This window comes from Gordionus sp. m RMFG-2023, chromosome 1 (assembly GCF_954871325.1).
Source record: "Gordionus sp. m RMFG-2023 chromosome 1, tfGorSpeb1-WG-v2, whole genome shotgun sequence".
Classification (NCBI taxonomy): domain Eukaryota; kingdom Metazoa; phylum Nematomorpha; class Gordioida; order Chordodea; family Parachordodidae; genus Gordionus; species Gordionus sp. m RMFG-2023.
The window spans coordinates 69,634,055-69,778,233 of NC_088775.1; the positions used below are offsets into that span (position 1 = coordinate 69,634,055).

General features: G+C 27.5%; 2 protein-coding genes and 1 long non-coding RNA gene across 7 annotated transcripts; 2 read left to right on the forward strand and 1 right to left on the reverse strand.

The window, feature by feature from the left end:
* Positions 1-489: 489 nt before the first annotated feature.
* On the forward strand, positions 490-79,505 carry LOC135931120 (uncharacterized). 5 transcript variants are annotated; one of them, XM_065468005.1, is made up of 7 exons: positions 490-645; positions 15,096-15,243; positions 41,177-42,045; positions 76,102-77,595; positions 77,785-77,917; positions 78,279-78,372; positions 79,217-79,505. In XM_065468005.1, exons 3-7 carry the CDS (start codon positions 41,515-41,517, stop codon positions 79,284-79,286), a joined length of 2,322 nt encoding a protein of 773 aa, XP_065324077.1. In that variant the 5' UTR covers positions 490-645; positions 15,096-15,243; positions 41,177-41,514; the 3' UTR covers positions 79,287-79,505. The 5 variants fall into 5 exon arrangements, with proteins under 5 accessions (XP_065324077.1, XP_065324076.1, XP_065324080.1 ...); XM_065468004.1 differs by having other exon boundaries at positions 15,099-15,243; XM_065468008.1 differs by lacking the exon at positions 79,217-79,505 and adding an exon at positions 78,907-78,978 and having other exon boundaries at positions 15,099-15,243.
* A 4,813-nt stretch (positions 79,506-84,318) lies between these two features.
* LOC135929200 (uncharacterized) lies at positions 84,319-94,843 on the reverse strand. The gene is made up of 8 exons (XM_065465752.1): positions 94,665-94,843; positions 94,242-94,417; positions 93,915-94,066; positions 87,213-87,445; positions 86,997-87,067; positions 86,122-86,498; positions 85,238-85,942; positions 84,319-85,190 (listed from the first exon to the last, which is right to left on the reverse strand). The coding sequence occupies exons 2-8, from the start codon at positions 94,415-94,417 to the stop codon at positions 84,319-84,321; spliced, it is 2,586 nt and encodes an 861-aa protein (XP_065321824.1). The 5' UTR covers positions 94,665-94,843.
* Positions 94,844-115,424: 20,581 nt separating this feature from the next.
* On the forward strand, positions 115,425-116,075 carry LOC135931315 (uncharacterized). The gene is made up of 3 exons (XR_010573011.1): positions 115,425-115,534; positions 115,899-115,945; positions 115,997-116,075. It is a non-coding gene; the product is annotated as an uncharacterized LOC135931315 (long non-coding RNA).
* The last annotated feature ends 28,104 nt before the right edge of the window (positions 116,076-144,179 follow it).

The window sequence follows — 144,179 nt, forward strand, 5'->3', positions numbered from 1 at the left end:
ATTTAGATCCCAAATAATATAAATGTAGTAAAAATTTGAAATTATAAGTCAAGTATCATATTTTTATTAGAATAATATCAGCTAACCTGACACACTTTTAGGTATGTATCTATCTTAAAAATAAAATAAAGAATCTACTGAAGATTTGATATAAGGAAGAATTTAGATCCCAAATAATATAAATGTAGGAAAAATTTGAAATCATAAGTGAAGGATCATATTTTTGTTAGAATAATATCAGCTATTTATTTTAAACCCTGAAACACTTAGGTATGTATCTATTATTTAAGGATAAAAAGTAATTAGAAGATTTGATATTATATGGAATTCATAAAAGAATTTTAGTTAGATCCCAATTCATAAGGTGTTATATATTATTAATTTTTATTATTTATTTTAAAATTTTATTAAATTTTCCCACATTAAAAATTAGCATATTTTTTGTCATTATCTTTATTTATATTTGAAATTAGGATGCAACTATCCGTGATTATATTTGCCATCTAAAAGATTGTCAATAGCATCAAATATTTTTGCAACTGGGTTACACCTATCCATCATTATATTTGCCATCTAAAAGATTGTCAATAGCATCAAATATATTTGCAACTGGGTTACACCTATCCTCGGCCAATTTGTTTTGAGGTAAAAAAAAAGAACATAATTTTAATGAATTTATATTTATCGGCTTTAATTACATATATATTATATTGATTTTTTAGCCATATTTTAAATTATATTTGTTTAAAATTTATTAATTATTTATAAGGATATTTTTAAGATTTATTAAATTAAAATTATTTTAAGTTAGTTTATTACAATGGGTTTGATATTTTTATATATTCCTAATCAATTCTTAACATTGTATAATTTACACATATAAAACAGTACATTATAATAAAATCAGTAATATGGGTTTCACAAACAATAAATTATATATTTTAATATTAATCTTTTTCCTATATGTCTCTAGCTAAAAATTAAAAGTAAGATGTATCATGACATAATGGTTTAATTCTGTCTCCATAAATTAATATTTTCCATTTTATTATTTTTCATTAAATATAATTAGTAAAAAATTTGATAATTAAATAATAATTATGAATTTGTATTTTCATTTATGAATTTATATTATCTTTTATGAAATCTATGGTATATTTCTCATGGGAAAACAATAAGAAAATTTTATTATTTGTCAGGATATTGAATGATCACATTTTAACCTAGCTGATAATGATGTCCTTAAATGAGCCCAAATCATACACCATTTCAATAAAAATACATTATTTAAAATATAAATCTATAATCCTTATTTTTATACTAATAAAATTTAAATTCTCAGTCACTTAATTTTTATATGATCATTACAACCTAAATTTAATTAATGATTTAGGATCATGACAGTTTTTTAAATGATGCCACATTTTATTTTAAAATAGAGTGATGTTTTTTTGTATTTGAATATCTTTCCGTATTCACAAAGACATACAACAAAAAATCTAGAAGTTCCTACAAAGATAAAAATTCTTATAGACCCACCCCCCATAATTTGAGGCTCCTATAAAAATTTCCCTATACAGTAAATCAGTGGAATAGACAGGATATTCTTGTAAGAAATGGGAGGGGGGAGGTTAAAAAAATTTTGAGGGACTTTGCCACCAAACCCTATTTTACCCGGCTTTTGGCCTACTATAAAAAAATTCTTATATATCATTGATTTTATGCTAATACCCATTAAAGTTGGCTGATAATTCTAAAATATGTCAATGTTTAATACTTATTGACCAGTATAAAGGAAAAATTATTATTAACAAGATCTTGGCCAAGCTTAATATTAAAAACGAATAAAAGCATTTATTCAGTAAATTTTATCAATGTTCATAAGATAATTGTATATAAATTTAATTAATCCATTTGGTAGACAGTTTATAGAAAAAAGAATATGCCAAAATAAATATCGTGCTAAAATGGAAAATATAAAAACTATATATCTGGCTTGCCCTAAAATAATGCCTGACTAGTACTTTCAATTCCTCACTCAAATATGAGAAACACGAATAGAAACTGAGTTATAAATAAAATATTAAATACTTTGACATCATGCTCAAGGTTGCCATGTTTCTCCCATAAGCGGGAAACTCCTGCATTTTATTAATTTACACGCAGACACCTCACTCCCTCTAAACTACCGCAATTGGAAATCTACCGCAATTTTTAAATTTCTTCTGCACAATTTTTTTAAGCATTTTAACGTTTTTTATATATAAATAATAATTTTGAGAAAGAGTAATTGATTATTTTTATATTTTTAAAATAAATTTTTAATATTTATTAGAAAACATGTCTAGTTTTTAAATTTCTTTCTATCCTTATCTTAATCATATGTTTATTTTTATTCAATAATAAATCAACATCATTCATTCATATTTTATCATTTTCATGTGTATTGTGTATAACATTATAGGGCTAGACACTTAATTATCACGTATCACTTTTAAATACATAATATTTCAATGATAATTATTTTATTTATTATAGTTCAATCACATTATTATTATAATCAGTACAGGGGAGTGTATCTATATCTATTGCAATACAAAAATATGCTCCAAAAATAAGAAATAATACAGGTGCAACTACAATTGCGGAAATGGTATTATGTAGTTTAACATTCACAGAGCTACTTATCATCACAATGTGAGTCAAATCTTTTCCCCATAATATTTAACCACTCCAATATAGTGAAAACTTTACTTGTGTTGGAACAAAAATGAGCAAGGCTATCACCAATGTTTTAGGACCTAAATCCAGGAGGTCAATTTTTGATGATTTGAAAGATAGACATTCATATGCAATTCTAACAGATGCATCTAATAAGAGAAATATTAAAACATTTCCCTTGATACTCCGCTATCTCAACAAAAATAAGGGCGTTTCAATATAATAAATTTTTTCCCTCAGATGTTGAAAAATCCAATGGCATAGCTAACCATATAATGGTAAATATAGCAGATTCGAGATTATCAATGAGTTCTTTCTGCACTGATAAGGCCTCAGTGAATTTTGGCAAAATTCAGAGTGTATTTACAGAATTGAGGCAGCACAATGTAGACCTTATACCAATTGGCTGTCAGTGGTGTATCCAGGATTTTCCTATAGGGGGGAAATTTTTTTTGGGGGCTTTGCTTCCAACCCCCCTTTGGCCAGCTTTTTCCTCACCTTCGGCCGGGTCATATCTTTGATCTATTCTTTTAAATTATTCATAATTCAATAATAATTATATTAATATTTTTAATTTTTATTTGAATTTTGGTTCCTTTTATAAATAAATTATTTAAGAAATTTTTTTTTTAATTTTTAAATTTAACATTTATTAATAAAGACAAATTAAATCTGACAAAATGATAGTATAAAAATAAAATCATATCCAAAACATAATTCTAGAAAATTCAAGAAATTTAACAAACAAGGACTTCATAATACAAAGTATAATAATAGATATAATAGAAATATAATAAATGCAAATGATTATATGAAGAAGAAGGGGGGGGGTTTAAATAATTTAGGGAAGAAGAAGAAAATCTAGATTAATCGGCTCCTCGGGGAATGAACCTATGGCGTGTAAAATTAGATTTTATAATCTGAATTCCTATGCGTTGACGTAAGTAGTCGCTTTCTTTTGGGTCTCCTGATTACTAATTCGCGCTTATGAATATAAGAATAAATAAAAGTTATAACCCAATTTTTATTTTAAGTTAGGTATATTATAGATAAATTTTTTTTTAAAAATATAAAATTTAAATAAAGTTTAGTGTCAATTTTTTTTTTATAAAATTTGCTTTAAAAACTAGCCTCAGTTTAAATTCTCATATAATATAAATATAAAATTTTTTTGATTGAAAATTCTAATTGTAGTGAGTATAAAATATTGACTAGAAAATTTTTTAAAGAACAAGTTTTTATAACTTATTAAATACAATATTATATAAAAAATTTATTATATACTAGAATTATAATACGATTTTTAATTTTCGTGGGAATTTTTCCAATTCATCAAGAATTTTCTTTGTCGTTGGAAATAAATCTCTGTGGATATTTAACATAGCTAACCTATTTAGCCGAGAAGTAGTATTTTGTAAATAAGTTTTCAACCTTCTCAATTTGAAAAAGGTCCTTTCATTCATATATGTTGTAATAGGCAAACATCCAAGAACTTTCAAAATAAATTAAGCCTCCTTATACCGATTGAGCGCATCAATAGCATGCTCAGGTAAAATAATAAACGTAGTAAATATTTATACCACAATTCGAATTCACTGATTAAATTGATTTCAGTATCAACATCATAGGAATAAAATTTTGCTAAATATTTAATTATACCAATAATGGCATCAGAAAACGAAGAAGGGTCTTTAGGTAATAAAATTTGAAGATTACCAAAGACTTGTTTTTTATCTAAAAACCGTACTTTAATTTGCGATAAAAAAGTATCTAAGAATGGAATGAAATTGGATATTTTATAAGATTTAATTCAACGTCTATATAAATATTATGAAATATTCAACTACATTCATTCTTCCTGTCCACATTTTCCTCCAAATCAATAACTTGAACCAAATTGAAATTTGGTTTTTGTAAATTTCTACATAGTAGTGAGCTATAGGAAAATAATTTATTAATGCAACTAGCAGTAAGGATAAACTCTGCTTGATATTGAAAAATTTTGATGGGGCAGGGGGAGGGGGTCCTGGGGTCGGGGTAAAATTTTTTATTATCTTAAAATAATATTTAGAAAAACAGTCAAATTTGCTATGGGGGGTGAAATTTCCCCCTTTCCCCCCCCCCTCCCCCATTGGTTACGCGCCTGTTGGCTGTATATGCCATACACTACATAATTCTTGCAAGAAGACAATGAATATATTATCTGTGGATGTCGAAATAATTGTAATGAAATGTTTTAATGAATTTAGTTCATCAACTAAAAGAGCTAATGGATTAAATAAGTTGTCGAGTGGTCTGACTTGGAATGGTGTGAGTTGTTGCGACATGTCCCTATCAGATGGTTATAATACCCGCCATCGATAGAATTTTAAAATTTTACAAACCTTTAAAATATATTTCTTAAATAAAAATTATAAAAGCAATATTTTGAAAAATTTTTTGAGAATTAAATGGCAGAGTCATATTTAAGAATGATTTCACATGCAGGAAATCTACTACATACTGTTAATATGCAGTTGCGATCAGAAGAATCTTTTTTAATAAAATTCACAAAATTATGCTGCAGCTGTGTTCATCTTTAAAGTTAAAAATGGACATTAAATTTTATGGCGCTATTGCTAAAAATATCATATTAAAATGTTCAAATATTACTCTAATGTATTTTTAAATGAAGCAAATATTTTAATTAAGACAATTTAAGAATATTTGCAATCAAAATTTGATTTCAATAACTCGATTTACAAATGTATAGATATCATGATCTTGGAACAGAAACCATCAATTGATGGTTTTTGTAATTTAATTAATATATTAAAAATACCGAGAGACATTGATGTATTGTTTGAGTAAATTCAAATTATTTTCTTTTATATATATAATATAAATAAAGTAACTCCACTACAAAGAAGTTATTTTGAAAAATATTACCTATTTTAAAATTAAAAAACGTTACCGACTTTGTTAATAGTTATATAAAGTAATTATAAAAATTAATAGGGGGGATGCTAATTCGGGCCTTCGGCCCGCAAAAATATTTTTTTTAGAAATTTTTATATTTCCAACGCAATTTTCATATTTTACCTGCAAAATAGCAAATTTTTCGGCAATTTTAAAATTTTAACCTTGCAACCCTGATCACGCTCTAGGAGTGTGAACCATGATTACTAAACTATTAAGTAGGGCTTTATTAGTATACTTTATTGCATTATTCTTTTTGGTAGTTGGCTTAAATTGGAAAAGAGGTATTGGTGAAAAAATGAAAAATTGTTAAAATTAGCATCATGCCAGAACAAAGAATGTAGAAGTTCTAACTCTGGTTTGTTAATATTTATTATCTTATTAGTTCTTTCAATTTCGCCAGCCATTAAAAAATAACCGAATTATGAACCAAAAATCGATGATATCACATCTTAATGCATAAAGTTAGCCAAACATCTGGAAGCATTATCTCGGAAATTTATGTCAATAATTAGTACGTATTTCATATTTCTTTACTGCTTCAACCCTTTTGGTAGATAGATTAAAGAAAAACATTTTTGGTAAAATAAAAAAATCGGCAAAATGGTAACATGCTAGAAGGAAAATTATAGAAGCAATCAACAAAATATAATTCATGATTAGTGCTTACTAGTTTATAGATCAGTTTTTTCAGCCAATAAAATAACCGTAATAAAAATTACGACATGTATTAGGCTGAATCTTAAATTTCGAATTTTAAATAATCAAGAATCAATTTTGTCTGTTCTCTTTCCCCGATTCAATATATTTTTGAATCTTATGATTCTATTATCTTCATAGATGTTATTTTTTCTTTTCAGTGTCTTTAATTATAGAAATAATTTAATTTCATTAAACAAGATAGAACGAAGATTTTAGAAGCAAAAAAGCAATTTAAAAAATTAAGTAAATGAAATTTCTAAAAGAGGTTTTACTATTATTATCATTACAAAAAATTCTATTATTATTATAAAATATGAGATTTGATGTGGTTTTTGCATTGATACTTTTATATAGTGTCGTTAAAGGACTCGATTTGAGCATATTTTAAAAAAACGGCTAATTCAATATTTTATCCAAAAATTTATCACGAATGCCTGAAGATTTTGGTCATAGATGGCATAAAGGCTTGGATATCTATTACCAAAATCTCGAGATTTAGGTAACATTTTTCTGCCTAAAATATTGAGTTCGCCGTTTTTAAAAAATTGGCTTATATCGAGCCGTTTAAAGACACTACTTTTATATTTAATAGCTACATAAAAAGGTAGCCAAGATTTGTGGCATATCTGTGATTAACATTTGTTAAAATAGGAATAAATTAATGATTGTTTCTTCATAATGAAATTGACAAAGTTGATTTTTTAAAAAAAAGAATATGGCAAACTAGACAAGTTTTTTGCAATCATTTAAAATTTATTTAAAAAATATATAAATATTCAAAATTATTATTTATAAATTAAAAACATAAAAATAGTTGTTTTTTAATTTTTAAGTATTTATATCAGTGACCTGCAGGCCCGGCCTAAATTTTTTAAATATATCCGGGCCGGGCCTAAAAAATTTTTTTAAAAATATATCCGGGCCGGGCCTAAGATTGTTAAACCCGGGCCGGGCCGGGCCTTAATATTTTTTATAAAAATTTTTACATTATGAGTTAATGGTTATAAGATTATATTATATTATAGTTATGATTAATATAATATTGGGTGATGGTTAACACACCTAACACCCACAGATCGATCTAATTATTAATTTCCTGCAAATTTATTCAAAGTATTAATATATTTTTATGGTTAACACACCTAACACCCACAGATCGATCTAATTATTAATTTCCTGCAAATTTATTCAAAGTATTAATATATTTTTTTATAATTCATATCTAAATTTTTACAACATATTTTACCAAAACAATCAAATAAAAGAATATCTTAAATAAGCCCCAATATTCAAGTATTAATAATATATTTTTTATAATTCATATCTAAATTTTTAGAATATTTACCAAAACAATCAAATAAAGGAATATCATGGCACAAAATACTAATGATATAATTAATAAAATTAAAAATAATATTTATTCTTTTAGAAATACAAATAATAATTTAAAATCTGAAATATGGGCTAAATTTAACATCATCATAGATGAAAATAAAAAAAACATTGGCTACGTACAATGTAAGAATTGTTCAAGTATATTATCTTATAATTATAAACATGGTACATCACATCTAAAAAGACATAAATGTGATGGTAAATCCATGAAAATTAATAATTTTTTTTACACCTGAAAAACCAACCTAAAAATGTAATATAAAATATTTAAAAATTATTAAATAAATTATATTAATATTGTGCAATTAGATTATATTTTCAAAATACTATTTATTATACATGCATTTTTTTAAAAAGCGATTTATTTTTATTTTATAAATTAAATAGTAAATTAAATACAATATATTATATTCTCAAAATATTTTCCATTTTTATAAATTAAATATTAGTTTTATTTTTTTTAAATGCAATATAAAATATAGTATATGCTCAAAATATTATTACCATTTTTATGAATATTAGTTTTATTTTTAAAAATGCAAAAAATATAGTATATGCTCAAAATATCCATTTTTATAAATAACAGTTTTATAATTTTTATAAATTCAATATAATATTCTCAAAATATTAGCTTTTTTCATGTATTTTTTAAATAATAAGCGATAATACTCGCTGAAAAATATGGTAAAATACCTCATAGGTGAATTTTTGTATATACCAGAATATAATTTTAAAAAATTCCGAGCCGGGCCTGAAATTTTTTTTTAAAAAAATATCCGGGCCGGGCCTTAAATCTTTAAATAAAAAAATTTTTCAAAAAATATCCGGGCCGGGCCGTGCAAATGGTGCCTCTGCAGGTCTCTGATTTATATTATCAATTTAGTAAATTAAAATAATTTAAAAAAATGTTTAAATTTTTAATGAGGGGGGGGGCATACCCACTGCAGTAAATTTAGTATACATGCTTAATCCAAAGTTGAAATTATTCTATTTATTATAGAAATGAATGTGATAACTATTGATATTGCAATCTTGAATTTTGGGATTAAATTTGATCAATGTGAATTTTATATGCATTTAAAAGTATTGGCGTCAGAATGGGTGGGGGGGGCAAAAGGTGCCTTGGCAACTTTAAATTGGATTTAGTAACTCTAAATTTTTCCAATTTGAGCAATCAATAATTAAAAAAATTTTATGTGGTATGGTATTTTTTTTTGTACAACTTTATTTATTAAAAATTTTGTTGCCTTTTGAACAGCCCTTAATTTAAAATTTTTTTTTATCAGGAATGTGAACCTGAGCCCTCTGAACCCTCATGTTTTTATTTACCCCTAACCAAAACCCGAACCCTTTTTAGGGGTCAAATATCAAAAAAAAAATTAATAATTTTTTAAATTAAAATAAAAAAAAATTCATGAAGAATAAATAAAGTGAATTTTTCGCATTTTTTTTTAGTATTTTTCAAAATTTTTAATTTTTTGCCTCCATTTTGTAAGTAAAATGTATTATATAAATGATAATTTTATACGCTATAAATAATCATATTATTAGCAGGACTGTGAACCCTCCTTCTAAAAAAAATAGGTTCCTGTTTGATTTGGGTTCAGTGAAAAATCTCATAATCTGGTTCGCGTTCAGGTGTGATCAGGGTTCGGAGATCAGAAAAATAATAACTTGTAAAAATAAGTTAAAATAACAGAAACATCATTTTTTAAAAAAATATTTATTTTTAGTATTGCCATAAAAATAATTTATAATCATAATTATAATATATTTGTTAGCGGCAATGTGTTTTTTCCTGCTGTGTTATTTTTTCAAGTGCGTATTTTTAAATTTAAAAATCTGATTTTACAGGAATAGTATTCCATCATGCTTGGAATAGCTACCCTGTGATATAAGAATATTTTGTCATGAAATTTCGAACTTATAATTTATATTCGTTTTATCATAGATTTTTCATATAAATCTCAAAATTTAACGTCAAAATTGTCTAAAATTCATAAAATAGGTATTTTAAACATGCCGGAATACATTTCCGGCAAAATCACATCTTTAAATTTAAAAAAACGCGCTCAAAAAATGAATTAAAGTTGAATAAAAAACACATTGACGCTTATTTAAAAAGTAATATTATATTTCTATTTTAAAATTTTTATTTAGGCGAATCAACATATCATCATTAAAATTTCCACGATTTAAAAAAAAAAGAATTTTTTTTAAAAACATGGACCCTGAACCCTAAATTTTTATTAATGGGTTCGGGTTTGTTCAACGAAATATCGAGGGTTTGAATTTGGGTTCTCAGCCATGATAATTAGAATACGTTGCTTATCTTGTTTTTATATCCATTTTAGAAATTTTAATATTGATAACAAAACATGCAATCAAGTAAAATAAGATCCAATTTTTCTAGATATTCATTGAATTAAAATTAAAATACGAGCAATTATCTAAATATAAAGTATGTCGATAGTTAATTAAGGGTAAGCATAGAACATTCCTTTTCTTCCTTGTAATACACATACCAGATTTGCGCTGAATCTTAAATGATTGTTTGATTAAAAGAAAACATTTAAATTAAGATATAAATTAATTTTTTGCTAGTAAATTATGTTTATGAAAATATATGGAGTAGAATAAAATAAATAAAAAAAATTGTTATTTTATTAATATTGAGTTAAATATTACTTTATGCTCTTCGAACCCATTTTATTTTATGAATCTCTGCCCACACCCGAACCCATTGACTTCAATATTTGTACACTTTTAATAAATGAATCGTCAATGTACTAATGCATTGCTTTCTACTATATCAAAATTTTCATATAAATATGAATAACGATTCGCATTTACCGAAATGAGTAAATGAATCTAAACTTCTATATCTCTCGATGCTAATCAAATGCTATACTCTAACTAATTAAATATAAAACTTTATTTTATAGCACTTCTCCCTTTTTTTTTAGAAAAACATATTAAAGAATTAATATTTTATATAAACCATCATTATTAACTTTGAATGCTTTTAGTCTTATTCTTATTACACCTCTTTCAAACAATTTTATGTTGTGACAATTGATTTTCTAATTTTTTAAAAAAATTATATTTCTTAGAGCGATTTTTCTATTCTATAAATATTATTTATTAGTTAAAAAAAAACACTAAAATATAATTAAAAGAAAAAAAGTCATCATTTATATTTAATATTATGAATATATAAATAAGTCATGATTGCATTGCGCAAAGTTCAATCAATTTTCTATTTTTTTAAAAAAATAAAAAATTGAAAGCTTAATTATGTAAACTTATTAACTTTTTAAATGAAAATAGCATATACTTTTTTTCCTAATAAATATGATAAAATATTCATAATTCAAAAGATATTAATGGATTCCATTAAAGCATCTTGTATTAGCTTAATACATAGGCATATCAAGGATTTTCCTATAGAAGGGGGGAGCACTATTATCTGGGTTTTCTCTCTATAAATTTTATTTGGAAGTCTTTCTTTGGCTAAAATTTTTATAAAAATAATTTTGGGTTTTCACTTCTTTTTTATAAATATTTTAAATTATAGTCATTATTATAAAAATTTATTTGTATATTTTTAGAGGGATGGGGGGTGTGTAGGGGAAAATTTTTATTAGCTCAGATACTTGCGATAACAGGCAAATTTCCCATTTTCCCAACCCTTGGTTACGCCCTTGGCTTAATATATAGATTTATCATATATTAACATAAATGCATTATGAAATGAATGATATGATTATGTATGCTAATAGAATACTAACTTTAAAAATAGCATTTATTTACTAAAAATGTGTTACATATTTTCATTAACCCATCGTTCGCTACTCTCGCTCACTCAAACCCTATTTCACAGAGATTAACATTGACAACCTGTTAGCATGAACAACAAAGTTTGTCATTATTTTGGTTATGGAATATAAAAAATACACAAACGTATTTTTTGTGTGATGTTATGAGATTATCAGAATATTAATTGAATTTTTTTTTAAATATAATATTTAGTAATATGATATAAATTCTTAAAAATTGGTGTTTTCTCTTTTATTATACAATACTAGTTATAGGAAAAATTAGCTAACAAGTTTCGAGAATGATCTGAAAAAAAACCTTGAGGTGCGAGCTAATTGTTATCTCAAAACTGGGCTGAGCCACTTTGAGGTCGGCTAGTATTAGATGATACACTTAAATGTATTGTGCATGTTTGATATTAGAGGATATTTCCTTGATATTTTATAGTCATATAAAATAAAATATTTTAAATATTAATCATTTGATTTGCAATATTTTTTAAGTTTTAACCAATTATATTTAAATTAATACTGACAAAAAAAAATTTTAAATAAAATATTAAAAAAAATCCCTTGTTGGCGTCATATATTTATTTTTTTTAATTCATTTTATTAATAATATTTTTAAAATATTTTTTTTAACAAATTCTTTAAAAAATTAAATAGTATAAAATTAAGAATTATTACGCCAACTTTCAAGTGCCACCCTTCATCTTCAATATCTATTTTCAACTATTTATATCAAAATATTAATATAGTTTTAAAAATGACGATTATGAAAATATCATATTTCTAAATTATATTTTAATTAGTTGAAAAATGATGATTAGGAGATGATGGGTATATGTTCTAATTAACCAAAATTTTCACTAAAAAATTTTTATAAATTTCAAAAAGAAAATAATGCTTAAACTTGTTCTACCTCTTTAATATAGTCCAACAAGTTATTCAAAATTCATAAACCGGATACTCAGATTCATTACAAAAAAGATATATTTAGTTTTTATCAATTTTTTTCCCCGATAAAAGTGAAAAATATTTATAAACATATTAAAATATCACATGAAAGTTAATCTTTTTATAAATTTATAAATTCAAAATTTTTTAAATCTTTAAATGTCTGAAATAGATAAATTTAGGGATTTAATTAAAGTAAAAAATTAGTTGTTTTATAAGAATAGTATAATTGTTAAATCTATCTATATGAGAGATAAATTCTACTTCTTTCTCTATTGAAAACATTTCAGGTATATATGTAAAAATGTTCTCTTACCCGTAATATTGAAGAAAAATGAACATGGAACTATAATCCTCAGCCGTGGTAGGGATTCTCGCCGTCAGGCAGCGTTTTTTTATTTATGCATTTCTATTTTCATAAAATATTTAAATTCGTCGTTTATTTATATTATAAAAATAAAAAACATCGTTCTTTTTGAAGTGTAGTGATGGCCTAGTTAGTGATGAGCTATACCATATAGATTTGGGGTCGAATCCGGGAAAATTTTGGGTTTTTTATCTATAGTTAAAATAGGAAGTTATGTGCTACGAGGTAAGATATATAGTAGATAGGAAGTGACCGCCTGATTCTATCAATGGGTATTATTGCATTTTAATAAAATTGGTTGTTTTTTAGCAAATAGTCTGACGGGTAGTATTTAAATTTTTATTTTTTCAAAGTGGCGTAAAAAATAGCAGCTTTCAGCGCGTTACATTTAAAAAAAAATAGCTATAGCATCGATTGCCAATGAAATAATAAGATACCGCTGCTAGATAGTAAAATAAACTTCTAAAAAGATATCAGTATCTCTTAAAATTAAAAATTAGCCTATCTAAATTTGTTTTGTTTTATTTTAATTATATAAATTATTGATTTTAGATTAATAAAATGCTTTTATATTGAATTTGATTCAATTTAAATTTTCACCGATCGTAAAATTTTTTTTCTAAACTTCTCATCCATTTGATAAAACTAATAAAATGACTACTTTCAGTCATCTCCATAACTTTTAAACAATTTCTAAAAATATCCTTCATCTAGAGAAAACGATTTCCCCGTTATTGATTATTATAGATCTATCTAGGCGCTCAAAATTTTTACATTTTTTTAAAGGTCATTTCATGATTATATTTATTTTTCCAAAACTGCAAATCTTTTTTAAAAAAGATCAATTCAATTTGTTTATACAATTTTATCTAATACAAAGTGATTCTTTTTATAATCCAATCAATACCTGCATCGGTTCATTAAGGTGACTAAAATATTTTATCCTATGTTTAATTTTTTTGAATACCTAGTGTTCTGTTCGATTTTTATAATAATAATAGCCTCTTAGAAAAGGTTATCACACATTCATTTTTATTACATTAAGCATTTTTTTTATGTTAAATATTTATGAATTAACTATTGAAGATATATTAGATTGACTAAAAAAATATTTTAAGCAAATATAATTATCAATATTTTCCCAATTTATTTTAATTTTAATACATTATAATTAAAAAAAAATTATGAAAATATTTGTTTGGTTTAATTTAAATTTAACTAATATGTTTTTATATAAATCTAAAATTAAAATAAAATTTTTAAACTAGAATTAAAATTATTATTTTTATTATTAGCATCAAAATATTTTTATCAAGATAATTTTTAATTAAATTTAGCATTAATTATAATTTATATGCAAAATATACTAAAATAGATATAAGAAAATATTTGTATCAAAAAATAAAAAACTAATAATTATTTACATTGCAATTATGGGAAAAAAATCGTTTTAAATCATGATTTTTTTATTGATTTAAATCATGATTTAAGTCACGATCTAAATCAATTTGATTAAATCATGCCAACCCTAAACATACGTAGTCAGTATCCATTTTATAGTTGAATCAGTTTATATTTTAACCATCCTGGCGTATCAAAGTCAGTATCTTAGAGGGCTCTTTTCCCTGATGCTGTCAGTGATTTATAGTTGCTCAAGCCTTAAAATTAGATTTTGAATATAATTAAATCTATATTGTAGTTTTGATATGGCAATTAACCCATTTAAATATAATATGTTTAACAATTTATAAACCAATATAAACAAATCAATATTTTAAAAAAATAATGTGATGTTTACATTGATTTTATGTTTTATTAACCAATTGAAATAAGGAAATGTAAAGAGGGGAAAAAATCGATTTTATATAATAATAATATAATATATTATAAATTAAGTAATTATTAAATATTGGACACTGATGATAAGTAAAATGATATAAAAAGTGGTGTCGCTGGCTCATATCATTTAAGCTTATAAGAAAGAAAACATAGAGATAGGAAAATAAAATAAATTCCCAATATTTATATTTTGATAGTGCATGTAATTTAAATCAGGGATTGAACCCTAATCGCCCCGAACCTGGTTACATATTTTGGCCAATCGAACCTCAATCGCGTATAATACTATCTAGACTGTAGAGTTTCATTTTTTTTATAAAAATTGTTATATGACAAAGCAGAATGGAGTGTCACCAGCTGATTTGTTCACTGACGCCTCAGAATCAATTTTACTGAAGGAATCATCAGTCTAGATAAATATATGGCATTGCGAGCTTAAAGCGGAACCCTTTTAACTATCTGGCTTAAATGAACCCGAACCTAAAAGTATATAAGAATTTTTATTTTACAGGGTTTCCCATCCAAAAAAGGAAAAGTCCCAATCAAAAAAGGAAAAGGTTCAATCAAAAAAGGAAAAGTGTCAAACAAAAAAGGAAAAAGTACAATCAAAAAAGGAAAAGGTCCGATCAAAAAAGGAAAATTGTCAATCAAAAAAGGAAAAGTCCCAAAGGTTAAGGAAAAAGTCCAATAAAGGAAAAGTGTCAAACAAAAAAGGAAAAGGTCCAATCAAATCAAAAAAGGAAAAGTGTCAATTGAAAAAGGAAAATTCCCAAAAGAAAAGGAAAAGGGTCAATCAAAAAAGGAAAATTCCCATTCAAAAAAGGAAAATCGTAATTTTTTAAAAAAAATATATAAACTTTTCAATTTTTCTTAAATTTATTTATTTTTGTCATTCCTTCTTATTTTATTTCTAACTTTTTGCGATTTCTTTATTTTATTTGTATCTTTTCTCAATTTTTTTTCTTCTCATTTTTGATAATTCTTTTAAGTATATTTAATTTTCACTAAATTTTTGGCAGACAACTTTTTTATTATAATTTTTTACATATGAAATTATTTAATTACAATTACGATATATATATAATATAGTACGAAACAAAAATTTATATTAATCATTAATAATTTCCCCCCTTCTACATTTTGGGATATAGGTCTCCATATTTCTAAAATAATTTTTTGCATTTTCTTCAGATATTCCTCTTTCTCCATGTTCTATATAACGAATTAATACTTCCTCGTTACTATGATTTTTATTTCTGACAAAATCCTTCCATTGAAAAAACACATTCTCAATAGGATTAAGATACGGACTGTAGGGTGGTAAATATTTCAATGTATGTCCTTTTCTTTCGATCGATTCCCTAATTGAATGATTGTGATGAAATGGAACATTATCCATCACAAAAATCATATTAGATTCTTCAAAATGATTTAATATTTCATTTATAAAGTTGCTAAAATATATAGCATTGCAAGGGCCATCAAGAACTTCGAATCGAAATATTCCTGCAATTGTGAGAGCCGCAATGATAGTGTAATTTATTGTCTTTATTCCTTGAACATTTTTAATTGCCTTTTTATTTATTTGGGAATATCCATATAATAGCCTCATTGATATTGAAAACCCGCTCTCATCGATAAATATAAATTTTTCCTTCATATATGCTACATCTACAAACCAATTTGCGTATTCTTTGCGAATCTCTATATTTGATTCGTTATTTTCTCTAACTGAACGTAATGATACTCTTTTAAAGCTGTACCTAAATCCTGAGAGTAACCTTGATACCGTATTTTTTGATATTTCCACATCATATCTTTCTTTAATGATTTCACATAACCTTTTTAAGGATAAAGTGCAATCCAAATTTATACAATTTAATATATATTCTTCCTGCTCTTTATTTAATTTCTTGCGTGCGCGTGAACCTCCTTTGGGTAAGCTATATTTTATTCCATTTTTGAGATAAGAGTATTTAATATTTGTCACTCTCTTATAGCTTACTTTAAAACATGATGCTATATTTTTGATACTATCTTTTTTTAACGCGTCAATTATTAGAGCTTTTGTTTCACTGTTAATATTTTTCCCCTTTTTACCATATTTTCATAATTTTATTTTTTAAAACAAAAAAATTTATTTTTAAAGTATATAATTTACCTCATTTGCGTTTAATTTTTCATAAATCAAAATAGTTTAAAAGATAATTAAATTACAAAATAATTATTTACTTGCTAAAAAGAATAAATGCGTTTTGAATATATTAAAATTTTAAAAATATAAGAATTTTAAAAATGATTATATTTTATTAATTTACATATCGTTTGGTATTACAGTTCAAACTTATTTATTATAACCAAACGATTAATTTAATATTTGTAATTATAAATATGTATGTAAAAAATAGTCTGACAAAAAAAATAATATAATTTTAAAAAAGAATTATCAAAAATGAGAAGAAAAGAAATAGAGAAAAGATATAGTAAGAAAAATAAATTGAGAAAAGATACAAATAAAGTAAAGAAATAGCAAAAAGTTAGGAGTAAAATAAGAAGGAATGACAAAAAATAAATAAAACTTAGAAAAATTGAAAAATTATAAAAAAAATTACGATTTTGCTTTTTGAATGGGAATTTTCCTTTTAAGATTGAAACTTTCCCTTTTTTGATTGGACCTTTTCCTTTTTTGAATGGGAAACCCTGTATGTTGAGGGCATGACAGTCATACCCATCAAGACAAAAAATGAATAATTTAAATCTAAAGATATTTAAATTAGATTTTATTTGATACCCATATCGATATTTTGTGGTGATAAAAATATTCCTGACCCCCCATACCTAGACCCGCCCTCTATGCGTGATTATTATTATTACAATAAAAAAATATTTTTATTAGCTTTTATTTGATACCCATATCAAAAATTTTTATTTTTTAATCCCCCCCTCTATACACCCCTCCCCCCAACCACCCTCAGACCATACCCATCCAGACCAAGAATGAAGATTCAGTCAAACCACAAAAATGAGAAGAAAAAAAATTGAGAAAAGATACAAATAAAATAAAGAAATCGCAAAAAGTTAGAAATAAAATAAGAAGGAATGACAAAAATAAATAAATTTAAGAAAAATTGAAAAGTTTATATATTTTTTTAAAAAAATTACAATTTTCCTTTTTTGAATGGGAGTTTTCCTTTTTTGATTGACCCTTTTCCTTTTTTGATTGACCCTTTTCCTTTTCTTTTAGGAATTTTCCTTTTTCGATTGACACTTTTCCTTTTTTGATTTGATTGGACCTTTTCCTTTTTTGTTTGACACTTTTCCTTTTTTGATTGGACTTTTTCCTTAACCTTTGAGACTTTTCCTTTTTTGATTGACAATTTTCCTTTTTTGATCGGACCTTTTCCTTTTTTGATTGAACTTTTTCCTTTTTTGTTTGACACTTTTCCTTTTTTGATTGAACCTTTTCCTTTTTTGATTGGGACTTTTCCTTTTTTGGATGGGAAACCCTGTATTATTTATAATGTGTTTAAATTTCTTTTTAATTTAAAATCCTTAAAATTTATATTAAAAATTTTTTTTTACATATCTTCTGCAATTCAAATATCAAAAACGCTCATTTAAATGTAAAAATTTATAATAACACTGTTAATTCTGGTTTATCACATTAAACTTTCCAATTTGCTTTGAAAGATGCCTGGAATTACATCAATGACAATTTGTCATTACAAAATCCGGACTATAACTTAGAAAAAGAACTCCTACACTTCTAAAAAATTATAAAGAGTTATAATTTAAAATAGATCTCATATTGTTATAGGCGCCATTCTTCCTATGACGTGCTGGATAGGCTTGTGCTATCTTAAGATTTTTGTCGATATTCATCAAATTCGAATGAATTTTTTTTGCAATCAATAAATTGGAATAAAAAATTGATATGTTAAATATGCTGAGATACCTTGGAAGGTAACACAAATATTATGCAGGGTGAACTCTAAACAATGAACACATTTTTTTAACACCTGGTTAAAATTTCTATTGGAGAAAAAAACTATCAATGTTTATCTTGCCAAAAATTTGTTATCAAATGAAAATAAAGGAATTTGTCCATCCCAAAAATAAAATAATGTATACTTTTTGGATGTTAGATTAGAGGTGTGCATGGTGGGAATGAGCCGTTAAAAGATTTAAACATTGGAATGGCTGGTTAATAATATTTTTAAAACAATGGGCATTGTTTAAATATTTTTGGCTCCAAATGAGTAGAATGGGCTGACATTTATTAAAAATTATTTTTTTATTTCATAATATTGCATATTTTAGTTTAAATAAAATATATTAGAATAAATAAAGAGCTTAACCTAACCAATCAAATAATTTTAAAACATTGAGCGGGCGAGTTAAACAAAAATTTTAGATAAATGGGCAGGCGGGTTAATTTTTTTAAAAAAAAATAGGCGGGGGCAAGCATGTTAAATATTTTTCAAATAATGCACGGGAAGGTTTTCAGGTTAAAAACCCGCCCAATGCAAACCTCTATGTTAAATACAAAATTTAGTGGCAAACACCAAAAGATATATGAAATTAACATGAATTTGGAAAAACTTTAGAACTTTACTGACATGTTTCTTAGAATAGATTATTTATTATTTATCTAATTTTAAAACCTTTCAATGATAATCTAATTTTAATTATATGCGCTTAAATAAACTTTTTAAAATGTAAGTATCTAAAATTAGATTAATATTCAAAGTAAATTTCCAGGTTTAAATAAAAGAATAAATAAACCCAGATCATAACGAACCCTTTTAAAATCCATTTATTATTTTTTTTTATATTTAAGAATTCTAAGAAACAAGCATTGTAATTTATAATAATATGGTATTCAGTTCTATATTATGTGACATAAAAAAACAATAATTCATTCTTTCATTCATATTCATTTATAATATGGAATAATATAATATAAAAATCTTCTCCCAGAATTTTAATCTTTAAATTTTAATTTTAAAATAATTTAACACGAATTAAATAAAAAAAATTTAATTACATAAAAATAAAAATAGCAACGATCGAAAATGATATAATATTATTATATATTTATATTATATAAAATCGAAACTTGATTAATTAAGGATTTAGGTTTATAGGTGAATCACTTATATCATATTATTTTTTTATGTCTCATAATTTATGCAATGCAAGAAAGAAGCATTCCTTGTAAATTTCTATTTCCCCATTTCCCAAAATTTAAAATTTTATTTGTTTTTAATTATCCTTCATCATTTAAAAAAAGATACATTTAAAAAAAAATTGATTGTATTTGTCACTTTATCGTTGCCAGACAATTTTATAGTATGTCGTCTCCTTAGAATTGGAGTTCACCAATAGTTTTAATATCAGATACTTGCAGGCCCAGAGCATATTGGCCAGGATTAAAAATTTATTAAATGGCCAATCTAAAAATTAAAATTATATGAAGAATATTCCATTTAATGCTCATACCTTCAATTTACCTTTCAAACAATTACAACCATATTATTCAAATTCTGGACTGGGATAAAATTATTAGATAAAAAAAAATCTAGGCCGATCCAAAAGATTTCTAAAAAAAGTACCAGACCGGGTTTGAAAATGATTTTTTTTTCAAATCCGAGCAGGACCACGTAATAGGCAGTGGTTTCAGCCTTAACAATCTTAGGGGGTTATAAAGAAATTTTTTCTCTAATTTTCAAAATAATCTTTTTTTTAGTAAAAATTTTTAAAATGATATTTTTTTAAATAGGAATTTTTTAAAAATAATTTAAAATTTTCGGGGGCTTTTCAAATTTTTTGACGATATTGACAATAGATATCTCTGCATATTTGTCTTTAATATATATATTATTGAATTTTATACAACAAACGAATGATTTTAAGAATTTTCATTTAAGAAAAAAAGAAAATAAATTGAGAATCTAATCTACCTAATTTAAAAAATTAAGTATAGTTGTATATCATAAAACGCAATGCATAATATAATATTTATAATTTTGAAAGCAACATTAAAATTTAATGGATAACTAATCATTTTTATCAAAAATAATTTAGGTTGTTTATTTAATTATATTTAATTTAAAAATCGACCCGTTAAGATTTTTTAACCCATCCCATAAAATATTCCCGTAAAATTCTTTGCTCGGCCCATGATATTTTTATAAAAGTTGCCCGGCCCAGTTCGTAATAATTTTTTATGATGCAAAAAAATATCCCAATATTTTCTAAAGTCTTGATATTATGTTGTAAAAAATATTTATAATAATAACTAACTAAGATTCAAACATGAAATTTGCTTTTTAACGGTAGAGAAGTTGACATGTTAATATTCAACGATTGATTTTGTTTTTATCGAAATCTAATATTGGAATAATTACACCACACCAATACTTATAGATAACGATAACATCGATGTTTTAATAAATATTATAATTATTTCAATTACTTCCACTCTCCATCTTTTTCTATTGACATGATCATAAATAAAAGATGGGAAGGGGGGGGGGGGTTGGATTCCCATTTGAAAAAATATTAAACAACTAAAAATAGCTAATTAACAATTATTCAATATAGTTTTCTCACATCAAATATAAAATAAAATAAAACAATATTATATAAAAACGCAGGTGGGACTACAAGTTCCCAAAAAACATGCGTAATTATATTTTAAAATTGTGATTTGAAGGTTTTGTTTTAAAAAATAAAATTCTTTAGGTTCTGATGTAAGGGCTCTTGTCTTATCCCCAATATTTTTTAAAAACTTTAAAGTTGCTTGGCATATGTCCAAGGGAAGAGATAACAATCGGTGTAAAAATATAATTTGTGAATTTGGAATATTTCATTGTTTTTTTTTCTTGGCTATATCAACCGGATTGGCTTGCAAATTCAATTTTTTTCGGCACAAATCCGACTAATTTTTATTAATTTTTTGGCTCCCCCCGAATTTTTATTTTAAGTCCAGCCCGGTCCGAAATTTTTAATTAAAAAATATAAATGTTTTTGTAAACTCGAATAATAGAAAAATCACTTATTTGTCCTTATTCTAAATATTTTTTTATGGATTTTTTTTTAGAATATTTTGATATTTTTTAAGACTGCCTAATTTTAGAAAAAAAATTTAAGTCCACCGGAGGCTTCTAATTTCAGGACGGGTTTGATTCGGGCCTTAGGTCGACTTGCAAATCTCTAATCCTCACATTCTAGGCAGGGTTGGGCAGTATCGTGAAGACTTGAAGTATTACAGACAATTTGGGTATTTGATATTTATTTGAATAATTTAGGGTATTTTGTATTTGTATTTAAAATCGTAAATATAAATACAAATATCTTTATTTTTTATTATTTATATTCCTTTAAAATAATTGTGTGATAGAAAAGCATCAAAATCTTATATGTTTCATGAGCCACATAAATTTTTTTTGCAGAAGATGTTAGAGAAGTAGAAGATTCCGATTTCAGTTCCACCGACTTAAAGATTAAGATGTTTGTAGCAGAATGTCTGTAAGAACCTCCCTCCACCCTACTTGAACAAAGAAAGATAAAATATGCAATATTATGAAATAAAATAAATAATCATAATAAATATAAACCCGCTCTGCTCATTTAGCTTTAAAAATGTGTTTTAAAAATATTTTCAACGCGCTCTCTCAATGGTTTGAATTTTTTAACCTTAAAACCCATTCTTTGCAGATTTTTACCCTACACTCCCTATCTCAAAGAAATAAAATATAAATATACGTTAAAGTATAAATTTAAGTTGGAAAAACACATTTCATTTGATTGCACCGAGACCGAGCTAATACAATATAAGCCAATTGAAACAAATTTATTCTTAAGTTATTCATTTCTTTTTTTGTGTTGATAAAATTATTTGCCAGCCACCCCTTTCAGCAAAGTGAGCGTAGACAAGGTTATCTAGTCTCGATCTTTATCACATTAATTATTTGGTATTTTAATACATAAAGATATAGATTATGATCAATGAATGCTTAGTATTTGTGATAGAATAGAAATAAAATGAGAATTATATACCTTTTATATATTTTAAAGAACGTTCCTAATTTTGCGTTCCAAAACATATCGTTCCTTTTCTATCAATATACTTAAATTTCCTTTTCCTTCCCGGATGGATTAACCGAATATTCCTTTATTCATATATATTAAAATTGAACTAACTTTTAAGAGTTAGTCAATCACAAGGGGGGGGGAGGTAACGTGTAGTCGTCATCGAAATTGAAAAGGGTAGAGAATTGTGAAGAGGCTATTGTCATTAGGATATAATGGAAGAGGGGGGAGAGTAAATTAATGGAGAGAGGATGGGGTATGCTAATTTTGATCGGATTTATTTTTTTTGTCAATTTTAATTAAAGTAAAAAAAATTTTCTCTAGCCAGACTAACAATTCCTTAAAAGGTATTTTTTTTACGGAATAGATATGATCTCCTTTTCATTTTTTCGTAAAGTTTATAAAAATTATTTAAACATTATTTTAAATATAATTTTAATAATTTTGATTTTATTACACAAATTAGCGATGTTTTTATTTTATTTTTTTTAAAAATTCTATAATTTACCAATAATTTTATGCGCTTTTATTAAAAAAAATGGTTATTTAAAAAAGATCACAAAAAAAAAAAAAGATGGTTTTTTCATAGACTTTTTTTCTTTTCTTTTTAACAATCAATATTTAATATAAATTTGAACTATAAAAAAATATGTATAATGTGAATACTAGAACTAAAGTTCTACTTCAACTTTTCTCCAGTTATTGTGTTTAATCAAGCTCAGATGTAAATGATAAAACACGATTTACGAAATCTAATTTATTTTGGGAATTTGTGTAAATCATTTCTTTATCACAGTGTTACAAATATAACCAAAACAAAAGTCATCTCTTCGTTTCTTTTTTAAAGGTTCGGAAATATATAAATCATAAAAAGAATATGTAATATTTAGTTATGGTTTTTTTCCTAAGAAAAATATCGATATTTTGTGCAAAAGCAAAATATCACGGCAATAATAAAAGACCATTTAAAAAACGATGAACAAAAATTAATTATATATTGAATTCTATATTAATATTTTGTCATTTTCTTATTAATTAGTAATAAGACAAAAAGAATATATAAAAAGAATGTATTTTACGAAAAGATATGAATGATAATTTATGGTTTTAGATTATATCACGACCATCATTACGATTTAGTTTATAGTTGTTATTATAAACAATAATGAGGTGAGAGCAATGACCATTTGTGGTGAATTTGCTATATTATGAAGGAGGAGACTCGTTCATTCATCCTAGAGAAAAAAATTAATATTTAATCTTTATGCCAATTTATAATGTTTGACTAAATACGAATATAATATGATATAAGGAAGAAAATGCAACAATGTATCACTGTATTTATAGTTATAAAATATTATTTTTAGTGTCTCAGATGGAGCCAAACTTGCTCATAACATTTATACATGACATCGAACCGAATCGCCAAAACCTCTATAATCTCGAACCGTTATAATTGTAATTTTTTTTAGAAAGAGGGTAAATCTTTAGAAATGCAAAAATATATTGCAAAAAATACGTTGAGAGAAGATGCATTGTAAAGACTAAGTTTCTCTAATAAGACTGATAGAGCGCGATAATCAACCCACAATTTATTACAAGTATTATATCTCTCATTTTGTCAAATTAAGTTAATTTTTTAAAGAATATTAACTTTGCCATTTTTTTATAAGAAAATTAATTATATAAATTTAATTTTTATATCCCTAGTCCAGCTGTATTCGAATCACATTATTATCGCTGTTCGGCCTGTCGCTTTTTTACTTCCACTCAATGGGTTTCATCTTTCTAATGCTAGTCAGGGGGGGGGGACCTTGGTATTGTTATTACCCGCCATTTGCTGACCAGAGGTTCCATATCGTTGCTAATAACTTTGTTGTATACCAAATGTGCACTTAAATCCATATGTCAAAAACTTCCTTAAAAACAAAGTAACCAAAAAATATATATCCTAATCCACTAACCCAAATTCGCCACTCAACTCAAAATGTACAAAAATAATTTCTTAATACAACTGCAACTAAAATTTACAAAAGCTATTCTATAATAAAACGTTTGTTTTGCCTGTTTTTGGCATCCTTCACGAATGGGAACAACATTTTTTTTATAATTATTCACCACATTATGGGTAATATAGATATCTTAGGGTAAAATGTTTGAGTCTTAGATAATATGGATTTAGGGACTCTTCTCCACTATTATTAGCATCGATATAAAACTCCTGGAGCGAATGTTGGCTATAGCGAGAAACGACGATGCAAACGCCTTCAAGCAGGCAGACACGAGACTCTTTGAGGAGAAGTGAGAACGCGATAGACGGGACAGCGATACTAACGTGTTTCGGTGTGGTGGAGCATATTTATTGGTGATGGCCATAACGGACATATAGTTCTATCCTCAAAGCAAAGGACCGTGGAATCAAGGGTCCGGATCCTCCTCAGAAATCCAATGTCGCCATCACTGTGGCCGGAGTAGATCGAAGCGCCTTATCAACACGGGGTAGGAAGGGGGGATTTCTAGACCTGGGAGTGAATACCCATGTTCGACGATTATCTATTCAGAGAATAAATTTTATAGCAACCCTCCCCCACCTGTTTATCTTAGTACTCGATGCGGCGGGGATATTATATAACACCTATATATGTTTTTATATTTTAACCATGAGACAGAGTTATATATATATATAATTAATTTAATAGATAGTAGTTGATTCCTTGCTTTCTTACACATCGGAACGGATCAGAACTGATAATAGTCACTTTCAAGAAGAATTCGATCGGTCCAATATCATTTAGAAACCTATCCGATTATTAAAATAATATAATAATCGCTTAATAAATTATAACTTATCCCCGGAACACCCCCATTTTTATAAAAAAGTTATTTTATATAATTTAAATAAGAATATTTATGAATCATGATTATAATTATGGGTTAATCCTAATTTAATTCGATTATACATTGTTTGCTGTATCATTGTGATTGAGATTAATATTATCCGGAATGAATTCTGAAAATGATTATTTACTTTTTTTAAACATAAACACAGACCTTTACACTAGAATGTATGTAAGAAGATAACATTTTAAATTAAAATAGGAAAAAGCTTTGAAATACTTATTATATAAGGAAAGATAGTAGGAGAGATTGGGATAAAACGTTTAGTATTTTACATTTTTACCATAAAAATTTAAAACAGAGAAATTTATAAATCAACGTTAACCCAATCTCCCAATAAAATTGAATACAGCTTTGTTTTTTTTGAACAAAATATTGTCTGACAATTACTTTTAACTATAAAAAAAATTAAAATTAGCATATTTTGAGTGCACTCTAAGGCACATCGTACATTTCATTATTTTTACTTTACTCATAGCTGCTTTACCCCAAGTTGAGGTGCATTATATAAATCGTTATTGCCTGACTTTTAACTAAACTATAAACTTCCAATCACTTTTATTTTATAGCTAAAATTTTAAGGAACCTAGGTAAAAATTTATAAATCCAAATTTTGTTAAAAACAAAAAAAATGCTAGAAGGTAAATTTTATAATTTATATGTATAAAACAGTTTTTTGGTAAAATATATCGAACCAGAAATATTTATCAAAAGATGAACATAGGTGAGAAATTATATATAAAACTCAATCTTCACATTTAAGGCCTTATGTTCCTAAAAAGGTATTTGCTTTAACATTGTTGCCCCATCAATCACTTTATCTCGATCTCCACTAAAAGAATTTCCTGATTACATTTTTAATATAAAATCCAAAAGCCTATAAATAAAAAAATAATTTTTTTAATTAAAAATGATGGGTAAAAAAAATTGAGAATTGGACAGCCCAAGTAACACAATATAATATTCAAGTGATGAATTCCTTAACCAATTAGTAAATGGCAAATATTATAAAACATCATTATTAATCCGTCAAATAAATTCTAAAGTCTTCGAAAAAAACTCCCAAGTTATATTTATTGTTTGTGTTTTTACAATAATACATAGTGATAGTATTATATCACACGAAAATGATATGAAAATAAGCATCTTTATTATCTATTTCATAAAAAAAAATTAATGAGAAATATATAAAAGTAAAATAGAGGCCTGCAAAATAGAGAGCGGGCTGTTAAATAGCAAATTTTAAAAATCCGGGCCCGACTTAAATATACAAACCCGGGCCGGGCCTAAAAGTAGTCATTTTTTGGAAAACCAGGGCCGGGTTTATCTTTGAAGATAATTTTTAATTATATCAATGAGTTGGAAAATAAAATAATGAATCGTTTAACATCCTATTTTCGTTTGAAATAGTTTAAAAAATATAGCTAAAATTATTTAAAATAAATATAAAATTTATCTAAGCCCTGGGGTTTAGGAGATATATTTTACCATTTAAATATTTAATTAAGACCCTACAACAGAAATCATTGATTATATTAGATTAGATATAAAGTCCTCTTTTTTAAAATTAATGTTGATCGTTTTACTGAGAATATAATTTTCAAAATGATTTTATTTCCCCAACCTGTCTAAAAAATTTATTTTTTATATTTATATCTTGAAGGATAGATTGGATTTTCTCAAAATTTATATATTATGCCATTTTTTTCTATTAGATAAATGTTACATTTTTATTAATCTATCACCACAACAGAAACATTAAGTTTTTTTTTGAATGATTAAATTTTTTTAACTGAATTACATTTCGTAATTATCCGAAAATCCCTGTTATCTAAGGTTAACCACGTTAAAATAATTTATTGGTTTTTATATAGTAAAAAAAATGATTTAGGGGGATGATTTTAGGTAAAAATTAAGAAAAAGGCAAAGAAATTATGGGTAATGATGTATAGTGCTGCACTTTATTAATTTTTTATCAGTTTTATTAAAATATTAGATAGAGTCGTAATTTTAACATTAATACAAAAAATTGTTTTCAAGTACCGACTGTCCTATTTGGTTAGAGCGTGTATCACTACCATAGTTCTGGGTTCGAATTCAGAAAGGTTCTGATTTTTTTCATAAGCCAACTAATTGGTTCCGTGCTATGGCGGGGGATTTATAGTATGTCGGAGGCGGTGTAATTCCATTAATATAAATTAAAAAATAGCGAATTGCTATATTATGAAGACCAATAGTATATATCATTACCCATTAATTATATGAATAATTATTATATATAATGAACTGGTTTTACCACATTAAAATTAGAGCCCTGAATCGGAGATATTTTTTCAAATCAGATCTGAGAAAACAATAAACAGTTCAAAAAATGTTGTCCGACCGATTCAATCCAAGTTTTTTTTTTCAAAATTGGAGTCCAATTCTATGCTAAATTTATCTTAGAATTAGGTCTTATCCAATCTTATTTTTTTTGGACAGTTGAAATGATAGGATACGAAAGCGGAAATTATTAGGAAGGAAAATAAAAGTTAATTAATCATTTAAAATTTTCTATAGGTCCGGTCTAGCAAAAAATAGATTTTAAATTCATGGTTCAAATCTGATCTATTACATGATATATGTTTGAGTTCGACCGACCCGAGTTAGATCAGATTGGATTAGGATCAGTCTGTGCAAGTCTCCGTTAAAACTTTCTCTTATTTCCATATGATTTTCTATAGAAAAATTTATAAAAAGTTAGATACCCGACAAAAATTGGACAATCCACAAATTTATTCATTTCAAAAGTAAACGTTAAAATCCCCTTTTGAAACATCTTTCTTAAATAATTTGTTAAAATTAAAATATATTTAATATCCCGAAAATTTATTTTCCGGCTTTTCTTCAATTACCAAAAATATAATGTATCATTTAACCCTGGTCTTTTTTCACCGTAAAATAAATTGCAATTATTTTTAAAAAATTTTATTTTGACGGATAATGAACGGAATTTTAAGTTTTATGATTTTAAATTTATAAGATTATATAACTGAATAAATAAGATTTAAAATATATACCTCTTGGTGTTAAAATTTATTCCCCTTTACCAAATAAATGCATTAAAATTATTAATGGCTTTTATTATTTTAAGTAAATAATTAGTTTTATATTATAATTAAATGCACATGGAAATTTTAATAAAAATGTTTTGAGAATTTCAATTAATCCTGAAATGTAAATATTTATAGGTTATAATAATTTTAATGCAGATGCTATCTATTATGTTTCAACTTCCATAAACCGTGTAACCCACCCATTCTAGTTCTAGCCTAATATAATTTTGTAATGATCTAATAAAATCATATTTAAAAAAAAATTGAAAAATATTTTTATATAGTGAGATATAACTATTTTTTTATTAATTTTGATAATTTGCCTTCGAAGATGACCACCGTAAGTTTCATTCTTATTGTAATTATTACTTTATAGTTTTTAATATTATACATGGATTTAAAATGTTTTAATATTATACATTCTTTGGATTTGAAATATTTTAATATTATACATTCTTTGGATTTAAAATGTTTTAATTGTTTATAAATATCCCTACAAAAAGTGCCATGATAACTACCAATCATTTATTTTTATCGTTGATGGGCTATTATTACAGTGTTCACCAGATTTGATGAAAAACATTTCAATTTTTAATTATTTGAAAATAAAATTATTTGACTTGCAAAAATTGTTTATATATAACATTTATATATTCTTATTAATTTAAATAATTTTATTTACAAACGAATTAAGAAATATGGAAATGTTTTGAATTAAATCTGCACAACATTGTATATTCATAACACTCCTCCCCCCCCCCTTCATATTAATTTCTCTAAATTGTTTTGACTTTTATGAATATTATTTGCTGTAGTACATAAACATTTATAATTGAAGTGATCTCAACTTTCCTTCATAAATAATTTATTAATATTAAGCAGTGGATGAATCCTCATGAATGTTATTTTTTTCTCCATTTTCCGTTGCCTATTTGATAAATATTTTGTTATAGTTAACTATTAATTATTTTCCCCTCTAAATATTTATGGAATATATTTAAAAAATCCTCCAAGAGTGTCCAAACAAATTACATATACCAAACTCTCTTTATTTGAACTAGAGTAAACAAAATTACAAATTATTCTGAGTACGTCGTGTTCTAATTAAAAAAGCAGTCGTATAAAAAGACCCATATCGACGAGGGGAGGGTTGTCTACAAAATATTAATATTTTACAATGTAAATTAATAGATAAATGTTCTTATGTAGGGAAGGGGAGAAATTTTCAAATTTGTTTGATTTTTTAATTATAAAAAAATGTATGACGCTCAGCCGCTACCAGAGTTGTTAAAGTAGCACGCTATCTTTTTTGGTAGCTATAGCTCATAGCCGCTACTTTTTTTAAAATTATTTAATTTTTTAGCGCGCTACTTTTTTTAAAAGTAGCGAAGTAAAAAAATATAATGAATGTAAGTATAAACATGAAAATTTAAATATAATATCATAATTAATTATAATTTTTATTATTTAATTTTGAAATTTAAATATATTTTCAATTTTTAATTTATATTTTCAATCTGTGTTTATAATCTAAAATGGCATCGCCCATGGATATCCAAATCCTTGAAAGTGATTCAAACATGGAAGATTTAATGGAAGAAAATGTACTTAATAGCTCTAATAACGATTTCCCATTCCCTAGACTTGAAAAATTTTTTAAAATAAATATTAAAACAAAATCTGGATTCAAATTCCTGTGCTTAAAATGTAAAAAAAATATATCATCAAATCAATCGAGTAGCTATAACCTGAAGAAACACCTAAAGGTAAATTGTTATTTTTACATTATAATATTATTTATTTTATTAGACTGTTCACGCCAATTGCTATAAGGAAATAGAGAAACATATAAAAAATTTTGGTATAGGAGAATCTTCATTCAAAAAGACAAATACTATCCAAACCAAATTAACTGATAATAAACATGCCAATATTTCACAAAAATTGGCTGATAAAGTAATTGTTGATTTTATTATTGACACATTTCAGCCATTGTCCTTGGTTGATAATCCATCATTTACTATGATGATTAAAACTTTATCCCCTGGCACAACAGTTTTATGTCCGCAGACTTTTATGAATAAAATAGCCGACAACTTCAAAGTGATGAAAGATGCTCTAATAGTAGAGTTATCAGATATATCTTATGTATGTACACTGGCAGATAGTTGGACACATAACAGAAGGTAAAAACTTATTTATATTTATAAATTGATCTGATTAAATATTTTTAGAGCTTCCTTGCCCTCAAGTGCTAGTGTCGAGAAATTATTTAGCAAAGCAAAGCTTATACTTTCTGATCGTCGCTCTAGACTTGGGGATGATAATATTGAAATGATATTATTATTAAAATGCAACAAATTAAAATAAATATTTATTTATATTGCTTATTTTTTTATAATTTAAACTAACTATATTTTTATATTTATAAATGTTGATTTTTATATATTATTTATTATTCATTTACATTATAAGCAAAAAAAAAATAAAAAAAAATTGTTTCTAAAATTGTTTTTATAAAAAGTAGCTAATAGCGCGCTACTTTTTTTGACAAATAGCTATAGCGGTAGCGCACTACTTTTAAAAATAGCGTTTAACAACTCTGGCCGCTACTCACTAAGTATAATGAAGCATGTTTCAACATAACAGTAACAAAAACTCTTCTAACTGCCCCCTTCCTCTCCCATAATCACGCTACTATACCATTGAAGCGAATATAATATTTAATGTCAGCAATTTAATTTCTACACCTAAATATACTCTCAAATATTTAAAGTAAAGTCCTTACACCGACCTGTCAGTAGAAATTCTCTCTTACACGGTCGTACCTTGATTATAAATTTTTATTTTGGGCTAGACTCAGACCTCGGCTAAATTTTAAACTATTTTGTTTCTTCTATATTTTTACAAAGTTTTTTTTATAGAATAACAGTAGAAAAATTTATTTTCCTATGACACTTTTCCGTTTTCCTTAAAATATCGTACTTTTTTTAGTGGTCTAATAATGTTCTATTTTTCTGATTCGGATCGACTTAAACTAATTTCTAAAATAAAATTTTAGCTCCTCGGATATTTGAGAAAAAAATACTCGATGGATCGGCTTAAAATTTTTATCTGGACCTAAAAAAAAGGTTGGATATGGGGCTAATCTAACTTTTCAAAGATATTTATATTTATTGATATATTTATCCGTATGCGTATAGGTTATGAATATGTCAACCAATAGTCCAAGTGTCTCTTTATGATATTATATATTTTTTTATTTGATGCAACTAAATAAATATAACATCGTTTTTTTGCATAAATTTTTATTTATTTTAGAATATCAATTTTCCTAAATATGACCAAATAAAAACGTAATTACCATAACCAAAAGGTCCCATGGGTCTTATTTAAAAAAAATTTATTTTATTTTATTATGTATAATATATATACATAAAAATGTGGTGTGCATAAAAAAAGGATTTTATATAATAACTTTTTCTTTTTTTGAAAAAAATATATATATTAAGCTATCAATAAAAAAACACTTTATAAAGGTCCAAAGAAATTATTGAGAAAATTGAGGTTTATTATACACGTGGACAATCTCTCATATACTATATTTTGTTCAAAAACTATGCTTAGTCGGGGAAAGAGCATTGACGTTTTTAGATAACGCCATTGGGTGTATATAAATGAGAACGGCTTTGCATTTCAATTTTAAGTTACACCAATGGCGTCTTTATCTCATTTTTTTACATTCATCGATTTATTTAAACTCCGTTTATAATAAAATTATACTTAAAAAAACTCACCATGGAATAGTGTTTACATTTTTTAAACATTCGCCAGACGGATTCAGTAAAATTTTATTAAACCTCATCAATAAATCAAGAATAAAATATGATATTCAATCGTATTAAATCTATTATGTAGATATTAATATTTAATTTATGAAATGAAATGAATTTATTATTTGCATTCTTATATTATTCTTATTTAATGTTTATATTTAATTTTATTAAAATTTATGACTTAAAAGTAAAATATTTGTTGGATCTCTAATTTATTATAGGTAATAATAAAATAACCGTTATTTTAATATTCCTTTTTACGAATGTAATAAAACTAAGTCTTAAATTTAAAGTCGAACTCAAGTATGACATTTTTAATAGATTATATTTTTCAAATTATTCAGTTTTTCTTGTCGTTTTGAAAACAAGTGATGTTTCTGGCGATTAAATTTAATTTTTTTAAATATCTATTTGATCAAAACGTTTCAAAATAATATATAGATGATAATAAACTAAGTTTAATCAATTTTTATTGGCTTAGCCGATTAATTAGTAGATAAAATGGCTAATTAGCCTTAGCTATAACCCATAAAGTTGTTAGGACTAATTAATCGTAGTCATTTTAATTGACCAGGCTTAGAGACGTTTTCAAAACGGCTCATATAGCATAAAGTTCTTAATCCATTAATGGTCAAGATTTTTATAGTGGATAAAAATGCCCAAAGGTAATAGAAAAAAATTATGTATAATATTATAAGATCAAAAAACAATAGAAATCTTTATTCTTTTTTTGTAATTTATAATAAAAACGAGAGAATGTTTTTATATTATGAAAATCCTTGAAACATTTAATATGAAGTGCGATTTGACATGTTTGGCACATATATCTTGAGTGCGTATGGCAATATCTGCTTTCCATCTATAATTTTGGATAAATAATGTCCAGATCAATCAGTAGGGTTTTCACTCTGTAATGCAAACTAACTTGCGTGCTCTCTACTTAAATTTTTAATGGTGTTCGAAGGAGGTAGTTAGTAACTTATCGCCTAAATGCAAGCAAAATCTTCTTGTCATCTCGATTCACGAATTTTCAGATTTCCCACGATTTACCAAAGCTACATCTATAAAAATGGTAAATATTGGCCACCACCATTTCCCTCTTATTTTAATGCTATATGTATGTATGAGATTATTGCACAGATCAACACCACCCATGTGTTTGTTATAAGCAGTAATCATATTTGGTTGAGGAATTTTTATTTTAGATGGAATACCTTGAAACATTGAAGAGCAATGAGATGGTGTGGCATTCGATGCAACGGTCATCACCGAATTATTATTTCAGCGAACTATAAATATTTCGTTTAATTTTTCGAACTTATAATCATAACATCCGCTTTCTTTTTTTGCTACGCCTTTATAGATTCAACTGGGCAATGCTCTATTCTATTATCCCCACAGTTCCAGTTGTAAAATATCTAATTTGTTTTAAGTATGACAAGCTTAAATGAGGTAAAGAAATTATCAAAATATATTTTATGATAATTTGGTTTTTGTAATACATTTGATAATTTTATGATTACATTTCCACCTAATCCATATTCTTTATCGCTTTTTACTTAATATATATGAAATGAAAATACGTAACCGTTGGAAGAAGCCAATATCCAAGATTTGTATTTTAATCTAATTGGTTTTCTTTTTACGAACATTTTGCCAGAATATCTTCCTTATTATGGTATCATCTGTTCATCTATTGATAAATTATGTTTGAAAACTCCGAATTGTTGAAATTTATTATTCACCTAACTTTATAAAATCTATCTGTGTATCTATTTTAGTATTGTCTGCCAAATGAATATTATATTTCGAAATTGTAATTGCATTGTATTCTGGATTATTGGAGTAGAAATATCACTATCATTAGACCAATATATCCTTTCTTGTGGAAGCGAATGATATCCAGTAAATAATAGAATTCCAATAAATCTCTTAATATATGGGATGGTCACATATATTAGGCCTATTCATTTGTTTTGCATAAATATTACTTTGATTTACAATTAGGGAATATAAGTCTTCATTGAAAATGAAAGAAAATATATCTGATGGACTTTAACCATGAAAATCGTCTTCAAGTTTTATTATATCTTACCCCTTGAAAGGGCTTATAGAATATAATGCATCAGTTTTTCTCCATTTTAAATGGCGAGAAATTACAGAATACCCTCATGTAGAAAATGGTTCTGGAATGTCGTCATCAATTGAATTATGAATCTCCAATTCACCAGCAGTATCTGAAAGTAAAACTCCGTCATTTGTTAAGTCATTTTCGTCAAAATCTTCATCACTAATTGCAGATGGGTTTGGTGGAATTATAACTATATCTCTTTCTTCAATTGGCTCCTCTTCACAAAGTTGAGCAAGCCCTTGTTCAATTGTTAGAAAACGATTCATTTTAAAATTTTAATTAAAAATTAAATATTTATTTCTTAGAATTATGATTTTATTTTGATTGAATTGACAAAACAGGTGCATAATAAGAAAAAATTAAAAATTTAAAGATAAAATAAAATGTTCAGCAAGAAATGAACCGAATATTTGCGAATGATTTTATAACATTTGATCGAGATAAAAAATTATAAAAGGAACATATTATTTGATCTTATGGGGCTTAAAAAAAATTTTAAAATAATTTTTAAAAGACCTAAAATTTTGAAAATATTCAGAATGCTCGAGCCACCCCCCCCCCCTTTAGTGAGGGTATTCGTTTTAAGTATAATTTAAAAAATTATAATTCATTATGTTTAAATTTTCTAAAATAATTTATACTGCTTGATTGTTATCGGTGCATATATGCACCAGTCAACTTTATATGGTTACCTATTAAAATTTTAATTATTTATAAATTCAAAAATGATTGATAAATAAAATATAGATATATCTATAAAAAAAATATGCACACTAGTTTTCATCGAAATAATTTCATAATATGCTCGTGAGATCACTTAGAAGACTTTGCATTTTAGACCTCATAAATTCGCCATGGTTGATTACAGTATTACGAATTGTTCAGTATTTTTTTTGTACAAATAATAGAGTGTCAGTATTAAATAAGAAATTGGTTAAATATAATTTGATCAATAAAACAAAATAATTTGGCCATTAAAAATTTTTTTTTAACTAATAAATTCGCGCCATATGAAACGAAACATTTACTTATTAAATTAATTTAATTAATTGCAAATTTTCAATGTAAAATATTTCATTCATGCTTAAACAGGTGTCGGCTATCTTTGGCCTTCTTTTAACATGTTTTTTCCATAGCTTTTGGGTGGTTGATATCATATAATTCTTGGAAAATATTTTAGAATTTAAACTGTCAGTATTTTATTTAAAAACTGAACATTCTTAAAACTGAGATTTTAATATAAAACTGTGGATATTTAAATTTAAAACTTCTCATTCATTTCACCTTTTTTAAAATATTATTTTTCCTATTTGACTTTTAAAATGAATCCTATCTCTTATTTTTACAAGATAACCCAAATAGAAAAAAGAAAAAAAAAGAAGAGAAATAGATAAAAAAATAATTTTAGAATGATAAATTATTTAGTAAGCTTATAAGGTGTTTATTGTATACCGTATAAGATACATCAAAATTAACATACAAATCGAATTCCATATTCAAGAAGATAAGCTTCATATTTTAGTATCAAAATATTAATTTGATTATATGCTTAAAAATTTTGGTATTAAATTTGTACATTATTCAATTCTAGCGTCACAATATCACTTCGTGATATAATGTAATTTAATTCTCATCTTATATATTTGACTTATGAAACAAATATGACAAATCAAGTATATGCAAAAAATGTATATAATTAAATTATATTTTTTGGGTGAGGAGAGGAGTATAAATTTCTTCATACTGATTTATGCTGTTCTCTCATTATAAAAGAGAGAAAGAAAATACAAAAAAGGAAATAAATATGAGCTTTCAACAAGTTTATCAGTATAGAATGTTTCTTAATAATTTTAACTTAATATTTTTTTATACCTTTATAAACTGCCTCGACCACATAATTTAGAAGAAACAAATATTTAAATATAATCATTTATGTGAACAAATTCTTTTTTTTATAAGCATGACAATTGTTTGAAATATTTCATCTAATCGTAAAAAAACTGCATATATGCACTTTAAATATCTAACATTTTAATAAACTATAAATGGCTAATATATTATTGGAAGCATGCATAGTAATAAATTATATTAGACAAATACAATAATGAAAACTCTTCATTTGAAAATATTTCTGAAATGGTAGCCCTGGGGTTTGGTAATCACGTGCAATGTCCGTTTTTATGAAAATTGGGTTTAAGACTATCATGGTCTTGACACAATTTCGAACCTTCAAGTGCAAGGCTCAAAAATGCTATATTAAATCGGTTATTATAATACTTTATCAATCAACATTGCACAATATTAGCCAATCTCAAGGATAAAATAAATATCAGGGTTGATATACAGGTCTGGCCTCAACTTATTTGATAAACCTGCAGAGATATCTATAATAGGGTTTTCTATTAATAAATAATAATTTCAATTTTAGGATTTTAATTTTAATCCAATAAATACCTTGGTACATCTTTAGTACTTTCGCTGTAGGGCTTCCAAAAAAAAACGGTATGATTTTAAAAATCTTGACCAGACACGGTCTATTTTAAAATATGATAAAATTATATCCATTATTTAGTTAGAAAATCATAATGAAACGTATTAATATTCATTATTTAAATTTTTGAAACAATTTGTAAAATATAGCAAAAATTATTCAAATTAAAAATTTAAGACCGGGCCGTAAAATGATCAAAAATAAAAATCCGAGCAGGGCCAAAAGATTAAATAAATTCCGGGCTGGATTTGAATATGAAATTTTTTTTCCAAATCTGGGCAGGGCAGGTCTCTGATAAATATACAAACAAGACTATACCATAAAAATAAAAACAATCTTAAAATGAATTACAAAATAATATTTATAAATTCTTTTGTAGCACTCCCTAAATATTCACACCTAAATTATAAGTGAGCCACTCCATGCTTGTATTCAATTATTCCATCAGCGTTGTTAACTATACTTAACTGATACCTATACAAATGCCAAGATACTGATTCTATAAAATTTAATATTTTGTTTTATTTTAATAGTTTTAATATACGTTAAAATAATTAGATATTTTTTAAATTTGAATTAAAGAGATATTTATCTTGTCTCGATACTAACCCGTAAATTTATGATAAGAAATGATACATATCGATGCTAAAAGTGTACAATAAAAAGTATCATATATAGCTATAAATTAGTGATCTACAATTCCCGACCGGGCAAGAGGTCGGTGCGTTGAATTTTTAAAATATAATATTATTCAATTTTGTGAAATATTTTAAAATTCTTGTATGAAACAAGGCGCTAATATTTTTTATTTGTAGAATATTTTCTTTTACACTTGAAAAAATAATAAATATTTCAATAAATTCGGGCCGGCGGACGAATAATTTTTATATTTGGTTGGGCGTTTTGGGAGAAATAAAAAAAATTTGCCTTTAGACAAATTTTTGGACTGCATCAAGCTTGAAAAATTAGCCCCTCACTGCTATTAAATAAAAAATATACGTTAAATTAAGTATATTCTAAATGCTAATAAAAAAAAGAAAGTTAATCTTTGATAGCAGCTATTAAAGAAACATCTCCAAAAATTTTACATTATGCAGTATTATGAATTATAATAAGAGACTTTTATTTTTAATAAAACAATTAAATTTATTTTTAAAAAAAATAACGCAATCTTAAATTATCTATTTTATTAATTCATATCTTTTATTACTATAATCGATTATTTTAAAAAATTTACAAAATCAATTATATAAAATTTATAATTTAATTAATAACTATGCTGAGTACTTGAGGCCGTCTAGGGTCTAAAAATATTATTTAGGCCCGATTATTTTTTAAAAAACGGACCTAAAAAAATCTAAAAATAGAAAATGCTATATAACTCGAATTTTTCATGGATTATTACAGAAAATTTAGTGTTTATTTAATATAAAAATGTGTTTAAATAAAATTTTAGAGCCGAGCTCTAGACTAAAAATAAATAAAAAATTAGGGCCGGCCTCAGATTTAAGAGTTAATATAAATTTCGGGCCGAAAAATTTAATTTGTCGAGCTTTACTGAGTGCTACGGAATTATTAAATTATTATAATTCCTACCCAGGTGGGTGGAAAACCATTTTAATTTAAAAAAACGATGGTGTAAACGCCTAAATTTTAATTTGAACTATATAGAACATAACTTGACAAAAAACCAATCTAAGTCCTCAAATAAAAAAAACTAACCAGAAAATTTTACGAATTATATAATTTTCGTGAGTTTTAAGAGATACGAAATATGTCCCGAATCTTCCATTAAATTTTCAAGTTAAATTTTCCATTTAAAATATTCAAAATGTCTGATGTGAATTTTTTTAATATTATTTGATATTTGTCTCGCAAAAATTTCACAAATGATAAAATGATTTAATTTTTACAATTCATAAAACTTTTAGAAATCACAAAACATTCGCTAATTAGAAAAAATCATTTGGGCCAATATTTTATTACATTGAAAATGGCTTTGTTTTTTCCCTTTGAATTAGCTTATCGAGATTTAATTTTTTATATTTAGACATAGCCTTATAAATATATTGCTAAATCATTTTTATTCAATTACAAAAAAAGACAATCTAGCACTTATAAAATTTTTTTTTTAATTTATCCCTAAATGGACAAATTTTTAAGATTTATTTAATTTTTAAATGAGGTAAAAGATAATCTAATCTATATCTATAAGTCGTTTTAGAAGACATCGGAGTGTGAAAAAAATGATAATTACAATTAACAATAATAATTTTCATATTCAGAAAAATTTTTGCAAGAGAAAAAGGAATTTTAATTTTATTGAATAAGGTAAAGTATCTTTTTGAAATAATAAAGGTAGTGTCCGGTTAAATTCTTGAATCCCATCTCCGACATTTAATGAATGCCATTCTTCTTAGCATAGGAAAAGGTTTAAACTGAAATTTGGCCTTTATCAAATATCTTAAGGCCATCTTCTTATGACAATTACTTTCTGTAATAGCAAATATATTGGTATATATTTTTTTAGCTTATTATTTTTGAAAAGCGATGAATATGCATGCATTTGTAAACCTAGTCGGAGGGGGGGGGTGCTTTTTTAAAAATAATATTGCACACTTTTTTACATAATTTTTTTCTGGAAAATTAATATAAGTGTCATTGTTTGGAAGATCATTTATTAGCCTAATGATATTTACAAAAACTTGCAAAATCTTCCAAGTCTTCCCCTAGCTACGCCTATGCTATTTAAATTAAACCATCATTTTTTATTCATATTTTTTAAATGCTCGCACGCATATGCTTGTTAAACATTATCGCGTCGGTGTAGCAAGATACAAGTAATGCTATGAACTCTATTATTTTTCACAATATTACTCCATTAATGATTTTATTTATTTATATAAGTATTTATGACTAGGATGGACAGGAATGAACACCTGACAAATCAAGATCTTTAAATAAAAGACGCAATGGTTGTTGATCTTCATTTTAATAATCAAAATTAACTTGAAATTCCTCAACAAGATTTCATTAGATTTTGAACCATAAATATTTAAAAAAATGAATCAGATTATAATCTAATGAACACCTAATCGGCTCGGCCCGAACAATTTGTGCAAAATATTTATTACTGGGCTATTATTTTAATTAATTTTTTAAAAGGTTAGATTAGAGTTTATGGCCTTTTTCCTTACAAAAAAATTATAAAGGGCCCGATCAAAAATTTATGTGGGGCGGTTCGGGCCAGGCCGTGTCGACCTTAACTTAATTCATGCATATAAATTTGACACATGGACCTTGGGAAAATGTTAAAATCAATAACAATAACATCCATCCTTAATTCATCGATTATTGAAAATAATTAAAGTTACAATGCTATACAGCTGTTAATTATCATCAATCAATAGCTTTATAAAATTAAAGTTTTTTTAAATTTATTTTCAATTGTGTTTAATAAAAATAGAGTAGTTAACGATTAAAAGTTGGGAGTTTTTAAAAAAAAATATTATAAGATAGAGAAAGGTTCAATACATAACATAATATGATCTTTAATTGTAAGCCCTTCATTCATAAATTGTTACTCCACTAGGAATAATAAATATTATATTTTTTTAAAATAATCTTGATTGTTGATTCTCGTTGCAAAATCAGAAAACGGATTATTTTTTCAATATTATATTAAAAAAATATTAGCATTTGTGTTATTTCGAGAAATTCAAATAATTTTTTCATATCATATGAAAAATTTAAATAAATATATCTCATTTGATATATAAAAAGATCTAATCAAATTAAAACCGATAATTGAATTTAAATTTCTCTAAAAGTGTTAATTTTACAAATTTTTTATTTAAAAAAAAATATATAGTCATATGAAATGAAGAAGAAAAGGATAATCCCATTTAAATTCAACCTATTATAATATGAATCACTGCCCATTTCAAGCATGATAATGGCATAGTTTTAATCTAATTAATATGTCTTTCGTTGGCTGCAATTAAAAAAAAGAGATTATTCTCCAAACGAATAAAATAAATATAAATTAGATAAAAAAATTCAACACATTTACCGTAAAAATTATCTTATATGGAAAGAAGCATAACAAAAGACTAAGGGCAGTATTCCCAATCTCAACAGTATTATCAAAAGATAAATTGAATCACTTATAAATAATATGATTTAAATTTTTTTTAACTTGCTTCTAAAATGGAGAATGTGGTTGAAGCCGAATCTCACCTCAATATAGGAAATTCGCCTCGCCTAAAAACTATACTCGATAGTGGATTTTATGACGATAGTCCACCCGACCAGCTTTCTCTGCGTTCTTCGACATCTTCTTCGAAAGAAATACCCGCCAAAAATGTTCATAATTGCGCGAACGTTGACTTTTCCAATCGGTACCTTGGAGGTTCATATATCACCAATAATCAAGACAATTACCTAAATTATAGTAACGATATCGAGAATAGTCGAATCACCGATTCATTCTCCTCTACTAGTTCTCGGGACACTACTAGTCTTAGTTCCGGCCCTATTCTGAGCTGTAATCTTAGCGCTGATAGTACAGATGGAAGCGGAAAATATCTTAAAATTTCCGAAAAATATGGTAATGATTATTCGTCGAAATCGGTTTACGGAGGTGATCCTTCTTGCTACACGACTTTACCCCATATTAATTGGAAACGGATCGAAGATGAGCTTAATCTGTCTCGTGCCAAGCTTCATTCTTCTTATATGGTATTTTCTTCTTAATATATAATTTAATATCTCTAAAATTGAAAGGGGGGGGGGATCAAAAAAAACAATGGAATTACTTTGTTTTTTAAAGTCTCATTTAAAGTTACATTATTTTTAAATGTACCTAAATTAATTATTTATTTTTTTTCAGTTTTCTTTAAAGATTGAACTAATTTTATTTAAATGTAAACTTTTGACACTATCCTTTATTTGCATTTATTGAAGCAAGATGCCCAATATACGTTAAATTTTTTTAGCACTGTTTAATTCTTTCTAGTATATAGTTTTTTAATAAAGCCTATATTCAAGTTTTCATCTTTTTATGGTTATATATATCATCGACTGCACTGCAAATCCTTGTATCTGGCATTTTTAGTAAAGTCGATTTTTTTGCATAAATAATTTTATCATATAATTGCACCATCCATTGAAATTTCCAAATTTCAGGATAGTAACTTCTGGGGGGGGGGAGGTACGTTATAGTCAGTATCAATATTATATTTCATCAGTAGATCACATATTATTGATCTAAAAAATTTTTAACACGTTTCATTGTAGTTTCGGTTGTCCAAGAAGTAGAAATTGGTAGAGATGAAGCAATTAACGTTTTAGAAATTAATGAATTAAAAACTTGCCCTCTTTTTCAATATTAAAAAACATTATTATTAATATTTTTACCTGATTTATTATTTCTTGTTCAGAAAGTTTATGGAAACAATTCTGGAAAGGAGTTCACAATTATCATTTTATTTTATTATTCAATTAAAATTCAATATTTTTTAAATATTATCATTTTCAGTCTAATTCTGGTTTGAGGATAATTATCTTTGATTGGTTTTATTTTATACATTTCTTATTTTTTTTTGTCGATTTCAAAAATATATAAGTTTTATTATTTTTACCAATTCGAGTTTCAGAATTATCATTTATATGCGATTTTTTTACATAAACAATCTAATACCCTTAAGGTAATAATCAAAGGAAATGATGTGAATTAAGAAAAATAATAAGAATTTCCCACGAGGAAAATATGTATATAAATTGCCCAGTCAACGAATAACCAAATACTGATACTGAAAAATTATTCAAATTTGGTTAAATATCTGGAATCATTTTAATTATTAGTCTAACCAGTAATGATCTACATCGGGTCTAATTTTATAAGCCCAACCTGTCCGATCCCGAAAGAAATTATTTATTTGTTCCGAATAACCCTACCCGAAATAAAAATTATTTACCCACCCGGCTCTCAGAATTTATTTAAATATGGATATTAATTTTTTTTTCTAATATAGTTTTATATTTCTACACTTTGCATAATCGAGTTTTTGATCATTCTAAAAAAATATAGCCGTTTTGTTTCTTGAAAAAATTCTAAAAATATATCAATTTTATTTAACATATATCAATTTTATTTTAAAATATAAGCTCGGCCTGGTCCTAATTTTTTTTTTAAATATTGGGAGAAACCTACTTTTGCAGATCTCTGCTAACCAGCTTATCCTGATATTTTAAAAATATATTTGTAAAAAAACATTTTGCATCCTACTATGGGCATCCAGAGAAAGAAATTCTATGTTGGGATTAATTAATTAATTTAAGAGCAATATATAATAAATCCAATGAATGTGAATTTAGTTACAAAAAAAATGATAGTGAGTATAATTTTGTATATCAATACTTTATATCTCCTTTTTTTATCCCACAAATATTCAAATTTTTTAATAATTCCTTTAACATCCAATTCATCTTTAAATTAAAAAAATAAAGTACAATTTCGTTTCTAAAATCTGAATATTACAAAAATTACTTTCTTATACTAGATTGTTTGTTAAAAAATATAATATAACTATTAACTTGAAAACGAATATTACAAAAATATAATTTAACCCAAAAAAAACAAAACGATTTGCATAACCAAACACAATTTTACATAATTTACAACACTTTCAAGGTGACCAACCTTTGCATAGCTATACATCACCTAAGTGATCAATAAAATCCATTTTTGGCTTGACCATCTCATTGAATATTGTAGGATAAGATGTCAAATATGTTTGATTAATGATCATTACTATAACCTGATTTTACGTCAAAGTTATATCATTTTTTGGACAATAACATTTAAAAAAAATAATTGGCTATTATGTTTAATGTTAAATTTCAGAACTCCCATTATTGCCTTGTATTATATACATTATGTTGAAAAGACATTCATTATAATTTATAACCTCGTAGCAATATATTTTAAGTTTTTATTTTAATGATTCACGGAAGATTTAAATGTTAACGAAACATATGATATTAATGAGGTTGGTTTGATAATTTTGATCTTTTGATGTACACCTTAAAGAAAAGTTTAGCTATCAGAATGGCCTATAATTCAAATTGCACAATTGTGTAATATTTTTTTAGCTTATCACAAATCAATAATTATTTATAAAAATTATAAATGGACAGTTTGTCTCTGCTTATATTTTGTATGGCCTTGTTGGTTTGACAAGTTTTTGCAGTATATATTATGTATAAATACATTTTATATACCTTGATATTTTAGATTTTTAAGCGAAAACTTTACACCTTCTATATTTTTAAGTTACAAAAATTTTTTTTAGTAGATTTATTCTCATTAGTGATTTGCATCGGGCCTGATTTTTCAAACACAGCCCGGCGCGATTTAAAAAGTTTTCCGGCCGGGCCCGAACTCGATTTTTTTTTAAAAAAAATATACCGATCTGACCCGGCACGAATTTATTTAAATATAGAAATTAATTTTTAAAATTACTCAAAATAAAAGACATATGTTATATGGCATCTAGTTTCCATCTAGTTTCTATAAATAAAATCAAATATTTTTATTTTACATAAAAAATTCAATATTTAAAAAATTTCCAAGGCCCAACCCGGCCAGAACCCGATTTTTTAAAAAAAATTAGACCCGGGTACGGGCCGGGTCTACTTTTGCACATCTCTAATTCTCATATTTTTTAAATTGATGATTTCTCAACGATAATTTTATAAAAACAATCCGTTATCTCAATATAAATAGAAAACTATTGAATTTTCCAGGCTCGGTCCACAATTATTATATATTCAAAAGATCCAGATCACCAATTTTATCATATTTATATCATTTCATCTATCTATCCCCTGATTCTTTTTTAAAGAGGGCCATACGGTATGATGCGCTTTGGCTCTAATTTAGGATGGAAAATATAATTGATTTATATGGAGTTTAGGTTCAATAAAAAGTTCACCAAGTTTTTAACGCTGTAGCTTCAAGAGAGGGTCATAAGCGTATAACCCATATATGTTCTATTTGAGCACTAAACAGTTTTCTATCATTTAATACTTATAGGGGACCATGCGTTTTTGATTGAATTTATTTTACCTAGGTATTTGTTATTTTTAAGTTTAAAGTTTATATAAAAATGCCCTAAAGAAATACAGGATTTGTAAAGCCCACTGCGAACAGACTTAATTTTTTTTATTGATCACTGCGTACCTGATTTAAAATATAAATTTTAGCTCCTAAAGTTACCTCCATTGATTTTTAGAAATAAGCTTGGGTCGGGTAGACTCGGGCCTAATTTTTCAAAAATAAATTCTGGCAGGATGGACTAAGATCTAATTTTTAAATCGGAATATCTTGGCATTTTGGGTGCGGTCCGCCAAAAATGGGTTCTATACACGGCTCTAATTTTTATCCTAAAAATTATTTTTAAAATTGCATTATATTATTATATTGTTATATTAATAAAAGAAATATTTAGTATATATTTGTCTCTTGTAGAAAATCTATATTTTTAATTTTATGAATATCTATTTTTTAAACTGAAAATGATATCTAGCCTTAAGTTATTTATGGAGAACTTAGAGCATGGTGTTTAAGGTTGATAAATAAGCAATTAATTCTATAAAGAGCTCAAAAATTTTATAATTAGAGCCTATATAACATTTTATCCTCCGAAGCCAGTTCTCCCTCATTCTAAAAAAAAATTAAAGAGAAAATAAGCAAAAATGAATTCAAAAAAATCGGTATTTACGGTTAAGAAAAATTAAAAATAAATATAAATGTGTTAAAAATAGTCTCAAAAAATGGTTCATATTGCTCCGAGATGGCTTGAATTACTCTAAAGTTAGAGGTCTGCAAAGTCCGTCCCGATTTGGCTCGTTAATAATTTTTGCACAAGTTGCCCAGCCCGGCCAAAGTTTTACGAAAAGTCGACTCCGGTCTTTTAAATCTTTTTGTAAATTTCAGACAATTACATTTTTAATTTATATATCTAAATTTTTCCAAGGTTCTTATATCTCTCCTCTATGGATAGCTATCTAGTTCTATAACAACCGTTTTATAAATCAATTATGGTTTATATCTGTATTTGTAATTGGATCATATCCAAGCGTTTAGCCATGTAAATTTTTTTGATAAAATATAAAAGGGCTCAGGCGCATAGCCAGTTTGGGGGAGGGGGTATATCAAAAATTTTTGAAAAATATAAAAGGCTTCATAAATCGTGAATTGGAAGTCTTTATTTCAAATATATTCTATTCTAAATATTAGCAAAAAGTTAAAATTAATTAAATATTAATTTCTTGTATATTAATATTTTATCTAACGAAAATTTACCTTAAACATTGATTGATATAAGAAAATTTTATAAACCAAAAAAAAATCTATTTATAAAAACTGATTAGAAAATTTATAGAGTGTATGAAAGACTTCTTGTGTTACAGGAAAAAAGAATCTGCAAAAAACCTGCACGACAAAATGGAACCATCGGCATAAAGCAGGCATTTTTGAATCTAGAAGAGCCTGTTGTATGCCTTCAGAGAAATATCAGAATCACCTGAAAGTGAAATTTCATCTAAAACTGATACATAATTAGATTTAATATGGCTGCAAATTTTTCTAATTGGGATGTTTTAATATATGCAATCAATGCAAACATTGAAACAATAGACTCCTCACAAGTCATTGAAAAAATGTGGACAGACCTTTCATCCAGATTAATAAACAATGCCTAATCGACACTAGGCTTGACTAGGGGAGGTAACAAATCATACAAAGAACTATGGTGGTGGAATGAAGAGGTACAAACCACTATACAGGAGAAAAAAGCCCTTTATAAAATATGGTACAAATCCAAAAACCCAGATGACAAGACAAGATACAAAAAATCCAAGAGATTAGCTACAAAGGCGGTGGCTAGGGCCAAATCTATGGCATACAATGACATGTATAAAGAACTACATACCAAAGAAGGGCAAAATAAAATATACAGATTAGCCAAACAGGGTGAATATAATTTTAGGGATATAAATAGAGCTCCGAAAGTAATCAAGAATAAAGATGGGAAATTGATAATAAAGGAAAAAGAAATAATGAATAGATGGAAAGAATATTTTCAGGAGCTTCTCAACTTTAATCCCCACATACTACATCTAGGCGAACACTCCCCATATCAAAACCTTGTACAACCTATAACAGAACAAGAAATAATCACAAGCCTCAAGCATATGAAAAACAACAAAGCTATGGGTCAAACGATATTCCAATAAAAAGCCTTAAAGCACTAGGAGATGATGGAATACATCTCCTCACAAATTTGTTAAAATACTTGGAAATGAAGAGGTTCCCCAAAAATGGAGGCAAGGCTATCTAGTATCTTCAAAAATAACGGGGATCCACACAATTGCCAAAATTACAGGGGCATAAAACTAATGTTACACTGTCTAAAACTATACGAAAAAATAATAGAAAAAAGATTAAGAGACATAATCGAAATAGGATAGACTCAGTTTGGCTTTATGCCTGGAAGATCAACAACTGATGCTATCCACGCAATTAGGCAAATGAGTGAAAAATACAGGAAAAAGAACAAAAAGCTATACATGGTCTTTCTCGATCTAGAAAAGGCTTTCGATAGAATTCCAAGAAAACTTATCAGGTGGGCGCTACGCCACAAAAAGTTCCCGAAAATATATAAGAATAATACAGGATATGTATATGGGTCATACAACAATGGTCCGTAGCACAACAGGTACTTCAGCAGGCTTCACAATAGCCGAAGGTTCATCAAGAGTCGGCTATCAGCTGACTTCTCCTCATTACAGTAATAGATGTATTAGCACAGTCTATACCTCAAACCCGTGGAATATAATATTTGCAAATGATATTGTGATACTTGCCGAATCCAAGGATGAAATGAAAGAAAGATTAGTGGGTTGGATAAATATCCTAGAAAAGCACGGACTAAAAGTAAATAGAGAAAAGACGGAGTATATGGTGATAGGAGGAGATTAAACAGAGAGTATTGATACAAATGAATGGCAAATATCGGCAATTGAAAGCTGCAAATATTTGGGCTCCACTATACAAACAAACGGCACAATAGAAAAAGAGATAAAGAGTAAAATTAATCAAGGGTGGTTAAAGTGGAGATATTTTGGAGTGCTATTTGACAAAAAAATCCCACACAAATTAAAGGGGAAAATTTACAGTTCCATAGTACAACCAACTATTCTATATAGTTCGGAAACATGGTCAACCAAGGAATCAGACGAGAGAAGTCTACAAACTATGGAGATGAGAATGCTGAGGATGATTGCTGGGGTAACAAGAAAGGATAAAGTGCGCAGTACAAGAATACTAAGGAGTTTAAAGGTAGTGCCCATTAAGACTAAGTTAATGGTAAACAGACTTAGTTGGTATGGGCACACAATGAGAAGGCCTATGAACTACAAAGGAAATAAGGTTGAGAGTTTGGAAGTAATGGGCAAACGTAAAAGAGGAAGGTCAAAACTTGAATGGGGCCATAAAGTTAGAGCCAATATAAAGAAGTATAAATTAGATAAAAGAGATTGTATGAATAACATAAAGTGGAAAAAGATGTTGAAGGAGCTTACCACCAGAAAAGGTGAAAGCTAAAGAGAAAAAAAGAAGAAAAAAAGAAGAAAAAAATTAATATATTATTTATTATACAACAATTTTATGCAATGTTTTTCAAAAAAATGGATTTCACTGAAGTTATGAAAATTAGGATCTGCAAAAGTAGGCCTTCGGGTCGGGTCGGGCCTTGGAAATTTATTAAAATATATTTAAATTTATCAATTTTATATTGAATTTTTTATGGAAAATAAAAATTTTATTTTATTTTATAGAACTAGACGCCATATAACATGTCTTTTATTTTGAGTAGTTATAAAAATTAATTTCTATATTTAAATAAGTTCCAGCCGGGCCGGTAAATTTTCTTAAAAAAAAATTCAGGTACGGGCTGGGCCGGCAAAACTTTTTAAAAAAATTCGGGCCGGGCCGGGCTTGAAAAATTAGGCCCGTTGCAGATCACTAATGAGAATGTAAAATATGATTATATTACAACTTAGAAAACCAAGAGATAATATTAGCTAGGAATTTCTTGAGATTTATATAATTTTGAGATTCACAAGCCTCTACTCTCACCGACAAACAAATCGTTCCAACATTAACTAGAACTCAAAGAAAGATTGCTATAAAATAACGTTTTTATTCTTCTTTTGGATTTAATATTGACTCAAATCAATGAACGATTTGTGTATCATCTAGCTCTATCGAATTTACAAATAATATATCTTATAACTCTTTCTTATCTGAGGATATATCATGTTGATATTGAAAATAAATATTTAGCTAAATTTTTTTCATTGGATATAAATGTATTTGATGGCCAATTAAATTTAGAATTTTAAATGGTATCAAATATCCATTTTTATAGATAACTTTTCAAGAAATATAATGGAAGCATTGCTTGCTTAATATATATTTTAAAAGTTTTCCAAATTTATTAATATTATTGTATATTTTGGCAAGAGGACCTTTTCTTCAATATAGATAATAAAAAATTAAAAACAAAATTTAACGATATAAAGAAAAGCTTTGAAATAGTAGCTTTTAAAGACCGGAACCTTTCCTCAGATTGTATATTCAAAAAAATGAAGAAAAAAGAAGGGAGAAAAAAACAAAAAGGATTATTATAATCCAAATTAAATTCTAATCTATTGTCATATAATATAAATATTTTCATTTGAAACCATGAAAAATATAGTTATAAAAAATTAAATTTTTAACAGGTGTTTTTCAATTATAGTTGATGTACATATGATGTTTCGAAATCAGAAGCAATAGCTTTGTTAGCAAAATATATTAAAAATACCTTGAGAGCAAAAATTTAAAAGAATCTGCCACATCTACCATGGCTAGTGCTATTTTTTTAAAATAAAAAAATTTTATTTTATTTTATCACTTTATGTTTTGGATAAAATATTGTTGATAACAAGCATGGTTGTTTAAAATTGCAAACCATTTCAAAGGATATAGGCTTTGCAATAAATCATATTCAATTGTCAAAAGATTGCCTGATTAATTTGAGAAGTATAATTTAAATATTGTCTTGTATTATTTTTTAATCCTAATAGATAACAACACTAAATTTGTGAATGTTTTTACAAAGGCACAAGATTTTATGAAGGGAGGTTTCTGTCTTATATTTTGAAAGTGTTAGATTTCAAACATTACAATCCAAAAAAGGAGAGATGTTACTTTCATTATTAAATATTTTATTTTAGCTTTAAAACCAGCGTGTATTATGCTGCACTTGGTTTAATGAAAGATTTAATGAGGAATTAAAGATTTTTCTAAATCAAACATAATTTTTTTAACCAAAGGGAATGGCGGTAAAGACAATCGTCAAAGATGATATCGAGGATATCTATCTGTGAATTTTACGATTTAAATTTAAGTTCAAATTTTTGAAGAAATGTTGAAGTTTCGAAATATTTGTATGATGCTAAAACAGGGGATGTAATTATTATACATGATCAAGAGGCTAAAGAATCTAAACAGATTCTGAGAATTGTAAATATTTAAAAAAAAATATTTATATTAATACATTATTTCTTCTTCTGATGATGATGATGATAATAATTCTGAAACTTATGATTAAGACTGGAAAATCTATCGTTTATACCTTATCGTCTACTTTAAAATTTTTCTGCTTTCCCAAATTTAATTTTATATGAATATTTATTAACCATTCCTACTAGCTCATGTATTGCCCAAAAGGGTGTCATAAAATAATTCACTGCTTTTCGTAGAGTAATTTTTAAGGAGGTATTCAGCTTCCATCACTTAGAAAATTTAGGGGCCACTGATAAATTTTATATGATAATTAGTTCTAATAAATAATTCGAATAAATTTTTAATCATTTTTTTCCCCTTTAGAAAATTTCTGGCTACGTGCCTGATCATATCATAAATAACTTCCAGGCCTATTGTAATTTATTTTCAAATAGTATTAATTAAAATTAAAATATTCGCTTGAAATTTAATAATATATATCAAAATTTTAGGAAAAATCATGCTTGCAAGACCCTAATTTTTTTTAAAAAAATTCCCAGCCCGGAGTCAGGTTTTGCACTCTGCTCCAGGTATTTTTTTATATATTTATGTAAAATAAATAATTTTAGAATTTATGGACGTTTAAAAAGTGCTTAGAGTCCTTCACATCCTGGCCCCCTAATTTTTTATTCGGAAAGTTGTCCAAATTTTATTTTGGACTGGCAATTTGTGCACACTTTTTAGGTCGGGCCGTATTAATTCAAATTTAGAATTTTTTTTCACAAATATAAATCGGATAGTCTTAAAAATTTAATATGGAAAAATACTTTTTTAAAATATAAAAGGCCTTGAATATCTTTAGCGGTAAGAGCATGCACATCCCCTTCAAAGATACTCGAAGATTTTCTCTCAGATGAGGGAATGCATATTTTATAGGATAGGGTAAAGCTATCAAAAGAGGTTTATTTACTGCTGAAAAGTATTTCACATGCCCTGTTATTACTTAGTAGTATTATATTTAAGTTAAAATGGTTAATCAAGAGCTTTGATCATTTTTGTTTTCTAAAATTAGTATTTGATATAATTTGTAAATAATTATGTTTTTTAAGTGAAAATTACACCATATTATAACTGGGTGAAGTTCAAATAGCTGGAAAGATGCAATATCATTTTTATTTGGGACTTAAGCAATGAAACCAGAGTCATAGGGATATTCCCGTTTAGCTGGGTATGGTGCCTAGATCCCTGACCACGTATCTATATTATAAATCCGAAATTTTATTTAAAAAATTATAAATCCTTAATTGAAATAAATAAAAATCATTGACGTACTCAGCGGAGGGGGGGGGCAAATCCCCCCCCCCCCCCCCCCCAAAGCCAAAAAATGCAGATGCCGGATATATTTTTCAAAAATATTATTGTTTATATTAATTTATATTTGTTAATATTTATTGGTATCTCATATTAAATATATATTTAATTACATTTATTATCACATTTATCTATTAAGTTATTTTATCAATTAATTTCGATTTCAAGTTTTCCGGCGTAATATTTACTTTTTATTTTCAAATTTTTAGTGGCGTAATATTTATCTACCATTTTCAAATTTCTAGTCAAATAATTATTATTTCTGAAACTTCTTGTCCAACAGGGAAAAAGAAATTGCAACCTTGTCCAACGAGATAGAGTCTCTGCCATCAAGCAGTAACAGCTTTTAAGGAGTTAGAAGAGCCAATTATTTGCTATTACTTAATATCAAAATGGCCTGAAAGAATTATTTCCTCAGTAGCAAGAAAATTATTGGATTCAATTCTTATTCCAAATTTTATTTCTCATTAGAATGTATTATTTAATTATACAACTATTTTAGGTATTACTTTTCAATAACATGACATTGACTTGATTAAGAAGATGAGAATAGCGGAGAGCATTTTATCAGAACTCAAGGAAATTAGGGCTAATGTTGATGAAGAATTTCATATTTTATTGTTGAGTCAAAAGCAGAGCTATATGTGTTTAATATTTGTCTCCCTCGACTTGTAACAAGGCAAGCTCATCGTTAAAACATTAATATAGGATCGGTAGAAGAGTATATCTTAAATACAGATACATTTATAACCCAAATAAATGAATTTTTAATTCATCATGCAACACTTACTAATCTGCAAATATTACTTCCACAAAAGCCTTTCCAACCTTTTTCAGATGGTGATAGAAAAAAAAATATTTGTTAGATTTTTATTATGAAAATGTTAAAGTATCTTATGATACCTTACTAGCTGAATAACTATGTTTATAAGATTAACAATGGTTGATATAGTCTCAAAAATGCTATGGATGCTTTGCATTATTTTAAACACATTTTAGATTAAATTCCCAATGTATTAAAAGGGTTTATAAACTCTTCCCATTAGTAAACTAATGAGAGAATATTCTCTTTTTTAAAAACAGAGGCCTGCAGAAGTACCATTCAGGGCACGGCCCGGATTTTTTTAAAGATTTTTTACGGCCCGGCCTGGGTTTTTTTAAAAAAATTTTTTAGGCCCGATTCGGCTTTTTTTTAAAAAAATTTCAGGCCCGGCCCGGCTTTTTTTAAAATAAAATTTTCAGGCCCGGCTTGGGTGTTTTTTAAAAAAATTTCGGGCCCGGCCCGGGTATATTTAAAAAAATTAAAATACTGTTAAGCCCGGGGGCCGGGCCTGCAGGTCTCTGAAAAACATACCAAGAAGTACAACATCTGAAAGTAGATAGAAAGGTTTGGATCTTTTGAATATTCATAGGCATTTGACGACAAGCAAGGATGAGATAATTGAAAAATTAGCTCAATCACAACGAAGATTGGATTTTACATTGTAAATATATATAAAATGCAATTATTCCTAAGAAACTTTTTGTGTAAAGGCTCAAAAAATTCAAATTTCTATTTTGGGTCATTAGTGATTCTTTACATATAATTTTTTTATAATTCACATAAATTTAAAATTGTGTATTAGAAATAGTTATTAGTCCTAATAAATTTATGCTTGATATTTTTAAAAAACAATAATATTTCTTAAAAAATTTTATTATCCCCCCCCAGACCAAATTCCTGCGTACGCGCCTGATAAGAATTAATTTATGTAACGTTCTATCATACACACAAGACACATCATTTATACAATTATACATATTCAACAATATTTTAACAAAATATTATCGAATTACAAATCAGATTATTTGTTATTCTTATCACGTTGTTGAAGTATAAAACAAAAAAAAATCAGAATTATTTTATAAATACCATATTTTTATGAAACAATTATACTAAACTCAATAATAAAAATAAATCCTTCCTGAAGATATCTGACCATCACACTCACAAATAGTTGATGGATTTTTATATTTAAAATGTGATTTTTAATAAAAAGTTTGTTTTGAAAGTTTTAAGATAATGCAATTTATTTTATAGCCTTGTGTGATTTAATTAAAGAAAATGTATTTATAATTTTTTTTAAAACTTTTTTTAAGATTTTTATATAAAATGGTTATAACAGATTTTAGCTCTTTTTTGTTTAGGAAAAAAATAAATAAGAGAATAACTCTTATAATTAAATTATCTTATAATAATCTGAAAATTAGATAAAAAAAAAGCTCTTATATAGTTTTATTTAGCTTCTCTATAAAAAAAATATAGAAAAATAATTAATTTATAATAATTAGAATTTACCATTCATTACAGGAATATTATTGTTGTTTAAACGGATAAACTTACTCAAGAATTTTTTTTAAACCATAAATGACTTTATTAGGTTTTCCCTTCTTGTAATCACTGACTTTTGAGTTTGAGAAAAATATTTATAAGCAATATTTAAAACATTTTGATGAGCTTTTTGAATGAAGAGATGGCCTCTTTTGAAAATAAAAAAAATAAATAATTATAAATCCAATATTTTTGGTTTGTCAAACCGTTAATTCGTTTGTTTATTCTCCTTCCTTCATGAATATAAAATTCGAACCGAACTCGGAAAAGAAAACCCGGGTTTTTAAAAAAAATCTGAACCCAGTTTATATTCAAAACCCCGAACTGAACCCAGGTTCAATCGGTTTCAGTGTAGTTTATAAGATATATTTGTATAATTGTAAATACAAATATTAATAATTTAATTGAGATTTTATAATATTTTCAAATTTCCAATTAAGTGAAGTGTTAATAAATTTTAATTAACTTAACTCATTTACGTCATTTTAATTTTTTAAAAATTTATTCTCAAAGATTTCTATTGGAGGTTAATAAATTTTAAACAATAATTCATTTACGCCATTTATTTTTAATTTTTATCTAATTCTCAAAGATTATTAATTAAAGGAAAATAAAAGTGAACAAGTCAAAGTAAAAATTATTATATTGGATATTGTTAATTTAAAGAAATACGTTTAAATAAAATTTTTATAATTGATACATTTTTGCTTTGTATTTTTAACTATATTTTGCCTATAAATAAAGTAAAAAATTTATTTTTTTACCAAATTTATATCTAGTTTTTTAATTATGATTTAAATATACAATTTTTTTTATCATTAATTCTTAAACCCGAGCTGAACCCGCAACCAAACCCGGGTTCAAAAATATTTCTCTGAACCGAACCCCAACCAAACCCACTTATTATTTTTTTACCTTAAACCGAACCCGAACCAAACCCAGGTAAAAATTTTGCCGGGTTCGCATTCCTGCGTTAAATTAAAAAAACAAACATCTTTTAAACCTAATTCACTAAACATGAGTTTTTTAGACATATATGATTTTCAAAAATTTTGATTTCAACTATTTCCAACTACCCAAATGGAAGAATTTTTAAAATATGCTTATTATTTTTATTGTTATTAAGGATGGGCAAAAAAATTTTTAAATTTCAAATTTTTAAAAATCAAAATAATTTTTGGGTCTAGTAGACCTATGTTTAGTAAAAAAAATTGCACATTTATAATATTATTAATGAATTTCTATTATGTACGATCGGTTCGGTTCAGGTTCAGGTTTGGATAAAAATAATGGTTTAAGGTTCAGGTTCGGTTCGCAAAAAATAAAAATATCGGTTCGGTTCGAACCTCTAAAAACCGGTTTGAACACATTTGTATTCAAACCTACATTAGGATTATGTATCAGGAAAATTTTTTTTTTATTTCATAATTAAAATAAAAACCATCATTTTTATTAATTGCACATTATAAAATAATATAATTTATAAATTTAACAAATAAATATATCAATGATTAATTTAAATATGAACAATTACTTAAATTTTTTTTATTAAGCTGCACAATTAATATATTTTCAAAATTCGTCTCACTCAAATTACATCTAAGGAGATAATATAAATTTAATTGTTGAAAAACATCCTTCCACACTAACTTGGGTAGCTGGCATTGCCAGTATGATATCAGATTTGATGTGTCAAGATACAATAGATATTTTTTGCCCCTTTCTATCAGATAATTTAATTTTTTTTTCTCTATCTAATATATAATACTATATGTAAATAATTTATATATTAGATTTAATTTTTTTCATTATAATTTATAAGCTTAAAATATTAAAATATTGCAAAATGGCAATACACTAAAGTTTATAAAAATTATGACTGACGTTTATCAATCAAATGTGATTGATAATAATTTTTAAAACAATTTGATTATAATTAAAATATTTGCAATATACTACTAGTAATAACTTACACATTATTTTATAAGCATAAAATTATGAGACTCGAACCGGTTCAGAGGCATTTTAGCGGTTCGGTTCAGGTTCGGCTAGAAATTTTTTAGAGGTTTAGGTTCGGTTTAGGTTCGATAAAAAATACAGGTTTTTAACGGTTCAGGTTCGGTTTGGATCCCTGATTCTGATTAATATTTTATTAGTGAAACGGGAATTTTAGAATTTTATAAAAAGGAGGAGATTTAGTTGAAAATTAAGATATTTCCTCATTGATTATAACTTTGCCTACTGAAATATCTTATAATTCATTGAGGGCGGTAGCTAGCCCAAATTAATATATACGCATGGGACATATAAATGTCGCTTATGAGTCTTGTTTTACGCTAATAAATACTACTCTCGAAATTTCTTGTGATATATAAAGAAAATAGCTATAAAGAGAATCAAAATCCATTTTCATGACATGATTTTGGCATAATTATATTTATAAAATTGAGTCAACCTTGGTTAAATCATTGTATAAATTGCTTGACTTTGAAACGAATTACTTTTTCGTAATCGAAGATAACCAGTGCATGGCAGCGGGATTATAATAAAAACACTCTAAAAATCAGGTTACCGCCATTGACAAGTTTGCCACCTCGAATCCGGTAAAATTAGGTTTTTCAAAATAAAAAGCGCACAATATGAATGGTTTAATTTTTAAAATTTGCTAACCCGGGTCTATAAAGTATTGTAAAACACTTTTTAGACACGGAGTCAGGGGAATACGCTTCTATGAAAATTATCTTCATTGAGATTTATTAAATCGAATTACCTTTATATCATACTAGATGGCTATTATTTTTCTTTATTTGTTTGTTTTATATATTAGTAGATTATTATTTTTTTTACGGGCTTAGATAATTTGAATGTATTAAGGTAATAATTAAAGTTATCGGTTAAAGAAATAAGAAAATAACTTCAAAGTTAAATTTAGATCCATTCCTTTGGTCAAGGCCGACATCCAAAAAAAACTATCCCAACTCCTTTTTGGTCTATCAAAAAATAAAAATAAATTATTAATAAAATTATGAATTTTTATTCGATTTTTTTTTTTACAAATTTATAAAATATAACAGTATTTTTTTATTTAAAAAAAATCAATTAAATTTAACTTAAAAAAAATAAAATATTATAAACGTTTTTATTTTTATTTGTTCAGTTACACCTTTTAATTTTTTATTTTACCTTTTTAAAAATTTATTCTTCTATTAATTTTCAATCATCTTCCAATAATGTGTCACTTTATAAAATATTTATATTTTATTTTATCTTGATTAATAAACATATTTTATGTCTTAACAACATGATGTTTACAATATGCATTAAAATCATTTTTTAATGAAAGAAGAAGTCACATTAATTTATTCATGGGATCCGTGTTTGATGTCCATTCCTAGAGCTAAGGTAAACTAACAAGATTATTAAAATCACCTTTAAATAAAATAATTTTAATTCTACTATATCTATTTAGGTTAGCATCATATTGTGATTAGTATCTAACAATAATCATTAATGAATTTTATTGTATGCAAAATTATTACACACTAAACAATAATTATTCTTTTGTTCTTTTATCTCATAGCCGTATCCAGGAATTTTCTCTATGGCAGGGAAGCACTATTAGGTTGGTTTTCCCTCTATAAATTTTATTGGAGTTGGAGATCTTTAAGTCCACATGTAGTCTAGACCTTCAGCTATGTTATATTTATATAAATATTGTTAAAAAGGAGGAATAACCAGAAAGTACAACATTTTGAACGTGTGAGGGGGCTGATCATACGCTCAAAACAGTGTACTCTAGTTATTCCTCCTTTTTAACACTCTCACGCGTTCAAAACGGTGTACTTTCTGGTAATTCCTCCTTTTTAACAACTATCACCCTTCATAACGGTGTACTTTCTGGTTATTCTTACCTTTAACACTTTCAAAACGGTTTACTTACTCTGGTTAAATATTAAAATTACCCTTTATAACGTCTTGGCCACAACTGTAAAAATAATATTTACTGGGTATTTATTAATTATATATATATATATATATAATTTATTAAAATACATGCAACTCTTTTTGTTTTTTTGTAATTTGACAATACACTAAATTCGCTGTAATTTAAATCGGAAGAATAATTCACAAATAATAAATGTAATAATAATGATTTTTTTTTCCTTTTTTCCATTCTTTTATATCGATCTTCTTCTAGTCAAAAATCATATTCATCTTCCGCCCACTGATCTTCCAATTCTGCGTTGGTAATAACCAGATCCAGCCAATCTCATAATTTCCCTTCAAGAATTTGGGGTCCGATCTCTTCCAACAAATCCTCCTGACTGGCCTCAGGTTCAGGCAGATCCAGATACAGCTACCTAGGACTGTTCCATGCATCGTCTACGATTGGGGTGACCCATCTTCCCTCTCCGCCAAACCTATCATAGGCCACATCTGGACTATTTCCTCACTAGCTTCTTGGACCCCAGCCTCCGCTTCATTACATCCCTCCCTCTTGGTCGATTCACTCCAATTGCCGCAAACTTCCAACGCCAACCTTGGGCGTGACATGGCTACAAATCTGGGCCACTCGCATTTCCCATCCGCCTTTCCTAAGGAACATCTACGCCGCAAATGTCCTCTTTAGTGGCAATGGAAACAACGGCGTCGCTCGCCCATTGGTGAACCTCCCCTTCTTTCTTCACCTTGGCGTCGCGGGCATACATATAATTCTTCTAAAAACTAAATACCATTATATTCCATCAAAAGGGATCACATATTAATTGTATCTTATGACTAGGGTAATAAATGACAAAAACCTGACCCCAGTAATAGCTAATTTGGTAGTAACGGTCACGGTAAGTGGGTAGGTAAAGACGTGAGCTATAAGGTAGGGGATCAACCTGCCTTATCTCAATTTAATAACCAAATGAATTCTCTTTTGATTAATGGAAATTGTTTAATACAAATCAAATATGATAAAATTTAGAGAACTTTAATTCAAGCATTTATGATTAGGAGAGCAAGTGTTAAAAAGGATTTTAAATTATGTCATTGTCGAAACAAAGAAAAAAGATGACAGGCCCAAAAATCCATAAAATAGCTTAGTTCGTGCACGCCCAAATATCCCAAAGCCAATGGAATATAATCGTATTTAGTTTTTAGACGAATTAGTAATTGAGTTGTACGCAAGCCCGCGATGCCAAGGTGAAGGAAGAAGGGGAGGTTCACCTCCAGCGAGATTCCAACCGATGGGCGATCGACGTCGCTGTTTCCGTTGCCATCGAAGATATTTAAGGCATAGATGTCCCCTAAGGGAGGCGGATGAGGTAATGCAAGTGGAGACTCCTATCAATTTTATAGCCGCGTCACGCCCAAGGTTGGCGGCGGATATAAAAAATGCCTCTCAGCAGATTTTGATCAAGGGCACTTTACAGGTGTGGGCGAGGGATACTTTGATGCAATAACTTCATTGCAGGCGCTTAGTCAGGAATTTACTTTAGAAGGTTACAATTTTAAAACAATGAACACCCAAAATTTTCTATATTTATTACTAGTGACTTAAATAAATTTCCTAAGTAGTCTGTAAAATTATCAAATATAAATTTATGCACAAAAATGCTGTTATAAAATATGGGTGATTCCACGTCAAATCGACCAAAAAAACGAGATTTTCGGCCGACCATCTTAAAAATGAATGAAACTTGGCATGTTAGTTTTTTGTGTTGTAAATGTTAATAAAATCAAAATTTTAGCGTGCTAGCTCAACCAGATCCAAAGATATACGCCTTCGAAGTCGAAAATCGCGAAGTGCATGATTTCATTAAATCTTGTTATTTTTAAAAATATTTAAGATAGAGTTACAAATTATATATCATTTTATAGCCCTTAAAATTTACGTTGGAAAATATTTAAAAAAAAAATTAAAAAATTTCAAGTGTTATCTTATTTCCGGTAAAAATAAAAAATTAACATTGTTAGGAAGGGATTTTTTTGGGGTGTTAATATTTACTAAATATGTTTATTACCTTTATATTAAACGATTTAATAAAAAATCTCGATAGCCATTTTTGTTTTTTTAATTTTATTAAAATTTTTATTATTTTTATAAATAAATAAATGCAATATAGAAGGCGTTATATTTTTTATAATATATAATTTTTAATAAAAATATGAATAGTATTGTGATTAAAATTAAAAAATCGATTGAGTATAACCAAGAATGATGTCCCGGGGCGATATGTAAGCAGGCAGCACATACAGATATGATTTTATTAGGACGCTAGGCAGCACATATAGATATGATTTTATTAGGACCCTATATTGTAAAATATATGTTAAAATTTTATACACAAACAATATAAAAATAAATAACTCTTGTTTTAATCTTATCCCATTTTGTGCTTATTAATAGAATTTATTGAGACGATAATTTGTAGGTACGTCCTGTCACTGTAATAGGATTTACTACTGTTATTATTTGATTAATGGGTAACCATATCTTTTCCGCAATTGTGGGGTAAAAGAAGTGGTGATGGTTCATGGGGATGTAAAAAGGAAATATATATCTCCTCAGTAATTTAAATCTTTTTTAGTACTGTGGCTAACCACCAAAAATCGTCATAAACAATGTTACGAATCCTTATCGGCAAAAGACAAATTATCGGCATTTGAGATATTGTTAATTTAAAAGTCCTCTGCATATTAATATATTTTTGATTTAAGTTTACTTAAACTCAAAGGAAATACAGCATGTATTTCCCGAGTTCCTGGAATGGGACGAACTAGATTGAATCTTTCTCGTAGTTTAATCTCTTGTAAATTGTATTGGTCGTTGGTTATATATGTAAAATTTACTGATGACATGTTTTGTTTTGCAAATTGATATAAATCAACTGGGATTAAAATGTGTCCAGAATTGATGCGCTGAAGGCTTGATCATCTTTTTAATGTTCCTCCAAGGCCGTCATATGGACCTTTTCCATGGGATATAGCTGAAAAATGCCATTCAGCTGCTACACCAAAATCTGATTCATGATAACACAGATTTATAAAAAAATTTCTGTTTTTATATTGCGCAGCTGATGCATCAGAGCAGTAATATATTTTGTTTGGCTTTTTGCTGAATTGATTTAGTCAAAAATTTTATCATTTTTTGTCTGGTATAAATGTACTGCAATAACATTATTGAACAGTGTCTTGGATTATAAATGCATAATTTTCAGAGAAATCAAAAATTATCATAAATTCATTTGATTGTAAAAAATGTTTAAGTTTTGAAATATATGATGATTGATTGGTAGCGATGATAGGAATAAAAAAATAAAATAGGCTGATAAATTTTCAAATAATAACTAGTAGATCCACAACAATGAAAGGATATATCCACAAATTATGGCCTTAGGAATTTCTATTATAAGCGCGAAATTATAATAGTTTGAATATAAAATTTTAAAATATGTTTATTTTCCAATATAGCGTCACTAAAATAATATCTGTATGGGCTGCCTGCTTACATATCGCCTCAGGACATCATTGGTTGTACTCAATTGATTTTTTAATTTTAATCACAATACTATTCATATTTTTATTTAAAATTATATATTATAAAATAAAATTAATATTACGCCATCTATATTGCATTTTTTTATTTATAAAAATAATAAAAATTCAAATAAAATTAAAAAAACAAAAATGGCTATCGAGATTTTTTATTAAATCGTTTAATATAAAGGTAATAAACATTTTTAGTGAATATTAACACCCAAAAATAATCCCTTCCTAACAATGTTAATTTTTTATTTTTACCGGAAATAAGAAAACACTTGAAATTTTTTAATTTTTTTTTAATATTTTCCAACGTAAAATTTTAAGGGCTATAAAATGATATATAAATTGTAACTCTATCTTAAGTATTTTTTAAAATAACAAGTAATGAAATCTCGCACTTCGCGATTTCGACTTTGAAGGCGTTTATCTTTGGATCTGGTTGAGGTGGTAATCTAAAATGTGATTTTATTAACATTTACAACATAAATAACTAACATTCCAAGTTTCATTCATTTTCGAAATGGTCGGCCGAATCGCTGGTCGATTTGTCATGGAATTACCAATATATAATAATACTATCTAACCTAAATAACTCCAAGTTTTCGGCTAAAAACTCAGTTTCGCCGTTTTTGGAATAGGGTATTGCTAAAAATGGAGCTACTACATAACTATTATTAATCACTATAAAATAAACGTGAGCTGAAATAAATTCTACCAAAATTTAAACTTTTAGCATTTAAAATGTATATAAATTTGTAAAAATTATTTATTAGAAAAATGGTCCGATTTCTGATATATAAAAAATGATTTTCGGCTCAGCTCGACCCGCGTTTATATTTTCAGGCCCGATCCAGATTTTTTAAAATATATTTTATATACTTTTTTTTATAACTAATAATGACGATTTTAAATATTTGGTTTTAAAATATACGTCCCTACAGGACTGCAGGTCTCTTATATAAATTAATATACACAATATTATAAAAATATTGCATATATAAACGAGTAAGGTAGTTATTTACGGGAAAAGAATATATGCAATCTCTTTGGTGATGAGCTAATTTTTCCATGATTTTATCAGTATATGGTCAAAACCCTAAGTATATATAGATATATAATGGGCTACTCTTCAATTTATTTTCTTAGGTCTCACTTCCTATATGCGTTTTTATTATTTTTCCTAAAAGGGAAATTATCATTTATTTTTGTAAATTTTAATGGATATAAACTCTTATATTTGTAAGGATTAGAGACCTTCATGGGTCTAGATTTTAGGACCAAGCCCGGCCCAGGCCCATCGTAAAAAAAAATTTTAGGCCCAGGCCCGGCCCGTTTTAAATATTTAAAAAAATTCCCAAGCCCATAAAATTATTTTATGTATACTTAACTTATGCTGAAGTAATACTAATAGAAATATAATATTTTATTTAGTAATAATATATATATATAATATTAATAAATGATATAAACAAAATTTTAATTTATATTTTCAAATTATCATTTAAAAATAATATATTATCTACAATTTCGTTATTAAATTTGTTCTTCTTTCTTCAATAATCCTTCCAATAGTACTAAAATTACGTTCACTGGAAACATTAGATGCTGGAATTGCATGAATGTTTTTGGCAATTGGTTTTTCATGCTTCTTCCACCAATCTAGGATGCAGTCATCATAGTTGATATCCTCTTCATTTAGCTGAATATCCATATATAAATTAACCTCATCAGCATCCGTCTCATTATGAAGTATTGTAACATCCTCCCATGAAGACATATCCAATAATGAGGATGAAGCTAAAAATATTATATAGCTAAAAAGATTTATAAAGAATAAATTACTGGTAGCTCTAGTAATCCTCGAAGTTTGGCCATCTTTGGGAACATTTTTGGGAATATTTCCTGATTTTCGCTGTTTCGTGCCCAGGCCGTTGTGTTAAGTTAAGTAAAATTATACCAATTTCCGATTTAAAAAATATATACACTCCCAAGGTTTATACGAAATTTGATCAGATAAATAACACTAATAAAATCAGAATGATTTGTTATATTTGTCCTATTAAATATCCTTTAAGCTAAATTTGAATTTAAAAATTTAGGCCCAAGCCCTATTGCAAAAATTTCCAACGAACCCAAGCCCAGCGGGCCGGACTTGGGCCGTGGGCCGGCCCATGAAGGTCTCTAGTAAGGATTGCTTGATGAAACAGAACCACACATTTATTTAATTTAAAAAAATTATCCATTCATACTGGGTAGTGTTAAAACCTGGATTTATCCAATTTTTAAAACACCGATTAGTATTTTAACCAAAAAATAAATACCTACAAGATTCCCCCAAAAGTTGTTAGAAAGACTTCTTTTGATAAATCGGCCAAATCGAGGTTTTAAACATTAAAAAGGGATGATCCTAAAATTATATTTGACCGATAGGATTGTTTTTGCGCGAATTTAGGTATGCAAATATCAAATTCATAAAATTATGCTTTCAATTGAACAATCATGTGATTTATGAAATTCCTCATTAGCATTTGACTAATTTTTTTAGCTCTAAAATATTTTCTACAATTTTTATGGTGTCTATATCAACTAAATCAATATCATTTTTTTAAAGATAGTGCATAAAATAGTAATATAAAGAAATTTAGATCCATTCTTTGTGTCATTGATCTAAGGAAATTTAGAGGACCCCATATTTACCATCTTTTTTTGTTAACCAGAACGGCTATCTATCATTATTATCTCTATCCATATAAAATATTTTAATTACAAACATTAGATAATAATAATTCTATATGAAATGTTGCCGTTTGCCGATGTCAAAGAAAAAGTAACATTTATTTCGAATTTAACTTGACAATCATAGCACCCCCATACTCCCCACCTCACCATATTTACATTTGAACGACGTTTATATAACTTTAAATTACAATACAAAGCAGCAAACAAACATCTTAGAATTTTTTTTGCTTTGATAAAATAAATTTTTATTTATAATATATATAAACCTTTCTTTGTTGAGGAGCACAATGATCCTTTTCGATTGGAACTATATTATTTTTCTTCACTGTCTTATGAAAGCTATTTACAGGTTATGTTTTTTTTTATATTATTAAAAGTAAAATTCTTATTTAACAATTACTATCTTGCATTTTTCATCAATCCAAATTCCTAATATAAACGAATCTTAAGCAAGCTTTTTATTTATTTTTTAATTTTTAAAATTTTCTAATAATTTCCACATTTTTATCAGTAATTTTTAAAATTTTCTAATAATTTCCACTATTTATCAGTAATTTTAAAAAATAAATTTATTTGTTTGTTAGGTATCACGTCATTTCGGTGCGAATCTAATCAAATTAAGTTGCGATTCATTTTATTTAAAATTTTATGTAACATTTATCAAATTAAATGATGTGTCGATAATTTAAGGTTGGCCTTATTGATTGAATCCCGGACATAAATGTCTTGAACAAAAAGACATTGGATAAAAATACCACAGACAAAAAGACACTAGACACAATATCCCAGACAAAACATCGGATAAAAATAAGAAAAAGGGGAAAGTTTTAAAAAAAATATTTAACTAATGATGCTCACCCGCTATGCATTTTTACACAAATTTTTATAAAAATTAGGCACATATTTGGAGCACTGGGGAAATATTGAGATGTTGGCTAAATGTTTTGCTATGCGGTTCATGGTTAGGCCTGATGTGAAGGTTAATCTAAGCATAGAAGAAGATTATGAGAATTACTTAATTTTAGTAGAAACCAACCACTACATTTGATAAAATATGGCAGAGTTTTTATCTAACTACACAGTTCAGGTTAAGGTCTGATACCAAGCTTAGATTTGGCGGTTAGCTAAGGACTATGTGGCAAAGATAAAGATTAGTGTTTATATAAATGAGGAAAAATACTAATTTTGTTAGACACCAAAGCCACTAAATTCAGTAAAATCTTACAGTAGCCAATATGTATCCATTAGTTTTTACCAACCTACGCTATTCAATCTAAGGCCTAATACGCTGACCGCATAAGTTGTTAGTGCAACAAAGGTAAATGTTAGATACTTATAGCAATATGCTGCGGGGAACCCATACTTAATTCAAACTATGGAAGTTAAGACCATTTTTTGTTTTTTATTATAATCAGTTTTGTGTTTTAATAATATAATTTTATCAGTGGCATAGATGAGGGGGATTTAGGGTTGAAACCCATAACCTCCGAAAATAATTTTTTAAATTTTTTTCTTATTGCGAATAATTTTATTTAAAAAACGGTTTCAATTTATAAATAAAATTAACGATATCAAAATCAAATATATTTAAAAAAAACAAATAAGAAATTATAATTTTAAATGATAACATGGTTTAAAAATATATATTAAAAATTATATGTAAAATATCAAATAACAATAAAAATATATAAATTTTTCCTGGCATAGTTAAATTCGATATTTATAAATTTAATAATAAAATTTATATTGTTAAACTAATTAAATAGTTTTAAAAATTTTAATTAATTTTTAAATAAAAGAAAAATCATTTAATTTGGTAAATATAATGAGAAAGTAAAGGTAATCGCTAATATGTTTGGGATTAAAAATTTTAAACCTAGAGTAGTTTCTAGATAGTCCAATCGCTTAAATATTGATGCATCTACGATTAAGGATTTTTATAAAATAAATATTTTTACTTCCCTTATTGATACATTTTTATTTCAATTAAAGGAAAGATTTATTAGTCACAATTTTATTTTAAACAGCTTTTATTTTCTTTTGCCGGTTGAGTCTGAATACACTTAAAACGCGGAATTTTATTCTGATGAATTATCAGGATCGTATGATAAGTTGTGATGTCGAATTTTGGTATAAATTTGACAGAATAGAGTACTCTTTGAGACGAAAAAATGCTTTGCAGGCCCTTTCCATGTGTAATTGCACTTTAGATTTCCTGCCTAATGTCAAAACATTGCTTTTTATTTTAATTACCTTACCGATTAGCACCTGCACTAATGAAAGGTCTTTTTCAACTTTGAAAAGGTTAAAAACCTATTTAAGAAATAGCACCGGTGAAAGTCGTTTAAATGGATTCTCAATATTAAATATTTATAAGGAGATTATTCTAGATGAATTAATCAAATCTCAGAGTAAAGTAGACCTCTCTTTATAAATTCAAAGCATAAAATTGCTATATTATTATAATATGTTCTTAGTCATAATATTTATATATTATACTATTTTTAATAAAAATATAGCATTTGCAATAAGAATTAGTGATCTGCATCGGGCCTAATTTTTCAATCCCGGCCCGAAATTATTTTAAAAAAGTTTTGCCGGCCCGAACCCGATTTTTTTAAAAAAGTTTTGTCAGCTGAATTTTTTTAAATGTAGAAATTCATTTTTATAATTACTCAAAATAAAAGTTATATGTTACATGGCGTCTAGTTTTTATAAATTATAAAATATCAAAGAAGTTAAAAAGTTAGTTAATTAATGGTAAGTAAAATATTTAAACTTAAACCCTTGAAACATACACTATTTTCAAAGCTAAATATCTTTTAAAGAAAGTTAATTAATAGTAAGTAAAAGATTTAAACTTAAACCCTTGAAACGTACACTATTTTCAAAGCTAAATATCTTTATTCAATTTATATAAAAAAAGTGATTGCAAAAAAATTAATCCAATAAAACAAATTATATCAAAAAAATCATAATCCAGAAAAATTAATATTTTCATAAAAAAATTAATGATCATCTATTATATATAAAATAATTACATATTCTTCAAATATAAAAATAATGACGATCTTTTATCAATAAAAACAAAACTCAAAACGAAAAAATATATCTTGTTTTGTTTATCGAAGAAAATATGTTCCTATAATTTATATCATAAAATAAAATAAAAATGATTTTTTTTTTGATTGACATTTTAATTATTAAATTAAATATCAACAATAACTATTACAAACTAGGACATAAATAAAATCAAATATTTTTATTTTACATATAAAATTTAACATAAAATTGATATATTTAGATATATTTTTAAAAAAATCTAAGCCCGATCCAACCCGGCCCGAATTTTTTAAAAAAATATTAAGCCCGACCCACCCCAAACCCGATTTTCCTACTTTTGCAGATGTCTAATAAGAATTATTTATGTTTTATTAAGATACTCTCATTTGTATTATTTATAATTGTTAAATTAGATCTTTATAAATATCGTATAAGAATTACTCATATTTTAATGTTATTTTATTTTTTTTAAATATAGTTATTTAGAATAAATTTTTAATATAATCTGTATAAAATTTCTACATTTTGAAATTTATTTTATTGTATATTATCATTAAAATAAATACATAATTAAATGGGGGTGTTATTTATAATAAATTATTTTAATAATAAATAAAATCTATAATGAAATTCTCTGCAAAATTTTGTTATATGCAAAAATTTAATTAAAATAATTATTTTTAACATAGAATATATATTGAGTGATCATAAAAAATGGGAGGTTTGGGGGGCGATTTTTTTCTTTTTCTACACCGAATGGATTGAATAAAATTTTCAGAATAATGCTTTCGCTTATTAATCATAAATTTGGTTAAAATTTTGTTACTAATATTTTTTTCATTTATGCTGGCTACTATAGTGGTTAGACACTAATAAAGCACAAAATATTGGCAAATTTTAAAAATACGGTTTGGGGCGAAGCCCCCCCTTCACAAAAAAATTCAACCCCCCCTATGGATCAATCCTGGCTACGCCACTGAGTTTTATACTAGGATCCAAACCATAACTAATATCGGTTCAGATATAGATAAAAATAACGGTTCACGGTTCAAGTTTGGTTCATAAGAATAATATTGCTCAGATTTCGAACTGTTTCGCAAACAAACCCATTAGAAAAGTGAGGCACATTTTTTTTAATTTTATCACTATTCCCTAAAAAATAAAATGAGTCATATACAATTAGAATATTTTCAAGATTCTCTTCTGTCAAATTATATATATAAGTAGAATCAATTCCGTGATTGATAAAACTTGGTAATTTGGGTAGCTGACACCGTCAAATAACATTACAAAATATCTAAAAATTAATAGTTATATATCAAAATTTTTAAACCGATTCCCTAACTTTTTCAGAAGTTCAAGTTCGGATGACAAATTCTTAACTGTTCAGATTGGGGTTTGGTTATTTTTATAATAACGGTTTATGTTCGGTTTGAATATCTGGTTTTTATAGTAAATCTAAAATAAATTGGAGGTTAGGTTTGATCCTTCAACCGAACCTAGATTTGATCGATTACAGGCACTTCATTTAAGAATGGGAAGTGGGGAGGCTTGGTTTTTGATACGTACTAGATCGAAAGGCAAAGAAAATAAGATAAGCTATTTTTGGTTAGTTTTATTATTTTATGTTTATAAGTCTAATATTATTATATTACATATTTTCTCTCTTTCCTTAAAGCCCATAACATGCCTGCTTGCGGTTAAGTATCATTTTTATAATCCACTCTAATCTAATGATTGTCATCATTTGAAATCTGGGATAAAAAAAACAATTTTTTATTGTAAATTTAATTAGTTAATTTATTGATTTTTTTTTCCTCCCTATATTTTTCATATTAGTATTTCTTATTACCAAATTTTATTTTTTGGCCTTTTCTCATAACTTAAAGTTTCAGTTTTTTTTTAGAATTTTCGTATTTTATATAAAGATAAACTGTTATATTTCAGTTTAGATCATGTATCATAAAAGAATTACTATGCTATTAATTATTAGCACCTCAATTTTACGAATCGAATATCACGAATAATATTCAAATATTATTCGAATAATTTTTACACATTTATTCGAGTTTATTACTGAAAAAAATTGCTATAATGGCAAGATGAAACAATAACTACAATAAACATAATATACTCGAACAATATATTTTATTCTTCCAAAAATAATAACATACATTTTACAGAAAATAATAAGTAAAAAATTTGGTATATAAATAAATTGCTCCTAATTTATAATTATAGTTTCTAATCCTGACAAAAATGGATTCCGGTTGTTACAAATTTTTATAAAAAAAGTGATACTGGTTTCGGTTCTTTTTTTAAAAAATGGGCTCTGGTTTCTGCTCTTTATTTTGACATGGTTTTGAGGATATGATTTCGGTTTCAAACTTTGTTAAATAAATTTAAACAATAGATAAACCTAAAATAAATCACAACATTTAAACAAGACATAATAACATTTTCTTAACGTTTGCCTCCGTGGGCATACAGGTTTCTATCTAATATTCTCGTTAGTTGCCCATACTGTTTCCGCATGCATGGCCCAGATATATCACCGATCTTCTTATTTATTATTGGAAAATAATTTCCTTTTGCACAACCTTTCGTTTTAGAAACATCATAAGCCGTTGAAAATAGTATAATGTGCATCTTATTATCAGGTGAAACATAAATATTCCTACTCAGGATATTTGCGTTAAGTTTTAAAACTTTTATTAATGTTGAAATTTGGGGTAATAAAGTTATCGATAGTATCAGGACATTCCTACTTAATTATATATTTTATCAAATTCTTATACCAATCCAAATTTATTCACCATACAATTTTATCCCTTCCCATTTGATTTTTAAACTATTTTTTTATATCAAATTCTAATGTTTTTTATTTGATTTTATATTTAATATGGCACTATTTTCTTAGAAAAATCACTTAAAATTGGCTTAAACGGCCAAAAATATAGTAACCCAACTATAATTATAATATTGATTTCGGATTCACAAAACTATTTTAAAATATATTATATAAATAAAAGCCTAAATCGACTTAAAATAATTTAATTTTCTGGTCCCCTATTAGTTAGCAATATTATACTATTATTATAATATATCGATTTAAATAAATTAACGCTTTATAATACAGAAAAATGATTGATTATATATATCACTAAATTCTTAAATACATTAATAAAGTCGACTTGTTATTTTTCTTTTCATATTTTCACAATAAACATATTTTTTAGTATAAAAAATTCTAATTATTAAATATACACTAAATAATATTAGACAATAGTCATTCCAGGTCCAGTGTCGAGATGGTGGTAAATAATTTATAAAAAAAATTTTTTTGAAGGATTTTAGAAAAATAAGATTTTTTTTATAATTAGACATCATCTTGTTAAACGTTTTTTTTAAAAGCGCCAACTTAAAAGATAAACATTTTACGTACGGTATTTTTCTTTCGATAATTTGTTTTATTGTATAGTTGTTCATAGTAGAATCGATAAACAAATTCATCAAAATCATGACCATATATTTATTTTTAACAGAGTTAACACTTCTTTTTAAAAGTAGTTAGCTCCCGCTCCTACCTTCATAAAAGGAGCTAGCTCTCGCTCCCGCTACTAAATTTTTAAAAGGAGCTAGCTCCCGTTTCAAGCACTCCATTCCACTCCTTTGGGGAATAAAATCATATTTTTTTTATCTAATATGTTTTATTTATATTAAATGATATAGAAAAATATTTATAATCTTTTATTAGCTTTTAAAAGTAATAAATTTTCTAAATTTGAATCTGACATCCACGCCTCTCCTAAAACCTTAGCAATACTAAACAGGCGCTCAATAAGAGCACTAGAGGGTAGTGGGGTATTGTATTTTATAAAAATATTATTTAATTCAGGAAATTTATCAAAAATAGTAATTTTGACATCATTATATAAAAAATATTTGTCCAATATATTTTCTTCCTGATGATCAATTTCATGGAATCCAAAAAAATCTTCCAAATCATTGCAGTGTTCCTTTGAACTAGTAGCTATTTTTGCATCAGGAATTTGTTCTCTTAAAATATTAATTAATTTGTATTTTAGTTCCATATTTATGCATTTTTTATCCATTCCCAATTTAATTTGAATGCAGGATTAATAGCCACAGATATTTTCATCATAAACATTTGAAAATCTGCAATAAAGTTATTTAAATAGATAATTTATTTTTTATTTCGATTTCTTCTTCTATGATGTCAAGATCCATATTATCAAAAACTATTTTTTATCATATATCTATAAAATGAATATTATACAAGATTTCCAAGAAATTTTTAATATAAAAAAAAGAAAAACTTGATGTTTAATATTTTATCTAATTAGATGAAAACCCAATATAACTCGGCTCACCATTTAATATTGTATAAATTTAAATAAAATAAAATTTCATTTTTATTGAATTTTAAATAGCAAATAGATTTATTAATATTTAAAAAATAATTTGATTTATACATTAAATTTAAAAGAGCGTTGGAGCGGCACTCCTCCACTCCAGCCCTAAAAGGAGCTAACTCCCGTTCCTTATTTTTAAAAGGGGGCTTTTCAGATGTTTTGAGGAGCGCCGCTCTTTGACAACTCTGAATTGTAAAATATGCAGAGTCATACAAACTATAAAATAATTTATTTGTCGCTATAAAAATAAGTGTTTATCAATACGGAACCTTAGAAATAAAAAAATTATTGGTCTTTCCATTAAGTCCAAAACTTTTATCATTGCATCTTCAACTCTTCTCACCGAAACACCCACTTTTTAACTTTATCAAAGAATAAGATCGACTTCCTACAAATGTTATCATTAAAACTTAGTGAAATCCTTTTTTTCTGGTTATAGGACCATTTAAATACTTAAATATCTTTGTTAAATCATATAACGGAGCTGCTCCTGCAAACAACCCGATAAACAAATGATTACATTCCCATAGAAGTCTACCCCTTGCGCGAATATTCTTTATAATACTTATTTAACAGGGTAATTCTTCTGTCCTCTATACTATCTAAATAAATGAGCCTTTATTACTCCATAACCTTTTTCCTATTTTCCCTAGCCATCTCATTTTTATGCAAAACAATACCTCCAGTAACCATTTATTATCAACATCCTTCGACCTTTCACCAATTAAGATTGAAAATTTCACAGCACCTTTTAAATAGCTTATTTTGTTTATACCCTGCAAAGTAATTTATATAGCATTCATTTATTCACCATAGTTCTGAAATCAGCGTACAACAAGCGGGGTTGCCCAATAACTGTTATCGCTATATATTTTCGGCTATAAATAAATATCATAGCAGTCCTTAAAACAAAAGCAAATTACTGATCATTTGTCATAATCAATCAGGTAAAAAAGATAAATAAATATAACATTAATAATTTTTAGACCACTGGCCGGGTCTATATTTTTAATAATATTGCCGCCGGGCTTATTCCACTAGTATATCATTGAAACTACTTTGAAATTAATTCAATGAATTCCGAAAGTACCTTACTGATACTGATATATTTTTATCTTATCTTCATAGTTACAATATTTATTATTTTATAATATCCCACCAAATTAATTATAGTATATACTTGATAAGATAATAAAATAAAATTATAGAAATAAATTTTTTTAGACACTTAACATTATGTTTATCTTTATGTTATGTTCAATAAAAAAAATTGAGGTTCTTCTTTGAATTTGGTCAAAAATATAGTTTATATTATGAATTTATTAAACATAAAAATTTGTTGGATATATTTTTCTATGAATAATTCATGTCTTTTAAATATAAATTATTATATAATATTGGGAAACTACATTTATATTTATCTGTTATGTATATAAGATACATAAAATTTTTTGGTTCCCAAGCAACATCCTATTTTGTATAATTTACCTTAATTTAATAAAAACTTGTTTATTGAACATAAATTATAGTCTTTGTAGAGTTTAAAATTAGACAAGTTTTACCATATTAAACAATCTTTTTTTCGATTAATTATATACCAAGGAATATTTATATTATAATATTGTGGAATTTTAGTAAAATATATATTATAATATAAAATAAATAAAACCTTAATAAAAAAATATAATATCTAAATTGTATTCACTATTAGGCTTTATAAAAAAATAAAATTATTATTGAACATATATAGAGCTTAGAACCGACTATCTGATTGAAAACTGATGATTTTAGTTTAATATATGATAAATGAATATTATATTTGTATTAGTCACATAAATTTAGTTAATATACCTTTTTTTAATAAAAATATTTTTTAGTTTTAATTAAACTATATCTCAAAACAATAGATTTCATATTTTATTGTTCGTATGTTTTTATTGTTTTATCACATTTCACATCAAATACATATATAATATATACCGAATTATATTTTGATATATCTTCTTTTTTTAAACTGTTAAAATCGATTTGTTTTAATCGGAATGTCATTATTTTTTTAGTTCTTTTTTTTGAAACATGCTATTATATTTAATATCATTAAAAATACTTTTCAGTCGCATAACATCAAATTTCTATATTTTTATTTGTATTTATTAAACGTTTTTTTTTATTTAGATATAAGGCTTAATAAACCTTATTTATTTGTGATATCGCAAAAATTGAATATTTATTGGTGATCAAAATGTTAATTAATATTCGATTCATTTTCATTTGAATTATATTTCTATTATACCAATAAAAATAGACCTTTGATAAAAACCTTAATCCTGTCTCTTCACATGTTTTATAATGAGAAAATTTCATTTTTTATAATTATATATAAATATATAATGAAATTCATAAGTCCGAATCGCGATCTATAAAAATTTCGGGCGGGCAGGTATAAAATCGATATAAAAAAAAATACAGGCCGGGCTTGGGCCGAAAAAAATTGAATATGCAGAGCTCTAATGTATATTACACTCAATTTGCGTGCCAGATAAATTTTAAATGATTCAAAAGTTCATGATCAAATTATCTTAAATTTATAGGATAGGTATTTTATACATACTGGATTGACAAAATCAGATTATTAACATGTATAAAATAACGCTTTAAACAAATCATTTTGCTATTTACCAACTTTAAATCATTTATTTAACGCGTTTTTTAAATTTTAATGATTTAATTTTTCCAAAAATCTATTCCAGAATGTGGAGAAAATGACCTTTTCTATAAATTTCAGACAATTTTGAAACATATCACACGACTTTCCGAAAATTTGCAAGATGCTAAATGAATTTCAAAAATGCTGATATTTTGGAAGTATTATATTCTATAATAATAATTCAATTTTCTCAACGATTAACTTTTTTAATGTTGACCCATTCTTGTTTGATCGTAAAACATGAATAGCCACAAAATTCCTTTTTTAAGATAATTAATTGAATATTTTAAAGCCCTACACAAACTGATCCGACCGATCTTGGGTCGGTCAGCCTTTTTAATTATTTTGTTTTCCTAATGTTTTTTTTAAACATTATTGTCAAAAATAACAACATTATTTATATCCTTCAGCGCTTATTTCCGATTTTATTGAAACCTACTATTTCAATAGTTCAATAAAATCTTTAGATCAGTTTAAAATTTTGGATCAAACTGGGATCTTAGAAAAAATTATCGGATCGGAAGGACAAAAAAAGGTTTTCGGATCTAGTTGGAAAAATGGGTTCGATGCAGAGATCTAGAATATTTACGAGTGTTGATTATTGAAAGAAGAGTAGTACTGAAAATTATAAATTAATCAAAGATTTTGTTTCTCACATATAATTATCCTTAACTATTCCGTCAAAAGGGGAAATAAGTAATTCAGAAAAATGTATTAGCCAGTATATGATTCTGCGAATTTATCTAATGTTAAAAAAAAGATCGCATTTAACGTGTCTACACTGTTTTTTTAACTATAAAATTTTAATATCTGATTTTATATTCAACTATAATAAACTAATCAAAATTTCCACTCAAATTAATAAACTAATCAAAATTTCCACTCAAATTAATAACTTTTAATTAAAACCTTCACAACTTCTTTTCATAAACATGTATAAAAATATTCATATTTACAGCTCGACACAGAACTAGTCAGGGCTAAACTAGCTGCCGATTCATCTTCCGAAGAAGATGAAATCTCTTACATGTACGGAAATGAATCTTTCATTCCAACAAATCTTTACAATCACAATGCAATAATGAAGGTTAGCTCATCTTACGATTGTACTTGCCCGGTGTGGGCCACTAAATTAAGACACCACGAACAGAGGCACCTGCGCAATAAACTCAGGGCTTCTTTGCCTTTTAATAAACCCGCCCCTTCCCTAAACACTTATAAAATTGGGCAAAATTATTCTGGCATTGGCCTTTTGAATAGTTACGATGGCAGTTTCAAAAATAATGTTACAAAACTTGTTAACGATGAAACAGATTATGGTAAAGAATGTGGCTCACCATCTTTCAACCTCCAGATATGTTTCATGAACGATCCCAAGAAAAAAAATGACAACGTATTGGACAATATTACCAAATCTTCCTTAATCTCTACAAATACTTCGCCACAAATCAAAATGGAATGTAAATATCTCTCGCTCACTAATATATCTAATTTAAATGTCAATTTAACTGGCCGTAGTCGTGTAAATGCATTTTCTTCCCTTTCGAACATTTTCGCACTTAAATCTATACCTTCCTATCGGACAACCAATCATGAATCGAAGCTTACTTCTCCTAGCAATGGATGTTTGGCCGTTCTTCCGCAACGACTCGATTTAATTAGAAAGGATTCTACAAGAGATAAAAAGAAACAAACCCGCGCCAAAAAGCGAAATGTTCCCTTATTAAGAAATTATCATTACGATGCGGAAGATGAAACAAAAACTCATAGTGTTACCTCCCATAGCACGAGATCTTCCACTATAAAAAACGACCGTTTATTTCGCTGTAGACAACCGGTGCCAATATATCCTATGCTTCATCACAGTTTTGATTCTTATCTTGAAGTAAAGCCCCAACAAGAAAAAATAGAGGATTATTATTATGATGATGTATTATACCTTTCTGAGGACATAGAAAACGGAAACTATGAGAAAAATAACGGTGCTTACAGAATAGATGACAAACAGCGAATTCATAAAGTTTGCCCTAAAATCAGTGCAGACGAAATCAACGACTTACCGCTTTTAGTTGAAAAACAGCTCGAATTACAAAAAGGCAAGGCTAGATTAGCCCTTTCTCAGGCCCCAGCAATGGCAAAAATGCAATTGGAAGTCGAAAAGGAACTTAGCAAATTTTCCAATTTCAAAACCAAAAAATCTCCCAAAAGAAGAGCCTCTATTCATGCTTCCAGATTCGAAAATTCGAATCTCAAGATTTGTTCCTTCGCGGAAATAACTGCTTTCAAAATCAAAACTAAATTATTTACTCCTAAACAACCTAACAAAATGGGCGATAACGTTAAATCAATTATAAAGTCCTCCATCTATCAAAATCACATGAACAGTCAAAAACCGTTGAAATCAGTTCAATCGAACAAAAAATACGAACTCTTTTATCAAATCTTAGAAAAAGTATTATTTATTTTGCCTGTACAAAATTTTCTTAAATTTCATCCTTTTGTTATGTTTACAAGAATGACTCAGAATTATAACATTAGAATTCATTTAATATCGAATAAAATTTTATTAAATTTTTTTAGAAGAAAATTCAAAACCAATAATCTATTTATGCTGTTGAAAATAAATTGAATTTTATTATAGCTATCAAAACTGTACGGAATAAAATTGGATAGAAACAGTAATTGGTCATCCTTGTTTTCTCTCAAAATTCTGTGCAGCATGCCAACCGCTCAATTGCAAACATTGACCAATGCTCTTCTAAATCAAATTGAAGGTATATTAATATATTTTTTAGCTGTAATCATTGTATTTCTTCGGCCGTACATTTCTTACTTCTCTTATAATTTTACCGTTCTCCTTTAAAATAAGTAAATCGTTAATTTTTCCAGACCGAAGTGGACATGATAGAATTAGTAGGATGCCAGATTCTGATTCATTGTAATTTTTTATTCGATGATAAGAACTCAGAACCGTCTTTAATCCTGTAAATTGCCTGAGAAACTTATTGAAAATTTTATGGACAATATATTTATTGGAATGCGTCGAAAATTTAAAATGCAAAATGAAGTGAGGGGGGGGGCTCATTAGACTGTAGTGTGGTTATAATATTTTTTTTATTATACTTCCTTTTTTAGTTATGAATGAAGATCTAATGGAACTTCTTATGGAGCGAGACGATTTGCATATGGAACAAGATTCAATTTTAGTGGACATCGAAGATATAACTGGGTATATTAATTTTTTATAAAATTTTCTCCTCATATTTGTATTTTAAATTTAAAAAAATGTTTTTATAAAGCCACTTTCTAAACGAGACATTTTTCCCAAAAGGATTTCCTAGGCATGTTCCGGCAACTTTTTAGACTCCCAACTAACCATACGATAATAATTTGCCTACTCAATTTTTTTGCATAATATGAAACAGACATTATTTAATCGTTGATAAACATCAAATTTTTAAACGATTAAATATTCTCTGATATTAGAAAAATTATTCTCATGTTTGTAATGTTAAAAAAAAAATCTGGAAAAATTGTTTGGAAATGGCCTTAGCTTATTTTCTTTCTTTCAGACCTGCAGGACCGGGTAAGGTTCATGCATTATTTGAATCTCATATTTTAGATTTCCCTTTGAAGGCCGGACAACTTGCCACGATTTTTTTAAGGCTTAGAATTAGTTAAAATGATTATTTCTTTCATAAAAAAGATTTTCAATAATTATATTATTCGTAATAATTCTTTTTTTTAAACTAATTTTTTTCAGATTTAGTATGCAAGAAAAAAAAATCCTACATTTTATTGCATAATTCATAATAGTACATAGGATATAATTATGGTAAAAATTTACGAAATTTAAATTTATTGTTCTGCAAAATTTTTTTTATTTATTCATATTCGATTTTAATGATTTAATTGTATTCGTAAATTTCGACGGATATCGAATAATTTTCGATTAGCCTAAAACCAAAAATTTAATAAATTAAAAATTTTACAAGCTAGCACAGGGCTGTAAAATGAAATTTTTTAAAAAATTTGTCTATCAAAACTTATGATTCATATTTTTTACTAAATAGAAGAGTAAAAGACAAAGCAAAATATTATCAACAAGCTATAGATTTGCAAAAAAATCGTCACATGAATTGAACAATACTTTCGTTTAAAAAATGATTATACTTCTCAATTTTTGTTCACAATAAAACATTTGAATAGGTGCGATAGAGCCTTAACCATCAAAACAGATTATTTTAATATGTCAAAAATTTAAATTGAATATATTACAATAGATTAGTAAATATGGAATTCCTGAAATATTTTTTTTATATTAAAATATGAAATTTGTTACAATTTACAAGTGAGCTATATTTAAAAAAATAATAAATACAATTAAAATTTTATGAGTCTTTTTAAAGATACATTTGATCTTTGAAGATCAAAAAAATTTTGAGTAAAATAAAAAATGTATAATATTCCATCATTTTTCCTCGATTTTTTTTAAAAATTTTCCCATATGAGAAAGAGAAAATCATTAAATGATTATTCTACAAAAAATATTTTTTATTTTGCTCAAAAATCTTCTTTAAGCATCCTCAAATCTTTTTTTACAAAAAAATCTTCACATTTTGATCTTCATTAGACAAAATTTTGACTTATATTGTAACTAAGTTCGTCCTAGCCGGGCCGCTGGGGAAAATGATGGCTTTCGGTCGGATAATGATGTGGAAAGGGGAAATATGTTTGCAATTAACATTAATAGGTAATGTTTATAAATTGGTTTATTTTTAACAGTATAGAAAATCTAGCGACTCGCCGCTGGCTGTTTTTAGGCAACATTAATGGGAACAATTTATATGCTGTTTTCTAGTGTGATAAATTAGTTGGTTACACGACCACGATCCTGGTTTTTGGTCGAAAAAATGAACCAAACCCAAAGTAACCAAATCCATCTACCCGAGCACCAACCATAGGTATATTATTTTATTGTGAACTGAATGTTAATATTTTGCTCAATTACATTTTTATGCATAGAGGACGAATATTTTAATCAGAGTTGTTAACGTTCCTTTTTAAAAGTAGCTAGCTCCCGCTCCTACCTTTTTAAAAGGAGCTAGCTCCCGCTTCAAGTAATGGAGTGCCACTCCTTTTTTATAAGGTACACGAAACAAAATCATATTTTTTTCAAAAAATATTATTTATATTAAATGATCTATCAAAATTTTTATAATCTTTTATTAGCCTTTAAAAAGTAATAAATTTTCTAAATTAGAATCTAAAAAACATCCACGCCTCTCCCCTAAGACGTGTTTTGCAATACTAAATAAGCGCATATTTTTTAATTCAGGTATAAATAAGGAGGTTGAACAAGTAATGAGAAAATTAAAATATATTTAAAAAAGCATCATATTTAACAACCCAAGCTCAACTATGATGAATTGCCCACAGTTATCATTTCGTATTTATAAGAAAGATAATTTACTTTTAGATGCTTTTTTAGATTGGAGCTGCTCACTTTTGAAAATGAAATACTTTTACACACAAAAGGCATTTTGCCCTTAAATTTGTTTGATCATTTGGATCAACATCTTTTAGTAGTTTAAAATATTTTTTGCATGATGGAAATTCGATTTCTTCTTCTATGATCTCTAAATCGATAATATCGAAAACTATTCTTTATTACATATTTATAAAATGAATATTATCAAAAAAATTTCAGTATAAAAATGAAAAACTTGATGTATAATATTTAAAATGATTAGAAGAAAACCCAATATAAAACTCGGCTCAACATTTTATACTGGATAAATTTAAATAAAATTTCATTTATTTAAAGGAGCGGTGGAGCGGCGCTCCTCCACTCCAGCCCTAAAAGGAGCTAGCTCCCGCTCCTAATTTTTAAAAAGGAGGGCGCTCCAGGTGTTTTTGAAAAAATATAGCGGCGCCGCTCCAAGTGCCGCTCCTTAACAACTCTGATTTCAATATTAACATAGAAATATTCATATTTATTATTTGATTCCTTTTTTAAAAATAGGTCCTTTCATCGTCCCGAGCACCGACCATGAATGTTAATATTTCGCTCCTCAATTATATTTTTATATACTATATATAAAAATATGATTGCGCAAAATATTTACAATAAACTAATATAATAGGTTTGTTTGGAGTAAGTGAACCAGTTTATGTTCGGGTCGATGAAAGGAACAATCTTTGATTTTTAATATTGAAATATTCGTCCTCTATGCAAAATACAATTAGGCAAAATATTCACATTCAGTCACAATAAAATAATATAAGTTGGTGCTCGGGTCTATGATTTGGTCGGTACTCTCAAAAAATTTTAAAATTAAAATTTTTGACATTTGTCACTTATCTAGGGTATATATTCCCTTAAATTTTATTTAAACATGCCAATTTGCGTCAAAAAACTTTATAAATAACGATTATGACAATTGTCACTTATCCAGGGTATATATTAATTGAAGTTTTATTTAAATATGTTTTCAAATAATTATTTCCAATTTGCGTCAAAAAACTTTAAAAATAACGTTTATGACAATTGTCACTTATCCAGGGTACATATTAACTGAAGTTTTATTTAAATATGTTTTCAACATTAATTATTTCCAATTTGCGACAAAAAAAACAATAAACTTTAAAATTAATGATTATGAGTATGACAATTGTCACTTATCAAGGGTACATCTTCCCTGAAATTTTATTTAAACATTGCTTAATAAATTATTTAGAAATCTTAAAAAATAATTTCAGAAAAACTATAAAATATTTTATTCACCTAAAAGATTGTTTATTTATATTAAAATTCACAAAAGAATATCTCAAAAAAGATTATTTAAAATTCTTATCAAATCAAAATATATTCTAAAATCTTTTTGAACTTCAAAAAATATTTTTTGCTTAAAATTTTGGGGGGTGAAAATCAAAATGATATTACAATTTAGCAGTATACATATTTTTTTATTAGAAAACATCAAACCATTTTCATAATATAATAATAATATTATATATATAAAAATATTAAATTATATCATGTTTTTTTTTATTGATAAATATTGATGTGATAATAATAAAATATTCAAATTTATATAAAATAATTCAGGTCGATTGATTTGGTCGACCAATTTGGTTGCTTTGGTTTTGGTTCATTTTTTCGACCAAAAACCCAACCAAAAATCATGCTAATCTGACCCAACTAAGCAATTTTACCACACTACTGTTTTCTATTTAAACGTTATGCCTTTTTATTTAATTAATATTTGATAAGTTTTGTTTATTTAACTTTTAAATGATGACTCAATCAGCTTCATATATCTCAGAGCCAAGATATATTTGACAAGGCTAAAACTTGATTCATAGACCACAGACAGTTTACCCAGTATAAATGAATTGTTATTTAATTAATAACTGATTTGTAACGATTGTATTTAAAATTGTGAACTTCAGGCTCAATTGGTTAGGCAAAACAAGACTGCATTATCTTTTAAAATTGATAATATTGCATCTTAGCTGATAAAAATTTGAAAATTACAAAAAATATATTGTTTAATTTTAATTTTTTATAACTTATATATATTTTATTATCGTATATATTTATTTTGTTATTTAGTAAAGTATAATGTATAAAAATTCGTTGAATTAATCACATTAAAAATTTGATGCCTTTAAAAAAAGTTCATAAAATATCATTTTGATAAGTAATTCATATTTATGATGAAAATATATTACAAGTTTTTGATAATATTAAAATTAAGTTATATAGTGTATAGGTTTTATTTTAAAAAAATTTGACTTTAAATATAGAATTTTAAAATTTTTAATAAAACATAACATTTTTAAATTTAAAACATAACATTTTTTAATTTAATGCATAGCAATTATTAATTTAAAATATAGTATAGCAAAATGATCAACATATAATTTAAATCATGCCAGATGATAATGCGCCAGAAGAGGAACGAGGTATGTAATAACCGTGTTAATAGGAGTTATACGAGACTTCCATAAAAAAACCTGAGAATGTACCTGTTAGGGCTTTACATTAATGTTATAATATCAGAGCATTTTTTAATTGTCAATTTTCTAAATTATTTAAGTAAATTACTAAAATTTTGGGCCATTTTAAATGCTAAGAAATTTTAAATATTTAAGTCGTTTTACTTATCATTAAAATGTCTGAACCCATAAAATAAAATTGCTGCATTTCTCTAATATTAGTTTGATTTTGATAAAAAGCATTATAAATAATGGAGAAAATTTGTGGGAAACACATGGTGTAATAGTAGGGAATCCATTCTATGATGTATTTGACTAAAATAATTACCACCGAACATCACTAACTTTCTGTTCAATTTTACTCCCATCTTGCGGTGAAAGTTCTACAGTAATCCCAAACGAAAGGTACACTTCCAAGGGATAAATATCATCCCATCAAGGCTGCTGAGCTAAAAGTTATTATACCTCTATATATATATTAAATCATATTTACAAAGAGAGGAACCAATTTATTCTGATATTATAAATTAACGAAAGAGTGCCTAAAATATCTACCTCCTGAAAGGGTAGTTCTGGGTTCTAAAAATAAACAGTGAGAGTTACGATGTCATAGTCTAATCGAGGGCTGATAACAATTTAAATTCTTTGTTAGTAAATAGACCTTCAAAGATGGTATTTTTTTAGCCGTTCATAAGCTAGATTGGTTGAGGTTGGATAAGATTAACAGCGTTTGATTTATAGATGGAATTGTCCATTTCATGCTCGTTGGGGAAGAGAAAGGATTTTTAAGATGGAGGAAAGGAGGGGATGACGACATTACAGCTGTAGGTAATCAACTGAATGCTGTGAAGGGTAGTCTAAGTCTTTTTATTTGAAGGACTTCGGATAAATGTGCAACTTAATATGACCCAAGAGTATCAAAAGAGTTTGAGCCCTGCAAATTCAAATATTTTCGGCGGCCCATAGTGAAAATTTAATTATATTAAGAGTACGACAAACAATAATTTTGATAGGTTCTACTGACGTCCTTTTTTAATTTAAAAAAAAAATAAAAATAAATAGATTTAACGTGGTCAATTTGAATTTATTGGAGGTATAAATATAATGGGAAAAACTAAAAATTCATTCTATTCTCAATAGTAACTAAAATTAATGCATTAATATATAAGAATTAAAAGGCAATAGTTATAACGGAGCATTCGTTTAGGTCGATCAAATTTTTGCAGCCATAAAATACTGGTGACAGAGGAGATAAATACAGTTTCAACCCTAAAATGTCATCTTGATTCGGGATAGATTTATTTAGGTAGAAAGAAGGTGAGTTGAAAATTCCCTCGAACTTTAAATCTAATTTATTATTATTATTGTCACGATTGCTTATATTTTGACTATTTTGGCGATGCTTAAAAATTTGGTCATAAATATTTTTAACTATACGATCGGATAAATAATCTAAATGATTTCTGCGCTTTATAACAAAAGAAAAAATGGCAAAGCCACAAGAATTAAAAATACGTCTCTCCAATAAATTTTCACGTGGTATATAGTCATCATTTATACTATCTAATTTCAAATCACTCATACTTACAAGTTTATTGCGACTCTTCTGAGATATATTATAGTAATAGTGGGAAGCTATTTTATTATAACTCAAGTTCCAAAAGGCATGCAAATCTAAATTTATAAATTTTAGGGGCTTAATAATAACAGATATATTGGGTAAGATGTCATCAGTTATAAAATTTATTCTGGTCTTGGATAAATCTAACTTAAAATCGACTTTGTATCGATTGTTGCCCATAATATTACAAAGATTATAGCAATTTGTTATTTCAAGGTTTTCAACATTTTTTAATTTACAGTCATTCATGGCAAACATTTTAAGCATAAATTGTGTAGGTGAAACGCGACTTTTTATTTTTAAATATATTTGCTTGATTTTGTAGTTAGTATTTTGGGGGTCCGGGGTTGATTGATAAATTATGCATGTGCTCAAAAGATTTGCGTCATATTTGTCAAGAGTTTTATAAATTGATTCAGTTTCTAAAATATTTAGTAAGATAAAATAATAATATTAAATAATAACATACTTTCGGTAAATGATGGGTGACGAATTTCAGAGCGTAATGTAACGAATTTGAAGTTATTAATTGATCCATCTTGACTTTCCTCACAACTTTTTTGACAGAGCTTAGCATTTTCTGACAAATAATCGTGCTCTAAGCATGTTTCAATAAATGTCCCAAACCATTCCTTACATATATCATCCTTATAGGATTTTTCAATTTCCGAGTCTTTACAAATTTCGAAGCCCAACTTCAGGTTTTCCATACCAAATTTTTTAAGATTATCGCCACCATATAAAATATTTATATTTAAAGAAATTAAAACACAGTTATGTGAGTCTTTCAAGTTAGGAAGGCTAAAATTTGTCACATACAAGGGTATTTTCACATATTCCTTAATATTGTCATTTTCATCATTTTTATTGTCAATTGCATGCGAAGGCTTCTTGTTAATTAATTCAATCATAACCCCCTGGGACGTTAAAAGAATGTCATATTGCGAATGATCAGTTGATATTAACAATGGTAAGGTAGTTTGGCAATGCAAATTTAACAAATACCCTAATGGGCATTCGATTTTTATCGGTTCAGTATTTGTCTCAAAATTTTTAAGGAGAAACTTGTCACAAAACATAGTTAATAGCGGTAATTGAAAAAAGGGTATGTTCTCTGGGTATAGATAAGATTTTAAGCTTTCCCAAAATAGTTTTTCGCAATTCCTGCGCTCAGCTAAATAAAAACAATATATATATATATAAGAATCAATACAACTATTATTAAATTTGTAAAAATCTATTGATTTCTAAAAAACAATTATCCTATTAATAAATATTTTTTGTTTCAGTTACATTATAACTACACATGAAGATAAAGGAATTTTCTTAAATTAAACTTTAAACATATTAAACCGTAATCGAATTTTTGATAGGTCCAGGCTATAGCAAACAAAGCGATAGACATCTTATGCTTTCTCGCCAAATCTACAGCTATATGAGTATTGAAACCACCTCCACCTATCATCCCTCTTCCAAAAACATCTATTCCTACGAATATATCTTTTAATAAATGGATATTATTCATATTTGATAAAGCGTGATCGGATTCAGTGTTTTTAACAAAATTTATGGCTGAAATTTTATTGGATTCATTAGTTATGGTAAGTAAATTCCGGTTTTTATTGATTAGTGAGCCATTGTATTTGCGATATTGAGAAAGAGTTTTTTCCAAAGTGCATTCAGTCCAAGTGTAATTCAAAAAGATGCCATCGCTTGCCAAAAAAAAGGGCCTTTTGATAAATAAAAATGATGTAAGTGAGAATAAAGTATCATGTTTCTTTAAATTTAATATTTATGTATTGTGTATATCAGAGACCTGAAGGCTCGGCTCTAAACCCAGGTACACGGGCCGGGCATTTTAATTTTTAATATACCCAAGCTGGGCCTAAAAAAAATTTTTTTTTTAAACCTGGGCCGGTCCTAAAATTTTTTAAAAAATACCTGGGCCGGGCTGAATAATTTAAGACAGAATATTTTAAATCGACATTATTAGCTACAAAAATTAAAAATAAATGTAATATAATTTTAAAAAATCTGGGGCGGGATGAAAAATTTTTTTAAATAAAAATCTGGACCTGGCCGTGCAAATGATACATCTGCAGGTCTCTGAAATCCGTAAAAATTTATTCATTTATGTGGTCAAAAATTAATCCTATATTAACCTACCAAATAAAATACAAAGTGTTTGCTAAGGTTTAGAGCTCATAAAAAGATCTAAAAACGTTTACATGTTTTTTTCATTCAATTCGTTTTGCCATACAAGTTTGCCTCTAGTCGTCACACTGTCGTACCAAATGATCTTTTAATGTTTTATTGAAAATAAATTATCAGGTTTTTCTGGCGCCGTTTTGGAAAAAGTTCAAAGAAAAAATATTCGAAATTGTGCTTAGATGAAGAAGCAAATAACTATGATGATTTTATTATTTAAATAAAAATTTTAAAACTTTGGAATGAGGCAAAGCAGCGTGAATACCATTTTTGAGATAACGGATGAAATACAACAAAGTTTGTATTTGCGATACTTCAATCTCATTTTCAATGTTCAATAGCCACCCATCGAAATTGTAATAAATTGCGAGGGAAATCATTTTATCAGCTACTGATTTCGCCAAGTCGGTAGAAGACAAAAAAAATTGGCAAGTTGCTTGACCATCAGAACTTTCAGTGATGAACGTCCCTTTAAACAAGTAGATTTTAATGAATAACATGATGATTTATGAATAAATTTAAAAACTTATTAATTTTTGAATACCCAAAAAAATACTTTTTTTAGTTCAAGCCCTGCTTCCTAGTATTTAATTATATCCTAATTTCACATTTCATTTCGCCCTTTTCTTTTGCTTGAAATTTAATTTTAATGAATAGAATACTGAATTTATTAATCATGATATTAATATGTGGATGCCAGACCTGATTTAAATAAAGATTTATATTAATCAATAGGCTCGCTCTAAATTAAATATGACGATGAATATTAATAATTATATATGTCAGATTGTAAGCCCGGACATCGTGATTTTAAAAATCGAGGCCAAGCTTAAAAATCAAAACAAATAAATGGGATGGGCTTTGTTAATAGATTCAAATTTGTTATTTTTTTATTCTTATTTTTGGTTTAACTTATTTAGGTATTTTTATTTTGATGTAACCTTCGTGTTATATTATATTTAACTTAGCCATTCAAATTTTATAGCATATATATAGATCGAAAGAAAATTATATTTTGAACTTTTTTAGATTTATAAAATAAATATGTCTTAAGTTTTACAGGCTATAAATAAAAATTCAAATACTAGGGTGAGCAAAATTTTAAAAAATCATTTTATAATACCAAAATTAACAGTTTACATTTTTCACTTAAGAGAGGAAAGACAGGGGTGGAATAGAAAGGATTTTGTTAAAGGCCCATAAAAATTAGAGGCATTGACCAAAATGATCAAATAATGTCTCAGCTAGGTTACACTCCCCTAAACTTGGCCTCCTAACTTTTTCCAAAAATGGCCTCCAAAAATAATTCCGGCCCTCCAAATTTAAAAAGAAATATATTCACTATTAACCATTATATTTAAATAAAAAAAGAAAATTCTTAGAAAAATATGGCTTCTAAAACAAACCTCTAATTTTAATTTAATATGGATAGATAAAAATCGTAATATAAAGAAAGATATAGATTATCGATAATTTAAGTGAAGCATTAAGTAATTTATTTAAAATCGATTTTTGATTTGATACAATTTCTGTCGGTCTGGGTTTACTACATTAACTGATGCCGAGGATATAAATATAATTTATTTCTCAGGACTTTTTATTGCAATTCTTTTATACACCTGCCAAAAAGATGAAAAATTAAAAAGTTGAAATCAATATCAAAAAATGACCAATATACATCACCTCAAATTCGAAATGAAATTATATCTATTATGGCAGATAGTGTTGGAATCATCTATCTCAATAAATTATAACAAAAGTAAGATGCCGTTTTTTCATCTTAAGGCTGCTGCTAAGATAACGGATGTAATTATTTTGTATATTTTTAAAAATCCAAGGGAATTTAATAGGAGTAATTGATTTTGAAAGTCTTTCTGCTAAAAACATATAAATTGCATTTTAAAATAATTTAATGATAATTTATCTAATATAATAAGCCAGGCGTATGATGGCACAAATGTTATGTCTTGTCGAAATGGAGGAATACAAACTTTTCCCCAAAATGAAATTCATAGAAAGGTGTTTGATATACATTCATTGTTTCAATCACAAGTCTTGTTAATAAATGGTGTAATAATATATCTGTAATTTATAATTTTAATTTAGCAAATGAATTTTATAATTTCTTCAAGCATTTTAATGTATCCTGTAAATATACAGGCCACATTCTTAAGAGACTTTTAGGCAAGAGGTGGACTGGTCTTTGGAAACATCTAGTATAATTTATTAAAATTTTGAGGATATTGGTGAAGTATGATTTACTTTTCTAATGGAACTCTTAACTCAGTAGTTTCCACTCATGATTGATCCATTAAATAATCAATCTTCGGTTAAGTCAGTATACTAATATAGTAGATGCCAAATTGTGCTGACTCCACAATTGATAAATTTAAAAAATAGAGGTAAAAAATTCAACTTGATAAATATGGAGGATGAAAATCTCATATCAAAATTAAATCTGTTCCCTAAAAACCTTTAAGTGTTCATAAAACATCAAAAAAATGACTCCATATTAAAATGAAATTATTATGAAATAAGATTATTTTGATGAAAGTTTTTTAGAAAGATTTACTGATGATGATTATCGCCGTATCTTAAAAAATCATATTTTCATTATTGATTCATAATTAAGAAGAATATTTAAAATGGAGGTTGTTAATTATTTCACTAATTTTTTTTTATAAGAAACTATTTTTTGTTCAAATTTTGTCTTCCAGTCAACCAAATCCCAATATACAATCATGGGCCAATGATTTTTTATCTCTACCCAACTTTCCCACCATATCTCGCATACCACGGGGTGCTCATAATTCTTTTGCAGACTCCTTCAACAAGTTAATCCTATTAAGAGTAAACAATCCGGGAAACCTATCCAATTGGAAAAACTTACTAAGTTTTTCCAATTGCACCCTTAAAATCCCGATAATAAAAATATTTTATTATCCAAACATATAAAATCATAAATATCCCTATTCAACACGGATTCCATACAAACCCCTATACCCCGAACCCATCAATCCAATCCACTCCCCATTGCCCGTAGGGCTAAAATAGTTTCAAACAAAATAAACAGCCTTAATATAAACACAGCCCTCCGGGCTATGACCTCTGAAGACTCCTTAGCTCCTAACAATGAGTCCACCTTAGAAGCTTTGTTTCTAAAGCCCCATATGTGATTCAGAATTTGCCTTCCCAAGCCAAATCGATCATATAGCTTCTGAAATCAGCACCGATGAGACAATCAAAGCTGTTAGATCTTTCAAAGACTCTTTTGGAGGTCTTAATGGCATTCTTGCTATCTTCATACAAGACATTTTAAAACCCAACATTTCGTGTAGTCTACAGAACCCAGGTTACTAAATGTAATTCTTAATGGACCCCTTCCATCACCTATCATTCCTCTTCTCTTTGGTGCCCGCCTTATAGCCCTCAAAAAAAGGATGGAGGTATTCGCCCAATTGCTGTCGGGTGGTTCTTCCGAAGGACTGTCTCTAAAATCATTGCTTCACGAATAGGCCTAAAACGAATTATTTGTTATTTGATATTCGATTCGAACATAATTATTCGATTCGAAATGAGGAAAATTATTCGTATTATTCGAAATTATTTATATATAAATATTAGTAATTATTCGCAAATATTTTATTGCAAGTAAAATAAAAAGAAGTAATTAAATTTTCCTAGTGGATATCATTTCGTTTTATTTTATTTCCTATTATCAAATATCAAATCACAAGTTATATTTGCTGAAAAAGTTTAATGGAAAGTAAAATATAATTATTTTATTTTGATTGTTTCTCTTTAATCATTTTTGATGTTATGAACAATTCAAAACATTTTTATAGAGTGTGCCTCTTTCCCATATTCTCGAGCTCCTGGCAGATAAATAACTAAATTTTTTTGACTAGTTCTTATTATTTGATTAGGAAAATCCTTTTCCCATTTAATAACCTTATTTTTGGCAAATTTTAAAGACAATCTAATTCAGATAGTGTATAATATCTTCATCCTCTATTACATTGTCATAATCACCTCTAAAAATTATATTAATAATTAAATAAAGGAAATTTATTTTTAATAAATAAAATCTATAATGAAATACTTTCTAAAATTTTGTTATATTTTATATGCAAAAATGACAATTAGTTTAGAGAATTCTTAAAAGTGTCATCTTTAAACATCTGTAAAAATTTTTTTGCAAAATATTTTATAAGCTTTAGAAAAATTTTCGAATCGAATATTCGACGAATCGAAACGAATAATGATTTTATTATTCGTACGAATACGAATAGCGCAATTATTCGATTCGATTCGTTTTTTTGTAGGCCTATTCACGAATAAAGGAATCCCTTTCTTCATTCTTGTCGCCACTTCAACTTGGGTTTGGTGTTCCTGGAGGCTCTGAAATTTCCACTAATTTTGCTTGTTTAACTATAGCTAACTGTCTTGATTTCAACAATGCATTTAATACAATAAAACGCCAACACTTCGTTCCTCTATTTTGCAACTATATCCCAAATACTCTACTTACATCCTCCACAGCTATTCGAGCCATACTTTTTTAAAATTCAATAATAACATAATCGTATCTCAAGAGGGAATTCAGCAAGGTGACCCCTTAGGCCCAGCCCTCTTTTGCAACGGGATCCACAAGATAATCCAGGAAATTCAATCTAACCTTACCTTAAATTCCTGGTATCTTGATGATGGCATTGTCTCGGGCAACCTCTCCTCAATCATGTCCATCCCCCTCATCATTGAGAATCTCTCTCATATAACAGGACTATCTCTCAACCTCCCCAAAAGTGAGATTTGCTTCCTAAATCCCACTTCTATCCCTTTAGACATGGCATATCACGTTATCAACAGAGACGAGATGACACACCTCAGATCACCCATAGGAGGTGAAAAAGCCATCGAGACATTTACAAATCCCTTAACAATTTATCCAAATTAAATACATTATTTAATTACCTCCCAGCCCATCAATCTTTTTTTTAATAAAAAATTATTTCAATATACCTAAAATCCTTTACGCCCTGAGATCCTCTTTGATCTTTAAATGCCATGACTTGCTCGTTTCTCATGAAACCTTAAATTTTCCAATTCATCTGGCCTCAGGCCACCCTTCCCAGCTAGTCTGGTGGTGTTGGTATCCGATCCCCGATACAACTTTCCCCCTCAGCCTTTATCTCATCTCGTCTTGCTGCAAAATCTATCATCGATAATGGATCCACTCCTTCAGATACTGACCTCTTGCAGGCCTTCACCTTTTGGGACAGCAACTGCTCACCCACCCTCTGTCGTCCGGCTTCCAGCATTCAGAAAGACTGGGATGCTCCTCTGATCGCCCGTTCCGTTGAATACCTTATTTTGAAAATGCCCTTTGAGGACAATCGCAATGATTTAGTATTATATGCAAGCTCAGGTTACGAATGGCTGGAAGCCATCCCCAGTTCCAATCTTGGCCTCTTCTTGACTGGCGAACAGCTACGCATTTCCATAGCCCACTGCCTTGGCTGTAATGCCATGGTTCCCTCAATTTGCATTAATTGTGGCCATCCCATCGAATCGAAAGCTTATTATCCCTTGCACTGCAAGTTCTCCCATGGACGACAACCGCATCATAAATCTATTAACAACATCCTCCTAACTGCTCTTAAAAAAATTAATATTGCATCCATCCTCGAACCAGTGGGCTCAAACGAAAACGCCATATACCCCGATGGTATATTCCCTGGACCAATGGTCTCCCACTAGCTTGGGACTATACCTGTGGATTTTGCCGCCAAGTCCAACCTCTCATTTTCTGCCATCGAAAAGGCCGAAATCCTAAAAAAACAAATATGCTTGCCTCACCAATACCGTGTTTAACCCAATCGTTACCAATACCCTAAGCATGCTCGGAAGTGATGCTCTCAATTTCATCAAAACTATAGGAAAAAAAATGAGGCAGATCTCAGGGGACCTCAATGAAAGATTGAAAATCTGCCAGTCCAATTTTTTAAGCATTGACTCTTCTCTAGGGTGATTTATACCCTTTTTTTAAATTCTATTTTTTTTTATCTCATTTCTCTTTTATACATATAAATTTTATAATTCATTTTTAATATATTATTTGTTTTTTTATGAAAAATTTGTGAAAATTTGTTTTTTTAAATAAAGTACTACTCCCAATTTTACAAAATCATAGTTAAAAATTATAATTTATAATTATATAATTAAAAATAAAATTCTATAATTGAGTCCCCAAAAAGGAACCATAATTGTGTCTAAAAATTTCAATTTGAATTTTTTAGTGAATATATTGGGGTCAGAAATCTAATATTTAAATCAGAGATCTGCAGAGGTATTATTTGCATGGCCTAGTTTAGATTTTTTTTTAAAAAAAAATATTTTCAACCTGGCATATTCTAGGTTTAAATCATCTGCCCAGCACAGTCTGGATTTTTTTAAAAAAATTTCAGCCAAGGCCCGATCTTTTAAAATCATATTCCATTTATTTTTAATTTTTATTATTAATAAGGACAATTTAAAATACTTGATTTAAAATATATAGCCTGACCATTTTTTAAAAAAATTTAGGCCCAGCCCAGGTATATTTTAAAAAAATTAAAATATGACCCTGCCTGGCCTGTATAGATAAATGTAAATTTACATTTTGTAATAAAAAAAGGCATTTGTATTGTATTTGTCTGAAAATTTTGAAATGTATTTATTACTTTATATTTTTTAGTATTTAAAATACTTTCTAAAATAATCAATAAATAGTAAATACAAGTATAAAAATGTATTGAATTTAGTATTATAAATAGAAGTATTAGTGTTACTGCCCAACCCTACCTATATCCTTTAAATCTAACAAAATCTGTTAAATTTTGCATTGATTAATCTAAGGCTAAACCATAAAACAATTTTTTTAAAAATTAAACTAAAACCATATATAGGAACTCCATTGATATGAGCTGAATGAATCCAACCTGTTGGGGGAATTGTGATAAAATGATGGCTAAAATATATAAATCCATCAATATAAGGCCAATAATTGAATCTATAACCTTGGTAACTTGTGTATATACCTTGACAATAGCTGTTATAAAAAATTATGAATTTTATAAAATATAATTTGTCAAATAGGTCATTCCTAATTTTCTTATATTAAATTATCTTACTTGTTTATTGAAAAATAAATGCCTTAAATTATGTCACTGCATTCAAAATTAGGGATTATTTAAATTAATATTCTATATGTAAATAAGTATAACCTATCTTCAAGATAGCCACCAGCCATATCATGGCATATGATAGTTTTAGGATATTTAAGTATTTTTTTTATTATCAATTTCTGATGAGAAACTTGATAGGTATCGATAGGTCCCCAATTCAACAATTCATTTATATTTTCTATAGGTTTACAAATAAGTTGATTATTTGAGAACATCTAGTTTCGTTTTAAATAAAGGTTCTGTCAAATTTGAAGTATTGATTGGTTAAGTGGCATTGACATATAATTTTATATGTTATTTTATTTATATTTTCTACTTAAATTTTTGAAGGCAGAAGATTTTCTAATTTGAAAAATTATAACATGAAAACGCCTTATTGATCTTAAAGAAATACTTTGGGTTAACCAAGGAAATAATATGTTTATTGTATTTATATCTAAATAAATTTTCAAAAATTATTACTCTTTGGATTCGAAGTCCAACGGGACTAGGTAGTCATAAAATTTGGTGCCGTGTAGCTAAGGGCTAAAATAGCTGGAGTAGACCATGGTAAACTGGAGAGGTGACTAAAAATAAAAATGTACAGTCAATTTAGAGTTTTCCTTTATTTTAGAAGTCCAAAAAATATATCCTGTTACTATACAATAATAATCTTGAAGCCATGTAATTAATTGTTGATGTATCACGTTTACAATAAAAATAAATAATAATATAAGAAAAATTCTTAATTTTACCATAAAATAACGTATTACCGGACAAATTTTATTATGGTTTCTTCCTTCTTACATTTTTGTAATATACATTAACTTAATAGTTTTGTTTTATTAACACTAACTTAAAATGATTAACATTGTAAAGTGATTGTTTTTTTAGGATATATAAAGGACGATGAATTGGAGAATGGAAAGAAAAATGTAATTTATATTTTAAAACTCACGCATTTATATACTAAATATAAAATCTAATTAATATATATGTCGTAATTTTTAAAGGGATCAGAACTATCCGAGATCATCACGGATTTTAAAGAGATAACTAAGAAATTTGGGTTTTAAGTTAAGGAAGGATAATACGCAGGGATGTGAACCCGGACCCGGACCTTGAACCCTCCTGGACCCTCGTATTTTGGCTGAACCCGGACCCGGACCCTTTTAAAAAGTGGAGGGTCCAAGGGTTCAGGGTGTTAAAAATTTTTGACTTAAAATTTATTTTTTTTAAATTAATGTAAAAATATAATTTTTAAAAAATAATATAAAATTTTTATAATTTTATTAATTTTTAAAAAAATAATATAAAATTTTTATAATTTTATTAATTTTTAAAAAAATAATATAAAATTTTTATAATTTTATTAATTTTTTTCGTGGAATCTCCATAAAAAATAGTCACTTTAAAACTATAATTGATAAAGCAAGGGATGTTGTAAAATATTTAAGAACTCCCACAATTGTTAGAAAATTAAAATCCATGAAAAGGTAAATGGCAATTTTAGATTGAACAACACGTTGGTCCTCTATGTGTATGATGCTAGAGCGATTATTAAGTTTGAAAGATTTCTGTAATGATTTTATCATAGGAGCATGTGAAATCATTTTGTCAGAAGATGATTGGAATCAAGTAAAAAGCTTACTAGTGTGCTGGTTCCTTTAAAAATAACAACATTAAGAGTGCAAGCTGAACAATTATGTTTATCGGATTTTTATGGCATATGGTTAAGAAGTCGATTAGAGTTAGGGAGATTAACAAGTTCTTTTTCAAATGAAGTATTAGAAAATACGAAAATAAGAGAGCAACAATATTTACAAAATAGTGTTGTATATGCTTCGATATATTTAGACCCGCGATATCAGGTTTTATTAAGTAGTGAGCTAAAACAAATGGCTATAGACCATCTTAAAGATTTATGTCATACCCAAAACTCTATTATTTACAATACATTGGTGGTTGCAACAATATCTACTGGTTGTAGCGATAACAATGATAATGATAACGATATTGATGATCTGGAAATTTTACTATTAGATAGAGAAAAAAAAATTAAATTATCATCTGATAGAAAGGAGTAAAAAATATCTATTGTATCTTTAATAGAAAAGTTCTCGGAAGTTATGAGAATAAATAGAGATGCAAACATTTTAAAATTCTGGGAGGAAAATTCTTCAATATATCCAGAATTATATACCTTTTCTAGAATCGTCATGGCTGTACCGGCGACACAAGTACAATAATTTATGTATTATAAAAATGACTATCTATTTTAGGTGAGCGTAGAACGTGGATTTTCATCGTTGACTAATTTACGTGGAAATCTGAAGAATGATATTTTAGAAGATATCATGATTGTGCGATTGAATAAAATATTTAAAATATAAATTATCTCATTTCGAATTATAAATGTGTATATATTGAGAAATAATAATAAAAAATGAATGAAAAAAAGTCTTATTTTGAGTCATTATTTTTATGTTTCCTCTGAACCCGGACCCGAACCCTGGACCCGGGTCCTTTTTAAATTTATTACCGAACCCGGACCCTTTTTTTTTGTCGAAGGGTTCACATTCCTGATAATACGGTATTATCACGTTTTAATCGTGATAAAGAGGAATCTTATTTTAAAAGACTTTTTAATTTTATTGTTATTTATTAATTTTCAATGTTGTATTTTTTGGCCTCATAAAATAAGATATGTCTAATATAGGGTATCAATCGATAGCTAATCAATAGATATATTCGGCCAATCTTTACCACATAGGCGAGTGTAGGTCTGGGGGGTAAGGAATATTTTTATCAAAATATATCGATATGACATCAAATAATATTGTGATGGGTATGACTTGGACTGGGCGGGGGGGGGGGGGATAGAGCGAGGGGGGGGGGGTGTAAATAATAATTTATTTGATATGGGTATCAAATAAAAGGTAATTAAAATAATTTTATCGTAATAATAATAATCACTCATAGAGGGTGGGTGTCTTGGGGGGTCAGGAATATTTTTATCAACACAAAATATCGATATGGGTATCAAATAATAGCTAATTATAATATCATTTGACTGAAAGTCTTCATTCTTGGTCTTGATGGGTATGACATGATCTGGGGGGAGGGGTAGGTGGAGGGGGGTGGTAAAAATAATTTTTTTTGATATGGGTATCAAATAAAAGGTAATTTAAATATTTTTTTATTGTAATAATATTAATCTCTCATATCTGGCGGGTTTAGGTCTTTGGGGTCAGAAATATTTTTATCAATACAAAATATCGATGTGGGCATCAAATTAAAGCTAGTTTAAATATCTCTTGATTGTAGTAATTAAAGTAGGCGGGAGGTCTTAGGTGGTGAGATGATTTGCTTATAAAGAAGTGTAATAATTTATAACTGCAACAAGAAAAATTTATAATGTCATTTTAAAATTTGTGAATCGATGGCTTCAAATGTATGAGATATCTGGAACCCATGAAGTTGAATATTTTCGTATTGTCATATTCTTTTAATCGATATTATTTGTTTTTTTTTATCAATATTATAATTTTGTCAATATTATTTCTTTTAATCGATATTATTTGTTTTTTTTTATCAATATTATAATTTTGTCAATATTATTTCTTTTAATCAATATTAATTGTTTTTTATCAATATTTTTTTTTATTATTATTTATGTGGGTTATAAAAACCCTGAAAAAGAAGAATTTAAATATTATTATATTTTTTTTATTCTATTTTCTTTGTGGAAATAAAGTAAATACCAAATTGATACATTAATAAATTGATACATTATATCAATATCTAAGAAATTTCGAAACATATAAGATATAGTAAAATAAGAAATTGGTACCGTGTTAAACACTAGAACCTGGAGGTTAATCGCGGAGAGATTTACATATATTTTTAAGCGAAAAAAAGCTCTAATAAGTTAAAACGGTAAGGCGTTGATAAATTTTCAGATATTGTCAAAGCGAAAAAAGCGCTAATAAGTTAAAATGGTAAGGCGTTGATAAATTTTCAGATATTGTCAAAGCGAAAAAAGCGCAACACAATAAGTTAAACGGTAAAGCGTTGATAAATTTTCAGATATTGTCAAAGCGAAAAAAGCGCTAATAAGTTAAAACGGTAAGCCGTTGATAAATTTTCAGATATTGTCAAAGCGAAAAAAGCGTAACACAATAAGTTAAACGGTAAAGCGTTGATAAATTTTCAGATATTGTCAAAACGAAAAAAGCGCTAACACAATAAGTAAAACGGTAAGGCGTTGATAAATTTTCAGATATTGTCAAAACGAAAAAAGCGCTAACACAATAAGTTAAGCGGTAAAGCGTTGATAAATTTTCAGATATTGTCAAAGCGAAAAAAGCGCTAACACAATAAGTTATACAGTAAGGCGTTGATAAATTTTCAGATATTGTCTAAGCGAAAAAAGCGCTAATACAATTAAAATTTAAGCGAATAACCGCTGTAAAATTTACAAAAATTAGTAAGGCGGAAAAAGCGTTAAAACAAATAAAATTGAAGCTAGTAACGGCTGTCAAATTTACAAGAATTAGTAAAGCGAAAAAAGCGCTAGTACAAATAAAATTGAAGCAAATAAAACGCTGCAGATTTGTAAAGATTTTTAAAACTAGTAAAGCGCTGTTACAAAGGAAATTGAAACGAATAAAACGCGGGAGATTCGCAAATATTTTTAAAGCGAGTAAAACGCTATACAAAAATTATACCAGTAGTGTGAAATTATTAGTTAAATTGTTGAAATTTAAAACGAATTTTACATTAATTTTCGTGAATTAATTATTTGAAACAGAGTAAACACAGAATAGTGTTTGTAGTTTAAAAAATATCATACAAAGAATAGTAGTGACATATAAGTTTTGGCCAGTATATTTATGTATATGTGCTTTATAGGAATATTCACAGTCCTAATCATATCTTATTTCTTAACTCTCCAAGTGATAAAAATTTTTATTATAAAAGTTATAGTTAATTTCTTGTGAATTGATTATGAAAAGTTTGAAATTCATAAAATACTGGGAGATCCAGTATAATATTCTTGGAGCACTTGTCATTTTAATAATATGGATATGTAGTTTAATTTTTGGAAGAAGAATTAGAAGTAGTAGGAATGTAAGGATTAAAGGCCAAACATTGACCATCGACGGACATAATGGAGAAGAAGATGTGATGGGTAAGGTAACCCTGTACAGGAATTGATCAAAGGATGGACTGATAGTAGCCTAGGAGAGTTGAATATAAATGATAGGATTGATAACACGCAAAAAAGAGACCGTTATAGAGGGTCGAGATATAACAATCAATTGGGGCCATATAGATGGTCAAGAGAGAATTCGCAGGGAAGACGAATGGAAATAAAGCCGGGTTTTAATCCACGGGGAAGAGAACATCTAAATTGTTATAATTGTGGAAAGCAGGGCCATATGGTAAGAGATTGCCAAGAAACGAAATGTTTCGAATGTGGAAAATTTGGACATGTAGCGCCTTATTGCCAGGGTAAACGTGATAAATTACGTTGTGCGGGGTGGACGATTTGGGGGAAGAATGCATTGTTGCCAATTTCAATACAAGGGGAGGTTTTCCACAGAGAGATATGGCTCAAATTGCTCCAAATGTAAGAATTCTTGAAAGCGGGAAAAAGGATATAGAAATATCCAATTTAACGGAGAATAAAAGTTTAAATAATATTTGTTTTCGATGCCGCAAGGAAGGACATGTGGCGAGATAATGTCAGTATTTGTGATTATATGATAGCAAAAGATATACCACAAAGGTCGAGAAGCGGTGGGTCAAAGAAATGGAAAAATTTAATTATGGGAATAAAAGGGAGAAGTCAAAATGTATAATTATGATCCAAGAGGAAATAGTGCATGATCCTTGCCCTAGAATATGGATTAATTTGAATGGGAATATGGTTTGCATGTTATTTGACACCGGGGTAGCTATCTCTGTGATGGGATATGAGAAATTTCGGAGTATTTGGTCGGAGGGAATGATTAAAAGCGAAGACATCAAGATCCGGCAGTTGGATGGATCAGAAGTAGCCGTGATGGGAAGAGTAGAATTAAAAGTGATGTTGGACAATAGAGTGGAGATATTGGATTTATGGATAATTAATCGAAGAATAGAGACCGTATTGGGATGGGACTGGATCACGCGAATAGGTCCAGATTGTAATTTTTGGGGTATATTTGCTTGGTGCGGTATATTTGTAACTATTGAAAGAGATGAGAGAAATCAATATATGAATTATTGGTATAGAGATAAATTACCTGGAATTGAGACCTTTTTGGGGGAAGAAAGGGGTGGAAGAAGAGATATCGTGGGGAATTATAGGGGAGAAATCGGGGGGAATTCTAGGGGAGATATCGGGGGGAATTCTAGGGGAGAAATCGGGGGAAATTCTAAAGGAGATATCGGGGGGAATTTTAGAGGAAAAATCGGGGGGAATTCTAGGGGAGATATCGGGGGGAATTCTAGGGGAGATATCGGGGGAAATTTTAGAGGAGATATCGGGAGGAATTATAGGGATTGTCGCGACTTTAGGAGAAAAGAGGGAAGAAAGGATGCTGAAAGGAAGGAAGAAATTAATGAAAATGAAGAATTAGAAGTAAAACTAGATGAAGTTCCAAAGGGTGAAACAAAGTTGCCGAAAGAATGGTCGGAAAATGATGGTATGAAACAAGGAAATACCAAAAGAATATATAATCAAGAAATAATAATGAAGGAGAAAGAGACAGGGCGACAAAAAGACGAGGAATTTCGAAATGAAGAAATAGAATGCGATAATAAAGGTGCAAGAGGGAGTGCAAAGATTGGTGAATAATTATAAGGAAATCTTTGAAGAAAGTTTGGGATGCCTAAGAGATTATGAGGTAGATATCAAATTGAAGGAGGGACATGTACCAAAATTTTGTGCGTTACGGCGAATACCGTTTGAATGGCGAAATGAAGTGAACAAGGAATTAGATCAATGGGTGCAATAAGGCATAGTATGTTCTGTAGAAGTGAATGGGCGACACCATTGGTACCGGTGAAAAAGGCCAATGGAAAGCTCCGTTTATGCGCAGATTTTTGGGTCACGTTAAATCCGTGGGTGGTGGAAGTGAAATATCCCTTGCCGCGAATTGAGGAAATATTAGCCAGTCTCAAGGGAAGTATATATTTTTCAAAAGTGGATTTTTCAAATGCCTACCTACAATTGCGGGTGAAGCCAGAGGTGCAGCGTCTATTGGCCATTACTACGCCGAAGGGATTGTTTGCGTTCTGTAGATTGCCATTTGGACTTAGCGTGTCGGCTCCGATTTTTCAACGAACAATGGCAGCTGTTTTCCAAGGTCTAGAAGTGTTTTATTACATGGATGATGTATTAGTAATTGGAGAAACTCCTGAACAGCATGAGCAAAGATTGGAGGAGGTTTTCAAAAGAATCAGGGATAAAGGGTTGCGGGCAAGGGCAGAAAAAGTGTATTAGGAGTGTCTGAGGTTATATATTTGGGTCATAAAATCAATGGAAAGGAGATTAAGCCGTTGGACAAAAATATGGCGAGCATAACAAGCATGTTGAGACCTAATAATAAAGTGGAGGTACAGGCTTTCTTGGGAATGGTAAACTATTATCACCGTTTTGTGGAGGGTTTTGCCCGGATAGCGGCACCATTATATAAATTATTAAAAAAGGGAGAAAAGTTTATATGGCAAGATGAGCAGGAAGAGGCCTTTGAAGAGTTGAAAAGTAAAATCGGAAAAGAACCTATCTTAGTATGCTTTAATAACGATTTGGAAGTCATATTGTCCGTGGATACTTCAAATAGGGGTGTGGGTGGAGCCTTGCTTCATTACATAGACGAACTGGAGAGACCTATTTTGTTTTTCTCGAGAATTTTTAAAGCAGCAGAGACAAGGTATTCAGTAATCGAACAGGAGGCCTTGGCGGTTATTTTTGGATTGACCAAGTGCCGGGAATACTTAATTGGAGGCAGATTTATAATCTACACAGATCACAAACCTTTAGTCCATCTTTTCAAAAAGGATAATAAGGAGCTGATGTTGTCTCCTCGTTTACAAAGATGGTTATTACTGGTTGGCAGTTTTGATGTGCAGGTGAAATATAGGCTAGGAAGGGAAAACTATTTACCTGATATTTTGTCTCGATGTGGGGCGGGAGAAGATGGAAGCGAAATAGGATCCGAAGAAGTGGAAGAAAGGAAAGGACTAATTCGAGCGATAGCGAAGATAGCTAGAGGTGGTCCCGTGACTTGGGAGGAACTAAAAAGAATCACCGTGAAAGATCGCGAACTAATGAGAATTAAAAGGAGCGTTAGGGGAAAGAGACCGTGGAGAGAGGGAGATAAACATTTTAAGTGCATAGAAAAAGAGCTGGCCATAGTAGATGAATGTCTGGTCCGAGGACCGAGGAGTAGTACCAATGAAATTGAGAGGCGCAGTGTTATCTATGATACACGCTGGACATCAAGGGATTGAGCGAATGAAGCAATGGGGGCGTGAGTATGTGTGGTGGCCTGGCATGAATAAGGAAATTGAAAATATTTGCCGAGGTTGTTTGATGTGTAATTCATGGGCCAGTATGCCTCGTAAAGACAAAGGGAGCATATGGCCGAAAGTAGTACGACCTTGGGAGAGAATCCATTTAGATTTTCTCGACTTTGTAAACAAGATATATCTCCTGGTGGTTGATGCTTTTTTTAAATGGATAGAGTACGAAGAAGTGAGGAGATTGACAACTCAAGTCGTGATAAAAATGTTAAAAAAACTTTGGGCCCGATTTGGAGTACCTAATATAATAGTTTCGGATGGGGGTCCGGCCTTGGTCAATTCAAATTATTTTGTGAGGAAACAGGGGGCGAAACATGTTTTAACGCCGCCATATCATCCAAGCTCGAACGGCCAGGCAGAAAGAATGGTAGCACGTTAAGAGCTGGTTAAGAAAATCAAAGTATGGAGGTGGGGAAATTTGGATAGCCGTAGCCTATTATAACAACAGTCGAAAGGGAAAAGAACAGTCTCCAGCAGAGAAGTTTTTAGGGCGGCGAATCAGGATATTATTGGATTTATTAAAACCGAAACTACATCAAGAGGTGGAGAGAGAGATAACGGAGAAACCTGAATTTATGGTGGGACAAACCGTGTGGGCAAGAATATATGGAGGTACAAGAAGGTGGGAGTCAGGGGTGATCATAGAAAACATTGGAAATAAATTAAGTCGAGTAAAATTCTCTGAAGAAAGAGAAGGAATAAGGCATCGGGACCAACTAAAAAGGGGACTGGAGCCAGGAAGATTACGATCAGGTGTTTGAAGCAAAAAAAGATTACGATCAGGTGTTTGGAGCAAAATGATATTATAGGGCATATTATATGAAATTAAAATGAAATATATATGTCTATGCAACAATACCATGAAATAAATATATATATGTAACGTTTTTTTTAAAAAATATCGAAATTAGTATATCCAAATTAATCATAGATTCATTGATATAATTTTTAACATTGTTTAAAAATTCTTAATATACCCAAATTAATTGTAAATTCATTGATATAATGTTTAACATTGTTTAAAAATTCTTAATATACCCAAATTAATTATAAATTCATTGATATAATATATAAAATTGTAGAAAATCTCATGTTGGGATAATATGTATCTTAAAGTAGCAGTGTAATAATGTTCCAATTATATAATTTTTTTTTTTATACTATTGATAAAAAAAAATTTTTCCCTCGCTCATTTTTTTTTGTAAAGAAAAGCATTATTAGCACATTAACCATCATAAATTAAATAACTTATGATATTTTAAAAAAAATGTTATTTGGTGATGCCCAAAAATTAATTTGTCAAACAAATTGGTAAAAGAGAAAGTTAATAAATCATGGAAATGAATAGAAATTGGTACAAGATTGTATCTTTTTGGAGAGAGAATAGAGGGGTGATGACAGTTGGAGAAAAGAACAGATAAAGATGTTTTTGAAGAATGTTATTGGAAAGAATAAAAGAAGAAGGAGTATCCAAATTTTTATAATTTTTTAAATTCGCTCATAAAAGAAATTATTAATTATTTTCCATAAATTTTAGTTTTAAAGAGAATTTTTTTTGTAATTATAAAAATTGTACCTTTTTTTTTATTAGAATGACGGGTATTCATGAATGTATATATTGGGAGAATATCACAATTCGAGTTAGTATCTTCAGGGGCAGAGTTGACACGGAGGGAAATCGTATACCAGGATCGAGACCCGATCCCAGACCCCAGAGAAATAGGCAAACTATATAATTATTCAACGGAATGGGTCATGGATCCGAGTTACCTCAGCCCAGCCATTCGGGTTCAAGTACCTTACGGAATATTCGGTTATGTTTCATCTGCGGAGCAAGGAATCATTTGCAGGCTCGATGTCCCCGCGGGCCCCGCCATGGTTATACGGGATGGAATTATAGAAGAAATTTGGTACGGTCAAGAAACGATAGAGATAATGGTGGGCAAATTCGAGGGACCTATTCCGTTCGGACTGCGTTACCAGCAGTAACGGATGCTGGGGGTTTACAAACAATGAGTGGAACGGCGAGAGTTGAGCAACCCGTAACCTTGGAAGTGGAGCGACCAGTGGCGGTGATAGGACCGTCTCAGGAACAGGCCCCCCTTTCGAATGATCTAGGAGAATTACTTGGAGAATGGCCGATGTTAGATCTATAGGCCGATGAATTGGAACAATTATTCCAAGAGCAGTAAGAGGAAATTTAAATTATATATTTTTTTTAAACCAAGATTAATGATAATATTGTATGCGGTATAATATTTTTCGCGTTAGTTAATTTTTTTTTATGGGGGACATGTCATATTCTTTTAATCGATATTATTTTTTTTTTTTTATCAATATTAAAATTTTGTCAATATTATTTTTTAATCGATATTATTTGTTTTTTTTTATTAATATTATAATTTTGTCAATATTATTTCTTTTAATCAATATTATTTGTTTTTTATCAATATTTTTATGTGGGTTATAAAAACCCTGAAAAAGAAGAATTTAAATATTATTATCTTTTATTCTATTTTCTTTGTGGAAATAAAGTAAATACCAAATTGATACATTAATAAATTGATACATTATATCAATATCTAAGAAATTTCGAAACATATAAAATATAATAAAATAAGAAACGTATACCAAACGGGGGTGTTGTATTTTTTCAATTCCAGACTCTAAGAGATATGTTAAAGTATTATGAATTATTCAACGGAAAATTTTACATTAATAACGAAACTGAATTTTTAGAATTGTCTTGGATCTGTGTCAAAATATAAATTAAAACTACATATTTAAAATGTCATGAAAATATTTTTAATTAAAGTCAATTGAATTGAAATAAATATTTTACAAAATTATTTGTTATATTAATTAATGGATGACAAATTAAAAGCAGTTTCAGTTTATGATCTTCCATATATGTTTCCCAAATTACAATGAGATATTACCAACATATATATTGACCGAATGCTTATCTTTATGCACAAATATTGATTTTTTGGATTTTAATTGCATTATTAAAAAGTTAAGATGTACTTGGTACCAAACCAAAATATTAACGATTCTATTAACAATTTTTTTAGCGCTACTCAGGGAATTAACGAATCGTTTTTAAACTGTTCTCTAAGGTTGTCTAAACATAATAAACTGTATGGCTATCCTAATGATGACCGTATAAAAGAAAAACTTAGGGTGTATAGCTCGATAACATTAAACGTAAATTAAACAAAGATATTAATTTAACTTTAGACGAAATGCTACAATTAGGTACAAAATTTGATAATTTTAATATTAAACCAGCTGATGATATTGTAAATTATGTTGACAATGATAAAAAGTTTAATAAGAATACAAATACTAATAACACTGTTGACAATAAACATAAGAATTCAGATAGGTTTTCGCGTATTCAAAATATTTTTGACAACACTTTTCCTAGATATAATTATAGGAATGAGAATAATAATTATGATAAATCGATTTGACACTAAAGATAATTTTAGAAACAATTTTAGGCAAAATTATGATAACAGATATGATAATTATAATGATAGGAATAGAAATTACAATAATAATTTTAGAAATTATAACAACAATACAAAATTATAACAATAATAATAATTTTAGAAATTATAACAATAACAACAATAACTATTTTAGAGGTTATTATAACAGTAATAATAATTATCGGTCCTACCAGAATAACAATTATAGGCAGTATGATAAAAATTAGAATAACTACGGTATTAACAACACATGGCATGATAATAACCAGAGAAAACAAATACAATACGACGACCAAAATCGATATAACAATAATAATTGCAATATGAATATTGAAGAAATCGTTACAGTCAAAGTCGACACTGCCAAAAGACAATAATGATAATGATTTTAACGTCAACACTCTGAGAACACGCATAATGATAAAGATAGTGCTTTTATAGCTACTTTAAAATTAAATGATGTTATTACCACAATGCAAGTGATACAGGATCTAAATTTACTATCATACCTCATAATATAGCTATGAATTGGCACAACAGTAACTAAAAAAATCCAAGCTGCAACTTACAGCCTACGACGGAAACTTAATCGAGATTATTGGGACAACTCAAATCAAAGTAAGTTATAAAGGTATCATTAAAAATTTAAAAGCAGTGATTGTTGAATCAAGGAAAATGCATTATCTGGGCGTTCATGGATTAACTCCTTCAAAAATATCTTGAACAAGTTCATAACAAATAATGGCATTAATTATATAGATTAAAAACTATGAATCCAAAATGACACTAACCAATTAACAAAGCAAATGTCAAACTATACTTAAGATGAGATGCCCAATCTAAGGACGTATGCCCTATGCAAAGATTCATGTTATGGGCAAAGAACTCAATAGATAAATACAAGAAAAAATTATCGAGCCGATTAAAGGTGTTAGATGGGCAAGTCCTAAAACCGCCGTCTACAAGGATGATGGGAGCATTAGGATTTGCGCTGATTTTAAAGACATTATAAACCCTGCTTTAGAAGATTACAAATATCCACTTCCACGAAGAAATGATCTAAAAGCCAAACTTTCGGTAGGAAGGAAATTTACTAGATCGATTTTAAAAATGCTTTTCTACAGATTCCCATTCATAAAAGTTGCAGAAATATTTTGACAATATCCACACACAAGGGATACTACCAATTTATCAGACTTCCTTTGGAATAAAGACTCATCTGTTATCTTTCAACAAATTATGGATGGTGATATGAAAGATGCCATATTTTATATTGATGATTTACTTATAACTGGAAATAACGATGAAGTCATTTAAATAACATCAAAAAAGTATGCGAAATAATAATGTTATATGGTTTAGTACCCAATTTTGCCAAAAGCTTATTTTTCAAACGTGAAATTCGTTGTTTTCTGGGTCATGACATTGACTCCAAGGGGATTCATGCTAACGATGACAAAATTGAAACAATAATAAACATGCCAGAACCAAAATCAGCTGCTAAACTTTTCTGGGTGGCTGGCTACTATATAAAAATTTTAAACAACTTTGTTGCTGATCCTTTATACAAATTGGTCAACAAAGAAAAATGGGCATGGAATTTAAAACAATTTAGAGCTTTTAACGATCCAAAGACATTAATTAGCTTTCCTCCAGCTTTGACTTATTTTAATCCTGAATTGCCCATCGGAATTGCAACTGATGCATCTAAATGTGGTTTGGGAGCTCTTTTATTTCATACTGAAAAAAACAGCAAAGAAAAACCAATAGTTTTTGCGTCAAGAACCTTATTAAAATCCAAAATGAATTACCAATATTGAGCGTGGCTCTCTCTATTATGTTTGCTATAAGGATGTTCCAGGAATACTTAATTGGGACTAAATTTACAATAATCACTGACCATAAATCTCTAGTCCATATTTTTACCAAAGGACTTAAGGACAACAGTACTATTAGAGAACTGCACGGGCTGTCCGTAGCCCGACCTGACCCGAGCCTCGGGTTCGGACATCAAAAAAAAAATTTTCGGGTTCGGATCGGGTTGTAAAAGCTGTCCGACCCGAAAACCCGACCCGACCCGAAAATAAATAATAATATTAATATCTTAAATAGTCAGTATAATTTATAATATTAATTATAAAATCATATTAATAAATATTTATCACATTTTAGGATTAAAATTTCAATCATATTAACATGTCATGTCATTATTAATTATTATTTTATAAACCTAACAACCGGATACCAAACTATTTTATCACTAAATTGTGTGTTTCCCGTGAATTACAAGATAAGACATATTTTATGTGCTAAAGATAAGTTTTATTCATTATTTATTATTTATCTAGCTTATACATTGTCTTTTTTAACATTTGTTTTAAAAAATTTCCATATAAAATTTAAGATTGGGATTTGATTCAGGGGAACTTATTTCTATAATTTAAATTTCACTACTATAAATGTTAATCATCCTAGAAATTAAAAAATATTATATAAAATTGGTAATGATATTCTAAGTTACACTTATATATAAAATATAATCTTTACTTATTTCGTTTTGGTATTATTATTTTTTTTATCTATCTACCTTAATATGAGTTGTAAATTTTCCAGTTAATTTTGGTTGTCAATATTTTAAAATATGGCAGAAAAAAATTAGGAAATTAATACAAGATTCTCAAAGAAAATAAGATGTATACTGTGATATGTAAAATTTAAAACATGAATATTAAAAAGAATCTGTATCTGTATCTTTTGTCAAGAAAATGAAAAAGATACAAGATTCTTTTCAGAATTAAGGATCTTAGATACAGATATTAGTATCTTATTAAAAATGTCAAAATATACTGAGTACAAGATATAAAGGGATCTTGTATCATGTATACAAGTATTCGCAGTACTGCCCAACTCTGTTTATTTCAATCTAATTGATTAAAGTCATTTTAAATATTTTTTTTAGATTTTAGACACAGCCATATTAAAAAAATTATCTCAATGGATGCAAAATTAAAAAGAATTGGTGAAAAGATTAAGACAAAAGAGTATGAAGTAGGGGAGAATCTTAATGGAAAATCCGATGTATGGAAGAAATTTTCATTTATATATGATGAAAATAAAGAAAAGCTTAATTATGTCATTTGATATGCAAATCTATTTATGTATATAATTCATTAACAACAGGTTAGATATTTATACATAAAATATGATCTTATTAAATTATTTTAGGCACAAATCAACTTAAAAGACATAAATGTGTATATACAAATACAAGTACAACAGCAGAGAGTAAAAAGACACAATTAACAATTGATAGTCTTTTTGGTACTGATCCGAAAAAACTCAAAAGTTGTACAAAATTGAAAAAAGAGTGCACAAAGGTGCTTATTATGTTTTGTGGACGTGATTTGAGACCATTTGATACAATTTATGGGGAAGGCTTTGTTGATTGTTGCCAATATTTTGCCAAAAGTATTTTAGCTCTTAAATTCCTGGCTATCCCTGCTTCGTCGGCTAGCAGTGAAAGGGCGTTTTCAGCTGCTGGTAGGGCCTTCGAGGAGAGAAGGACTCGTTTAAAGCCAGATAAACTGGACGCCTCTTTATTTATATATCATAATTATTCACTTTGTGATAATTTTGATAATGATATTGATGAGGTCAATATAACATAATATGTTCATTATATTTTTTATATATTTATTAACTTTTATATCATATCTATATTCGCATATGATGCTTATTGTATTATATAATCGTTATAATTTTTAAATTCGCTTGTATATTAATCGTTTTATAATATTTTTTACAAATTTAATAAAATGCAACTTAATATATATCTTGAATAGATTATGGCCGTCAAATAAACTTTTATTTAAGGTGGCTGAACTGAATTACACATAAATTTTTTTTTGGTTATTATAATATTAAAACCTAAATTGCAAAATTTTATTAGGGTCGGGCTCGGGTCGGGTTGGACTAAAAAATGTGTGCTCGGGCTCGGGTCGGGCTCGGGTTGCGAAAAAATTACTTTGCAGTTCTCTAAGTACTATGTCCTTAAGACTTCAAAAATGGAATATAACTTTAGGAGGTTATGATTTCAACAAAAAGTATAAGCAGGAAAAACAATTTTAATCCTGAATCCTGATTGTCTCTCAAGATTACCACAAAAAGGTAATGATGAAGTTGTGAAAAATATTACAATAACAAATGACTTAGGGGATATACCTATAAACTTAATATGTGACGAAACTTATAAAGATATTGAAATTGAAGGGCATTTGGGAGCAGGAAAATCAAATCCTTAGCCAAAGATACATGTGGTGATCTGGTATGAATAATGACATAGAGATGGATGTAAAAAGTTGTGATGACTGAAATTCATATAATGACAATCCTAAAAAAATACAAAAATCATGGGTTTCGGTAACTAAACCATTTAAAAGGATACACATAGACATAGATTATGCGGGCCCGTTTTTCACAAATAATTTGGTTGATAATAGTCGATACCTATAGTAAATTTTCAATTATTGTTCCTGTCAAAAATATTACAACTGAAATTACATTAAGAGAAATTTTTAAAGTCATCTCGCTATTTGGCATACCTGAAACTATAGTTACTATATGATTTTAAGAAATTTTGCAACGATTATGGTATCAAACATATGCTTACTACCCCATACCACTAGCAGTCTAATGGCCAGGTGGAACATATGGTGAGAACGTTTAAGATGCACATGAAAAGAAATATAAAGATTGATTTAGATACTCCACTTGACAAATTCTTATTACAGAAACACACAAAATGATACAACAGAAGTTGCGCTTTCTAAAATAATGTTTAGAAACATTGGAATTAAATGGGACCTATTAAAACCGCTGGAGCAAAAGGAAGATAGAGATAACATAACATTATCACGTAATGGAACCTCAATATAGGAGATTTATATGGTATAAAATATTAGGAGATGATAAATGGGGTAAAGGCATGGTCACACACAAAGAAAGTGACATGATGTTTAAAGTTAAGACAGATAAAGGTATTATAAGAAGACATTTAGACCAGTTAAGAAAAAGAGAATATTATAATGCATTCTTAAATTATGATACTAACTCTAAAAATTCTTTGGGAAGTGTGGACATATATAAAAATACCATAAATAAGGATAAACTAACCTCAATTACTAAACCAATTCGTATAAAACAAAAACTTGTTTATTTAAAAGATTATGTAATTTAATATATAATAAAAATATAAAATAAATAATTAACACTCAAACGGGACAATAAATTAAACATTAAAAATATGATATAATGATCTTATTGATTTGCCATTCCAATATTCGATTTATTCAATTGGATTCTATTCTATACATTATTCCGTATTCCATATATTATTCCAAATTTCATATATTATTCCGATAATTCATTTATACTAATACCAATTTGATCAATTATTTTTCCTAATTATTTATAACTAATTGATGATGATAACAATTTTGAAAATTGATAATATTAACACCGGAGTACCACAAGCAAGCTTATATGACATAAATACGATAAGGATAACAAAAACGACTTGGAAAAACCAACGTACAATCAAAAAAGATTTGGACAAACCAACGTATAAAATCAATGCGATATGGAACATCCAAAACAATGAACCATTTGGTCAGCAAGCTCTCGATGATAGCTTACACGAAATTATGGAAAAGCTTCTTAGAAGAGGGAGAATGTTGAATAATTAAATTTGCTTGACCTTAACTTTAATTTTTGTTATTTTTATACTTTTATTTTTATTTTTGTAAAACTAATTTTATAGTTTATTTTGGAAAAGCTTTTATGTTATTCAAATTTGTTATATTAAAATATATATAAATACATACCGATGATATTTTGTAAAAAAATATATAATATATTTTAGAAAATAATATAATAAAAATTTTTATTTTCCATTACCATATTAGCAAATATTATAAACCATATATTCATACATATATTTCCATAATATCAATGATAACTATATATGTTCCACATTATATCTTCATTAATTGTAAGGATCCTACATCTTCATCCACAACTTAAAGTTTCTCCTAAAAAATATCTGTCTTTGGTCTTCATCAATCTTTACCATGTGGTGTTCCCTTTTCTAACATCAACTCTACTCCCACCAATCAAAATTTCTGTCTCACAAAAGAGCGTCAATATTAGCTGCATTGGTGCCATTGATTTCACCTAGAGTATCAATATCGTTTTACTAGCACCGGACCATCAATATCGGCGGATTTTCCCCCTGAGTACCCATATCGCTTCCATTGTTGATAAATCTCCCAACAGAGTGTTTGACAGATATCTTACTAGAGTATTCTTTTCGATTCCCTTGTATGCTTGATTTCCCACCGGAGTATCAACCTCGATAAATTATCCACCGGAGTATCAATCTCGATAGCATCGGGGTATCGTTATCAAGCCCATTATAGTTGACATTATGCTTGAATAACCCACGGAGTCACCGTTATCCTAGAACTGACCAAGATCGCTATCATCTTTAGATGGCCCACGAACTCACTTTCCGAGCTGGCAAATAGATCGCTCTCATCCTTAGATGGCTCATGATGTCACTTTTATCCGAGCTAGTCAAGAGATCCTTGGATGGCACACAAGATAATCCATATTCCTACATCGCACAAGAAGTCATAATTAGTCCTTTAACCCAAATATGGCTACATCTGGCTCACAGATGTCCCATTAGTTTTTGCATAGGTCACGTGATTTGAAAGTCCAACGTCCCATTGTACTTATAAAATTATGTTTCAATTAGCATAGTCAATAGTAATAATTCATAAATCCAATCTCCATGCAATTGTCATTTTTATACTTAAAAATCCCTTGTTTTTCTATATTCCCAAATTCAGTAAAATTTTGATTATCTCTATTTGTTTCAAGGTCATATAAATAATCAATTTACAAAAATTACCATATTTCCATAAATAATAGGTTATACAATATTTTCATCAATCAATTTTTCTGTCAGCAATTATAATAATTCACTACTTAGTTTATACTACATTTACATCTATGATTGCGCCACTATAATAAATGGGATAATTTACATGTCACATGGGATAAATCATAAATTCATTTATTTATGCAACCATCATTATTCATAGATATAACAATAAAACCATATTATTAGTCAGATATATAATATAATAGAAGTTTCTACATTCTAATAATGTTAGACAGTTAAACATTACCATTCAATATTATGGATACATGATATTGGGTGTTAAAACATATCTAATTAACAAATATACTAATTCATAGTATATAAAATATAATAACATATATGTATACTTATATTTCCATAATATCAATAATAATTATATATGTATAATTTCCATATTACTAAACTAAGTATTCTTAAATATTTTTTAGATTCTACCATATAGAGTGAGTTTGGTGTCAAAATAAAATATTTCCTGTAAGCTAATATACGTGGTCTCAGGGTTCAGAGACCAGAAAAATAATGACTAACTTAATAATATAGAACTATATAAGAAAATATTTAATTTTATCTGCATTTGTATTAAATTATTTATTCTTGTAAATTGCATTAATATGAATTGTTTTAACCAATAGTGATTATTATCCTTATATATAAAAATGCAATATTTATAAAATTAATTAATAAATATAATTTTATTTTCTTTAAATTATATATATTCATATTGTTTAAATGTGCCCATAAGCTATTAAATATTATCAGGGCAAATATAATTTATTTTAATTTAACAAAAATTAGGTTTGGACAAAGGATAAATTTTTATATTTAGTAGGATGAGTGTTTATTAAAAAGAAATTATTTTTCTTCCTGTTTGTGCACATTATGGGTTAGCTAAGATACAAGCAATGGGGAGATTCAATAAGGACAAGAGTTAGTGTTTATATTAAATCAGGAATAATACTAATTTTTTTAGACAAAATACATTGATAAAATCTAAAAGACAAGCCAATTAGTATCTTTTCGTTTTTACTGAACTATGCGGTTCAGATTAAGTTTAATTCAAGATCGTGCATCACGTTAGCGATCAGCTTATGGCTAAAACCGGGTTCAGAGATTTTTCATTGAACCCTAACCCGATTCCATTTTTTAGAAGGAGGGTTCACATCCCTGCATAAAAATTAAATAAAGTTTGTTTTAGGCAGGGATTTAAACCGAACCTGAACCCGGAAAAGAAACCCGGGTTTTTGATAAAAAAAATCTGAACCCGAATCGAACATGAACCCCATTTATGAAATTTTTAAAACCCCGAACCGAACCCAGGAATTTTTATGAACCCGGGTTCAAGCGGGTTCAGTGTATTGTTTAAAATCATATATTAAGATATTTGTATAATTGTAAAAACAAATATTAATAATTTAATTGAGATTTTATAATATTATCATAAAACCTTTTAAGTGAAGTGATAATAAATTTCAAACAACTTAATCATTTACGTCATTTATTAATTTTTTTAAAAATAATTTTTAAAGATTCCTATTGGAGTGTTAAATAAATTTAACAATTAAATACATCAGAGACCTGCAAGCCTCGCCCTAAGCCCGGCCTGGCCCGTTTTAAATTTTTTAAATATACCCGGGCCGGGCTTAAAAAAAATTTATCCAGGCCGGGCCGGGCCTAAAAAATTTTTTTAAAATATATCCGGGCCGGGCCTAAGATTTTTAAACCCGGGCCGGGCCTTAATATTTTTATAAAAAATTTTACATGAGTTATTGGTTATAAGATTATATTATATTATAGTTATGATTAATATAATATTGGGTGATGGTTAACACTACCTAACACCCACAGATCGATCTAATTATTAATTTCCTGAAAGATACCGGAAAACTCCATTTTAAATTACTTAATATATTTTAATATCTAAAATTTCAGTGCTCCACTAGTCATTTTCAAATTGTGTTAGAAAACTTAGAAGCTAGACTTAGAACAGTATGTATAATTATTTAAAATATATTTTAAATTTCTTAATATATTTTATTATCTAGAATTGCAGTGCTCCACTAGTCATTTTCAAATTGTGTTAGAAAACTTAGAAGTTAGACTTAGAACAGTATGTATAATTATTATAAATATATTTTAAATTACTTAATATATGTTATTATCTAGAATTGCAGTGCTCCACTAGTCATTTTCAAATTGTGTTAGAAAAGTTAGACTTAGAACAGTTGTGTTAGAAGAATAGTTTAGAAGTGGATATATCCCATAAACAGATTTAAGTAATAAAAAATTCTATTTTGCTAATAATTTTATCTTACTGTAAAATTAAATTTAAACATTGATAAAATTTTTAGAATAAATGATTTCAAAATTTGAATTATTCTCTTTAAATAAAAATGTACATTGATATTTTTTAGCTTCATATATTAGTTTATAAAATCTATTTCAAATTAGATTGAATCTTTTTGTAAATATTATAAAATTTTAATAACATACTTTTTCTTATAACTATAATATTCAGTTTAAATTTATTATAATAAATAAATATAATAATTTCAATCTACATTATTTAATAAATATTGATATTAGATATTTATAATCAATGTAAGATATAAATAATTAATTAATATTTATTATCATTAGAATTAGTGATACTCAATCAATCAATTTTAAGCATTCAAGAAGCTAAAGTAAAAATTAATATTAAATATAAATCTTATAATTCATATCTAAATTTTTAGAATATTTCCAAAACAATCAATAAAAGGAATATCATGGCACAAAACACTAAAGATATAATTGACAAAATTAAAAATAATATTTATTCTTTTAAAAATACTAATAATACTTTAAAATCTGATATTTGGACTAAATTTAAAATAATAATAGATAATAATAATAAAAAAAATATTGGCTATATGCAATGCATAAATTGTTCAAATTTATTATCTTATAATTATAACCATGGTACATCACATTTAAAAAGACATAAATGTGATGGTAAATCCATGAAAATTAATAATTTTTTTTTTACACCTGAAAAACCCACTTATAAATGTAATATGAAATATTTAAAACAAAAATTTATAGATCATTCCTTAACACTTTGCGCAAAAGATATTAGACCTTTCGAAATGATAGCTGAAAATGGGTTTCTTGAATTCAGCCAGGCTCTAGTCGATGTTGGGGCAACATATGGTAAAATAGATATCAACTCATTAATTTCACATCCCACCACTCTATCACGCCACCTTAAAGAAAAATGTAATAAAATAAGAAGCATTTTGGTTGATACTATTGCCCCAGTAATCAAGAATCGATTTATGGCTGCTTCCACTGATATATGGTGCGATGACCATAAAAAGAACTCGTTTATAACAGTTAACATGCACTATATATCAGATGACTGGAAGTTAGTGAAGAGAAACCTATTTACCGCTAAATTTAAAGAAGTGTCTAAGACTAGCCAAGTAGTTAAGGATGAACTATTAAAAAATTTTCATAATTTTAGTTTTAACAACGATTTTATTAATATAATTTTTGTTACAGACCAAGGTAAAAATATTATAAAAGCATTGGAGTTAAATGAACGATTAAATTGTTCTTGTCATTTATTAAATACAATTTTAAGAAATTCATTTAACTCCAAATATTTGGAAAGTAATGCCCCATTAATAAAATCAACAATAGATAATACTAAAATATTAGTGGGGCATTTAAAACAAAGTAATAAATGCCAGCATTTAAAAGCCCTTTATCAAGATATAGAAGTCCGCTGGAACTCTAAATACAATATGCTCAATTCTGTTTATTCTCAAAATGAAGAAATTAAAAAAGTTCTTCTAGAACATGGGGGATCGGAAAAGTATTATATTATAGACTTTCCGATCCTTCAGGATCTAGTCAACATTCTTGAGAATTTTAACAGAGCTATTGTTGAGTTACAGTCGGACTCTTGTACTCTTTTTAAAGTGGTAATATGGTATTATGAACTTCTTGAAGTTTGTAATACCTTTCAAAGCGAAAAAAGAGAAATAAAATTGATATTACTTAATATAAAGCATTTTTTAATTGAAAAATTTGTTTTACACAAGTATCATTTTATTTCTCTTTTTCTCTGTCCCAAATTCAAACAATTACGTATGTTGTCAGGGACAGATCGCAAGATGGCGGAAAACTATATAAAAGATTATATTAAATCACAATAGACTCAGGAAGTAAATGAAATACCATCGACCAGTCAAATTACGACTGTTGTTAAACAAACTGAGTCGTTTTATGACAAATGGGGCGATGGTAATTCTGGTAGTATGTCAATACCCGATGATGAATATTATAATTATATAAACAAAAAAACAGATGAAATATTTAAGGTGGATAATTTGTTAGAGTGGTGGGCTTCTCATCAAAGCGAATTCCCAATTTTAGCAAAATTGGCAAAACGGGTATTGGCTATTTCTGCTTCAAGTGCAAGCTGTGAGCGGAATTTTTCCACTACTGGAAGAATTCTTGAAGAAAGAAGAAGTAATCTTCAACCTGAAAAGGTAGATATGCTTCTCTTTCTTCATGATAATTTGTGAATTTTTAATATCTTTCTTGAGTATAGGGTTTCGTCAATCATGCTGGTTTTTTACTTTGCAAACTGTCAAATATTTATTGCATTTATTATATTTTACCTTGAGTCATGAAAGTTTTTTATTATTTTTTTTTACAATATATTATATAATACAATTATCTTCTTTTGTTAAAAATTTATATTATTAAATAAATTATATTAATATTGTGCAATTTGATTATATTTTCAAAATACTATTTATTATACATGCATTTTTTTAAATAGCGATTTATTTTTATTTTATAAATTAAATAGTAAATTAAATACAATATATTATATTGTCAAAATATTTTCCATTTTTATAAATTATATATTAGTTTTATTATTTTTAAATGCAATATAAAATATAGTATATGCTCAAAATATCCATTTTTATAAATAACAGTTTTATAATTTTTATAAATTTAATATAATATTCTCAAAATATTAGCTTTTTACATGTATTTTTTAAATAAAAATTAAAAATCACAAATAGAATCTTTTATATTCAAAAATATTATTTGCACAAATTTTTTATAGTATCAATTTGTAATTAAATATCTGAATAAAATATGAAATATACTTATATCCGGGCCTTAAATTTTAAAATCCGGGCCGGGCCGTAAAAAATTTTTTAAAAAATATCAGGGCCGGGCCGTAAAAATTTTTTTTAAAAAATATCCGGGCCGGGCCGGGCCTAAAAATTTTAAAACCGGGCCGGGCCGGGCCGGGCCGTGCAAATGGTACCTCTGCAGGTCTCTGAAATACATTCACGCCATTTATTTTTAATTTTTTTACTTAGTCTCAAATATTACTAATTAAAGGAATGAACAAGTCAAAGTAAAGATTATTATATTGATTTATTTTTTGTTCAGATTAATTTTTAATATATATTAATGAAGTGTATATTATAATTGAAATTAAATTTATATATCTGTTTTTTAATTCTATGAAATCATAGCTATTTAAAATTTTATCCTCTTTAACTCTTTTATTTCAAGGTTTAATAAAAGTTCCTCATTATTATATAGATTTAAGATAAAAGATAAAGTCATATTTGATAAGCATTTTACTCTTGATACAATAGAAAATAAATCAGTATGATCATATCGCAAATTAAAAATGTCTGGTAATCATTTGTCTAATTTAGAAAGACATCTGATAGGTCAGCGTTGAAAGATCATTTTCACATTTGAAATTCATTCTCTCACCACATAGATCGGGGATGAGTGAACAACTCCTGGAAGATATTATGCTAATCCGTCTAAATAAAAATTTTAAAATCGATATATGACTGTTTTGTATTTTTAAATGTATTTTGCCTATAAATAAAATAAATTTATTTTTATACCAAATTTATGTCTAGTTTTTTAATATCAATTTAAAAATTCTTAAACCCGAGCTGAACCCGGAACCAAACCCGGGTTCAAAAATATTTCCATAAACCTAACCCGAACCGAACCCACCTTTTATTTTTTTACTTAAACCGAACCCGAACCGAACCGGGGCTAAAATTTTGCCGGGTTCGCATCCCTGGTTTTAGGTCTCTCTTTTGTTTGATTTAATCACAAAGTAAAACAAATGGTTTTTGTGTTTTCTTTTAATCCGGGGTTTTTCGTACTTTTGAATTCCTTAATAAGGTGTTCAGTAAATATAAATTAGATATTTAGGTCCCGGAGATCACCCTGAATCCAGAGGTATAATTTGAGTTTCGAACATGGTTGCCATGTCTCCCCCCGTCAGCGGGAGACTCCCGCAATTTTTTAGTTTACACGCAGACATCTCTCTCCCGCAAAACTACCGTACCGCAATTGGAAATCTCCCGCAAAAATCTGCCGCAATTTTTTAATTTCTCCCGCAATTTTTTTAAAAAGTATTTTAACGTTTTTAATATATATATACAATAATTTTGAGAGACATTAATTGATTATTTTTGATTTTTAAAATAAATTTTAAATATTTATTCGAAAAACATGTTTAGTTTGTAAATTTCTTTCTATCCTGTTTTATTTTTATACTTTATTTTTATACAAGAATAAATCTTTCATTCATATAAGTCAGTACAGGGGAGGGGAGTATATCAACATCGATTGCAATACAAAAATATTCTCAAAAATAGTAAATAATACAGATGCAACTACATTTGCGGAAATGGTATACATCTACCATGTAGTTCAACATTCACAGAGCTTTTCACGATGTGGGTCGAATCTTTTTCTCATGATATTTAACGACCAATATAAGTGCAAACCTTACTTGTGGCAGAACAAAAATGAGCAAGGCTATCACAGGTGTTACCTGAATCCTAGAGGTCAATTCTAGACGATTTGAAAGGCATCCATATGCAATTCTAACAGATGCATCTAATAAGGGAAATATTAAAACATTTCCCTCGATCCTTAGCTATTTCAACAAGAATAAAAACATTTCAATAAAGTTGTTAAAAATTTTTCCTCTGATAGTGAAAAATTCAACAATGTAGCTAGCCACATAATGGTAAATATAGCTGATTCAGGGTTAGCAATGATTTGCATATCAGCTTTCTGCGCTGATAATGCTTCTGTAAATTTTGGCAAAAACCAAAGTTACCGAATTGAGGCAGCACTAATGAATTAATATCAATTGGCTGTATATGCCATATACTACATAATTCTTACAAGAAGGCAATGAATGTACTATCTGTGGATGTCGAAAATTGTGATGAAATGTTTTAACGAATTTAGTTCATCAACTAAAAGAGTTATTGAATTAAAAGATTTGGTGAAGTGGTCTGACATGGAATGGTGTGAGTTGTGATATACACCTATCAGGTGGTTGTCATTAATACCTGCCATCGATAGAATTTTAAAATTTTACAAACACTTAAACAAAATACTTCTTAAATAGAGATTTTAAAAGCTGTCCTAAAATTTTGAAAAATCAGAAGCATATTTGGGATTCGTTTCACATGTAGGAAATCTACTTCATGCAGTTAATATTCAGTTGCACAAAATATTCTAAAAAAGATTTACAAAATCACGCTACAGCTCTGTTCATCTCTACAGTTAAAAATTGATAATAAATTTTATGGCGCTATTGCTAAAAATATTATATTAAAATGTTCAAATAATACTCTAATTAATACATTTTTAAATGAAGCAGATATTTTTATTAAGACAATTTTAGAATATTTACAATCAAAATTTGATTTTAATAACTCTATTTACAAATGTATAAATATTATGACCTTGAAACAGAAACCATCAATTCATGGTTTTTATCAGTGGCCCCTACACTTTCTGAGCGAATGAAGCAGAATACCCCATGAAAAGTACCCCCCCCCCCCCCACCCTCCCCTGAAAAAAGATAATTATTATATGACACCCATAAATTTCCAAAATAATTTTTATTGCATCAATTTTTAATACATAATATAAATAAAATGCAAAAAATATATACTTTATAAATATTATTTTTTAATTAATAATTTAGATAAATTAGGGGAAGAGAAAGCGAAAGAATTTATAATTTCATCAATATTTAATTGTTTAAATAAATATTTTTCCAATGATAATATGGTTAAATTATTGAGAAATGAATCTGGTACTACGAAGTCTTGATTAATTAATTTAATTTTACTCATGACTCTTTCGGCAGTACATGAGGTTGTAGGAATGGTTAATAAATATTTATATAAAATTCTTAAATTAGGGAAAGCAGAAAAATTTAAAAGTAGACGATAAGGTAAAATAATTGAATAGTTTTTCCAATCTGAATCGTAAGTCCCTGAATTATCATCATCATCAGAAGAAGCTAAATAATGTATTGGCAAAAATATTTTAATTAAATAAATTTACAATTCTCAGAATCTGATAAATCTTTAGATTCTTGAACCTCTAGGTCATGAGTAATAATTACATTCCCCATTTTGCATCTTATAAATATTTCTAAACTTCAACATTTCCTCGAAAATTTGACTTGATTTTAAATTGTAAAATTCACAGATATCCTCGATATCTTCTTTAATAATTGATTTTTCTGCCATTCCCTTTGGCGTAAAAAATGATGTTTGATGTAAAAATTTAATCGAATCATTATTAAATCTTTCGTTAAACTGCATATGTTGTATTCATTAAAATTTAATAAAATATATTTATTAAAGGTAGAGAGATAATAGGAATTTCTTGTTCTACTTTATCAAATCTCTGCTCTGTGTCTGCCTATAAAAAAATATAGCAGAGATAAAAAATAAGAGTAATTAAATGACCTCAGGTTCAATAATTTCATGATCATTATCAGAATCATCAGATACTATATTTTCTTCTAACACATTTTCTTTATTATTAGGACAGTTTTAAAAGATAATTATATTAATTAAAAATATTTATTATACCAACAGCATTGAATTCCCAATTCTTACTTCTTTTTTCTTAAATTGCGATTTAATACCCTTTATATTAAGATAAGTATAAATAATTAAATATTTAATAAAAAAATTACTTTGCTATTTGTCCAATTTTAAGTAACATTCTTAAAAGCTACTATTTAAAAGTTTTTCTTTATATCGTTAAAATTAAGCCCACCATGTCTTTTTCCAATGTGATCTATCCATTTATCATCTCTTATATTATGCGATTTGCAATTTTTAATTAGGCATTAGTATTTTTTTTGGTTAATATTTTTAGGCATATTTTAAAATTGGAAAAATAATTTATGACAAGAAATCTCGGATAACAACCTATTTACTAAACATCGACCAAAAAATATTAAGTTGGAGGGGGGGGGGTCTTATTATAACATTTATAAACCAGAAATCACATGATCATGATGGATGTAACAAAACAGTAAAAGAATTAAATAATAAAGAAAATTAAAAAAAATTTTTTTTAAATTTAAAAAAAAAAGGTACCCCCACTCAAATTTACTGAAGCAGTTGCTTCGGACCCCCCCCCCCCGTTGTAGGGGTCACTGGTTTTTATAATTTAATAAATATATTAAAAATACCGAAAGACATTGATGTCTTTGTTGTAAATTGCAATGTTTTTTTTTAATTTTTAGTAGAAATGTCAATCATTTTAACTTTGATTTTTTTTTATTTTTTTTGAAAAATGATTTTTATTTATCATTAATTTTTTATATGAAAACTGATAAAACCATTTTTTTTGATTATTAGTTTTTTCGATATTAAAATTTATAAAACCATTTTTTGATGGTTAAAATTTTTATGGTAAAAGTTATAAAACCATTTTTCCATCATAATATTTTTATGTTTATGTGTTTAAAATAAAAAGTTACGATTTAATAGTCCACAAATTTAGTAGTATTGACGTTTCGGGTTATTTAGATTTTTGATTTTCAGTAAGTTATATTTTTTTTTATTTTGGATCTTGGCCAGTTTAGTTTTTTCTGCTTTATATTGTTAGCGTTTTCTACCTTTATTTTGATAGTTGTTGACCGTGATTACAGGATATTCGATACCAAAATTATTCGTTATTATAAGGTAAAAAAATATTTTATTTTATATTTTGAATCTCTCCTCAGGACACAACGCAATCACATTTTTGTTGTTTAAATTTTTTTAGAAATTTAATTAATAAAATAGTTTAAAAAATATTTTTAGATTAGTTCGTTTAACACCCAATCTTTATAATATTAAAAAAAAACAAAAAAAAACGTATTTTTAAATATTCTAGGATTACTTATTTACCACGGCCGATTTAAAGTAATATAAATTTTCCGTATCATGAGATGGGCTTTATGTTTAATTTTGATATTGAGCCTAGCTTATTTAATAAAATTTCGGAGTATCCGAGTAATACTTATTAAAATTTGTATCAAATGGTTGATAAATTTGATGTAAATAATGCATTATTGACAATTTTATTATTGGTCATAATATATGGGTTATCTATTAAAATAAAATTTTTGTTTGGAAAATGTACTCTGGTTGCGACCAAGGTATATGGTAATTGGAAAATAGACACTCCAGTGTCGGCTGATTGTTGGAAAAAAATTTCGTCTTGGAAAGTAATTTAAATGTAGTTTTAAATGAAATCAAGAACGGCAGACCAGAAATGGTGGAAATGTTGAATTGTAATAACGATGATCGTTTGTATATTGTGGAGAGATCTGTAGTTATCCTCCGAGAATTGAAAGAAATAAAAGAAGTAATTAAGATTATATATCAGGATATAAATAAATTGGTTATTTCGAATAGTAATGGTAATAAAAGCCAAATATGTGGTTCGACGGGGTCAAATGGAAAAAATATCTCTGATGGAAAAAATGGTTTTTCCGGGAATAAGAAAATCTTTGAAGATTTGAAATGTACCCGCTGTGGGTATAGGGGCCACAAGGTAGAGACCTGTGTGGTCAAAGAACAAATTTTCGTGAGGGTTTTCCGTTAAGGAAATTGATACTAGAAAACTCTAATGTTAGAAAAATTTCTGGTACCAACACGAATAAATTTGAGGTTCTACAATCGAATTATGGTAAATTCTGTTTGTGTTTTAAATGTAACAAACCGGGACATGTAGCCATAAATTGTACTGAAAATTGACTATATGATTGTAAGTGTAATCATATAGTAAGTAGGAGATCGGGAGGTAGAAATAGTAATAAATTAATTAGCCATGCTGAAATGAGATATGATTCTCATCAAAGCCGTGTTTTTAACAGAAATTTTTTTTATCCTGATGATAAAAATAAAAATAATAAAGGTTGTAATAGTTTTAAATGGGAGAAATATCCTAAGGGTATTGTTAAATATTCCAATAAAAGGGATGTTGATACTTTCAGATGGGAAAAATATCCCAGTGATATTGTAAAAAAATATATGAGCATTGTTAAAGAACCGCTAAATTCCGAGTTGAATTTATGTTCAAAAGTAAATTCTCATGAAACTGATGTTTCAAATGAGATAAATATTGATCAGTCAATTAAAACATATGAGATTTTAATGACTGAGCGATTAGTCGAACCTTGTCCTTGTCCGAGAGTTACTGTAAGAGTTGACTCGAGGGACATCAACATGTTGTTCGACACAGGGGCTAACATTTCAATAATGTCTAAGAAAAATTATTATAAGTATTGGCCTGGGGGCATACTTGAAAAAGAATCTATGTACGTCAGGCAATTTGACGGGTCGGAGTAGTTTTAGGAAAAACTAGTTGGGAGTAATTCTCCATGATACCACATTTTTCCTAGATTTATGGGTAGTGAAGAAAGAGGTCGAGACCATCATGGGGTGGGATTGGATTGTTCAGTTAGGTCCTTTCAATAATTATTGTAATATTTTTGACATACATAATGGTTCGGCCTTAAATGAGACTAAAAACAAAAATATTGCTAATGCTAGGAAAAAAATTTATGAAATAGAAGGGACGGATTTAACTGTAAAAGAAGAGAATTCAACCCTTAATTCTGATAGATATGTCCACGGAATTAATGGTTGAGGACAATATTAGCATTAATGGAAACCAAATGGTTGCTATTGATAGTAATGAATTACATAAAATGCGTGAAGATATATCTCTTTTAATGAAGAATGAAATAATTTTCAAAGGCAAGTTAGGATGTCTTAATGATTATCAAGTGGATGTAAAATTAAAGGAGGGATTTTCACCTATTTTCCTAGCGTGTTGACGAGTTCCCTTTGAATGGAAGAAGGAAATTGACGAAGAGTTGGATCAATGGGTTAAAGACGACATTATTGTTCCAGTGGAATATAGTGTATGGGCAACCCCATTGGTACCGGTTAAGAAATCAAATGGTAAATTGAGGCTTTGTGCTGATTTCAGAGTAACCTTAAATCGATGGGTAGCAGAGGTTAAATATCCGTTGCCTCGAATTGAGGAAATTTTGGAGGGGGCAAAATATTTTTCAAAGGTTGATTTTTCGTCAGCCCATCTACAATTACCTTTGAGGGAGGAAATTCGTAAATTATTGACGATAACGACTCCTAAAGGGTTATTCGCTTTTTGTAGATTACCATTTGGGTTGAGCGTGTCCGCCCCTATTTTTCAGCGCACCATGGCGTCCGTTTTCCAAGGACTAGAGGGGGTATTTTATTATATGGATGACGTATACTGATTACACGGATGACGCCTGAACAGCATAACCAACGTTTGGAGGAAGTTTTTAAGAGAATTCATGATAAAGGTTTGAGAGCCAGTAAGGAGAAAAGCATTTTGGTCCTAACGGAGGTAGAATATTTAGGCCATCAAATAAATGGGATTGAGGTGAAGCCATTAAAAAATTTTTTGAAGAATATATTAAATTTGAAGCAGCCCAATAGTAAGGCTGAGGTGCAGTCCTTTTTGGGTATGGTAAATTATTACCATCGTTTTATTGAGGATTTTGCGAAGATAGCTGCCCCGTTGTATGAGTTATTAAAAAAGGTGTTCATTTTGATTGAAATTGGAAAAACAAGAGGCGTTTGAAATTTTAAAGGGAAAGATTGGGGAAGAGCCAATTTTAGTATGTTTCAACAATGATTTAGAAATCATATTAGCTGTTTATGCATCTAACAAAGATGTTGGAGGAGCCTTATTACATTTAATTGATGGTGTGGAAAGATCCATCCTGTTTTTCTCGCGAGTTTTTCGGGATGTAGAAATGAGATATTCTGTGATTGAACAGGAGGCCTTGGCCGATCGGTTTGACAAAATGCCGTGAATATTTGATTGGTAAAAAATTTGTAATTTTTACCGACCACAAACCGTAAATCCACTTATTCCGAAATATCTCTCCGGTTGCAGCGTTGGTTATTATTAGTGGGCCGTTTTAACGTAGAGATTAGATATCGTCGAGGCAAAGAGAATTGTTTGCCTGATATTCTGTCTAGGTTAGGTTCTGGCAGTGCAGATCCTAAAATAAGTGATAAGATACGTATTGATAGGGAGAAGGCCTTAGTGCGTACTCTGTCATATATTTTAAAAATAGGTCCTACCAATTGGGAGGATCTGAAAAGAAATACTGTAAACGACAAATATTTAAGTTAGATAAAATTGAGTTTAACGGGAGAAAAACCTTGGAAAAACAAATATGATTCCTATAAAAAAATACAAAAAGAATTGTCAATTGTTGATGATTGTATTATGAGGGGAAACAGGGCCGTAATTCCTTATAAATTATGGAGTAAAATTATGAATTTATTGCATGCCGGACATCAAGGTCGGGACAAGATGAAATCTTTGGCTCGGGAATATGTATGGTGGCCTGATATGGGCAATGATATTGAACGGATTACTAGGAAATGCGTTCCTTGTAATACCTGTGCCCCGTAAAGAAGTAGGGCAAGTTTGGCCTAGGTCAAAGAAACCTTGGGAACGTATCCACATTGATTTCTTTGACCTTGATAAAAAATCATATTTTTTAGTGGTAGATTCATTTTCCAAATGAAAAGAACATGCAGATGTGCATGGTTATACCACTAAAGTAGTTATCAAAAAATTAAGGGAATTATATGCCCGATTCGGTTTTCCCGACTCGACAGTGTCTGACGGGGGTCCCGCCTTCGTCAGTTATGAGTTCAAATATTTTTGGCCCAGCATATTTTTACGCCGCCGTATCATCCCAGCTCGAATGGACAAGCTGAGAAGATGGTAGCAATTGTTAAAAATTGGATTTGGAAGGCTGGTAATCGTAAGGATGAGGCTTACATGTCTCAATTATATTACCTTAATTCTCGCAATCGAGATGGGGTTACGCCTGTAGAGTTATTTTTAGGTAGGCGAACACGGGGTCCTTTAGATTTATTAAAACCAAAAGGGAAAATTATTCCCTCAGTGGGAGTAAAATTAGGGGTAAAATTTTCAGTGTGCCAAAAGGTTTGGGCAGATTGTTTGATAATCGGGGAAAGAAGTGGGAAAGGGGTCGGGTAGTAGTAAACCGGGGTTCGAAATTAAGTGAAATTTTGATCCGTCATCACGATCACATGAAATTGGGGTAAAATAAAAAGGGGTAAATATTATGAGAAGATATACTAAATTTTTTTTGTTTTAATGAATCTTAAAAGTACTAATTAAACGGTTTATATCGTGTCAGGGTTCAGTATATTGGGTCATATATTTTTTATGTTTTTCAATTGATACAAGTTTTTGTGGTCAATTTCTGTAATTTTATAGTTCAATTCAGACAGGTTAATTAAAAAGTTTCTGTTTGGTATTGTTTGACTTATAAAAATTTTTCTTAACATTGGTGACTTATAAAAACTTTTTCTTGTAAGGAATAAAAAAGAAATTTTTTTTATGTTTGTTTTATCTACCAGATGCCAGGGTAGATGGTCGTTTAAAAAAAATTTTTTTTTGAAATTGCCATTATGTTTATAAGTCAATTAGAGAAGGCATGAATAAGGATTGGGGGATTCGCCTGATTGACATAATATTTGAATTGAAAAGTTTTATTTTTGTGTTAGTAAAAAAGTTTTTGTTTGGTCATGTCTATGTTTTGATTATTCACATTGATAAAAAGTTTTTTCAATCGGCAGTGTCGCCAGTTGTTATTTTTTTATCTGGTTTTATGTTGTAGCCAGACATAAAAGTATATATTTGTTGGAAAGAAAATACAGTATCAATTTAGTAAATGACTTTTTATCATGGTGCTTCATAATATATATTGAAAAGAGAATCTTAAACATTTGGTAAAAAAAATTTTTTGTTAAATATCTTTTTTTTGTTGTATATTTTTTTCACCCAACTTATTTTTATTGGGAAGTTGCCTCTAATTTTGTAATTAATGTTAAGGAATGAATAATACTGACCTGGGGATTCACATGACTGGGTTAGTTGTTTTTGTGGATAAAATATTTTTCCTTTTTTTTGTGACATAAATATCATTAGTATTTTTTTTTACGGTCACTTATGATAATGTATTCTCTTTTATTTATTTTTTGTGTGTTTGTATTTCACTTGTGTTTTTAATAATTTAAAAAAAAAAAATAATAATAATAATTTAAATAAATTACTAAAAAGTACTTATATAACATTAAAAGATCTTCATAATCATATATGAAACGTATTCCACTTTATCAGTGTCAAGTTAGTTATCAAGCCAATGCTAATGGAAGATTATCGTTAACTCAACCTTTCGGAGCAATGACAACCAAGCCCCGATTACGATGTATGACGTCAATGTAGACAAATAGAGATCAAATCTCTTTACGCTATGAATATGATATGATATGAGAATTCGTATTAGCCAATTACCGTTCTAACAATTTACACGAAGATGTCCATATAGCATAGCTTTGTAGACCATGAACATTCATTATTCTCTTAATATCAGTAATAATCAAGAGGCGTAATTATATAAATATGGAGTAAAAGTAGACAACGGGATATCAGATATTCTTCCTATGAACATGATATGAAGAAAAATTCTCTATTTAAAATAATTCAAAAATTCCGCAGGATTTACATTATTCCATAAATTTTTTTATTAGTATGTAATTATTTACATTTTTTTATATATACGCATGCCATTGGCCCATATAGGGGTGGCATGTTGTAAATTGCAATGTTTTTTTTTAATTTTTAGTTAAAATGTCAATCTCATTCTAACTTTGATTTTTTTTTAGCTATCATTTTTTTTATCGTTTTTTTTTGAAAAATGATTTTTATTATTTATCATTAATTTTTTATGAAAACTGATAGACCATTTTTTTTTTGATTATTACTTTTTTCGATATTAAAATTTATAAAACCATTTTTTGATGGTTAAAATTTTTATGGTAAAAGTTATAAAACCATTTTTTCATCATTATATTTTTATGTTTATGTGTTTAAAATAAAAAGTTACGATTTAATGGTCCACAAATTTAGTAGTATTGCGTTTCGGGTTATTTAGATTTTTGATTTTCAATAAGTTATATTTTTTTTTATTTTGGATCTTTGCCAGTTTAGTTTTTTTTGCTTTATTTTGTTAGCGTTTTCTACCTTTATTTTGATAGTCTTGTTTAAGGAGATTGTAATTCTCTCTATTTTTTATTATTCGCCAAAATACTTAAAGTTAGATGGTCTAAAATCAGAGGAGAAATGGGTAGAATTTTTCGTAATAACGATAAATCCGTATGCTTGGAAAAAATATGCGAGTATATCTTCTCCTTACCTCATTCTAATGCCTCATCCGAGCGCATTTTTAGACTGATGAGGACTACCTGGAAAAAGGAGAGAAATCGGATTGCTTTAACAAAATTAGAGGCCGAGCTAATGATTAAACAAATATATAATATGTCATGCCAGGAATTTTATAAATATCTCAATAACGATGGTAAACATTTAGTTAAATTATTTAAATTTCAAATAAAATACTCTATAAAATTTATTGTCAATTATTAACTGTAAAGATGAACACATCATCAGCATAATTTTGTGAATCTTTATTAAGATTCTTCTGATTGCAGCTACACATTAACAGCATGTAGTAGATTTCCTACATGTGAAATCATTCCTAAATATACCTCTGCCATTCATTATTGATAAAATTTTTCATTTATAATCTTTATTTAAGAAATATTTTTTTAAAGGTTTATAAAATTTTAAAATTTTATCGATGGCGGGTAATAGAAACATATCGCAACCAACATTGTGCTGACTCAATTCTGTAAATACACTCTGTTTTTACCAAATTCACTGAGGCATTATCAGATCAGAAAACTGACATGCAATTTATTGATAATCTCGAATCTGCTATATTTACCAATATATAGTTAGCTATGTCTTTGGATTTTTCACTATTTGAGGGGAAAAAATTTAATAGTTTTATTGAAACGACCTTAATTTTGTTGAAATAGCGGAGGATCAAGGGAGATATTTTAATATTTCCCTTATTAGATGCATCTGTTAGAATTGCATATGTATGACCATCTTTCATATCGTCAAGAATTGACCTCCTGGATTTAGGTCTTAAAACATTGATGATGGCCTTGCTCATTTTTGTTCTACAAGTATAGTTTTCATTTATATTAGAGTTTGTTAAATATTATGAGAAAAAGATTCTACCAACATTGTGATGATAAGTATCTCTGTGATTGTACTACAAGATAAGTGATTACAATTGCCGTGACTGTAGTTGCATCTGTATTATTTCTTATTTTTAGAGTACCTTATTATGTATTTAAACATGATACGTGATAATTAAGCGCATATTCCTATAATGTTATACACACACACGGTAGATTTTCAATTGCGGTCATTTTGCGGGACATTCGCATAAAATATATTTTTAATTGTAAAATTAAAATCATTTTTTTTTATAAAATTTTATCTTGTTTACATTCTTTTATATTTAAAAAAGTTGGTTTTCTTCTAATTAATAAATTTTAATTAATCAAGATGTTATTTTATTTTGAAAAATACCGACTTTGTATTTATATAAACTAATCATAAAAAATAATAGGAGGATAATTAAGTCAATTCAAAATCCCGGACCCGCAAAAAAATTTATTTTAACAAATTTTATATTTCTCCCCCAATTTGAAAATGTTGACCTGGCAACCCTGGTTCCGAACAGTGTAGCTAGGTTTTATCCCCAATTATGTAAGATAAAACTAACAACGCTTTTTCGCAAAAACGTTCGTTTTCTTATTTTGCGCCAATTTTATTTAATTTATCATTGCGATTTTTATTTTCCCTATAAAAGGGACTAATTTTTATGTTTGTGATGAATATATTTTTTGGGTTATTTTTAATAATTAATTTTTTTTTATACGTGATAAAATATTAATAAAGTTCTGCCTGTTTAATATAATTATGGCTCATACTTGATCCCATGAACTAACTGGCGAGGTATCTATAAATATACTACCAATAACTGAAGCCACGCAACTTCAATAATAAATATCCTTTTGTTATTAAAGAGTAAGGCACTAAAAATTTAAAATTTTATAATTCAATAAAAAATTCGTAATAAAATTTTGCATAAAAGGTTATATTCTATTGAGAAAGATGGTCCTATGTACCCCGGTTTAATCTAACCATAGTCCTAAGTCATGATAAGAGATAATATGAAAGTATTAATTGATAATTTTTTTAAATAAAACTCTCAAAGGCGAATGAGGACCGCTTAAGCTTTCATTTCAACTTATTAGTAATGTTTGAGCTGAAATTCATCGAATATAATTTTTTTACATATTTGTGATAAAAACATATTTTTGAGTCTAAAATTTTAATTAGCCGACATAAGGCAAATTTGTTTTTGAGAGGTGTGTATCATAATTATTTCAAGCCCTAGATTTAATCAGCTTTAAAATAAGACAGATTTGATTCATGCGCCTCTTGATCCTCTATGCTCTGGTCTACTATAGAGTTATATTAACATTTATACTAAATATTTCAATTATTAAGCAAATTTTTTTAAAAATAATATAGTATTAATAATATATAATTTTATAAGAAATAATAATAGAGTTGTTATTTTCCACAGTTATCTAAAAGATAATGATTTAATATTTTGTCATTATTTATTAAAGAGGATTTTTTTTAAATTCAAGTATTAAAATTTCCTTGATGTTACTTAATTTTATATTTCAAAATTACAAAAAATTTCTCTGACAATGTTCTTTATTTTTGAGATATAGTAATTTTGTTACCTTATTAAATTTTTATAAAATTTTAACTTTAAACAACTCTTGTACATTCTATTTAATAATATATTAAGGCATGCAATGAAGGAAGGTGCACGTCTAAATCTTACTTTATCAACGACCAAGAAACTCCTGATATTGTTAAATACATGGATAAGACGGATACGTATTGCTCCCAAGCTGTTTCTGGGAATTTATGTTCAAAACCTGAATACGAATTATGGTGTACCAAATCTTGTAATCAATGCGGGCGATATTAAATAACTCCATTAATCATTATAAGAAGAAAATAATTTTAAATTTAAAAAAAAATTATAATTATGATAATTTACAAATTAGATATTAAGTTACAGCCCTGTAATTTAAATATTTACGATAGGTTAAAAGGGGATAATTTTAAAAATTAATATATAAATCATTTATAGTAGGGGAGACCAGGGCTAGTCGGCGCAAGGGGCTTGTCGGTTCAAAGGATTTTATTTTAAAACCAGTAATGATTAAAAGTTGAAATTTAGTTTTAAAATAGAATTCTATAATATCCATATTTGGGGACAAAAATAATTTATAATATTTAGCTATTTAAATTTTTATCTGTTATGACATGTTTTTGACGTGAAAATTACAATATTTTCACTTAATATTATTAGGTTGAATTTAAAAATTAAAAGTTTAAACATGACAAAATGGACATTATATGAAAGTTAAATATCTATTTTAATATTTGGGAAAGTTTCAGATTGATATCTAATGCTTAAATATATGTTAAGATCATATTATTAATATTACCATCATTGAGGTTAGTTGAATCGTGGCTTGTCGGCGCAATCAATCAATTAATTTTTATAATATAATGGTACGTAAATATATCCGCAAAATTCAAAATTGAAAGATTTTTAATAAATCTGATTACGAAGAAGCTATTAAACTATATGAAAATAATAACTCATCAAGAAAAGTATCATCAATTACATGTTAAAATATAATATAATATGTAGTGTATAATAATTATTATATAAATTCATTAATATAATTTTTCATAATATACATTTCAATTTTAATATGATATCAGACCTAAATAAATATCTTGCAAACTAAAATCTTCATATATATTGTGATAATATAATATATATTGTGATATTATAATATATATTGTTATTATATATTGTCATAGATATAACATACATTTTTAGTATATAAATTTTAGTCTAATAATAAGATCAATTATTTAAAATGAATTATATCTATCAAACATATATTTTTATATATTTCTATTATAATTGACAATATGATTTAATTTAATACATTTTATTGGATATGAAAATTTTAGTTATCATGATATAATTTTGACCTGATAATAAGGTCATATGATATTATATATTTAAATATAAAATTAGATAAATTTTGAATAAATTTATTATTTATTTTATTAAGTATACCCACAACAAATTTTTTAAGATACTATAAAAAATATAAAATTTCTGGAACTATGCTCAAGATAGGCCAAAATAATAAACAAAAAATTTTTGATGATGATGAAGAAAATAAAATTGTTGATTACCTTATTAAAGATCTTCTATGGATTATCCGTTAAAAAGGTATTTAAAAAATTATAATATTATTATTTAAATATTTATACATTAGATAAAGATTCAAGCTTATTATCATGCAATTCACTTAAACAAAAAAATACCCAAATCATGAACAATTAATAAAATGGCTGGTGAAGAATGGTTTTCTTCATTTATGAGAAGAAATTCAAGATTATCTCTAATATCTCCTGAGGCTATTAGTTTAGCTCGAGCTGCTGGTTTTAATCAAGAGGCTGTTCTATATTTTTTTAATCTATACAAGGGAATACTAGATCAACATGAATTAAAACCTATGTCAATTTATAATATGGATGAAACAGGCTTAACAACAGTGCAAAATCCATCAAAAATTGTTGCGCAGAAGGGTCAAAAACAAATCGGAGCCATCACTTCTGCAGAGCGAGGCACTCTAGTTACAATGGCGCTGGCTGTTATAGGGAATTATCTCCCCCCAATGTTTATTTTTCCACGAAAATTTTTTTATAATCATTTTATTAGAGACGGTCCTCAGGGATGTATTGGTGCATCCAACGGATCAGGGTGGATGCAAGAGGATGAATTTATAATGTTTTTAAGTCATATTGTTTCTCATACCAGATGCAGCCAGAAATATAAAATTTTGCTTATTTTGGATAATATATATCACACCAATCTTATCATGCTATTCAATATAGTATAGATAATGGGATATACTTATATCTCTTCCTCCACACTGCACTCATAAATTGCAGCCTTTAGACAAGACAGTATATGGACCTTTAAAATTTTTTTATAATAATGGTATAGATTCGTGGATGCGAAATCATCGTAGGATATATTTCCCCTTTATGATATTCCCTCTATTATAAAGTATATTTTACCTTGCCTCCTCAAGAAATATTCAAAAGGGATTTGAATCTTGTGGCATACACCCATATAATGAAAATATTTATCAGGAGGAGGATTTTATTCCTTCATCAAATTCGTTTTTATTAGGAGAAAGTCTTGGAAATCATCCTTCAGATTCTCAGTTATGTCTATTCCTAGCTCATCAATCGATTCTCTTCCCAAAATTTTTCCTTCTTCCTAGCCCCTCACTTACTTCTATTAATCTTCCTATCCCTTCAAACATTAATCTCCCAGGCCCATCATCTATACCGATCCCTATTTCTCATAATTCGCAAAATAAAGTAATAAGGAAAAAAAAGGCCGCGATCTTGACCTCATCCCCATTCAAGAGGGAAGTTCTTTTAAAAGAGAAGAATAAAAAACCAAAAAAAAATATTGTTAAAAAATTAATCAAAGATGTATGTATTATTTGTAAACAGGATTATAAAAATTTCCATAATTTTGAAGATTGGTTTCAATGTAGAGTATGTAAAGGTTGGGCGCATGGATCCTGTGCCAAAAAAGATTGTTATTTTATTTGTTAAAAAGTTAATCAAAGATGTATGTATTATTTGTAAACAGGATTATAAAAATTTCCATAATTTTGAAGATTGGTTTCAATGTAGAGTATGTAAAGATTGGGCGCATGGATCCTGTGCCAAAAAAGATTGTTATTTTATTTGTTATAATTGTAAATAGAACATTATATAAATAAAGAATTATAGTTATATATTAAAATCTGAAAAATTTTTTTTTGTCTCATAGGAAGCCTAATAAACCACTTGATTCGACTAGCCCCATCGATGAACCGACTAACCACGGGTTTGGGGCTACTAAGTTCAAAGAATTACTTTTACTAAAACTTTTTTAGATAAAAAAATATTAGATATTTAAAAAATATAACAGCATATATTTATAGATAGATGTTTAAGGTATCGATTGGTATTTTGTAAGATTCTATATGATAATTATTTTCGGAGCTATGATGATTTTGACAAAAATTGCGCCGACTAGCCCTGGTCTCCCCTAGTTCTAATATTATATTATATATTATATAGTTAGTTATTGGGACTTTTAAAAAACCTTTTTTTGCAGATATTTGAAAATATAAATTGTAATCACTAATAAACTGTTTAGTGTTGTTAAACGACTCATCCGAGTCGGCTTAACTACGACTCAAGTCGAGTTTTTAGTCAAAAAATCGACTCAAAACTCAAGTCGAGTTTTTAGTCGATTAGTCGACTCATTTTTACGACTCGAGTTCTGAACTTGAGTTTTGATCTTGAGTCATGAACTTGAGTTTTGATCTTGAGTCATGAACTGGAGTTATGAACTTGAGTCGTGAACTAGTCATAAACTTGAGTCGTGAACTCAACAGGTTATATTAAATTTTATGAAACTCGATTACTTATATTAGTATTGTTAATTGGTTGGTTGTGTAATACCCAGACCTGGCGCTTGGCTCTAAAATTAGACTAAATCTGCTATGAGCACGAGGCCCATGTATCTTAAGTTATTTCTTTTTGAACTTATTAGTTAAATATATGGTTATTTATTATAGATAAATAGATAGATAATTAAATGACCTATTGAATATGCAACAATTCAAGCGCCACTTTTTGAGTGAAGCTATTTCTACGTAAACGGAAATTTTAATAACATGAATAGAAAAAATAATTCCTAAAATTATATTTTGGATCAAAGAGGTTGCTCGTAGCATAAACTCCTTCCAACAAAAATTTTTTTTATTTATTTGATTTTTTCAATGTAATTATAAAATGTAACTCATATTATAAAGATTTAAATAAATAAAATAAAAATAATTTCAAAGCGGAGTTGAAAAAATAAAATAAATAAAACAATGAATTAGATGCAAAAAAATTTAAAAAATCCCCCACTCCTTAATTAGGTGCCAGATAGGCTATTTGGTTTTTTATTTTATTATAAAATTAATTTCTTTTTTTTTATTTAAGATTTTTTGAAATATTAAATAATTTTTTATAAAAAAATGTCTAATATTGCCTACAAATTTTTAAAGAAGATGGATGGAAATGGAAGTTAAATTTAGGGGGGGGGGGGGAGGGCTAAATATTTAGATGAAAAGTAGTTTTATTTCACCAAATCGAAAAATAAATAACATTAAAAAAAATAAGAAAAAAGAATAATGAAATGAGCCTCCCAAAAGGACTAACCAGATATTTAGTATAAAATTATTTTATTTTTATAAAAAAATTTTTATGGACGAGGCAGATATGGAACAAGAGCAAGACAATTCTTTTACCTCTATAAAAGATTACTTTATAGACACTAATAATTCTAAGCGCAAATGTTTGTATTGTAATAAAATTTATAGTCTCCATACGGCTACAAGTTTAATATATTTCTAAAATATATTTTTGATAAAATAATAGGAAAATAAGCAATAGGTGATGATATGTAGGTTCTATTTTCAATTTCATAAAACTTACAATATTAAAAGAAAAATATCTGCTAGATTACCAAATTAAGTTTTAAGATTTTTAAATTCTTTTTAACGGAAATTTTGATAACATGAATGGGAAAAATCAATTCCTAAAATTAATACTGTTTGGAAATAAAGAGGTTTCTAGTAACATTTCCCCTAAATTTAACTTCCATTTCCATCTCCTTTGAAAATTTGTAGGCAATATTATACATTTTTTTATAAAAAATTATTTAATATTTCAAAAAATCTTAAATAAAAAAAAAGAAATTAATTTTATAATAAAATAAAAAAACCAAATCGCCTATCTGGCACCTAATTAAGGAGTGGGGGATTTTTTAAATTTTTTTGCATCTAATTCATTGTTTTATTTGTTTTATTTTTTCAACTCTTCTTTGAAATTATTTTTATTTTATTTATTTAAATCTTTATAAATCATATGAGTTAAATTTTATAATTACAATGAAAAAATCAAATAAATAAAAAAAATTTTTGTAGGAAGGAGTTTATGCTACGAGCAACCTCTTTATTTCAAAATATAATTTTAGGAATTATTTTTTCTATTCATGTTATTAAAATTTCCGTTTACGTAGAAATAGCTTCACTCAAAAAGTGGCGCTTGAATTGTTGCATATTCAATAGGTCTTTTAATTATCTATCGATTTATCTGTAATAAATAACCATATATTTAACTAATAAGTTCAATAAGAAATAACTTAAGGTACATGGGCCTCGTGCTCATAGCAGATTTAGTTTAATTTTAGAACCAAGCGCCAGGTCTGGGTAAAGTTCATGACTCAGGATCAAAACTCAAGTTAATGACTCAAGATAAAAACTCAATTCGGAACTCGAGTCGTAAAAATGAGTCGACTAATCGACTCAAAACTCGACTTGAGTTTTGAGTCTAGTTATTGCGACTTCGACTCGGAGTCGTAGTTGGGTGAACTCGACTTTTTAACAACGTTTATCAAAATTGACCCAAAATTTATTAGCTTGTGATATTCTTTTATATTATATTAAGTAACAATAAACGCCACCTCTTGTTAATTAAATTTAAAATTATATTTTCTAATTTTAATTATTTTTAATATAATCTATATATATAAACACCGTAATCAAGAAATGAACGTTTTCGTATATCCTTAATGTTAATATTTTTCTTATCAACTTTCCTATCTCCTTAATGTTAATTTTTATTTTTCCTATCAACTTTCCTATCTTCTTAATGTTAAATAAATCGATGGAGACTATATCTCTCTAATGTTAAATTTTAAGAAAATTTTTTTAATATAACGGGATTCGAACCCATGACTTAACGATTCAAAGGCAAACGTTCTTCCCACTCAGCCACCTTCAATATTAAATTTTGTAATATAATCTTTCTTATATATGTTATTGTTATATGATTTTATTTTTATTGGCTTATTAATATTGGCTTATTAAGCTCTTATTTTATTGGTTTATAGTTATTTATATTATTTCATTTTAAAATCAACCATTTTTTATTTTAATTAAAAAAATCGTAACGAAATGATTACAACAGGACATAATAATACATCTGCCAAAGGCCCCAAAATATAGGAGACAGTAATTAAAAAAATGTTTAATTTTTATAGATATTATTACAGAATAAATCACCACCAGGCTGGCACAAGATTTAAATAATGTTTGAGCTTACCTCTGGATCAGATAATAATTTTAAAGTCTCAACTGACCCATATCTGCATTTCACATGTTGATATTAATAACGAAATGATTACAACAGGACATAATAGTATATCTGCCAAAGGCCCCAGCATATAAGAGGTAGTAATTAAACAGATGTTTAATTATTTTCTTTTTTAACTAAGCAAACTTTATTTATTAATTTGAGATTCTTAAGATACAGAATATTTAAAAATGTAGGTAGATATTGATAAATTGGTATTGTATGTCATTTCCAGAGTTCAAATATTGTATGAGATAAAATTTTTAAACTGGCATATTTTGGGGTGATAATATGAGATAAATTTTTATTTTTCAATTGGCTAAATATAATTTATTTTTATTTTTCAATTGGCTAAATATAATTTAATTATTTGTTAAATCTAATTTATGAATACAACAGGACATAATAGTACATCTTCCAAAGGCCCCGAAATATAGGAGACAGTAATTAAAAAGTTGTTTAATTTTTATAGATTACAGAATAAATCACCACCAGGTTGGCACAAGATTTAAATCATGTTTACCTCTGGTTATCAGAAAATAATTTTAAAGTCTCAACTGACCCTTACTCAATCTGCATTTCACATGTTGATATTAATAACGAAATGATTACAACAGGACATAATAGTATATCTGCCAAAGGCCCCAGCATATAAGAGACAGTAATTAAACAGATGTTTAATTATTTTCTTTATTAACTAAGCAAACTTAATTTATTTATTTGAGATTCTTAAGATACAGAATATTTAAAAATGTAGGTAGATATTGATAAAATGGTATTGTATGTCATTTCCAGAGTTCAAATATTGTTTGAGAATACTGGCATATTTTGGGGTGGTAATATGAGATAAATGTTTATTTTTCAATTGGCTAAATATAATTTAAATTTATTTGTTAAATCTAATTTATAATAAGTACTTAGGATTAGTGAGGAAGGTTAATTTTCTGGCATGGGAAGATATTGATAAATAGGTATTTTAAACTATTTGCAAAGTTCCCATATTGTGGTTGAGATAAAAAAAATTTTACTTTCATAAAATCTTTATGTAAGGAGTTAATGTTTTACAGCGACATGCTTTTGATCAGGTTATCCTGGTTATTGCCGATACCTCAATTACTACCAGCTATCTTTAGATAATGGAAAAAAGAATTACTTTCAATCTCCTTATTTAATGGAATTTACTTCCAAATTTTAGAAAATTCACTGAATGTTCTCAAAAAAAATTTTCCTGAAATAGTTCATGATTTTTTTATTCCCGTCATTCTTGATGGGTTATCAACTAGTTATATTATAAGATTTAAATCATTTCTTATTAGATTAAATAAAATTGTTAAGAACAAGATCGCTTTCTATACAAAATCACTCAAATTTTATTTTCAAATTATTAAATTTCAACATAAAATTTCATAGAAAGAATAATGTGATAAATTTTTTATTTATAAATTTTAAAGGGGTTTGTTTGCATACTCTATAAAATTAAAGGTAATATAAATATTAAAATGTTTGTTCGCTCCGGCTCAGACACCTGTGGATTATTTGGACGCCAAGCCTAAAATTTTTAAAACAATAGGGCAAAGGTTACGTTTAATCACAGGTGATCCAAAAGAAGCTTCGACCTTCGACAAAAATTATCAATCGAAATCTGTCGTTCAAACTGCATATCCATACATGGGTCATTAAGTCTCACCGACCATACGTAAATATATATTATTATAAACAAATTTTTTTTTCCCCCTTCTTTTAATTATATATTTTTATATTGATTATAGATATAGTTAATAATAAATTTGTTTTAAATTAAAAAAAAAATATCGAAAATTATTAGATGATGTTTAAATTTTACGTGATACGTGATAGTAAGCGCATCGACCTTTTCGCTATTCCTAATTTTGCCATTAGCCTTTGTTGACATGGTAAGGCAAGATATACTAAAATTGAATTTTTTCAAAAGTTATCCCGCCTGACCCTTTAAAGTTTTTGCACGGCCCGTTTAAATTAAAAGTCAAGTGCCTATTAAAAGCTTACGAAAAGTTCTCTCCGGACCGTTATATTATTAGGTAGAATTTTCCGAACATTTTTAATTCTATATTGAATCTTTTTCCCATTGTTGATAAAATTTTATAAATCAGTTGGATATATGTATTGTGTATTTGTAATGGGATCACATCATAAATAACTTGTTTAATTCTTTTATCAACTATATTTATAGATTTGGTATTTTAGTTAGACAGCTCTTAAAATACAAAGAAATAAGCATATTGTAATTTATTTTCAAATAATAATTGTAATTATTTGCTTGAAATTCAAAAAATATATATCTAAATTTTAATGCTCGGGCCGACCTATTAAATTATATGAAAAATAAGCGATTTGCGAGGTCCTGCCTGGTTTTTTGTATATAAATTATCTGGCTCATCAAGAAATTTTTCATGAACAAATTGCCCGGCCAAACTCGTTTAATTTCTGGTTTGCTATGTTTTTTTAGACTGACATGAGTGATAATTTATAAAAATGAACTAACGATAGTTCTAACCTTATAAATAAGCAGGAAAATCAATGGCACAAGGGGAAAGAGGTTTCAAAGTTTTCGTAGATATTAATTTAAGCCAATGCTAAAAACCCATATACTCCTATCGCTCTCCCTCCCTCTCCAAAAAATTTGTACAATGTCATTATAAACAATATATTCTAAAGAAAGTATATATGAATTTTTAAAATAATGCCTAAAATTTAAAATTTTTGTAAAAAAGTGAAGAACTAAACTATTTTAAAATGTATTTGTTTCAAATGCCTTAAAAAAGCAGGACTAAAATATTTCAATAAAATTTATCATAAAAAATACACCCCCCGCCTTCCATACACAAAATAAAATCCTGAAACACTTAGAAAAAATTGATATTACAATATAAATATATAATCACCGACAGTAAGTGGAAAAAATATCATAGGAAAAAATATCGTGAAAATAAAACCCTCTGAAAAAAATATAACCGATGTGTTAAAAAACCCCATCAAATCTCGGAAATAAAGAATCACCAGAAAATTGAAAACAAACCATCAGTAAAATCAAACAAAGTACCTATTTCGTTTTACTGATTTCTTATTTAAAACCTGATATGGGATAATTAAAGAAGTAATTATTAAATTTCGCTTAATTTTATCTAAACTCTTTCTTCCTTGTTTTCAATTAGATATATTTTCGTAGGAGCTACTTTTCCTAAAGATTTTTTGGGGGTGTGGGGGGGGGGAGATCATGATTTATGAATCTACTTTAAAAATTATACTATCCGCTCAAGTCGCGGTGTTTCGAAGCAACATATAAGTTTTCTAGCTCAATGATATTCCTTGTGTTATTTTTATCTTATTTATATTATTATTTAGTTTAAATATTTATATATTATTTTTTGTCTCTTTCTAATCATATCTCTATCTATTTTACGATGTTTCAAATTCAATATATTAATTTGAATGTAGATTTAAAATGTTTAAATAGTTGTAGTAAGATTGCGTCCAAAACTTACTTCAAAAACAAAAAAACTTTAAAGAAACCTAAGCATAAGGTTTTGAAAATTTCATACATATGTTTTGTTTAATTTTTCTATTAAAAAAATATTCCGTGTTTTTCGATAAAGTTTTAAAAGTTTATAATAAATCGATGTTTTTGGACAAAAACAAAACAAAAAATAATTTTATTAGTCCTATAAAAGTAACGACGATACTAACGGCGTTCATTTTTAAGGAAAAAAAAGGCTATTCGCTAATTATTTCAAAGGTAAACGAGTAATGCGCTTCTTTTTTTTAAGAAACGGGAACGCGAAAAATTCCTCGTTATTTTATATTTTCTTCAATAAAAAGGAAAAAGATATTTTAATTTATTATATATTGCTTTTTTAAAATTTTATAGATAACTAGCTGCTAACCCATCAAGAATAACGGGTGAATCAGATATTTCTCCTTCGTTTGATGATGGATAAATTAGAAATGTAATTTTCTCTATATCATTAAACCTCTTTTTTATAATTTATAATAGAAAAAATTTAATATTGCGATTTATTATTGTCCTACAAAACTTACATTTTCTTATAATCAAATATAAATTACCCTTTTTATATCTAAAAACGATCATGCAAGACCTATGCGAAGATAATATTAGGACTGCCGATGCTTCGGTTTAGCAAGAATCCCGCTTGAGACATTTTCATATTATCCATACAGGACGGCAAAAATGCATTTTGCTCCAAAGTATGATGTAGAAAAAATTCCAATAATTCCAATTTTTATTTACACTGAAACTATGTGGCTCATTAACTACTCAGATTATCTGAACACCGACGGAATTTAGGGGAGCAAAGAGAGGGGAAAAGAAGGAAGAAATAAAAAAAAGGAAACAAAGATATGAAAGAAGAATTCTAAAAAAATATATATGAACGTTTATACTTTATGATTTGACTAGATTTTCAACATACTCGCATTTTTGTCACATTGGCATTTCCGTAGAAATATATTATTGCCAAACTATGAATGTCAAAATCAGTATTTATAAAAATTTTACTTTTGTAAAATATCATGTCAGGAATATTTCTATAGTATTCCACATATTCTTTCTTTCAAGGGGAATGAAGTAATAAGACCTAGCTCATGTTGATGTAACAATTTAAAAGATCTAAAAAAATATTGTCTACATTTTTTTAACCTTTTTATTTGTAATTTATGATCTAAAAAATTTATTACTCCTAAATGAGAGTTTTGCATACCATATTATCGAATGCATACTTTGTCGATTTCGGAAAAATAAAATAGAGTAAAAGGCGGTGATATATTTTATTTTGGGAAAAGCCCTGAAAATATTAATTTATATATAATTGAATTTAAGGAATGGTGAAGATACGAAATGATATAAAGAAATATATTTTCAAAAATGATTAAAATATATTAAATAGATGTATTGCCCTAAAAACCCCTCATCTAGCAAGATTAAATTATTTGGTGATAACGCGCTACTTTTTTTCAGTATCGGTAGCTTTAGCCGGCTATATTTTTAAAAAAATGGCGGTAGCAGTATGCTACTAATTTTGAAATAGCTACTTCGCTATTTTATATAATATATTATATAAATTATTAAAATATATTAATAATTTTATA

Bases quoted from the DNA above. Each gene is read 5' to 3' on its own strand.
- LOC135931120 (XM_065468005.1), top strand. From the start codon at position 41,515: ATGGAGAATGTGGTTGAAGCCGAATCTCACCTCAATATAGGAAATTCG. The intron at 42,046-76,101 runs GTATTTTCTTCT...TCATATTTACAG, and splicing joins AGCTTCATTCTTCTTATATG to CTCGACACAGAACTAGTCAG. The intron at 77,596-77,784 runs GTATTATTTATT...ATTTTATTATAG, and splicing joins TTTATCAAATCTTAGAAAAA to CTATCAAAACTGTACGGAAT.
- LOC135929200 (XM_065465752.1), bottom strand. From the start codon at position 94,417: ATGTTCTCAAATAATCAACTTATTTGTAAACCTATAGAAAATATAAAT. The intron at 87,446-93,914 runs GTTTTAGTTTAA...ACTTGTTTAAAG, and splicing joins CAATGGAGTTCCTATATATG to GGACGTTCATCACTGAAAGT. The intron at 85,943-86,121 runs GTTTAATATGTT...GTTTTTATTTAG, and splicing joins CTATCAAAAATTCGATTACG to CTGAGCGCAGGAATTGCGAA.